This window comes from Amblyomma mixtum, chromosome 3 (genome assembly GCF_055824585.1).
Source record: "Amblyomma mixtum isolate Tamu chromosome 3, ASM5582458v1, whole genome shotgun sequence".
Taxonomy (NCBI): domain Eukaryota; kingdom Metazoa; phylum Arthropoda; class Arachnida; order Ixodida; family Ixodidae; genus Amblyomma; species Amblyomma mixtum.
Window position 1 is genome coordinate 84,883,287 of NC_143014.1, and position 144,179 is coordinate 85,027,465.

General features: G+C 44.9%; 2 protein-coding genes across 3 annotated transcripts; both read left to right on the forward strand.

The window, feature by feature from the left end:
* The first annotated feature begins 401 nt into the window (after positions 1–401).
* On the forward strand, positions 402–39,186 carry LOC149350826 (nucleolar protein 9). The gene is made up of 11 exons (XM_089579982.1): positions 402–1,432; positions 7,011–7,252; positions 14,815–14,997; positions 18,508–18,679; positions 19,651–19,749; positions 21,982–22,117; positions 26,022–26,214; positions 30,351–30,479; positions 34,146–34,322; positions 37,134–37,277; positions 38,906–39,186. The coding sequence occupies exons 1-11, from the start codon at positions 1,165–1,167 to the stop codon at positions 39,170–39,172; spliced, it is 2,010 nt and encodes a 669-aa protein (XP_089436108.1). The 5' UTR covers positions 402–1,164; the 3' UTR covers positions 39,173–39,186.
* Positions 39,187–49,506: 10,320 nt separating this feature from the next.
* Positions 49,507–90,121, forward strand: Afg3l2 (AFG3 like matrix AAA peptidase subunit 2). 2 transcript variants are annotated; one of them, XM_089579984.1, is made up of 17 exons: positions 49,507–49,839; positions 55,114–55,300; positions 58,292–58,391; positions 61,074–61,233; positions 63,060–63,134; positions 65,532–65,656; positions 67,531–67,707; positions 71,289–71,391; positions 72,131–72,268; positions 73,951–74,104; positions 80,944–81,073; positions 81,154–81,251; positions 81,366–81,476; positions 84,140–84,336; positions 85,642–85,761; positions 86,416–86,610; positions 89,575–90,121. In XM_089579984.1, exons 1-17 carry the CDS (start codon positions 49,753–49,755, stop codon positions 89,818–89,820), a joined length of 2,403 nt encoding a protein of 800 aa, XP_089436110.1. In that variant the 5' UTR covers positions 49,507–49,752; the 3' UTR covers positions 89,821–90,121. The 2 variants fall into 2 exon arrangements, with proteins under 2 accessions (XP_089436110.1, XP_089436109.1); XM_089579983.1 differs by having other exon boundaries at positions 49,508–49,839; positions 61,071–61,233.
* Positions 90,122–144,179: the final 54,058 nt, after the last annotated feature.

Here is a 144,179-nt window from a genome sequence, read left to right on the forward strand (position 1 = left end):
GGCCAAGAAATAATTTTTGATATATATATATATATATATATATATATATATATATATATATATATATATATATATTGATAGCCTCAGTTGATTAATCAGTACAAGATAAAGTCACTAGAAATCGAAAAACGACAGGATTTAATTCACGTAAATCCTGGTATGTTTTCAATTTCTGGTGACTATCTTATGTATGTGTGTGTGTGCGCGCGTGCGTGCGTGCGTGTGTGTGTGTGTGTGTGTGTGTGTGTGCGTGAGAGAGATAGAGACATCGAGGGAACGGGACAGTACGAGCGAGCTCGTTTTCATAAGCCAGCAAGCTGTGGGCACTTTTCACAGCTCAACCATGTACCGTAACTGCCGTAACCATGCCTCAACGCATCCATGCTATAGTGCCTCCATGCCTCAACGCCACAGCCATTCTACGCGGCGCATACAAGAGCTCGGGACGCTTTCTCACAATTTCGGTTTCGGTGTAATTAATTATAAATCAGAACAACAAGATGCCCACTTTAAACAAGGTGAATTGGAAATTGCTTGCAGCAGAAATATCTCAGATTTTTTATTCATAAAATTGTACAAATAAGTTTTAAGCTCACAAAAATGACAAGAGTTGGGCCATAGAGAAAGAAATTGTTTGGCTGTCGCGTTCGCCTCCTTGTAGCCCATAAGGAAGCGCTGCCCATAGCCATGATAATCCAGTAATTTATTTTTAAAACAACAAATATATCTGCTGATATGCAATGCGGTGCTAGATGTAAAAAAAAATTGGAGCGAAAGCTATGGCGTATCGGGCAACTTTGGCCATAGTTGCCCTGCCATGGCATCGCACGTGGTCACGCAGTTGCATCGGCTGCATGTGGTTTGTAGTTGACGGCCGTTGGTTCCGAGAAGTGTTGTGCAAGGATTATTTGCAGCAGGTAGCAAAAGTGTAGTGGTGTAGTGAACGTGTGCGGCACAGTGAGTGTAATCGGCATAATTGGTTCGTCGGACTCAGCGTTGAGTGTATAACGAATGTGCTCAAGCTGCAAATCTTACGCTCTTCCAAGCGGAGCTTTTAAAACTGTTGAGTGTTACGTGCTACTGTCTGGAAGTTTTCTTGAAGAATCCGTAGCCATTGTGTAATATTCCGTACCAGTACTGGCGACGTGGTTGCAGAAGTGCGAGATGAAGCCCGTGAAACGCAGTGCGCAGCGATTGCGGAACGTCAGTGATGGAAAAGGGGTTTCACTGCGCCGAAATGGTAGCGATGATGTCGGCTCACCCAAGAAAGCCTGCCGGGGTGATTTCGGTAGTTCTCGAGACAGCAACTCGTATGTGTCGGACAGCTTCCAGCAGTTCTCACCTATGCATCAAGTCGACAGAGACACGAAGTCGTACTTCATGATGGCATGTGAAAGGTTTCATGATGGTTTCGAGGATGATGAAGACAGAGGTAATTTTTTTTATTTCATTATCGTGCTGTTCGTGAAGCCCTACACATAAGCCTTTGAGCCTTTGTTAGTGTCAGCGTTTTGCTTTGGACGGACTCTGTAAGCCTTGAACACTTATTTTCCTGTAATAAGGTGCAGAAAATAAACCATTAATAAGGGAGTAATTACTCATTGGCATCCACCCAAGCGCAGCCATACGGCTACAAAGAAAGAAAGAGAAAGCTGTATAGCTTTCCTTTGTAGCCGTATGGCTGCGCTTGGGTGGATGCCAATGAGTAATTACTCCCTTATTACAAATCTACTCCACCTTGGGTGATTCCCCTAAACATTTGACCAAAATAAACCATTGTGAGGAAACAGCATAGATTACTGTCCATCTGTTCGAGACACTTCTCATAACTTGAGCGCCAGTTTTGCATCGTTTAGAATAACTAGAATAGTGCCTGGCTGGAGTCTGCACTGCTGTGCAACAAGTCGAAGACTTGCTGGGCGCTTAATTTTTAATTTTTTTTTGTTAGAAAGTTAGGTTTTATTGGTCCCCCCCAAAAAGTATACAAAAGATCATATATGTACAGACGAGGGTCCCAAAGTCAGACTGCACCAGGACCCACAGTAAATCAATAATACAAGAAATGATTACAGCATAGTTAGCAGATAGTTATAAAATATAGGAAATATCAAATTAATACTTCACCACAAAAACAGAGTCAAAAATCACAATAACGCAGGTAATGTACAGTCAGGCCGGAATGAAACGTGAACAGAGCATGCCAAGAAAACAAAATATTTTACCTGCCTACTTTCAGCTGAAGTGTACAACTAGCCTGATTCATGTGTCTGGGTAAAGGGCCTACTGAAATGCATAATCGAAAATAGGTTGTAAAGGAATATCTCGCTGCAAAGCAGAAATGTATGACATATGCGTGTTCGTGTTTCATTCCGGCCTGACTGTACATGAAAAGAGAATAACACGTCAGCATTCCAACAAAAATACCTTGAGCTTATTTTTGAATGCAGGCAAGGAAATTGATGTTTTTAGAGTGGGTGGCAATGTATTCCAAAAAGAAATTGCCTGAAAGGACGACGTCGATTTACCATAATCGGTATGGACTTTGGGGAGTAGAAAATTGTTTCTTGCTTCAAATCTTATGGGGTTGTGATTCATCAGCAGAATGGGGTCTACAAACTGAAAATGTAGGGTGCCATGTAGTAACCTAAAGAACATGATTGCGAGGTGATACTGGAAAAGCTGATGGACTGGTAAAATATCGTGCTCATGCAATAAAGAACAAGCATTAGTTGAGAAAGGGCTATGGGTAATAATGCGGATGGCCTGGTTTTGTAAGTGTTGCAGAGATGATAAATGGCAGTGATAAGTATCTCCCCATGCAATAATACCATAAGTGATGTGACTATGTATGAAGGCATAATACAAAGATAGGAGTAGGTTGCATGAAAAATATGGACGCGCCTTAATTAGAGCTCTGATGCCAAACATGATCTTTTTTTTTGATGAGCGATATGGATGGAAAATTTAAGAGCTGAATCAAGAATGACGCCGAGGAAATTGGTGTTATCAGAAGCCGGAACATTACAAGAACAAGGGGTTAACATAGGAAACGAAAGAATTTTCTGGCTACTTTTGAACACTATGAATTTCGTTTTAACGGGATTAATCACCAACTGATTATCAGTGCACCATTTGGCTACATTACTAAGAATGGCATTCAATTCAAGAGTCAGATCATCATGTACGTATTATATAATGATACACTAGTGTCATCAGCATATAAGACACAGTGAGTTGGACTAATAGAATTAGGAAGGTCATTAATATATAGTATGAATAGTAAGGGTCCTAAAATGAGCCTTGAGGAACACCTTGGTTAATAGTTTTAGCTTGGGAGAATCTTCCACCAATATTGATTATTTGTTGACGATTTTGCAAATGGCTTTTCAGCAGTCGCAACACGGGACCTGTAATTCCATAAAATTCGAGTTTTTGAAGCAATATGGAGTGGTTAATGATATCAAAAGCTTTTGTGAAATCTAAAAAGACAGAGCCAACAAACTCGCCGTTATAAATACCTTGCGTGATAAAATCAGTCAAAGAGATCAGAGCTAAGTTAGTCGAGCTGCCAGATCGAAAACCAAACTGATGAGGGGAAATTATCTGAAATTTATCTAGGTAATTGTTTAAGCGTTCAACTATCAATTTTTCGATGATCTCATTGAGAGAAGATAAAATAGATGTAGGTCAATAGTTAGAAATTAATCATCTGTCTCCTTTCTTGAACACTGGGATTACCTTAGCTGTTTTGAGGCAAGCAGGAAAAACACCTGTCTTTAGAATGAGATTAATAACATGACAAAGTGGTTCAGAGATCAGATTGGCTACAAGTTGAAGGTGCCGAGAGGATATCTTATCTAATCCAGGGCTAGAGTTCTTTAGGCCAGTAATCAGCAGTTCGATTTCACGAGGGGAAACAGGAAAAAGAAAAAAAGATTGTTTAGAGTGCGTTATGTTTTTCTCTGAACTAAGTGGACGACTATTACGAGGCGCAGAAAGGAAGTCACTAAAGGTATTTGCAATGTCGTGTGGACGAGTGTAGACTGTACCATTGAAATTAATTTCAGTAAGGGGGCTGTTTGCACTGGGTAATTTGAGGAAGTCACTCAAAAGATTTCACTGCTTTTTAGTGTTATTATCATTTTTTATGTATTTCTTGCTCATAGTAAGATTTTCTCGCATGTTTCGGTAAGTTATTTAGCACAGTAGCGTAGTTTTTGTAGCATGCAGCTAAAGAAACATTAAAAGGCTGCTTCTTGTTTTTTTTTTATAAATTTTCTTTGCGTCGCATACAGCTTAATAAACTGTCTGTCATCCATGGATTGTGGGGAAATTTGTAATTCTTTCTACACTTTACTGATGTTGTACTCTGAGATACGCAGACGGAAAAAAGGCGGCGAAAGCATTCCATTGCTCGCTTCAAATCGCTCGATGCAAAGCATGAAGACCAGTCTGTATCACTGATAGCACTAGCAAATTCTTCACTAATAAACCTGGAAGTGTAAAAACCTGAACGCGAGGGACGGGAAACTTCACTGTGCGTAATGAAAATAGGAAAATGATCTGTAATGTCGAGTTCGATGACCCCTGAGTAGGGTGAGGGCGAAATATTGGTAAGAACATGGTTGATTAATGAGGAAGATCCACTGGGGGTACATCTGGCTGCAGCGTTTATGATACATTCGTACCCGAAACCACTTAAACAGTCAACATAGGAAACAACATAACAGTTTTTCCTGTCTAAAAGGTTAATATTAATGTCTCCAAGAATTATAACATTCTTGTTTTCAAAAGATAGTTTATTTAAAGTGGCATCTAGCGCTAACAGGAACTCAGGGATTGATGATGAAAGGGAATGATAGATGCAGCCGAGTACCAACTTACGGCAGTCAGCGGAAAAGAGTGAATGATTGGCTTCAATCCAAACTGATTCGCATTGCGTTGCATTCAGAGCGAGATCTGATCTACGGTGGTATGAAATTTCTGGGGAAATAAAAATTGCAGCACCACCATATCTACTGGATAGGCGATTGCAGTATTCTGGTATATAAGATGTAAAACCAAACAGGTTTCCGCCAGAATTGGAGAGCCAAGTTTCAGAAATGCAAATGAAAGAAAACGAGTGCTGAAGTGAAGTGATAAAGTTATCGATAGGTTCGTGGTGTTTCCTGAGGCTGCGTGCGTTGAAATGGATAAGAGAGTGAGTACTGTTCGCAAAGATATGTTGAAGCTTATCAGGAGGTAGTGGAATGCTTAAGGGGGATTCAACTGAGTCAGAAGCCATGCAGTGGCAAAACTAGGTAGATACTTAAGGGTTTGTTTCCATGCTGCTGCGGAAGACCTGAAGGTCTGTTTCTGAACTTATGCGGAAGACCGTGTTTCGTCAGTCTTACGCGCAAGGAGCACGATATCATTTTCGAGGAGCACGATATCATTTTCAAATACCAGCACGGTTTTCGCAGGGGTTTTTCATGCGACACACAACTCGCTGGATTTACTAACGACATATTTTCCGCAGTAGACGCTGGCTTACAGGTTGACACAGTATTTTTAGACTATTCTAAAGCTTTTGATCGCGTTCCCCATCACAGGCTCCTAACCAAATTGACAAACTTAAATCTCCATCCCAACGTTATTTCATGGATAAAACAATTCCTCGATAACAGAAAACAATTCACCTCTGTCAACGGCTTTAACTCGTCTTCTGTCCCCGTAACATCTGGAGTCCCCCAGGGAAGTGTACTTGGCGCTCTGCTTTTTTTAATTTTTATTAACGATCTACCCAAGTGTGTATCGTCTCAAATTAGGTTATTCGCGGATGATTGTGTAATATATCGTAATATTACTAATGAAACCGACCGCCATTCACTTCAAACTGATCTTGACGCTGTAACGGCTTGGTGTTCTTCCTGGCTAATGTCTCTAAATGCATCTAAAACAAAGTTAATGTCGTTTACTAACCGTTCCACTCGAATTGCTACAACCTACTTCCTCAATAACGATACAGTTGAACTTACAACAACTTACAGGTACCTAGGAGTTCACTTTCAGTCTGACCTAACTTGGCATTACCATATTAACACAATCTTAGCATCAGCAAATCGCGCACTCGGCCTTCTTAGGCATAATCTCAAACACGCGCCTTCACATTTAAAAAAACTTGCTTACATCACGCTAATCCGCCTGAAAGTTGAGTATGCTTCTGCCATATGGGACCCTCATCAAGCTTACATCATAAACAACCTTGAATCCCTGCAAAACCGTGCTGTTCGCTTCATCTTTTCAGATTATTCACGCTTCACCAGTGTCACAGCATTAAAACAACGTGCCGAGTTGGAACCGCTATCATGTCGACGCCATTTCGCTCGCCTAACCTTGCTTCACAAACTGTATCACCATCCCACCCTCCACGACGACTTCTTTTTGCCACACCCTGCAGTCTTTCCTCGCCGTGACCACGTTAACAAAATAAAACGCATCACATGCCGTTCATTACTCTACGCGAAATCATTCATTCCTCGCACTATAATAGATTGGAATAACTTGCCATCACACATAGCTATTGAGGTTAACCCACAATCGTTTCAGCATTCGCTAAAGCAAACCACGGACTAACAGATTTGGTATTCTTGTTGTATTATGTGCATTTACTGAGTATTTTATTCTGCGTTGTTTGTTGTTATTATTTGTGTACATTACTAGTTTTAATTCATTATTACGTGTATTTTGTTCAAATTCCTGTGCCATATTTTTATGATTGTATTGCCCCCCCCCCCCTATGTAATACCCTCGCACGAGGGCCCTTAGGGGTATTGTAAATAAATAAATAAATAAAGAATGTGACAGTTGTTAGTCCAGAGATGCTTCCAATCCATTTCCTTCTTGAGCAGCTTAGCCCTAGCAAATAGTTTCTTGTTGTCAAATGTGAGGTGCTCATTCACAAATACTTTGTGAAATTTGTCGCCAAATAAAGTGTTTCTTTCTTTCCCCTATCCTTTTTCTATTATCAGCCCTTTTTTTGGAGAATGTAGCAGAGCAAACCTGCGGGAAAGAATTGGAGCTTTCTTGTGACGACTCGACAAGCCACTGTATGCAGATGCTGCTGTTGCATACGAGAAGCCTGAATGTCCTTACCCGCTTCATGTCTACATTCTTGGAGCATGTTGATCTGATGTGCACACATCACATAGGAGCTTATGTCATGCAAACCCTGCTTGAATCTTCATTGAAGTATCTGCAGAGCCCTTCAGTGGTAAGTTACATATCTCTGTCTCAGTAAGAATAATGCATGCTGCTCAAGATGGATGTGCTATCATTTGTTTTCTGGCTTCATGCTAACAGACATTAATGTAGAGGTATTGGGATAGTATTTTGTGAGCTAGGCATAGAGAGCAATTAGTTATGGATGTGTATAATAAACACTCAAATATCTGTTTCCTGACAGTGGTCGCCATTTTGGCGTCCATGCAGCACGGCGAAAGTCTATGGCGCATGTCTAAGTGCCTTATCCCCCCCTCCTCCGGCCTGCTCTGCTGAAACTGGGCGTTGGACGCCAAAATGGCGCCCTTGACATTAGGTGACATTTGTCTAGAATGCCTGAGCTGTGTGCTCTGGACTGCAAAAGAAGCTGCAAAAGCTGTGGTGAACAGAAGGCAACAACGGACGATGCATCGCAGAAGTGTAGCTACACATGGTCACATTCAGCCCCCTTTTGAACCAGTTGTTATCATCGGATGTCACATGTGCAGTCTGGAAACCGTCCACATTACACAGTTTACAGACGTCCATAGACATTACACAGAAGACAAGCATTTTGCCGTCTCTATTGCACAGCTGCCGTTTGATTATACAGTGAAGAATGGTCTGCATGGTCTGTTATCCCTTTGCTCCACAAAATATTATGTTGCTTTTCTTCACCTCTGAAGAGATAGAGGTGCTGTCGTTATCTGGATATAGATAGTTTTCACCTGACATCATGGGCACGCCCATCGTTGGGTACTGTGGCTAGTCACACATGCACGACTTGTTATTGACTCTGTTTTGTGAAATCTAGAATTATAGTCAGTGCATTCTATAGCAGCATACAAGTCGAGAAGGCAGTGGCAAATACCGCTCAAAGGAGGCCCTCCAGTAAATGGTGTCAACTCGTTCACATGATGTCGTGGTTGATCCCATTTCACTAAGGTACTCGCCAGTCTTCTGCGATTTTGCGCTACAACTTTTTTTGGCAGTGCAGCAGAGGCTAGGCAGGAAAGAGAAGAAGATGGGTCTTTCTCCCCGTGTCATGAAGAGTGGGGTGCTCAGCCTAGCAACCCCGCGCCACCTCTCCAACATTCCCCCCTTTCACTTCTCTGCACCCCTAGCCCGAACAACGAACAACCCGCCTCCCACGGCGCAGGGGTTAAGGCTTTTCTCCTTCCTTTTCCTCCAATTGACACCATTGCCTGGAGGGCTTCCTTTAAGGGGCATTCACTGCTGTCTTCTTGAGTTGTATCTGACTTTTAGAGGTCCCTGCCTCAAGGTATCACTCCACGGCCAAACACGCATCTGAGTTTTTTTTCATCATTCTCATATTTAAGGGGGCTTACAAACATGATATTTAGATTCCGGTTGCCAGAATTGATAACAGCTAAAGAAAACACTGTTGTGAAGGTTTCTTAAAATTGGTGCCCTTTATGACACAATAGGGGAGTTTCCCAATTCTGAAGTTGGCTTTTCTGCAATGCACTTTCCCCAATTACTAGTGAAACAAACATTTCCAAGCAGGAAATATAAGTGCAGATTTTACATTTTTTGATGCAGGATATATCCCTTTCAGGTGCTTTGTGCTCAATTGTGTACACAGCAAACTCACAGAGACTGGTGTACCTAGCAGTGATTTCATTGTTTCAATCGAATTGAGCACCCTTCTTGTCGCAAATAAGTTCTTTTTTGTATCATGTTGTGAACGCAGTAAATAAAATTTCACGTAACAGTGAGCTAGGTATCACTTTGTCCGCCGTTTTTGTGCAGACAGATTTTGCCGCGAGTGAAAACATTGATTGTTTTGGCTCGTTTTGAGCGTAATCTGCATCTTCGAGACACGAAGTTATTCCATGATCCATAGAGTGCTTACCTGACAAAAGAGAACATTTCGATGTTACTATTTCTGACAAATCTGACACTGTACGAAATTCTGCACATCTTTGTAAAAATTTACCCGCTGATCCTTCACGCTCAGAGATGAACAAATTCTCTTTCTTGAGGCCTGAATTACTACTTAGATGAAAAGATAATTGATTTCAATCAAAACAAAAAATGGTGCCTGAAAGGGATATGGACCTTGTAATAATGAAACCACGTCGACCTATCCTATGTCGAAAAACACGCAAACTGTGTTTATATTCCCTGTTTGGAAAAATGCCTATTCTTTCATTAAGACACTCCTATCGGATGTGTTCATGCCTGGCTGCTTCTGTCGTGCTGCGCTGAGTGGATCACTACGTGGTTCATGTGTTTGGGATGTAAAATGCTAGGAGGCAATGGGGGGGGGGGGGGGGGGGGGGGCATCAGTGCGTTCAGCTACCTTGAAAAACAGTTCTCTAGTAGTGGGTGTAGCTCCCAACTGTGGCATCGATATGCTCCTTGGCTTTCATTTCATGTTTGTTGTTATCTTGAATAATGGGATCTTTTCCTTAATTACTTAATGTTCCATTTTTGCATTCCTTGCTATAAATCAGTGTTTCACACTTTATTTAATACAAAACCTTTGATTTTTCAGTTTCAGTAAGCCAAACTAGCCTTGTGTTTCCAAAAATGTACACCCTGCCATCGCAACATTTTCTGTGATTTAGAATTAAGTTGCAGACATTCAAAGTTAGATTGTGTAGCAATTATAGAATAAACAACTTTCATTTATCTAGAGATGTTTCATTTGTTTGGGGGTCACATTGCTTGCTTTTTCCACTCAAAGCTCCGACCTCAGTGTCTTGAGCTTTGAAAAATATGTTAGATGAAAGTGTAGGCACAAACCCTATTTAATTAGTTTGCTCTCTGTCAGAGGTGAGGATAAGCCATTGAGGCAGTGACATATTCATTGTGTCTGCTATATATCTGGTGGTGGCTTTCATGGTTGTGCAAGTGCGACGTAACACTCATTTCAGTGTCCTGTCGTTCATGACAGAGATGTAAGCAAGAGGTTTGCAAAGTAGTGTTTGGTTGATGGATTTCTGGCTATGCTTGTGCAAGTTGAATTGCTCATGGCTTTTTTTTTTCATGGATTTCATTTTTTCATTTCATGGATTTTATTTCATGGCTCATGTATTTATTGAAAATCCTTATTTTTGAAGCACAGCCTGCTCCTAAGTTAGATCATGACTCACTTCTTGTGCTAATGATTAATTGCTGTGGAGTTCTGTCATTTTGGGTGAAAAAAATTAGCCTGGCAGAAATAAACTGCTCTGCGAACATTTGAGGAGTGCTTGATGCTGTCAAATAAACAATTTTTTTTTATAGTCTTATTTGATAAACAAACTGCAAGCCTGTCAACTTGTAGTGAAGCAAAACCTTCATATTGGCCTTAGTTTGGTGTCTTTTGTTTAACGTAATGAATTGTTTTACGAAACGAAATAACTATTGTGACTGCATATTGAAGTGCTGTGAAAGATTGCTGAAAGAGCCATTGGTGGGAATGCTGTGCCAGTTGCACCAACCTGTGCCATTGCATTAAACCTGCTACTTGCTGCTACAAATTGATGGTTTTTAATGAAATTGCACCAAGGCTGCATCAAAATACTATTCCAGCAACGAACAGCTGTGGTGAATGCTAAGAGGCTGAGGCTGCTGCCTATTGTGCAGAGGTGTGACTGGTTCTTTCTCTCAATATGTGATGCGAAAGATGACCGACTGAATCCAGCCTCGTCCCATTTCGCTTTTCTAGCCCCTTTATCGCTTACCATTAGTACACGGCATGAGCGCATTTTGCACAGCTACTTTGGCAGTGTTGCCAATACTGTCCCAGCAATATTGCCACTTTGCACATGCGTGATTTCAAGCTTGTGTTGTTCCTGGACGTCGTTTGCCACACGAGCTTGATTACAGTTACGGTGTGAGGAAGTCCAAACAGCTGTGAGAGGCATGGCTTTATTAAACTGCAAGAAACCTGTGCTGTGGAATGGAGACAAAGAATAGGTTGGGGCAACCAAAAAGGAAATAAAAATAATATGCCCCTGCCTGCACCACATACGTACAGCAGGCTTATGTGGAATGGAGACAGTGTGATTGCACTCCTGCTGCAACATCATAGCTCTAATGAAGCAAAGTGGCTGCACTCATCGTGGAACGATCGCTATTACCGATTGCCTGTTCATTCATCATGGCTTTCCCTAATTGAGTTTGTTCAGTCAGAGTGCGTTTGAGAGTGCTAACATCACAACTAAGGGGCACAGTCATGCACTAATGTTTGTATCTCACGGGCTTTAAGTGTTAAAAAAGAAACTTTGTTAAAGTGATACAATAAAACCTCTCCATAGTAAAATAGCTCAGACCAGCAAAAATCTTTATTATATCAAGGTATTTATCAGTTGTTAGCTATGGCAGGGCTATGCTTTCTGGGTGCTCACTAAGCATGTTATAAAACAGACTCAAAAATGCCTTACAGCCTGCCCTTATCGTTCCTTTATGTGATAATTATTATCAGTTATCATATGTTATCATGTTTTCCACATTGTTTACATCTTGTGTTTACGTCTTGTGGAAGTGCCGAATTTACATGAATACAACGTGGCTACAAAAATAAAGCGAGTTTGATTCCATCTCAAAAACAAGAGCTTTCCATGATCATAGTGTCGTCTTCTATAGCTTCAGCGTCATTTAAGAGGCAGAAGTTAAGAAACGTGCAACAAAGTCAAGTGCGACAAAACCGCCTTTGCAGTTCCGCTGCGCCTCCGCTTCTTGCCGCTGCTTCCCCATGCTTTGCGCTGGCATGCTACGAATGCTCGCCCTTTTCCTCACTTTTCTACTACTCACTGCACTTTTACTGGCATTCTTTTCTCAGTGACCTGCGCCGGCTTCTTTCTACGTCCATAGCCGGCTTTACTTTTTATGTGCGTGCCGCGCGCTTTGCCTCACGGCCTCAATCTCTTCCAAAAGTTGGCTTTTCCTATACTCCATTTCATACATAGCAGGCAGCGCTGCCAAAGCTAGCGCGCCTGTTTGCGCAGGCTAAGTCCGCACGCAAAAAGTAGTTCGCCATACAACCAAAGCGAACACAAACATATTTCGTAGTGACAAATCTTAAGTGCTGTGACTGGTAGCTCCTGGACTTCGTTTTACCTCTTGCCGCATTTTCGTCCTGCGACTCGTCGAGATTTTGAGAAGCAAAAAGTACAGCTGGCAGTATGATACGCGGTTGGTAGGGCGAATCGCTTCTACTGAATCCGCACCCAAAAATAGTTCACTCTCCGTGAAAATTATGGCCTGAGAGCCCGAACACTGAGCGCCTCACAGCTTCGACTGTGATTTTTTTTTTTTTATTCACATACCCTAATGCTACCACATCGTTTTATACTGCTCTTTGTATTCGTCCAAACAATCACCGGAGTTTCGAGAAGAACGAATGATATGTGGCGGAGTAATATAGTTTCGTGGACGCACTACTTCAGCAATGTCCGCAGCGTTGCCTGCTATGTATGAAACGGAGTATAGACTCTCAGCTCGGTGGTGAAGCCACCTCAAAGAGCACATTCGGTATCTATTTGCTTCGCGATCCTAGACTTCTTGAGTGCTGCGATGTCATCATTCTGCGGGCCGTACATCACCCTGGTCAGACGATCTTTACTGTAGCCGTTTCTTCGAAAAAAATTTTTGCTACAACCAAAAAAAAAAAATGTACAGTCGTATATGGAAGGCAAAATGGGACTGCAGCTTCACTTTACTATATCCGAGTCTTTACTATAACCGAGTTTACTATGGCAGGGTTCTACTGTATTGACGAAAACTGGTATTTGATGAAAATGGGTATTTCTCAACATTCTCTGTGACTTTTGCAATGTTAATGATACAAAATTTTATTCATTTTTAAGTTTGGGCACATTTAAAAATAAATATCCAGACCTGGCCAAGACAACTGCCTACAACCCTTATGAAACATCATTCGAGTGCACAAAAACACACGGACAAAGAGAGAGGACACCATGGACGCCCAGCTCTCCGCCTACAACCGTGCACCATTCAAATCTTTATGCAGCACGTCTTAAAACCCTGATGCAAGTTAGTTGAAACATCCTCTGTATTTGCATTTTTACTTTTTTCACTATCAGTATCCTTCGATAGACAGTGAGGAAGCTGCTCTAAGTTGCATTTGCACCTGCTACAAAGCCAAAATGCTCTTGGCCATTTCATCATTGTAAAGCCTAATGAGCTCACAGTGCCCTCATGTTGCAATGGTTGCTCGCCCAGTGAACTTGGCAGTGTGCCAAGACACTGTTGCTGCAATGCACGTATGTTTGGAATGCCGGCAGGATGGCGCACAATGCGACCCCTGTTACGTGCACTCGTGCGCGTCGCGAGCCAAGAAAAAAAAAAGCGTGCGAGGCTCATCGGGCGTTTTTTCGGTTGATTCGATGCGATGGCGTTGGCACAGTGCGTCGGCGGCACTGGGGCGAAATTTTGCCGCTGGTGAGCCCATTTTCAACGGAAAACCGCTGTGTGTCGAAATTAGAAAAAAAAAAACAACAACACTAAGCTGATGCAGACTCCCTAAGAAAGCTGGATGAAGCGTCACGTGATTCTGTGCGTAGCCCAGCTGCAGGCAGCTACAACTCGAGAACAGAGCGACAGGTGCTCCTCAAAGGAGGCCCTCCAGCAAATGGCATCTACTGATTTTCATAACATGGTTGTTAATTGATTGAGCCCAGGTTAATTCCTATTCGTCTAACGCTCCCTGCAGTGTCTTGCTAGCAGGTCCAAGGGGATTAAGTATGAAGTCATGAAAATCGCCGCCTTGGTGGCTCGGTGGTTATGGCTCTTGGCTGCTGACCCCATAGCCTGACCCGTCTCTCATAGCCTGAGTTGCTTTGGGATGTTAAAACCCCAAACCAAACCAAACCAAACCATGAAAATCGCTGGAGGGCCTCGGTTGAGGGGCAGTTGCTGCTTTGTTCTTGAGTTGCATCTGACTATGGTCTAGTGTGCCAATGCAGGGGAACATTTTTCAAGTGGGGCTAGTATGCAGGGGAACATTTTTCAAATGGGACTAGTTTTCTGCTTTTTTGCTTTTGGAGTTAGAGGTCTAAACATGAGAGAGATGGGCATTGAATAAAAAATTGATTGCTGAAAACAAGTAAACAAACAAATACTTGCAAAAGTGAACAAAACAGCGGAAAAAAAAGGCAATAAAGGGCCCATTCACATGCAACACTGACCGATTGTGACGGGGGCGTTCCTTGGCACATGTTGAATGCTGTTGGGGTTCCTTCAGGTAAAAGAAGTTTTGAGGACCTCTGTTGTAGTGTATAATCTTCTAGGAGTACCTGGTGCATTCAGTAGTGCTATTGTGTGTGCTCTAGAAAGTAACATCTCTAAACCTGTGGCTAGTCGTAGTGGTCACAAGGTGCTGATTGCTTTGATATGTAAATCTCTCCTCAGGTACTATTGGGCAAATATTTCCATCTTCTGGTCACATGAATGGAATAGTAACTTTTATTAACAGGGTGTTAACAAAACACATTACAGCTGTTGGTGTAGCTCGGTGGCTAGTGCTTGCATTCAATGACATAAGTGTTTTTTTTTTTGTTAATTTTACTGAAATATTGTATTTCTTGTTACTCCTAACAGTATACTACATCTGAGCAAGAGCACACAGATGCTGAAGCAAGCGGGAACCAACAGCATAAGCGTGGCGCTCATTCTGGTAGGGACAAGCTGGTGGATAGGAAAAAACGCTCAGCAACTCATACGGATGCCTCGTCAGTTGAGGAAGGTTCGCAAGTCCAGGTACCAGCAGGCTGTCATGACAGTGTAAGTTTATTTTGTCTTGGGTGTGTTTCATATCTTGCGAAACTTCAGAATTCTTTGGCTAGCTAGCTCTGCTTAAACTGTTGTTAAGTACTTGTGATTGCAAGTTGCCTTTTTTTTTTTTTGCTGTAAACAGGCTTATTCTTTTTATACAGCGCACAGTGCCAGTCTGCCTCTTTCTATTTTAGTCTCGTCTATATCAGGGTTCAGAATCCTGAAGCTGCACATGCAGTGTGAGAAATGTCTTGGATTCTTTAATGTGCAGTGGCTTTGCTGAGCACACTGGCAATCTTGCATTTTGCCTCTGTTGAATTTGAATTTCGACCGCCGCTGCTGGAATTTGATCCTGCAACCTTGGGCTCACAAGCTGAATGCCATAGCTACAGAGCTACTGCAGCAGTTCAGTAATGAAACTGCTGACTTTGAATTTGTAATGTATCTTGACATGTTCACTGCCTTGTGAGAAAATCGTGGGCCAGGTTATGTGTGCCAGCTTTGCTGCTTTGGATACTGCAAACAGCTTTTTTCCACGAACCTGGATCAGCTACTGCAGTGGATTCACTAACTTGTAATCTCACTCAATCCCAATGGTTTTGGGATGTTGCTGGGGGTGCGAAGGTCCTGTACTCACTTGTTTGTGCGATTTGTGACGTCGCTATGTCTGGTTTTTCGGTGTGAGGAATTTGTCACCTTGTGTTTATGGTTTTAAAGGCAAAGAAGTATATGTTGTTAGGGCAAAGCACATGTTTACTTTTACACTTCATCTGACAGAGCCTCACACTACCTTTTTAATACACCTGTGATAACAGCTCAGTTTTAATGCCTTGTGAGTTCTTTATGGTATGAAGGCTAAAGTTTCACATTAGTGGCAGCCTTCATAGTCAGTGCTTTTCTTTAAAGTGGAAAAGAAGGAAAGGAAAGGAAAGTAAAGTAAAGTAACTTAGAGCATGCTGCATGAATACGCTGCTAGCAGTTGGTAATTATATTAGAGTGCAGCTCTTAAGGCCCATTCACACCTGCCAGTCGCAGAGGTTGTGCAACCGTTTTGGTCAAAAAGCAACAGTCACAAATGGTTGTAATGGCCAAAAACCAACTATCACAGGTGAATCATATGCTACTTGATTTTTCACCTTTGCGACTGCGAGTTTCAAACTCTAACCAATCAGTGGGGCCTCGAAAGTGAACGGAAGCTTGTTTTACACCCGGCTTCTCATTGCTGTTAACATTTAACTCTTTCGTTACCACGCCACTGTGCTTCGATCACCGGTGATCGAAAAATTCGAAGCGCTACGGCAGCGCGACCGCGGCCGCTACGGACTTGCTGAGTCATTCGGTTTGTTGCTCACACATTAAACTTCAACTTCCTGTTTAGTTTATATTTTTGCTAAAAAGCGGCAATTTTTGAGACGCGCTTGAAGTTGGGTGTGCGGCGTCGGGCGCTCCGAACAAGCCGTCATCATCGGAAATGGCGCTCGCTCGAAAAAACCCCGTTCCACTCAATTCCGCTGCGTTTGCACCACATATTTTTGATGTATCGATTAGCACGGACCCTGACGACGATGCTGTATCGTCAGGTATTGTTTCGAAGCCCAAACTGGGCAACGAGAGCCCAGAACGCTCGCCTGTGCGTTCAGATTCCTCGTTCCGGTCTGTTTGTGCGAACCGAAGCTCCTCATTGTAGCCGTTATGGTGATGTGGCGCCATCTAAGTTGTTCTCCAGAGACTACAGTTTCGGTTTCTGCGTAGAGAGCAATTTTCCCACGACGCGCGAATTTTTGAAATGCCCTTGAAGCGGAGGGTACGGCACGGACGCTCCGTGCATGGCGTCGGGCGCGCAGACGGCGCGCGCTCGGAAAAACCTTGCTGCGCGCAATTCTACTGGGTTGACTGCAATTATTATCTATGCTACGAGTAGTAGAATCTCTGGTGACGATGTTGCATTGTCGGATTTTGGTTCAGACGCTGTAACTGCGCAAACCGATCCCGGAACGTTGGCCTGATAGTTTCGCTTTCTTTTTCCTGTCCGCTTGTGCGGGCGCATCTGGTTTGTTGTTCAGACGGTTAGTTCCATTTTCGGCCTAGTTCGTAATTTCCCCGCCAGTCGTGCATTTTTGAAGTGCCCTTGGAGCATAGGCTTATTGCGACATAATACGCGGTGAGGATGGCGTCGCGTCGAGGTCGGGCGCTTCGCGCGCTCGGAAGAGTCCCGCTGCACATGATTCTCCAGCCTCTGCAGCTGATTTTCAAGATCCTCCGAGCAGCAGTGACTCGGAGGAAGATGTTGTAACGTCGGATTTCGATTCTGCAGCTACATCGCAGCTATACTTATCGCATACTATATATCGCAATATCACACCTATACTTGTTGTGTTTTATATTTTTTTTTGAATTTTTGACGTAAATTAAATAAGTTTTGATTTGTATTTTTAAACCACGCTTACCAAGCTTTCGTTTGGCGCATAACATTACACTTCCAATTTTTTTTTTGTTAGACTGTAAAAATCATATAAAGGGCACTCTCAAACGAGCCTTTTCAAGAGGCATGAAGAAAAAAAATTCTAGCTCGAAAACTATTCAAGTTATAATTTTCAAACTTTAATGCCATGTTTTAGAAAGAATTTGAATTGTTTTGTAGTTTCTAGAATTTTTTTAGTACAAGTGTTTGGAAAGTTATTGTCATATAAACACAAAACTTTTCTTCTTTTTTACTTTTTGTTGTGTTTACTTATTTTTTTTCACAGCATTTCAAGCAGAATATGTGTTCAAATAAATTTCATTATAAAGCGCATTCTATCTGAATTATTGTTATGCATTTTATATAATTTTAGCTATCACACCTTTTCTAAAAAAAAATTTTGTCTGAGACATGTGAAAAATGGTCGTTTTTCCCGTGGTAAGGAAAGAGTTAAGCTTTGACAAGTCTTGTTCTGAACAAGACCACTTTGGGAGAGCAACCCATGGTTTGCCCTTGCAAGTGTGAACAACGGTACATTCGAGCTGCTTCCTGCTCGTAAGTGACCGTCAGTTGCATGCTCTTCATGACTCTCAAGTGCAAATGGGCCTTTAAGCACCTGTTCCTGGGTTGAGCGTCAGCATAACGGAGAGGGCGAACGAAGAGGACAGTGGAGATGAAAGTAAGATGATAGCAAGGAGGAAAACAAACGAGGAGGGTACAGCAGGAGCATGAGGAAGAAAGTAGAGGCAGTGGGTACGGTGGGGTTTAGGCGAGATAGTGTCGCATTCTATCTGCAATGGCTGTTGCGAAAAGCACCACCCAAGCAGAGGCTCAGGGGTGACGGTGTCAGGTTGTAGATTTCCGTAGCTGTGGGCTTGGCTGAACGCTCATTCGACATTGCGTGTTCTGTCTCCAATTACGCTGCTGCGCTGAAATTTCGAATTACTGAGTACAGTGATTGTGCAGTGAATTTTTTGTGTGTGGAAGCTGTCGAACCTCCAATTATATTTGGGAGATGTCATGCAGGCATTCTTATATATTTATTTATTTACTTTCAGGTCGTCCTTTGGGTACTTGCCGTGGGGCGCTTCTGCTTAGAAAATATAGAAAAGTTTGTCCACAGCAGAGTGCCCACTCATGTGATCCGCAGCGTTGTTCAAGTACTAGGAGGGTGTTATGTGGAAAGACATCTTTCACGACCCCCGACTTTTAAGAAGAAACAGAAGACAGGTGTGATGACTTTGTTGTTTATTTTTTTTTTCTGAGTTCAAATATATGTTTTTAAAAAGTGCTATCATGCCTTCTTTGTATGCCTTCATTTAAGTAAGCTAGCTCTAATGTAAGATTAAATAACACGACAAAGTGTGCTATGATGGTTAGCAAGGCAGCAGATGAATGCTTTCATCGTCCCAGTCATTGCATGTAACATGTGAAATAATTTGTAGTCTAATTGTCACATCAGAGGGGCTCATATAAAGAAGAGTGTACTTCAGCAGTCTGCCACAAGCTGCCATTTGCCGCATGAGTTCCCTGGCTAAGTGCCCATGAACAGAGTGGGAGTGTACAAGCTTACATGTTTTTGGTGAAAAAGCTGCATTAATTAGTCTGTGCACAGCTGAGTTTAATTGTAAAGCCAGCAAGAGGCAGCGATCACTATGTTGCACTATGTTGTGATGATGCCTTGTGCTTGCATTGTGCATGGGTGTAGTGACCTGTGAACTTACGGTGCAGGTGGTACATGATCAGGAGTGCAAGCTAAGCTTTGGCTGTACCATGCTCGAAGGTGCTAGTTGTCTTACTCCTGCCATGCCCTGTGAAGTTTTTTCATGTCAGTTGGAACAATTTTACGCACAAATTTCTTGGAATTTGAACTTTCCTCTCTGTTTTTGCTGCTTACCATAGTGGTAGTGAATTATATTACTCATTAGTAAGTTTGCAAACATGTACAGTGTGGGTCTGCTCAGTGGCAGGCTTCACTGATTGATGCACATTTGTTGCTCTCCAGAGAATGCAGTATTTGTCTCTGTAATGCTTGGAGGTGACATTTCGGCGAATTCTTAAACCATGCGCACGTCAGGAGTTATTCGTGCTGACTGTTAACTTGTAAAAATGCACAAGGATGATGAAATTTCATTGTTGCATCAATGCTGTAGCACTGATACAATATGCTACGCCATAGCTTATGTTTTTTTTTGCCACAGAAGCTGAGAAAGAAGCACTTGAAGTTGTTGATGTCCCTGATGGGTTTGACGAACTCTTCAGAACTTATGTTAATACTATAAAAACCTTCGACTTGTTAGGTGAGTGCATTTTATATCTTCATAATGACTTCTGTTTTCTTCAATGCACCAGTTGCCTAAGAAGTTTTTTAGTTTCTACTTTGGCTTCAGATTAGATTTTCATAATATTTTACTGGTCCACAGCAGCTTAGTCTATAATGCGAAGGCACCACCATGATTCTTGCAATTGTTCAGTTGTATGACATTGTGTTTTAATTGAGCTGATCTTTCTCAGGAACTAATGCTCAAGCACTTGCATCATTAGATTGTTTTAGTATAGTGTACAAGCGCTTATATATACTTTATGCAAGCACTTTGCGGGATGTTACGCTGTGTGTCACACTGGCGCTTTTAATCTAATGAAAGCAAAGTCGAATGTAAACCACAGTAAAGACATCTGGTGTTGAAATAAAATATTTTCTGTTTTTTTTTTTCTACACGTAAGCCGGGGCCAGTGAAGTCGTATCGGGCTGGTAACCAAGTCAGCGTGGCTGAATCCAACCCAAGGCAATTCGCTTGAAAATTATGCAGCTTGTTAGGCTTAGGGACTCCGCAGCAGCCAAACAAAATGAAAAAGAGGGTAAATTCATCGCTAATTCTTTGTGCTGTAGGTGAGTTGAGGCAAAGCGAAAGCTTCATGCATCATTTGCAGTTGAGCCCACTTATAACGGCCGCAGATATAACAAACACTTGCTGTTAAAAATGAGTGTGGTGCTACCGTCAAAATGTGCATTAAGGCAATGGCGATTCGTCTTAGATACAACCAACAACTTTTTCCGCACCACTTGGTTGTAGCAAATGAGGAGGCGCTGTAAACTCTCCTCGGAGTTCAAGAGGTGCACTTCCAGCAAGCGCGTAGATCGAAGGCATCTCTTAGCCCTCATGACACCACCCCAGATAGAATATATGTTGGCCCAAAGATGCAATAAAAAGGCGGCATTGAAACAGTAAGGAACGACTGACCAAGCACACCTCGGTGGCCTACGAGGGCAGTCATTGCCTGCTTGTTTGCTGTCTGGGCTAATCACCCGAAATGGAAGAAGCGTGGTGGGGGAGAGGCAAAGGCATCGTCGAAAGTGAAGCTACTGCCCAAGGTCGTAGATGAAGTAACAGCAGCGATTTAAGAAGCTCGAATGTTTTGCCCGCCATGTTGGTCACGTGACATGCATTACCTGTCCAGTCAGATCCATGTTTTGCACTGCTACCACGTGCAGGCAGTGTCAGACAGCAGACAGTGCAGCTGGTACATTCTGTGCCATGAGCGCTGCGCTACTTCCGTTGCTTCATGGGCCTAGGAATGATAGATGAAGCTCTCAAAAACACGTTTTGTTAGATTTGTGGCAACGTGTCGTGGATGCATAGCTGGCCAGATGTTTCGTTGGATGTCTGCGTTCCAGCAGACCACACACAACGTAGCAGAGCCATGTGCTCTGACGAAGCCATTGAACACCAAGTACGAGCTCTCCTCTACCGCTAGGAATGTGATTAACGTTGCTGAATCCCCGCCAGGTGCCGTGGACGTTTCAACCACAATTTGTTGCATCTCGTCCCTAGAGTTCATTGTTGGCAGCAAGTGTTTCAATCGCAGAGGACATAACCACTATGAGAGCCTGAAAAGAGCTGCGATATGGTCTGCGTTGAACAAGTAGGCGCGCATAACTGAGTTTTTTTAAAGAAATAAACATCACTTTTGATGTACTTAATATTGTTGGCTGTTATACCGAGAGCCCACTTAACTATGAACATCGGATATAATGAATGGAATCTGTGTGACCTTCAGGTTCGTTATAAGTGGTCTCAACTGTATAGGTATGAGCATGCCAAAAAAGCAGAGTAATAACGACGGACGCACTCTGAAGCAGGTGACCTGGAAGTCACCATCTTGTCAACACTAATCACCTTGCATACATAAGGGCCAGGCATGCTTAACTCAAATTTTAGCGTATGCTAGCAGAACGTACACAAAAGCTCAGTCTCGGTTTGCGTCTGGCACATGCGCACTGTGCACCACGCTATTGTCGGCGTGCGCTATTCCTTTGTGTATATCTGTGTATGCTGCACTAAAACTGACTATGAAAAGAACAAAATTTGCTGCATTTGCTAAGGGCAGATCACTCAACTGCTTTTTGGATCTCATTTACTTGTTTGCATCTCTAGGTCCTGGATGAATGAACTCTAATTTTGGTGTTTTCTGCATGTAATTGCACTTATGTAATGCTAGCAAAAGGTCATGCTACTTAATATTCTCCACAGATATCATGAGCAACAGTGTAACGTCACTGCTTTTTCAAGCATTGATCATGGTATTGCAACTGAAAGACCCTAAAATGCTGTCAAGCTTTGTGAAGCATGTCGCTAAGGCTGTTTTCTCTCAGTCAAGTGATGAAAGGTATGTATTTCTTTATTGTTTGAGTACAATGAGAAATTGATTTACTTTACCTCATATCTCCTTCCAGTATTGCATTCAGTTAAGCAGTCTTGTTGGATTTGTGCATTGATAACCCATGGATTTTTTAGAATATGATATATTTTCTCAAAGTCTGTGCTTTGTGAGGCACGTGTGGGCACATGCTGCATCAAGCAAAACTTCCTCAACGGAAATGCATTCTAAGCTTTGCATGCAATGTGAAACTGCAGTAAAAGTAGCTGTAAGGTACTATCCTTTTGTGGCATGGCATCTACGGTTGGGCACATGGCTTTTCAATTTTTTTTTTTGAAGCATCTAGCACTGTTTTCATGAAGTCGGTGATGCCAGCTGCATTTTAAATTCTTGCTGGACAGACTGGCAGGGTCATTTCTTCCCTAAAAAAAAAATTACCTTTCAAGAACAAGAAATAGAAATGGATGACACAAAGTTCTGTGGTGCACCCAGGAAATGCAGTCTGATGCTGTCATTTCTTTGTTCTCTTACACTGCGGAATTTTTTTACTAAAGGACACTGGGCTGAGTTTTCATTGTGGAAGCAGCTTTGGATGATAACGGAAATCATTCTTTTTGCCTTAAATGTGTTAAATGTGTGGCATAAATGTGTTTGATAGCAGAAAAAGGCTGCGATTCCATGAGCGTGGAAGTGTGCAGCATGCGTGAATTCCTAAAGCTTTCAAGTAGCTCATGTCTTTGGGACATGGGGGTTCTAAATATTGTATATATCTTGCGTATGGGCCACCCCCGTTTAATGGTCACACCCCCAACTTGGCAGCCAGTAATTTGAAAAAAGAAAAAAAAAAGTCAGTTAAAAGAATTGCAAAAACGTTAGCTCTTGGGCCAGTTGGTGCATGTTGAACTTGTAAAAGAGGTTACCAGCGTCCGTCGATGTCTACCACCTTGGTCTTGTGTACATGTCGTTGTTTCCGCTGGCACCCCATTTTTCAAACCAGAATTGTCTCATGTGTGCATAATTTTGTCTGTGTGATGCATTCTGCTGGGAGCTAATACACGATAACTGCCTGCTACTCTCAGTATGGCCACGGACACTTTGTCCTGCACGCTAGACTCTGCCTGGAGGTGCGTGCACATGGTGCTTCAGCGCTGCCAACTCATCTTGTGCGCAAGGCATTCACACCAGAAAGGGCAAAACGTGACCCTATACAAAAGCCAGAATGGAGTGCGCTTACACTAGTGGCACGTTTCCTTTCGTAGCTGCACTGCTCGCCAGGCTCGGACACTGGTGGAATAGACACCACAGTAGCATGTCATTCATCTGCTGTCGCTAGGCCTGGCATGCTTCGCATTGAAGCCGCAGTGGAAGTGTTTGGAATCTATAGTTGGATACAAATTGAAGTCTGCAGTGAAGCTTCACCCATATTCAGGAGTGCCGTGCAGGATTCGTCCATGTCAAAAAAGTAATGTTTTTAAAACTTTTCTTGTTACCTAAACAAGTAGCTAATCACAAGGGGAAAAAATTATGAGCTCGAATTTTCACACCTGGTTTCTTTAGTTGGAGGAGGATGTCTTGCGTTGATAGATGAGCCCAAGAACCAAACGTGGTGTGCGGTAGGAGCCTGTTCATCTTCTAGATAATTTTATAGGCGGTTGTGAATCACCTTTTCCATGAGTTTTCCTACACATAATGTAAATGATATTGGGCACAGGTTGACTATGTTGACCTCTTTGCCTGGTATAGGAATGAAATTCACATTGGCTGTCTTGCAGGCTTGTGGAATGTTGCCTATACGCTAACATTTATTGTAGTAGTCCTTGAGTTGTAGTAATGTTGGATCCAAGTTGTAAGGAGTCCCACCATCACCTTGTTTAAGCCAGGAGCTGATCCTCGGCGCAGTTCTATGAGTGCTGCCTGTACTTCCTCTAACTTGAACTCTGCATTGAGCTCCGAGTTACTTTGACCCCTGTATTCTGTGTTGGAGAGTGGGTCCTGTTAGTCACAGATATATATGTATCATTTTGCGATCTCTGACATGAGTTCTTGGTCCATGCCTTGAAATTCGTGTAATGCTCACCGTAGGTTTTGGCTTTGTTCCCCCCCTTGGCTTTGGGGGTTTTAGGGGGGGTTAGGAGTGGTCAGGAGTGGTTAGGGGGTGAGGGAGTGCTTTAGGGGAAGATGGTTCTACTTGGTTTTAGCGTCTAGCTTGTCCTTGAGGGAGTTGCACTTGGTGAGCCAGTTATTACGAGCAAGCTCCCATGCATAATTGTCAGTTTTTTTTGGTGAGGGCTGCTATTCTAAGTTTTGATCTGTGGTTGTGCTTCTGGGTTTTCCACTTCCTGGTTAGGCTTCTTTGTGCCTCCAAAAGGTGGAGGAGATGGTTGTCGATAGCTGGGTGTTCTTTGAAAGTCTTCAGGGTTTTGGTTAGTTGGTCCTTGCGTAGAAGTAGAAAGGAGTGCTGCTTGTCATTCATAGTTGGTGTTGAGGGTTGGGAGTGCCTTTACACTATTTTTTCAGAATCTCTCCCAATCTGTTTTTTTAGCTTGGCCTCAGGGTGTACATGGCTTGTTGCATTCAAGGGTTATGTTGGTCATATGTTTAGCGGAATCCGCCAAGGTGGAATAGGATTCCAGGCTTATCTGAAGAATGTAATGGTCACTTCCAAGACTTCTTCCGGTATTGCACCACTTATAGTTTCTGGCTTTTCTTATTAGGGTGAGTTTTTGGCATGTCTGTAGTAACACAATTAGCCATTCGAGTCTGGTACTGCGGGTCTGTCAGAATTGTAAAAGCCACGTCTGTGATGGCTGTGGCTAGTTTCCTGCCTTTCCTGTCTTCCGTGGGATATCCCCACAGTTGGCTACTGCCATTGAAGTCTCCTGCCATGAGGAGTGGTGCCTTTTGGGCAGTTTGGCGAGCCTGTGATGTTCGTTTGCCAAGGGCGACTGTAAAGGTTTAGGACGTATGTACCTTTACTACCGCGGGAGTGTGGTAATAGCTTGATGAACATGTATTCGAGTGGTCTGTCTGTTTCCAAGTCTACTGTTGTTGCCTTGAATTGCTTATTGACTAGGATGCATGTCGACGTGCATTGTTGATGTACCCATTGGTGTACCCCATATGCTTAGCTTCCATGTTTACTTCTTGGAGGGCTATGTGGCAGAAAGGCGAGAACAGACGGCGGGAAATGAAGAGTGTAACGCTTTATTGTGACTGACAGAAACTGAACACAAACTTTGGCGCAACTTTGTGCAAATAATGTTTTCCATGCCCAATATTGGTGAAGTAGACAAGAAAGCATCTTTAAACTAGCCATGTAACCACCCCCCTCTTCCGTCTTGCAATTTAATTGTGATCTCCACAGCAGAGTGCTTGTTCCTTTGGTGGGCGTGAGGTGCCGTTACCGGTACCATCTCCATGAACATTTTTTTGTTTTGGTTTGTTCGCCGCCATTGCAGACAGTGCCGATTTTTTTATTAATTCTGACGGAATCAGGAAAGTAACCCTCCCAAACTTCACATAGAACAAAAATTGGCTTCAACTTTCCGCAAAATTTGAGCACAAACAGGCCAGTGGTAAAGATTAGAGAATTTTTCTTCTGTTTTTTTTATAGATGTAACAGTCTGTACACTTAAACAGTAGCACAGGCTTCATGAAACTGCGTCATCTATCATACCTTCAGCAGCATTCGCAGTGTGCCAGGCACTCTATAGGGGGGCCTGCTAGTGTCAGTGCCAAGAATATCTGTGCTTGGCCTCAAGTTTACAGTAAAAAAAAAAAGCATGCTCAGAGTTTCACTGTAATGCCTTGGCAAAAATGGAGACGTCATAATGTGTGATTCAAGGTAAGGCCAGTGACATATTGAAGCATTCTGTATGGCAAAGAGGCTAAGCAATTTTTGTTTGATTTGTAGAGGACTTCCACCTGCCTTTTTGGACCCAAGTGCATCATTCACAGTGGAAGAAATGCTGAAGCGGTGCTCTCCCAAGTCCTTTACGAAACTGTGGGATGACCACCTTTCCGGCATTCTGCTGAAAATGTCACTGCATCCTGTGTCTACATTTTGTGCTCAGCGTGTCATTGAACATGCTACATCTTCTGAACAGGTTTGGCTAAAATACATGCAAAACTATATTAGTGCTTAAAGTAGGAATATAGACAAAATTTAACCACTGCGGTTGTTGAGTGGTTGTTGTGTTCTGCTTCGAGCACCAGGTCGTGGGCATGATCCTAGCTTCAATGGCTGGATTTTGATGGAAGTAATATGCAAAAATGCTCGTATACTGCGATATCACTGCACTTTAAAGAACTTCATGTTATTTGAATAATTACACAGCCCTCCATTGTTGGATCGCTGCTAGCTCATTGGTAGGTATAGCACACAAAAATATTAATTTTTATTTACAGTGATACATCAAGGTCACCTTGCTGCTATGTGAGCTTCTCTTCCACCCTTAGCAGACACATAAACCATGATTAGTAATGCAACTCTACCTCCTCCTTGTAGGAAACAGTAACAAGAAAATACCGTATTTACTCGCATAATAGGCGCACTTTTTTTCCAGAAAATCCGGCTCAAAGTTCGGGGTGCGCCTATTACGCGGGGTAAAATTTCCGGAAATTTTTCGACTCGCAAAATTGAACACACCGCGTAAACGCACTCGTGTACGGGCCGCTCCCCGTTTTCGCGAAGAAAATGTAAAAAAAAAAAAGGTCCGTGTATCGGCCGCACCGAAACTTTCGGAATGCACGCGCCGAGGCCTCCGCGATCGGCTCCAGCTGCGCGCAACGGGCGCTTGATCGCGGAGGCCACACACGCGCACAGGAGCTTCCAGACGCCGCCCACGGAGGGCGCCCAAGGCCAAGCTCATCATCATCATCATCGTTTTCCTCCGCCGCGAGCTTTCGCTATCTATATCGCCATCAGCATCTCCAGCTCGTTTTTTTTGTTGTTGTTGTTGCTGTCAAGTGCCGGGATTTGCGGTAGCGCGATAGTTATCGTGGTTTATGTCTTTGCCGCGGAGCTTTGATGTTTTAGCTCGACGGGCAAGCACCTTAACAGCTACACGGCTGGGAGTTTGCTCTCGAACACGGCAAGCGTGCGGCAGGTCGGAAAATACGACGTGGCCGAGAAGTGCGGCAGTTGCGACTGCGGCGTCCCTAAATTTTCGTACACGACTCCAAGCGCCGAGGTTTTCGCGGGCCTAAGTCGGGAATGTTTCCGGCTGGAGATGAAGCTTTCCAAACAGACGTTTAAAGTGAGCATCCCTGAAAACTGTGTGCGGCTGTTCTACGCGATGTCGTTGTACGTGCTGTGGGTCCGCAGCAGCTGCTGCTAAATAAAGATTGGGAAGCAGGGGGTGGTGAGGCGTTGGCTTGCAATCGTGTAAATACAGTATTGATCACAGTGCCAAGTTCGGGGTGCGCCTATTATGCGCGGAAATAAAAAAATCTGATTTTTCGCGCCCTAACTAGGGGTGCGCCTATTATGCGATTGCGCCTATTACGCGAGTAAATACGGTAATACTATTGTTAACAGTACACAAGTTGTGGCTGAATACAAAACAGGCTTGTGAGGCAGGTGGTTGCTGTCTGAGTTCAGGTGCACATAGAGCACTGAGCACTCTCTTCTGGTAATATTTATTTTCTCCACTGCCTGAGGAAGTGCAGTTATTTACCAGACTTGAATGCTTGGCATAGCTTGACGTACTGCATTTAATTTATTTTAACGGGCACCCTTTTTTATGTAACAAGGCAACGAAACAATGACACGCGCGTTAGAGTCTAGAAACTAAGCCAGCAACACCTTATTGTCATCGGCATCACAAAAATGGCGACTTGTACTGCAGCTTGAAAAACGGCATCAGCAATAGGAAACCATATGCAGTGCAATCCACTTATAATGATATTGAGAGAACTGGAAAATTCAATCGTTATAACCAATTATCGTTATACAGGACTGGCATAAAAAAGCAGAGAGAACACACTGACATGGCCATGTATTCCACTGGTGCTCCTGTCAAGGCTGCACAGCGTCTTGGCACTCTGCTAAGTTCGCCCAGCGAACCACCACATCTTGGTGCGCTGCGTAGTTCGCCTAGCACACCATCACCGCTGGAGCTCCCGTCAAGCGATAAACACCTGATGTTATCAGAGCGCAGCATCTTGGCACTCTGCGAAGGTCCGCACGCCGACGAGGGCATGAAGGAACGAACTAAGAAAAGCTGATGCTTTAAAATAAGGTGGTCTTGTGTATGGAGGCAAGTGGCAATCGGGCGGCCTCATGTGCATAATTTTTTATCAAAGCATGATGACCTGGTGCGTGTTACAATCAAGGGCACAGTGGAATCAAGTAAATATGGTATTTCTTTGTGGATACAGGAGATGCCATAGCATGCACATCAAGCGGGTGAACATAAAAAAGAGTGATTCTGCTCCGAAAAGGCTACTCTACAAATACCCAATTGGTTCTAACAGTGCATGACTTTGCTAAAGCAATTAACAATGGGAAACAAATAGACGCTGTTTTTATGGATTTTTCAAAGGCTTTCGACAAGGTGTCTCATAAAAAGTTACTTCACAAATTAGGCGCAATACTGAAAAATTCTCAACTAATTAACTGGCTTGCGGCTTATCTTGAGAACAGAGAACAATTTGTTGTTTTTAATGACCACCATTCAGAACGACTTTCAGTTGGCTCTGGCGTCCCGCAGGGCTCGGTGCTTGGGCCTCTTTTGTTTCTTTTGTTTATTAATGATGTACTGCATGGTATTCCCGTTAAGGTTAAACTTTATGCTGACGACTGTGTATTGTACTCGGAAATAGAGAACGCCGCTGACCAGGAACTGCTGAACAATGCCTTAGGACAAGTTGTTGCCTGGTGCAAAGCTTGGCAAATGTCAATTAATTTTCAAAAAACTGTTTTTATGACCATTACACGCAAGAAGCACAAGCTTAAATATCCATATGCTACTAACGACATATTTCTCTCCGAAGTAACACACTACAAGTATCTAGGACTCTGGATCACTAATGATCTCACTTGGACTAAGCACCTTGAATATGTAGTAGCTAATGCTAACCGCAAATTATTCTTCTTGAGGAGGGCTTTGAGACTTTCCACCCCTTCTGTCCGTCTGCTCGCATACAAAAGTGTAATTCTGCCGATACTAGACTGTAATTTGGGACCCTTTCACCAAGACTAACATCACCAAGATGGAAATGGTGCAAAGAAAAGCAGTTCACTTCATATATAATAGCTTTGGACGTACATCAGTAACCGAACTACTAATGAAAGCAAACCTGCCACCATTAACGCAAAGAAACCGTGTATCACGACTAAAATTCCTCTTTCAACTTATTAACGGTCATTATAAAACCGACCTCACGGGAATAATTAGTTTTTCATCTGGGTATTCTACAAGGCAGAGACACAGTCGCACAATAACCGCCTTTAGCACCCATAATAACTGTTTTAAGTATTCTTTCTTTCCCTGAACAGTAACTGAATGGAATCTACTAACCAATGATCAAATTTCAAAATCATCACTGTCGGCATTTGTTTTAGGTATTGTTTAGAAACGTGTTGTCTTTAACTGTTTATACGCTCCATGGATCTAATTTGTATTATATGCTTTGTCTGTGTTATTGTTTTAATTATGTATTTATTGTATCCCACCCTGCTAAAATCCCCAGAGGGGATTGCAGTATTGATAAATAAATAAATAAAATAATAAATAGGTCATGCTCAGGTTTCTTGTACTTTTACGTTGAACCAATTAATTTCAACTCGTATGGAGAGTTCCAAAATTTGTACCATTTAAATCTAACTTGTACTATCAATTTGGCTAAAGTAGTCTTATTTAGTTGTGCACTGTAGCGCTATATTACCATCACAAGATGAGCATAATGGACTTCTGTTCCCTGCATCAGTTGCAGCTTGTGTCTGACAGCACTTGTTGAGGACTGGAAGATATGCTAGCACAACAATGAGTGATATTGCGTAGTGATTTTTCTTATCTTTTTACGAAGCATCACTTTTTACATATGGTCCTCTGACAAATGCGGCTCTACTTAATTGCTGCCAGTGATAGCCGCAGAAAAAGAAAAACGTTGCGTTCGGGGTTGTAGCTGATATAAAAACAAACAAAAAGCGGTCACTCATCCCTCTGATGCAAGTTGTACTCACTGGTGTTGATGGGCATGATGGTGCAACGTCTTACTGCATGACATTTTGTTGCAGTTTCAAGAAATGTATGACGAATTGGAGCCAGGATTTAATGAGCTCTTAGACCATGGACAGGTGTCGATGCTAGTTTGCATAGCTGCTGCCTGCAAAACTCACTCTGTGAACCAGGCAAGGTTTGTTACGGTAAGCATACAATTGAGTTCCCCATCCCCCTTCTTTTTTTTTTTTTCTAGAGGCAAGAATATCGTAGTTTGTAAATTCTCCTGTGCACGCCTATCTAGTATATTGCACTAGTCGAGCTAGGAACGTGAAATCTGGCCAGAGCTGCTGGATTTCAGAAGCCATGCTTGTTTGCAAGCCACACAGATGTAAGCATCATCCTCATCATCGGCTTTACTACGCCCACTGCTGGCCAAAGGCCTCTCCTATACCTCTCCAGCTTACCTGGTCCAGTGCCAGCTGAGGCCACCTTGTCCCAAGTGGCATAAGCATGTTACCTTAAAGGGGCTGTGTAACATCTTCTGAGGCGAGTACAAGAACTTGCTCAATCACCGCATTGTGTTGTCATGAACACCTCATCCAAATAATACACTTCTACTCGCAGCAGAGAACCCACAATCACACGCAAAAGTTGAAGAGCCCTTTCTGGTGGCTTTTTCATGCTCTCACCCTCCTCCGTAGCACCGCTCCTGCGTATACCAGTTCAGAGATGGCTATTGGTTGGATTCTTTCAGACGTCAGGCAGCTACCGTGGCCAATAAGTGGCCTAGCTCCGGTGGGTCGGGAAGCTCCGCCCCCGCAGTGAAGGCGGAGGAACGCCAACCATTCAGCTTGCAAAAAGTGATGAGATGAGGGGGAAAGGCGCGAAGATGCTGAAATTCAAATTTTTTCTACAGATAACTCGGCTTCTACGAAGCACATCAAAAGAATTTCTTGCTGGAGGATATTCGTGAAGTGGTTTCCCTTAACATCACAGGCATAAAGCAGCTTTATTAGAGTGCCTTTTATACCCCCTTTAAACCCAGTAGTTGCTGCTGGATATCTTAATCTTTTCTCTACAGTGCACAGCTCATGCAGTGTGGACAATTGTGATAGAAGCTGTACATTTAGGCTTGAGGGTCATATGAAGTAAGGCATCTTTATCCTGAGCAGTCTAAAATAAGGGTACTGCCATCATGTTACCATCATTTATTTACTGCCCTTATTTGATTAAAGCTAGATTTAATGGGAGAGCCTTTAGATTGCATTTTTATAAGAAATATATAACATCCTGCAGTGTGTTAGAAGCCTTGTAACACAGGTGGTTAGCACATAGAAGCTGCTAGTATTAGGAGGTGTTAACGTTTGTGTGGAGATTAGATTTTATGTTGTACGAGCGGCAGTGTTTAGCTGATGCGCTCAGTTGTACAAATGCGACTTCTGAAATTTTAGATCACCTTGCTCGGAAAAGTTTTTTAGTAGTTGCACCAAATTTGGCCATGGATTGGCTGTATTATGGTTAGAGGCTTGTTATGGCCCCTTTGTGTTAAGCTTAGATTAGTGTGACTCATTGGCCATATACTGTTGACTTCTATTTATCTGATGCCTCTTAATTCATTCTTCCCTTCAATTTAGTCATTTTCAGTTTTTTTGATGAAAACACATGCTTTGTGGTGTTGGCTAGTGTTATTCACGAGTGCTGGAGGTTGTGTGAAAGTTGCTAATGAAGACACTGAATTTTATATTTACATTATGGAGCGTGCATTAACTGAAAAGTTTGTTTAAATTGGGCATGGTGCAAATATGCTGCCATTGACACCACAGGCAACCTCAAAGAGCAGCAGTCATGGAGTGCAGTAAAACTTGGGATAACTGAAAGGGCTGATTGGTGACTAGGAAAAATGCCCATAAACCTTGTGGTATCTCACGAAAACTGTTGCGTTGTGAAAGTTGCACCTAAGGTCAGCTGTTAGCATCGAATTCACCTAATGTCTGTTTGCCGTATTGACTTTTTTTGTGGCGATATCTTAGTAAACTGTCACAGATAGCCTTCATGTGGGCATGGGTCTTACCTGACAGAATACAGTTGTTTATAGTAGTAACTGGGATTTGCTGCACAGCAACGCGTGTCAGTGAGCCAATTTCAGCAGCCAAATGAAAATGTTTCAGTGCGCTAGCACTAAGGCTTCCACTCAGCCAAGGCTTGTGGGGTCACCAGTCTTCTGTCAGGGTGCCCATCTTCCATGTACACGTGCGTGCACGCACGCGCACACGCACACGTGGCAGGTAGAAGTGAAAACCAAAGTGCTAGTGCACCTAATTCGCATTTGGCCTAGCATGGAAATCAGTCATCAATTTTTTACTTTTACTTAATTTTTCATCCATCTCTTGTTTATGACTGGCCTATGATTGGCTGGTGTACTGCTGGCAGTGGCAGTCAGCTAATTCACTGTATCCTGACTAATCATGCATCTTTCTTACATGAGAACAGTTTTGTGGCTTGGCTTCCGATTTGCTAGTACAGTCTCAAACTTCTGCAGCACTGTTTGGTTTTATTGTGGCAGAAGTAGCAGTGGTGGTACACACAAATAGTGACCGACTTTAGCAAGTGGATTCTGCTGTTCAGTTTTCAAAATGGCTCTTTTTGCCAGGAGACTGTGCTGACCAAATTTCAGCAGTGTGTGGCAGTGTTGCTAGGTAGCCCATTCAGTGCCTGCTTGCTTGCCAATGCAAGCTCAGATTGCTGCTAGACTGTATTGTAGGATGATAGCTGTGTGAACGAGTTGCAGGGGTATTATGTCGAAATTAAAAAAAAAAAATTGGCAGTGGCTTAGCTCAGCTAGGCCAGAATAAACGTAGTGAGAGCAGTTTTGGCTACTGACATTTCGGTAGCGACAAGCTGTCGTTGTCATTCAGCAGCTTGGCTGCGTCTCTTCGTGAGACGTTCCTGTCATTCTTCGGGCGTCTCGGCTGCCCGGTTAGCCTTTCTCGCCTCGTTTTCACACTGTCAGCCAGCCTTGTACCATGCGCCAACTTCTGGATCGAAAGACTCAATTCACACAGCCTGTACTGCTGCCGTGACGAGCAGGGCCATTCTCCTTCTTCCATGGTGTGGCTTCCGGCTTATATCCCAGCTGCGCGGCGCAGCAGCTGCGGCACCATGGTTGCCATGGTACTGGCTGCCTTGGTAACGGCGCATGCGCAGTAGTGGCCTTTGGCAGGCACCGTGAAATGTGCTTTTGCTAGCCTAGTGTAGCCTTCGCTACAAAGCTCCCACGTTCAACTGCTGGTCATAGAGAATGTGATCCAGATGGGCCTTTACCTTGTGGGCGAATGTGTCATCGTGGGTTGCACAGTCCATGTAGACCAGACCCATTTTAGTCTAGGGGTGGGTGCTCTTGTCTCAGTGGGGATGGGGAAGGGGCATGGCATTCGTATTACTGTCTCTTCTTTTGGAGGAGGGTGATAGTTGTGGGAGTTTGAACTTTGTAGAAATATGTTGCTTTAAATAGTTATGTAGTTTAGAACTTTAGATAGCTAGAACTGATTTGGCTTTCTCAGCTGTTAAATTAACGCATTAACGGAGCATACTTACTGTCATTTGCACTGCAAGTTGCTAAAGTCATGCATGCATGACCTGGAATTTGGGGACACTTGATATCTTGGCGCATTGAAAAACACATCACTGTCACATTATGTGATTGGATCCCTTTGCCCCATGCTTGCAATATGTACTTATCTTTGGTTTTTGCTTACCTCAGGAATGCATAGGCGCAAATGCTATTAGTACTCTGTGTCCATTGTTATGCCTGATGAAGTGTACCAGCCCATGCTCTTTTATACCTGTTTTGTCTTTTCTGCTACCTCAAGGCTTTAATGAAAACTCTTCACTGCGCTGAACCTGAAGATCGGCATGTCTTCTTGACACCGCTCATTCTTTATATGAAGCGATATGAAGATTATGACCAGGCACATCAAGGAGCAGCAGTTGTCTACCAAGGGAGCATGTTGTTACAACATTTATTTACTTTTGGAAAGACACAAAAGGTATTTTTTGCATGTAAATTCATGTTTCACATTTTCCTGTTATGTGCAGTAACCTGCATACAATTATTTTGGCAACTTTTTAAAGTTTTTTCTCTTTTACTGCTGGTTTGTTTTTGACATTTGCTTTGTATATAGAAGTGCAGTTGACTATGGCACTTGACTTTTTTGTGGGGTAAAATTGGAAAGCTGTCATTGCCTGCAGCACCAGCACTTGCAAGAGAGTTCAGCTAGCCATTTGGGCTGGTATCATTGTCTCCTGGGAAAGCACAACCCTAAAGGACCAATATGGCTGGTTCACTTGTTTTATTTTTTGGCAGGCAGTGACACTAGTCCACTCGGGTGGCTAGACTTGCTCTTACAAAGGTTGGTCTTGCAGGTAATGCCAGATTTCAACTTCTGCCTCAGAAACGGGGGTTGTAATGATGCTGAATGCAATAATGTATGGGGAAGACCTCGGAGTGGAATTGCTGTGTGAATTTTAAGTGTAAACAGGAGAACAAATTCTTGCATGGTCTGAAATTGAATATGCAGGATATTACACAAGGCTCGTGAATAGGTTGGAAAGCCAGGTTGAAATGTCTGATTTGTTGGTAGTTGGCACCATTGTGAAGATTAGAGTTGACATTAACTGAAATAATGCTGATGTCAGAAGGCAAAATTTGTCACTTTCAGCAAGTGCTCTTCGCTTCGTAGTGTCATCTTGGCAGCACAGTGCTACACGGGGAAGGGAAATGTTACTCGGAATTGATGTTGATGACAGTCGGCAAACTTTATACACACACTCCAAATTTTCAGCAGCGCAAACTTCCAACCAAGATTATTTTTTCTTCACTAAAAGGCTCTGAATGTTTACTTTGACAAATAAAAACATTTTCCCCAAGTTTATCGACATAATAAAAGCTTACAAGTTGAGACAAGCATGAAACACACCCAGCAAAATAGCAGGATATGTTGTGCTCGCTTAACATGCCTATTCTGACCTTAGGTGCCTATTTTAGCAGCATAATTGGGTAGTGTGTTATGTAATACACAGGATCCTCATTTTTAGGCACATTTATTTTAATTGCTGGAGCACTGGTATTGAGGGCCGCATTTAGAGCTTGTTGGGGCCAGTTGAAATGATAATCATGCTCATAATAAAGTAAGACGAACAAGCAGATAGGCAATGGACGGTACGAGCAGTTGCGAATGATTCAACTAGCCCGGCAACTGGTTTTATTGGCACAGTCACTACAAGGCAAGTGCATTTCACAGTGAGTATCACTAAAGTAAAATTTGTTGTGTGGTGCTGCACAAATGACATTAAAACTGTGTCTCGCTCTTTAAAAATGGCTAAACTTGTCCATGTGAAAAGGGTACACGTCAGCCCTAGAAAAAGCAGTAAGCACAGCAAATGCTTCAAGAATGAAAATTCAGTAGGAAAAGCAGAAAAGCAACTGTGAATTATAAATGTTAAGAAGGGATGGTGAAAACAAAGCCATATTTATTGAAAATTTCAATTTGTGTGTTAGTAGTTTTTTTTCATCTCTGGCAGTTAAATCTGGCAGTTGTGAGATGTTGCACTAAGCAGCTCACTGTGTACACAATGCAACATTTCACTGATACAAAAAGCTTAATAATAAAACTGGCATTCTTTCTTTCTTTTTTATTTAATTCTCTTTTTTTTTTAGGCTTCATGTTTTGAGCAGTTGGTGTAATTCAATCTGCTAATATAAAAGTATATCCCGCACAGCAATGGAGCAACTGAGGAACCTGTGCATATTCCAGACTTCTGTGCGTAAAACTGATCACCGAAGCCGATCGCTGTGGATTGTAGATAGATTTAAAGTATACACATAAACTGACCGTAACGAAGCGCGGCACTTCATAGAGGACGTACAAAGGCATTGCACAACTACGAGCTGCTGCGCAAGGTGTTTTTACGGTATAGCCCTGCCTTACCCTCCAGCGCTTGCATCAAAAGTGTTCAGTGTAGTGGCTGATGTCTTCGCGAGGAAACGTTTCAGAATCAGTGACGACAATTTTGGAAACAACTCCTGTTGAAATTTAACTGCGGGTAAAAAAATGTCAAGCAAGCCGCACTAGTTTATTGTAGTTTGCGTGAGTTTGCATTATGGCAATAAAGTTCAAGGAAAAGTAACGCATTAGTAATCGATTACTGTTCTGTATTTATTCAGTTACCTTTCTGGGGTGGTAATTGACCATTGCAATAAGCTACATTTCAGTATGTGTATTGTAATTGTAATCAGTTACTTATTTTCTGTAACGTGTACAAGACTGGCCACCGATAGGCTTTAGTTAGGTTGCCTTCACCGCACGACAACGATGTGATGTGGAAAATGACTACTAGAGACCAAAGGTGACCCTCTAGCACACCCCACATTCACCTCTTCACGCAGTTTCACAGCGCTAGCGCTGCCAGCAGATGCCTAAGGCCGTGCAGCCGATTTGTCTCCTTGCACAAAAAGTGATTAAAGAGCGCCTTTAGAAGAAATGCCACTTGCAGGGACACAGCGCGTCGTTAAATGTATCGAATGACCGGCAGAATCGGAGTTCGATATTCAAGGCCACTTTTCTATACTTTTACACTGGGTTTTCAAGGGGATAATCAATGTGTTCAATATAGCCAATAATTTGAAATATCCGAGTTTGATGTATATCCGGGCTCGATTGTATGTATATGGAGTAGGTGTCACATTTCAGGGCACATTTATATTTTTCATTATTCAAATGGATAATCATTTTTGGTGGAAAGAGTATGTATTATGTTATGGACTCTAATCTTTCAGCATCTGTGTCTTTTTTTCCCAGGTTGCACAAAGCCTGTTGAGTATGAGCACTGAAGCACTAAAAGCAATTGCCTGTTGTCCCTGCGGTTCCCACGTTTTAGATGCGTTTGTGCAAAGTGACCAAGTGAAGAAAGCAAGTAAGGAAGAACTTATCAGGATGCTTAAGGTGGGTATGGTGGGCCAACAAAAAAAAAATTATGTGGTTACAGAGGAAAATTGAGCGCAGCTTTTTCAAAAGGGAAATTTTTCATGGTCTGTGGCTCAAACCTGGCACCATTGCACAGCTAAAGCAGTTGCTCTGCCAACAGAGCTAGCAAAGAAAAGGGGTTCTAGATGGCTGGGTAAGTTACCAGTAACTTGAAGCAAGAGTGATGTTATTGCCTAATATGTTCAGGAGAATTCTGCCAGGTGTAGAAGACTTCAGACAAGGCAAATAGTTCCAGAGGAGCTTTGGACTCTCTTTCTGAGCTTATCTGTTTAGTGCAGTCACATAGTTTCATCCCTCATAATTATTGTCGCACGTGATTTGTTAAAACGGGGAAAGCTATTGACAAATTTGCATTTGAATCAATGAATTCATATTTCACACCACAGTGGTGGAATTCTTGGGTGTCAAGTATGATATCATGAATTTATGTGCAAGGATTGGGCTGGGTATGTGTGGCAACACCATTTTGGCTTTTTTTTTTGTAGTTTTATGGCTTCTGTGCTTTGCATTCTGTTGTTCATACACCAGTCTAAAGTCTGCTCTAACAGCCACAAAGTGCCGTGTAGTATCAACCTCAGAGCACAACTTAATATGTTGTGCAGGAAGTCAACTTGCTAAATTCTGAACTGCTATAGTTCGTTGAGAGAATCCAAGGAAAGCATAGGGAAATGTCTTTTTTTTATTATTATTATTATTAGTTTGTGGTATTGGTCAGTGGGAATTGATTAATGCCAAAATTTAAAAAAAAAGGATACATTCCCTATGCTTTCCTTGGTTTCAATGACTGTTCATAACCTTAATATGTATGTCACAATGAGCTCTTCATTTCCCGACCCTTGTAAGTTTGTGATGCCTTAAAAATTCGCATGAGTGCAGTCGTACAGCTATAAAAGAAAGCTGCACAACTTTATCTGAGTAAAGTCAAATAATATTTGATCGGCTGTTGACCAGAAAGACGCGGGTTCGATCCTGGCTGCGGTGATCACATTTCGATGGAGGCGAAATGCTTGAGGCCCATGTACTGTGCGATGTCAGTGCACGTTAAAGAACCCCAAGTGGTCGAAATTTCCAGAGCCCTTCACTACGGCATCCCTCATAGCCTGAGTTGCTTTGGGCCGTTAAACCCCAATAGACCTTATCATTAAAGAGCACACCATTAATTTGTCAGTGCACCCACTTGCCAGTTGTACGCAGTAAGCACCAGCAAGGCTCACAGTACACTTGTGACCGCCTCACCTCATTGTCTATACTTTGTCTCCCAATTTGCTTGGGGTAGCAAATCAAGGGTTTAACTAGCAAAGCACTATGCATGCTAGAACAATTTGTGACTGCCTTGTACCCAGCACTTCACCAGTAGTAATAGCATGACGTACGGCTGCAAAAGTGTCAGCCGAGCAAACGCCATTCTAACACGCAAACAGTGTTAAGAATGTGGCCCCTAATTTGCTGGTCCCAGCTGAACTTCCATTTCAGTGCCAGCCAGTTGTGTCGTGTGCCACATGTGCTATGGGCTAAAACTTTTGACAAATGGCTGTGCATAAGCTGTGGAGCCAAACTGTGCTTAACATTCAGTTGTGTTATTTCAGGGACTATATGAAAGCCTTGCAGTGGACAAATATGGCAGTTGTTTTGTCATGAACTTGTGGGATGTTGCAAACATGGCACAGAAAGTGGACATTGCAGAAGAGCTTTCAAATAAGGAAAGTGCCCTGGCGACATCTGTACATGGCAGATTAGTTTCTAAGAAGCTTTCCCTTTATCACTTCATTCATCGCCGTAATGACTGGGCTGAACTCCAGAAGACCAAGAAAAAGACGTCACGTCTTTTCCAAGACATCATCAAGGAAAAATAAAGAATTGATCATTCCGTTTTTGTATAATCTATTTGAAAGAATGAGCTACAGTGGAATGAATTAGAATGTCCTTAAATGTGCACTGCAGCACCTTTTGAGCTCATACCTGAAGTAAAAAAAAAAAAAAAAATATATATATATTTTGTGCTCTCTGCTGCGCCAGACCACCAGCATGCGTTTTATCACACCTGTTATCTCCCTTGCCTCCCACTGCTGGCTTCACGATTGTATCCTCACGAGTTTATTGCTTTGAGCTGTGCATGCGCCGTCATGCCATCCCGTGGGGAACTACAAACGTGGGGCGGGGCGGAAGGGGGTATGTGTCGTACATTTGGAGTCAACTTTTTTCTGGTCAGCGAGCAGTGCGAGATGGCAATGCGCATTATAACCTTTGTAGCATTTTTTAGGATGTGTTCAGAAAATTTCTGCGTAGTTTGCACATCCTCTTAGGGAAGCGTTAATTTAAAGGAAAATACACAAATTACGGAAGTAAATGCGGCATATAAACCGCAATTTTGGAGCTGAAGCTCAGGGCCAGGGTTGCTGTTGGTGGCTGCTTTGCACCAAATTGGCCACTTTTGAAACCTGTCTGGCAATGAAAATTTCAGGTTGGCTCCCTGGCTACTTCCTGGCAACTTTGAACTTTATTAGCAATTTTTTTAACTCGCGGCATCCTCACCGGCAGGGTTGCGCATCGAGGCACCCCACGCACGGCTAGGGTAGCTATGTATCTTACATGCACATGCACGGCACGAAGCTAAAGAAGGTGTCATCTGCAGGGAAAGGAGGAGGTAGAAGAGGAAGGGCAGGGAGGTTAGCCGGAAGAAAAAGATTTCACTACGCCAAGGAGCCGTGATAGAGCGCAGCTTCCAGTTCTTGAGGCAGATGGCGATACAACTCTTGCAGTAGCTTCCAAATGCCTTGCACTTCGGAAGCTGCATGCCATCAATCCTGATGACAAGGAAACGCGAAGAGCTGTGAAGGCACATTGAAGCTGCTACTGCATTTTTTATGGATGCTCCACCATCAAGCTGGAGTCAGAAATGCAGCAACTGCAAACAATAAGCTTGAACTTGACCACACTTCATGTTTGAGTTTATGGCACGCAGTGGCCGGATCGTACACTTGCAGTGAATGGCCTTTTGCACACCTGGCGCAATAAGGCACAAAATTTTGCCACTTTCAGTTTACAACTCTAATGCTAAGCGCATGTTCTCCTGTGATAACTTGGTAAAAGAAAAGGTGTACAACAAAATGAAGCTCGACTGCCTTACGGTGATTGCACGAATCAAGTTTGATCTACGGCTTCAAGGCTAAAACAGCTTCATTGCCCTACTGTGTTGTTGGCCAGAACCCGACAAAATTACTCTCGCAAGATCGCACTATCTACATGCACAGAGCATTTAATAATTCATCTATTTGCAACGTACCTGTGCCTTGAAGACCAAGAAAAAGGGCTAAAATTTTGTGCTCTTTTATTCACTTTTTTGCATTGATTCAAAATGCTAACAGTTATTGTTCTTTGATAAGTCATATTCCTAATACCACTTCTATTCTATTTGGCTACAAATTTGTTGTGAATATTGAATGGCATGGCTACTTTTGGCTACTTTCAACTCAAGTTTTGGATCCTTTTAAAATGTTCCCAACGGCAATCTGCTCGGGGTACTCTCTTACAGGTCATTAACGATGTCTGGCCTTCGGAGACTGTTTCTGATGAACTCAAACTCTCTCTCATTTGCCTAGTGCCAAAACCCGGTAAAGGCCGATGCATCCAGCAATCTACCAATTTTGTTGACCTCAACTCTTTGTAAACTTATCAAGTGCATGTTTCACCAGCGCATTTCATGTTGCCACGTGCCTAACGTGCTGCGCGGCCTCCGCGCTGAGTCGAAAACGACGATGAAGTGGTGGTTGGCTCTCAAGATGCGCTGGCTCTGTGACCTGGGGCCTGGCTTTTTAATTAAAAAGGGCTCTCAGTCTTGGGTTCTCCCCGACGCCTACCTGCACGGCTCCTCAGGTCATGACAATATTATCTTGAAGCTGTTCTGCCCGGTTATCATCCAGTTTGCCTGTCGCCAGCTGTAACAGTCCCCAAAAGTAAGTGCGCAAATTACACAACACTCCTTCTTGCTTCTTGCTTGGGACTTCCAGTGACATGACAATGCTCCCCCACTCAGTCTCTACCCCTAGGGGGGCCACCGCGGATGCTCAGTGCTGCTCACGACTGCTGACCTGAAAGATGTGGGTTCGATCCCGGCCACAGCGCTCGCAGTTCGATGGAGGCGAAGTGCTAGAGGCCCATGTACTGTGCAATGTACACTATCTACCCCCATGGGATTAGAGCACTGCATGGGCCGGGCCCGGCACTCTCTACCGTTACCGGCCTGAGCCCGGCCCGGGTTCACGAATACACGTCTGGGCTAGGCCCGAGCCCGAGGAAGCTCTCGTCTACCCGGCTCAGCCCAGCCCGACAAGTGGGAGGGCCCGGCTTAGGCCCGAAACACGACAAAAGCTATAAGCACGCTACATATAAGTGCAAGTGTTGTTGTTACTACGAATTCCAAGGAAAAAGAGTGCGTCGTTAGAATAGAGGTATAAAATTCTCAATTTTTTTTAGTTGGTACTTTTTTATTAGAAGAATGAAAGTATTGTGCCATGAATGACTCTCATACCAATTAGATGAAAATAATCAAGCCCATTATTTGGATCTTAATTACTTTTGAATTTTATTTCCATAAGCATATTTCAAACAGCCTGTAACATTGCAATCTGTTGGCGACTGACCCGCAAGAAGTCATGCAAGGCCACAAGGCATGCAGTGAGCGAGTCTGTCAAACAGCTAATTCTCCCGCTGTCGCTTGTCTCACCATCCAGCAAAAACAAACGCAGGAACATGAAGTGGGCTTGGATATATTACGCAATGAAGATGTCAACTTCTACAGGCCCCATACTTCACTGAAACTGGGTGTTAACGCTTTCGTATCTTAGACAATTAGTTTAGAAAGTTTTTGTAGAATTAAAGTGTGCAGAATAATTTAAAAAAAAGGCAGGACTTGACAGACAAAAGAGAAAAGTCTCATAAATATTGTGCCATAAATTATAAAAAGTGCTTAGCACGAATGCACAGACCAAAAGAAGAGAAACCATACTACATGAGGGCTATGAGCTAAGCATTTGCTAGATTCACTCTCCAAGGCCCAAATTTGCACATGTGCAGCCTGCTCTATGCTCCAGGGAACCAGGAGGAGTAACGCCTTGAAAGAGAAGAATACTACGGTTATCAGGAGATATGAGACTCATTATTATCGAGCGTGGAACATGACAGGTAAGTGTGATGCAATCAGAATCAGTTTATTGTAATAATTTATTGTAGAGCTGAAAATCCAGCACTAAAATGGGAAAATTAATAAGTTTGTGCTCTGGAAATAGTTGAAAACTGTCTCTGCCTAGACCTGCCATTTGTTAACCCCATGAGAACATACTAAATTCAATGAAAATACCTGTTCACTCCACAAGCTCGGCCCTGGCCCGCAACCCAAAGCCCAGGTCCTGCCCAGGCCTTGCATAAAATTTGCTGTACCCAGCCCATTTCGGATAAGCCCGAGTTCGTGCAGTTCTCTACATGGGATACTCCGATCGCTTCTTGAAGATTTTGTCACCCCATAGCTCACGACAATGTACCCCTCCGCCAGCTCCTTGCAACACGTCAGCATGCGGCTGCGCACTTAGATACGCTCGATATATCTGCACTGATGCCGCTCTCTATGGCGACCAAGCTCAAATGGCGTGGATTTGTACGCAGACCTCCGCCTACTCTGGGGCCTATATACATATCACCTTCCTTCAGTACCTGCCTGCACGCTGAGCTGCTCGCAATCTGGGGAGCCATTGCCGCCCTCCTACACACTGGTGTCAAACCAGTCAGTCTTCACTCATTCACACACGGCTTATTCAGAAATTCTTTGCTCTGCCTCGGAGGATGCCAAGGCCACAGCCATCCAATGCATCCTCGATCCGCAGGCATGCACAGGCAGGTAATCAGATCGAAATCATTTGTTCATCGGGGCATACGGGTGTGCCCAGTCGCTGCTGCTATCACGGGTGGGACGATCTATTCTTCATTACATCTGCCCCTCAGGGCAGACCCGTACAACTTCCTAAGCTGCACAACCTCCTCAGTAGCTACCATGCACTACGCCTGTGCGTCTCTCCGTATTTCAAGTCATTTCCACATTAAAGAACTTACTCTACCGGTCCTCTTTTCGCACGTTTCGAAGAAATCTTCATCAATAAGGTTTATGCTGTTTACTATGGCAACGGCCCGACATCACCGCGGTAACGTGCTCGCACTGTGGGATCCACTGCTGCGCGGACCTTACCCCTTTACTCTGGCAATGTGCTGCATTTGAAACCGGAAGAATGGCCATACAGTCCCCCCAGCACACAGATTACCGTAATGCGCTGCTCATGGATACCGATGCACAGCTCCAATTTGCTGCTTATGGGAGCCAAAGCAGCCTGATCAGGGTGGTGTAGGTGTGCCGATGAAAGCCCTTCTGATCGTGTTCAGCCATAGCAAGATAGCCAATTTCACTCTGACTCAGACCTCGACGTGTGACTAACGTTCTCTCTCCATTTCCCCCCACAGTGTCCTTGTGCCTTCCTTTCAAAATAAAGAACTTTCAATTGATCATCTCTCTCAGCCACTATATAGACTCAATTGTCATGGTACTCTGAGCCAAAGAATACACTTGTGAACGCAGCAGAGAACCCACAATCCTGCTCGAAAGTTGGCAAACACTTTCCAACGACTTTTTCAAACGCAAGCCTTTCTCCGTGCCAGTCGTCTGCGTATGTCCATTAAGAGATGGCTGTTGGTTGGATTCTTTCAGATGTCACGCGGCTACCGTGGCCGCAGCCATTCAGCAGCTTCAGGCCGGCACGTCGGGAAGTTCCGTCTCAAAGGTATTCCCACGCTTCCGTAGCTCGTCAGTGGGGCCGTGCGGATGGTGCCGGTGGAGGAGCGCTGGCGGAGGAGCGTGCAAAAGGTGACAAGAGGAGGGAGGAAGGCACAAGGAGGCTGAAATTCAAACTTTGATTGCAGATGACTGAGTTTCTACAGAACGCATTGAAAAAATTCTTGATGGATATTTGTGAAGCAGTGTCCTTTAACATCCCAGGCATACCGCAACTTTACTGAGTAGCGTTGCAGGGCCCCTTAAACATTTAGCGAAGTGACTGCCACGCCAAACTGCTCCAAAAGGCGAACTGTTGCATGCTGCTGCATTATGACATCCTACATCTGCGTTAGGCAGCCTCAGTGAAAATTTGTTCATGGGAACATACTGGTTTCTGCTGGTTGTACAGGTTCGAGCAAGGGCACTTACTGGTTTTCTGCAGGCCCCAGCAGGTAGCCTGGTGGTTTTCTGTTGGTTGTAATGCTTCCAGCAAGGAACTCTTTGCTGGTCTGTTTGCGGAGCCTTTTTGTTTTGAGTGGTAATAATAATCTTCAGTTAACAACTTTTCGGCTAAATCTCTTCGACTGTGAGAGCTAAAAATTGAATAAGTGGTGCCAAAATTTAACGAGAGAGCTTTGCTTATTGACCATTCCCCACTAACACCTGTGGAACACCCATAATGGGGGGATATATAAGCATGAGCCCATAAGGCATTGGAACGTGAGTGTTTATGTTCCACATGCAAGTTATGTACGTGTATTGTAGTGCTTTGTTTTTGCTCTAGTTGCTACTTTTAGAAGGGTTTAAAGCTGTACACGTGCTCCCACTATAGGCAAATCTACATGGCCCAGCAGGATGACTTTACCATTTTGCTGTAGGTTGCGAGAGTTTTTCCTATTTTTTGCCTGTGCCTAACGTTTAGGAAGTTGCTTTGACATTTGTTTTTAATGTTTCAGAAAGGTTAGAAAATGAAAAGACATTATATGGATGGCTTATTAAAAATAATTAAATGTAATGTTTCGGTGCTACCATGCACAGAAGCTAATGGTTCCAGCAGCTGTTGGCCCAGGTGGAAATTTTGAGAGTGGGACCACTTGAAGTGGGTTATTGGACTGGGACCTCTTGCAAGTGGGACCACTTGATGGAAGAAACCATTTGAAACTTTACGGTTAAAAAAAGAAAAAACATTGGAAATTTCAGCTGGAACCAAGCTTGGATACTTCAGTGGATTCCAGTTGGGTTTTGAAATTGGTTCTGGTCATGCCTTTAATCAACATACATATTATTAAGGTGCAAAAGGAAAACTGATTTGTGAGGATTACAGGGCAATGTGCAGTCTGATGCCAACATTTTTGCGGGGGAATTGCATGCAATAGAAATCAAGATGCACACGAACAAGAAACATATACTATAATAAGACACTAATAACATTAGCTCAGTGTACACATTCATAAATACACTTCTGTTTATGAGACTTTCATACTAGGGTCAGTGGAGCTTGCCCATTAAGCACAGTTATTTGCTATAATTTCGACCACAATGATTGCTTAAATTACGAACACAATTTAGTAGGTTAAACTGCTGATAGCTCTTATTTTAAGAATCATATTTGTTCTGCCTTGTTTGTTCAATATGCAAATGTTCACATGGATCGTGGTTCTGCTTGATGCCCAGCTGTGGCCACTTGCAGTCTAGTGTTCCCACTTTGCAAGCCACTTGCTTTCAAATGGTGCCACTTGAAAGAAAGTGGAACCATTTGTAAAGCCATCTGCTCTGAAGTGGCACCACTTGAAAGCAAGCGGGACCATTTGTAAAAACACTAGCTAAGTGGTACCACTTGAAAACAAGCAAGACCATTTGAAATCCCACGTTATATTTTTACCTTGGGGGAATAATCTAATAAACCAGTACTGCTGAAACTAGCACGTTCCCAGGAAATACAGGGTCTGTTCTGAAAGTAGTAGGACTCATTTTTTTTAATAAAATTTATTCAAGAGAATAGTACAAACGATTAAAATTTTTCAAAGTAGCACCCTTCTGCACCTACACGCTGCTGCCAATGAGTTTTCCAGTTTTTGTACGCCTCCAAGAACGCCTGGTCCGGAATGCTGTTTAGCTCCCTCGTCACAGCCTGTTGAACCGCCTCTACCGATCCGTGATGTTTCCCCTTGAGTGTCGATTTTATTCTCGGGAATAGAAAATGTCTAGTGGGGCGAAGTCAGGGCTGTAGGGGGCCTGAGGCAGCATTGCCGCCTTGTGCTGGGCAAAAAATTGGGGTCCTCATTCACATGATGAAGAAGATCCTGGCAGGTCGCTTTCCGGTTGGCCTTTTGCTCCTCTGACAACACTCCCAGCACCAACTTCGCGCACACTTTCCCCATGGCTAAGTTTTCTGTCACGATCTCAAAAACTTGGGTTTGAGGAATGCTCAAGTCATCAGCAATCATTCTGATACTCATCCTACGATCAGTGTTCAGTAAATGTTTCACTCGCTACACATTTTCGTTGGTCTTGCTGGTCGAAGGGCGTCCGGAGCAGTCGACGTCTTCCACTCTCTCCTGACCTTCTCGGAACTACTTGTGCCACTCAAAAAACACCTGATCTACCCATGGCAGCGTCACTGTAGGCCTCCTTAATCATGTTGTGAGTCTCTTTGCCCGTTCTACCAAGATTTACACAAAATTTGGTCACGTAGCGCTGATCCAGTAAACGCTCTATGATTCTGCGTGACGAGACGTTGCGACAGGGGTTCACAGTACAAGCGACCTGCTCTCTTCAATGGCCGAGAGCCGACTACCGATTTTCCCCAGCATTCCCAATATCCCCCTTCAACGATCCTGCTTGCGCAGACCGCCTCTCGTCCGCCTGTTCAACCAGGAAAAAACCAGTCCTACTACTTTCAGAACAGACCCTGTATTTGTCTGGCACCAAATGAGCAGCCAGGTGGAATTTTTTATGGGAATCTGCTGGTTTCGAATGGTTTCCAGCTGGGTTTTTGCTGGAACCTACTGGTCCCAGAAGGAAGCATTCTGGTTTTCTTTTGCTGTATATGGTCCCACTAGGGCATTAAGTGGTTTTGTGTGGGGCTCTTTTCTGGAAGAGTGCGGTGAGGGGCTAGTTGGTATGACATTACGAGAACAAAAAATAACTGCGGTCCCTTCTGGGAGCTTGTGTTTCTGAAATGGGATCTGCTGACTCCTGTTGGGAAATTTTATGTTGTTGAATTGACAACCTTTCTCGTTTGTGTGGTAATAATTTTAGCTAAATCTCTTGGATTTTGCCTGCTATAAAATGCATAAATAGTGCTGAAATTTAATTAGTAAAATGTGCTAATTAACCATTCCCCGTCAACACCTGTAGGACGCCCTAAATGAGGGGGTATATTGTATAAGCATGAGCCCACGGTAACAGTTTGAACGTGAGTGCATAAGTTTCCGATATAAGTCATGTGTATTGCAGAGCTTTGTTTTTGCTCTTGTGGCCGCTTTCTACGTTTAAAGGTGTGCGTTCTCACAATATGAAAAGGGTTCAACTTAAACTGAGGACAGTGCAGCAAGCTATGGATAGGAAAATGATAGGTGCAGGTTAAGAGACAGGAAGCGGGCAGAGTGGGTCAGGGAACAAACGCGGGTTAATGACATCTTAATTAGTCGAAATCAAGAGGAAGAATGAGCTTGGGCAAGGCGTATAAAGTGAAGGCAAGATAGCCTATGATAATTTTTTGGCTATTTCAACGTGTTACGTGCACTGGGGTTGCTTTGCCTGCTAGCTTCTTGAAAGCGCATGTATTTTGGCACGATGTAGGCAAATTTGCTGGGCCACAGCGCTGAGGATAACCGCGTATTTGAAATTCTAAAAACTGATATGGATATTATACTTGCAGTGGGCTACACGCACCTCTCAGCAATAGTTAAAAAAGTTAACTATTCAATATTAGTTAACCAGCCTGCTAGTTAGCACATCTTAACTGTTTTATGATGTACTACATCAATAACAATGCTATGCCGAAAAATGTTCTGTTTTAACTCAAAAAGCCTATTTTTAAAAATTGTTTTATTTGTACATACTATCGATCCAACCAAGATAGGAGTGGACACATCATCAAACTTGTGGCATACGCAGACCAGCAGGAACAATTAAGATGCAGTCAATATACAGTAGAATCAATAAAACAGTGTTAACAAAGTAGTCATAAAATACAGGTGAAGAATTGCAGGTAATAAAAGATTCCCTTTATATATACTTTATTGCTTTATATGTTGAGCAAGACGGACGGAAAATTGCTCTCGAGATTGTGCATTTACCACTTCGTTTGGCAGCCCATTCCATTCGAACGCTGTTACAGGAAAAAAGGAATATTTGAAACAGTCCTTGTGAAATTTCTCTATTTGGACACGTCTACTTAGATGAAACACCGTATATGTACTGTCGATCATCTCCTGACGTAGAATGGAAGCACGCCTGCATGAAAGCACACTTTTTGGGTGACTTTCGCCTGCATTTCACGTTTTTTTTGGTTTGGAGATTTTCTGCGGAAGACAAGGAAAGAGTCCAGGGACGGCAGTGTGCAGTTCCCGCGAGGAATTGGCACCTCTCGCGTTTACCCTTGGCACCTCTCGCGTTACATCTTGCCTTTGATAATTTCGCCATCCTCAAAATGACGCTCACATACCATAGATGTGCGAGACAGCTGTTCTTGACACGCTCCCACCTTTTAAACTGGCTGTCATCGCGAGACAGTGTAAGAAAATGATGATCGGTGGCGTTCTGTTGCCGGTTGTGCAGCCGGGCGCAAAACAGGATGACACGTGTAACGCTTGCTTGAAGTCACCAAGTGCCCAAATTTCACCACAGAGAAGTTTTAGTAATCACTAAGAGCACTATTCACGCAAAAACCAGCTTAAAATCCGACTAGCCTGATCGTTACTGCAGCGAACGAAACTCCTGCGACAGCAGACGATGTGGAAAAGAGCGGAGCTGGGGAAGCGGTGCCGGAGCTGCGAAACTGAAACTACTGAAACGTAGAACCATGGAGGAAAAAAAAGTTTTTTGAAGTACATTACATGCCGTTTTATGCCCTGAGGCAATCAACATCGCATTAAAAAAAAAAGTTTTTTCTTCTTCCATGCGTAGAACCCTAGACGTTGTTAAACGTTGTTTGTTGTCCCTCAGCAGTGACACACTGTGACCGCTGTACGTAAACAGCTTTACTTTTTTACGTTGCCCGTAATAACTATAGTTTAAAATAATTACTACTTTGTTTATAATAACTGCCTTAACGAAACCTTAAGTAGTTTGTCGTATTTTTTTTTAAAGTTTTGCGACAGTCAGAAGCGTCCTCTAGGATAATTGTCTAGGATAACAAAGGTTTTGTTGCTTCTTACGGTGGTAGGCGGCTGGCCAGCGTTCGGGCTCTGCTGCTGCATGTAGCTCTCCCTAGAGCTATTTGGAGTACAGGCTGTTTGGTGTGTTTTTCCTGATGCAATACAACCATTCTTACTGCAAGCTCTTTCGATCGTGCGGTATTAAGAGATGTTTATAAAGTGAAGGATACCAAAAGGAAGCAGGGACGCGCTGCTGCGATTTTCGACAGGATACGTGAACTGCACGCTACTCACGATGGCGAATAGGTATCTTCAGCTGGGAAAGCGACTTGAAAGAAGTCTTCTCAGGACATGGCACGGTTCACGATTGTCACGACATAAGGTAAGCTGCAAGACCTAATACAGCGTGATAATGTCGCTACAACTTTAATTTGGAAACGAAGCGTTCGTTTCGTGACCTTGCATTATGCTTTATTGGCTACGACTGATTTGCTAAAAATTTTGCCGGTGCGTTCGCCGAGCGTCTGAGAAAATAAAATGACAAAGCAGACGCACAGCCTCGGAGTGCAGGCACTGCTTTAGAGTGTTAACCCATTTAGACCTACTCGGCTGCTAGCACGAAAGTCTGAGGAATCAAACCATTGTAGGTTTTAGGTTTGAATGTCTCAATATTTAACGATGCAGACGAAATACGTGTTGCTTATTTTAGTTTGCTACGGTACGATGCTCTTCCTCTCGAGTACCAACAACCATGCTATTCAAAGTCAACGGATTCGTGTTTCCATTTGCTTATGTCCATGTATTGTAGCCGGCAGCAGCAAATCTATGTGCATCCGAATCAGGTGAAAAAAGGACGTGCTGTTTTAGGCTTTATCATTGTTTCCTGTGGGTATTGCTTTGGTGCAGGTGGGTTTCTTTTCTAATATTCATTAAAACCTGTTTTCATTTTCCTTTACTTGATAGTGCTACCCAACAGTATTCATACTTATTTGGCACAAGATGAATAAAATTTTCCAGAATTGGCGGAGATTGCTAACGCATTTTTGCCGGGTATCTTTTGAGCGTCCAGGGGTTAACGGTGAGAGGCTGGACTCTTTGGTGACCATAAATATTTAAGCTCACAGCTATCGCTACCCTTGCGTGGAAATGATGTTGCAACCTAATTTACAGCCGTCAAGTAATTCTGTGAAACACAGTTGAACCCTTTCCGGCCCAAGTTAAAACTGTTCAATATCAAAAATTGATATCCAGAAACTAGCATGTGTAGGGGGAGGGTAATTCTAAAACATAAAAAAAAATCAGTTTCGTCGGTTCTTTATAAGTTTTTTTGCATGATTCCAAATGGAATCATTGTGACACAGGGGATGCGAAATACTTAGGTTTTGTGATTACTTGGAAAACTTAAATATCAGCTGCTGCGAACCTTCTCTAATTTTTGTTAGAGTAGAGGATGCCACAATTCTTACCAAGAGTATGTATGAATCACATGACACACGGTTTGTACCTCTGTTGTTATTTTCTAATTGTGTGTGGGTCAGTGTTCGGTCCTATGTAAGTGGAATTCGTGATTTCGTTGAAGACAAGCAAGCTTTGGTTATTTTGAGACATGCCACGTTGCCAGTATCCAGATTTCCAGCCTCAAGCTCACAGCATCTGCTTACTTTACAAACTAAAAAATTGTTATGCGGAGATCTCAAACATTAAGTTGATGTAGAAGCGTTTGAAGCATTCGTGCAGTGAAGGTGTTCCTTTCAGTGGGGGGTCGTATTCAGTTCTTTAAAACATAGCTCAAAAAAGACACGGACTACACAGATGTGGACGAGACAGGCGCTAACTTGCTTTTACTTGCAACTTTATTTTAGAGAAGCCACCACGCCAAATATATCGGAGCCTATCACCGCTATCAGTTGATGAGCATGCGCAAAGAAGAGCACAATCAAAAGAATAGCGTGTGGAAAATAAGAGAACGGTGCCAGGGGGACAAACGAACAAAAAGGAGACACCACCTACTCAAACTTGATCACTGTTAAAGTGTACTTTTTTAAAGGTTGTCATAAAAGTTCAAAGCCCAGCATGTAATGCGGCTAAAAATGAACAAATAAAAATGTAGATCGAGTAAAAAGAGAAAGATGAAGGGAGTGTACAGGGCTCCTACGCAAAACAAACATGACATTTAAAACTATCCTGAGTAACAAGATAAAGGAAAGGAAAAATTTATACGAGTGTACAAGGCTCCACTCTAAGACAAACATATGGGGAAGAGAGGCGGAGTACAATGGGATTTACATTTATGAAGAATGAGCATGGCAAGGGAAGTAAAAGCTAACAGAAATTAGGCTGAAAACAAACAGGAGGTGGCAAGTTAGCGCCTGTCCCGTGCACATCTGTGTCGTCTGTGTCTTTTTTGCGCTATGTTTAAAAAAACTGTTACCAACTATCCCGAACCAAGTTACTATTGCGTCCTATTCATGATTTCTTAATTGTTCAGCAGTATCGTGCTGCATCCGCAATAAGGATTTTTCTGTGATAGCTTTTTTGGTTGCACAGCATGAACTGTTGGGCGAGTCGGGCAGCTTTTCGGAGGTTGAAAGCTGTATGGCTTTCAACCTTCGGCGTAGTTGCTCTACCACTCGGTCCTGCATCGTCCTAGTTTCAGTTTGCTGACATGGGTGATATTCTGTAGAGGTTCAGTTCTTTTGTGTTATGCTTTGTGTTTGGCTTGTTGTTGTTGCTGATCTACGTGCAGTGAATGCTATTTCTTCATCATCGGATGAATCGACACCTTGACATGTCTAGTGGGCCACTCTTGAAACTTCTCCCTTCCATATGAAAAGTGCTTGCACTATATGTGTGCATATTCTTTGGAAGAAAAAATGTTTTTTGTTGCATATAGATTACGAAAGAGGCAACATTTACACAAGCAGTGACAGGTACCTAAAATACAACTGCGCTGATTCCATTTGGAATCATTATTATTTGCGAAATATTTTAGCGCTTGTAAATGTGTTTACCCAAAGGAATTTATTTTGAAGGAGTAACGTGGGGCTTACTTGTACCCTTCCACGTGATTAGAGAAAAATAAAACTGTTTTTTTTTCTTTTGCACGGTGCAAGGGAGGACGTGGCATCAGGCGATGGCGACAGCAAAGCGTGCGCAGTTTTTATATCCCTCTCCTACGTACTAGCATACGTCAATCAGGTGAAAGTCCGCCACAATATGTAGATGAATTGCTAAATGTCGGAACTACTGCGAAAACAGCAGAACTTTTTCGCTCAATTCAAGACTGGTAGCCCCTGAATTTGCTGATTCCAATTGGAATCACTGGGCCTGAAAGGGTTAAACCAGAATATTGCATGATACACCTGAGAGCACCTCCTTTCTGCCTCAAGGAACGAGTGGAGTTGCATGCCTGTGCTGAGCCCTTGCAAGGCTGTGGAAGTCTAATTGGTGCATACATCAATAGTGGCTGAAGTGTAACAGTATGTGTGGAGGGCAACATTTAGGTCTCTTAATTGACAAAAGTAGATGCAGGGTGAATTCAAACTTATAAACGACTAGCAGCCAAATGTCGATGTTTGTACTGTTGGTTTGCTGGTGCGAAAGGAAACTGGAATTAAATTACATGTGTACGTCAAGTCAACTGGTATCACTTTTTTTCGGATGTTTTCTTTTGGCGTAGGTATTAATGCATGTGCAGGCAGGTGGTAATTATTCTGCAAAGATTGAGCACTGCACTAAGATGGGGTGTGTGCTGTTTAATCTTGTGGTGCAGTGTGGCTTCCAGTTCAGGTGGAATCTTTAGAGGAAGAACAAAGCCCCTAATTCACACTGTGGTGGTGATTGAAATGTTTTTGCTGCAAGTGATTCCACAAGTGGTGGCCAGGCCTTTTGTGCAGAACTAATTTTGTGGTTATAAAAAAATCTGTCTAGGACCTGTTAAAGTGAGTGCGACCGTCATTGTATTTATTCCATTGCTTCCTGTTCAGCTGTACTTTAGTGATTAGTGGCATGAGTTTTAAAAGGATGTTGTACAGTAATTGACATAATCTTTTTGCATCAAGACACTGGTCCATGTGGTATACATTTTTGACTCGGGTGGATTTGTACATAACACTTCAGAGTAGTTTCGTATGCACAAAACACTTCTCAGCTGCAAAAAATTGTTCTCACTGAAGTTTTTCCGCACAAAAGTTCTGATCGTAGGGGAGCAGCTGTTCTCTTTGACTTCTGTTTAAATGTGCTTATACTTTGGCTTTGAAGTAAGTACTGTTTTGACGGTGTGTGGACATAGTTGGTAGCCCTTGTATAGTAACATAATGTGTGCAGTGTAAGATGTATTTATGCTGCACATTTAAACAGTTCTCTTCCTGGTCAGAAAGCATATTTATGATGGGGACGGGATGAAAGAAAGAAGACTGCGTGAACAAGTTCTTACAGGCACTGCAGGCACAGGCACTTGCAAGTGAAAAGAAGAAAATTTAAAAGCAAGAAAATTAGTAAAAATTTGGAGCTGCTTTTCTCTTTCTACTCTTGAACGAGGCCTTACAAGCAGTAGAACAAAAACCTTAAACCTTAGATTTGCAGGTGTTTTTCTCGAATCAAACACTAAAATTGAGCTTTGCAACGGAATGGGTGATGGTTTAGCTACCTTTGTAGACAGAAGTACTTCATATACCAGCGGTACTGATTTCTGTGTAATGATTACTCAGTCCTCTGCCTCACTGCATGGTAACAGGTGGAACGTAAGAGCTGTTTCGAGGAAAGACTTTACTGGTTTTAACAAAGTTGCTCAAAATTATTAGTCCACAAATTAAGTTTCCAATTATAGTGTGTGTATGCAACAAAATTGTATTGTGTATGCCACAAAATTCCGTAGTATTCATTCTAAAAAGCTTTTCTTCTCAGAAGTCTGCACCCTTGAATGCTTGGAAACCTGAAAATATGGTTTGTGTCCATGTCAGATAATTCGTGACTTAAGGGGGATAATATAAGTTGGCACTGTGAGATTACGAAAGTTATTATAAAATGTTTTTTGGTCTATCCGTTTTTATCTTCTTGAAGGAGCAGTATCATTTTCCGCACTGTTGGCATCTAGAGAAAAAAAATTTAAATGTTGATAGCAGCTTTGTAAGCATATTATGACTGTTGAAGGATTCATTTGCTGCATTATCGGGCAGCCCTTATGTAGCAGTTATGAAAATTAATTCGCCTTTAATGCACTGCTGCTTTTTGTAAGCATGTATATGTAAAGTCTGGGTGAAAAGTCTCGACCCGCCCTCCTAGTTTTGAAGTGTGCTGCGACTGCGTGCTGCACGGCGTGGTTCGGAGCTTGAGGGAGGGGGGGGGGGGGGGGGGACAGCAGTGTGTCGTCAGGTGGCACCTGCATACAGCGCGGCACAATTCGGAACTGAAAGGGGGCTAGGGTCAGAGACTTTTGGCCCAAACTATGCAATCTGTAGGTGCCTGTGGGAAGCTTGTTCTGGAAGGTACATATGTAGAATGTACATCCTGTAATAAAATATGTGTGATCCTTTATTGATTTCTTTTAGGGTAGCATAATTTAAGCCTGTTGTCATTATTTTTGTACACTGAAATGTCTTGCCCTAACCTGGAATTGCATTGCGAAATGCTCACTTCAATTTCATTTCATTTCCAGATCTGCACAAAGATTTTGACTCTGAACGAGGTTCCCCCTACATTGCCACAACTGCACTTTTTACTAGAGCAGTGGCAGTCGCTGTGTGAAAAGCCACCAAAGGGATTTGAGAAGTACTTTCCCGGACCTAAGAAAAGTCAGCAGAAGGAAGCAGGAGAGCAGGCAGTGGACAAGCCAGCTGGGAAAGGTTAGAAGCATAGATTGGGAATGGAGCCAACATCCTTGCTTCTACAGAACTGTGTCTATTTTATCTTTGTGTACAATAAACCATTGTTATAATAAAGCAGGCAGGATGGAAAAAAATTTTTACATACATGCAGCAGTCTCGGAGGTGGCAGAAGCACTGCAGTAGCCTGTGTTAATTAAGAAGTTTTCTGTCTGCATGGAAATTCAACATAAAATATGTTACTTAAGTATTGGTATAGGACAACAGAGCCTTTTTTTTGTTTGAAGTGAGGCACAAAGTTGCTCTTTCTCATGGCTGCACTAACAGCTTCTATTATTAATTCTTGCCAAATGCATCTAAAGACTGGAACCACCTTCCCGCAAATATCCCATCTATATCAGAGTACACTCTTTTCAGGCAAGCGTTGTTCACACTTTTTTTGTAATGTCACTTGAGTGTTTATTATTGGTGTTTTTTTTTTCTTTTTGCCATTTTCTTGTTATTTGGTTTGTGTCTTGTGGCTTCATTTTTATTAATTTTTATTGGAGTTCTATTTTACTCAGTTTTTGACCTATCATGCTACCTATTCTGATGTTGAATTTTTGTACTAATATATCTTACCGCTTTCATGTTGCACTTTGCTTCTTGTAACCCACACCGATTCCTCTCTCCAATGCTTTGGCGATTGAGGGTGTGCGTAAAGTAAATTAAATTTTTGGTGGTAGGAAGCATGAAACGAAGCCATCTTCTAATGTTTCAATTTGAGCAACTTCATCTCCCAAATTGGTGTCTAGCTCTAGTAAGAAAGTTGATGAGCACAATGCATTTGGTGGTGCCGTCAGCGAATTAAGTAAGGTCTGAATTTTTCGTTATATACTGATAAATGGCAAGAAGTACTTCTGAATTTTATACTTATGTAATGTGATGTAAACTAAAAGGTTTCAAATTCTTAGTTGTCAAGGGTCTTCGTCAAGAAATTGTCCTCAGGTGGTTTCGGCCAAGGCGGGTGCATGAAAAAACTTGCTGATGAAAGTAAAGAAAGGCAGTGAAAGAAAGTCTGAAGAAAATTGGAGAATTTTACTAAACAGTTGTAGATGCAGCTTGTACAGCTGTTCCCAGTGCAGTCTGAGATGAACTGGGTTGACACGTTGACAGTGATTCCAATGAAACATCCTGTCAGTACTTGTGTTCTCGCTTCCAAACATGCTTTTTGAACTTACCCCGCAAATTAAAGTAATTGTCAAAGAATGTTCAAAACCATCAACAGGTAACTGAAAACAGCATTCTAGAATGTGTACAAGACTAGCTAAAGGAAATGCTGACCAACTAACATTTTTCCTTCTTTATTTTTGACCAATTTTTCTGCTTTCATCATCGTCTGCATTTAAAGCATTTCTTTGCTCATGGTAGACTTACTAGGCATTTGAGTTTTGCTGAAACAAGGGGTTGCAGCTGCCATTTTTCATGTACGAGTAATGTCTGAAGCAAACGGGGCATGGCTTTTAGATCAAAGTGCCATGATGCATCTGTGTGGAAGCGTATTGGCACACTGTGTCCATTCTTGAGTGTTCCAGTGTGTGTATGTGTCAGCATGCTGTGCCTCCACATTTCCGTTATACCAGTGCGTTTAGATCATAGTTCTATGTTCTGTTTACTTTGATTCCTAGTTACACAACAGGTGTGCAGCAGTGTTGGCTAGCATGTGATATAGTGATGCTGATTTGTGTCTTGAGACCTACCTTTTTTTGTGGGCACTGTTAATTGGGGAGTAAAGCTTCACTTTCAGTGGCAAGGGCAAAAGTGTAGTTTGGCTGTGATGAATTAGATCACTAACAACTGTGGAGGTCTTTCTGAAATGAATTTGTGTTGAGTTTGTGTATGCTACCTCAGCTTATGTGGCAAACTGCATTTTATTTGAGCAGTTTTCAAGCAGAGCTGGTTTTACCCAAAAAGTGAAGGCCGTATATAGAAGTTCCATGCAACTATTTACTAAGGCCGATTTTTCGCTCACAACGGCGATGCGTGCGCTGGATCTGTGGAGTGGAAGTCTTGACACTGTTGTGTTGAAATTGCTATTTAAGAGTTCACGAAGGCACAGCCATCTGCCAGACATAAGATCATTTGGTTGGCAACATGCTGTTTCAAGTTTAGTTATGAAGTGCTGGGAAATTGTTGAAGCTTTACCTTATGCCTGTGCTACAATCTTTTGCCTGCTCCTTTCTTGCATGCCTGCGCTGTGCCAGGAGAAATGTGGTAGACATGGCCTTTGTCAGGGATGTGTGTGTCTTTGTGTGTCTCTTGGGCAGACTGCATGCTTTCAGTAGAAGCTGCACCTTGGAGCATCAGACTCCGTGTTGCTGTAAAGATTTTACTCTTTAATGTGTAATACAGTTCTTTGCTTACTACATGGTTACTGCACAGACTGCAGACAGTTTTGTTATTCCTTGGCCATATGCCTTCTATGCAAGCAGGTCTTCATCACATATAAAATTACTGACCAGAGCATCCATTTCATTGAAAATGTGCGCTGAAAGGTTTCTTGCTGCAAATTTGAAAGAAGTCACCGTGCAAGATATTTTCTTGGATGGTGGATGTTGTGAGATTCGTTGTGTACCATCTGTCAAGAGTTTCCAGGCCAGAGCTGCAGCTGAAGCTGGAGTGGGCATGGGGCCATATGGCGATGCAGTGAACGGTATGGCTCATTGGTTTTGTGATTGAAAAGTATTGAAAGGAATCCCACAGTTTCTCGCAAGCTTGCACAAACAATTAGCCTAGTAATTTTGCCAAAATCTGCGTGCACCTTACTCTAGATGCAGAGATGCAGGAATTTTGGCTTGGGTACTTGCAACGGGTGGAACCTGTGTTCTGGTCTCATACTTTTGATTGAAGTAAGCAAAATTGGAGTGTTCTTATGATATTTATTGTAGGCAATCAGCATATATGTGCGTGCATGCGAATAGATGTGGCCGACTAATCTTTTGTGCGTCGTTCAAATCTGCTTTCCTGCCACAGAACTCCCTAAGGATGGTCCATCCCAAAGTGGGCCTCAAACAAAACAGAGCTCTGGAAGCAAACCTCCCCAGTGGAATTTCAGCTTTGGTGGCCAAGGAAAGTATGTAGAAGGACCGAACGTATTTTTGCTGCAATATTTGCTACTTGCCATTTCATGTGGCTGAGAGAGATTTCAAATTGTAATACAAGCGAGCATAATTTGATAGCTTGTAACATTGAAAAGAGAGGGTTGTGCTTTTCATTCTTATTCAGACTAGACTCTGACATAACATTAGACAGAGCTGGAATGTAATGTGGTTATAGAAAAGTTACGTAATTTAGGCGTTCTTTATGGTGTCAGAAAAATTTTACATGCTGTTACTCCTTTGGGTAGGCAGTTGTTTAATAAAAATTAGTTGAACCCATTTTTGCTCATGATACATGAAAATAGTATACCTTTGCACCTTTGTTCCGATGTACAGTGTGGTAACTTGGTGGTATCCCCCACTCCCAAGGAAAGGTTGTATCAAAGCTAGTAAACAAAGGTTTTTCTGTGGTTTCATGCATAGATGACCACCCGAGGCTAATATTGAGTGCTCAGAACTATTATGCTTGCCATCATTAACAATTCCTTTTGGTAATTAACCTTTTGACGGTTGTACTTTTTCTCGGAAAGCATGCTCCCATGGTCAATTAAAAAAAAATGATCTCTCACAGTGAAAAAATAAACCTCCCCATAAGTGCCTGTTTTCTGTAGGATGCTTGAACGCATGACACTGATCATTGGAAGGTTAAAGAATATATGAACCCTTTTCAGGTCATATGATTTTGAAACAAGGCCATATCTGTAGCTGTTCTTATGGATGTTAAGTTTATGTATTTCACAAAGAGCACAAGTGCGCACCTGTCATCTGGCCTTTGGTTGAGAGAAATTGCAGCATATGGTAATGGGAGGGGGTGGTGAAAAAGTTTGCACTATGCATGTGCACCAAAAACGAGCACTTGAGAAGCTTACTAGCTTCCAAGTTACTGGCTTACAAGCGTACAAACCCCAAGGACTCATTTTGTGCTTATGTAATTGAAAACTGCTAATCTATATGTACTACTGTAACTTGCACTTTTCTATTTTGCCTAATGTTTTGTCCTTGTATTTCGTGGTATTGTACCCTTTCCTCCTCTTTCTGCATGGCGGCGACGGTGTTCTATGCAGTCACGTTATCTTGACTCTCTAGCGGCGTCAGCGGCATCCAGCGGTATCAGTCGGTCGCTGCTAGCGCTGGGGGGATGAAAGGGGGGCGGAGCTGGTTACGAGGCCGACGACAACGCCGACGACGACGCGAAACCCAGGAACGGACGCCAAAGAGCTGCGCTCTAAAAAAAAAAATTATTTTGGTGCAGTCGCATAATCTTGACACATTTTCGCATAATCTAGACACCTGAAATGTGTCAAGATATGAGGGGATGTGTATGCTGTATCAACTGGTAACAATAGCACACGACTGGGTTGCGAGGCAGAGCTACAATACAATCTTTTGCAGGAACACTTGTCCCATAAAATTTTGATCGCGATACTACATCGCATACAGACATCCTATACAAATGCATCAAAGATAGGCATCTAGGTCAGTTTTACTCGGAAATTGAAGAGCTGCCTGGGTGCTTACATTTGAATTATTTGGTATCTGATCATGTTCTTTTAACTGCATTAAGGATAGTTGCCGGGCCAGTTGGTACATGATCACACCGTAAAACAGCGCGCTTACACGGGACGAAGAAAGAAGACACACACACACACAGCGCTGAACTTACAACTGCATGGTTTATTGCATTGCTCGCAATAAATACCGGAAAGGAAAACAAAAAACAACCAAAGGAAGGCGGGGAGATATCCTCCTGTCGCATCATGTCGTCAAAGGTTATTCAAGATATTTAATCTCTTTTCTTGTCAGTGCCATCGATGGAGTGCTAACGCATGACGCGCCTTTCCTGTCTATGATGAATGCTTCATATAGTTCACGTTTGTGCTGATGATTGTAGTAGGGCGTGCTGGAGTGAACTTGGTCCTAACCGCACCCAGAAAGCTCAATATGCTTTGCAGAATGGTGAATGAAGATGCCCCAAAACCAGCGCGGTGCAGTAAGAAACATGAAAAAATGTTCACCAACTGTGACACGGAGATAATCTACGAGATACCGCTGTCATGCGGCGCATCTTATGTGGGCCAAAGTGGACGCTGCATAAACGACCGTCTACGAGAGCACGCCATTAACATCCGCACGTGATACGGCAGCACGCTGGCAAAACACGTATCTGCCTGTCATTGCACACCTAACCTTGGACGATGCCAGATTTTGAGGCGGTACAATCATCAGCACAAACGTGAACTATATGAAGCATTCATCATAGACAGGAAAGGTGCGTCATGCGTTAGCACTCCATCGATGGCACTGACAAGAAAAGAGATTAAATATCTTGAATAACCTTTGACGACATGATGCGACAGGAGGATATCTCCCCGCCTTCCTTTGGTTGTTTTTTGTTTTCCTTTCCGGTATTTATTGCGAGCAATGCAATAAACCATGCAGTTGTAAGTTCAGCGCTGTGTGTGTGCGTGTCTTCTTTCTTCGTCCCGTGTAAGCGCGCTGTTTTACGGTGTGATCATGTTCTTTTGTTGTTCACTGCTTTTTGATTTTCAGAAGTAGTCTTTAGTGTAATTTTATGTATTTAACTCCTTCCTGCAGCGCATGCTGTATTCTGTCCAAAGTGCCAAGTTTGGTTATTGCTTTGATGCATCTTGCAGCAGGAGTGGTCGCAACCCTTTCAACCCAGATGACCAGAACCGCATGATGACCGTGGCTCTGGTCACAACATTGGGTATCCTTGGCCTTCTTGCTTTTAATGAGATGCGGTACAAGGAGATCACATGGAAGGACTTTGTCAATGCTTACTTGGCACGTGGCATTGTAAGTTCATGTTTTTGCATTCAGAGAATTATATTGTGATGATTTTATATCTTACTGAGACTATTATGTTGGCATCAATAAATGCTGTGCTTCAGCCATCAGTTTTTTGGTAGCTCATAGCAATTAGCACCTTTATGTGCCTTAGTGGCTCAGTGGCTGTAGTGTCTTGCCACTGAGAACAAACAAGCTTGCAGGTTCAATGCTAGTCATGGTAGCCTCATTTTGATAGAGAAAAAAAATGCAAAATCCCTCACATTTTTATACCATGTACTCTACCTGTCAGCAAATTCTCTCAAAATTCTTTGAACTGTTAGCCTTTTTAGGCATTCAGCATGATTTTTAGTACCGCATCAATATTTTCTGAATGCCTTTTCCAGGTTATTGCCTTTGGTAGTTTAAGTGCGGTGATAGCTGTGCAGTGCATTCATTCCATGTCTTGCTGAATGATTTGCAAGGAACTACATTTTCTATTATCTTTTTCACATTCTTAGTGTGAGTTGCATTAGTTTATGGAAGGAATTTTGGTACTGCAAAAGTTTGCATAGTTGTAAATGTGTAGATCCTTTGTCAAAAATAATCAGCCCAAGGAGTTTCATTCTAGGCCATGCTCTGTGCCTTGTTAGTCATGGCCAGCATTCCAGATGCCTTTAACATGAAAGGAACTCTTGTCATTCCAAAATTAGGACTTCCACTTTTGACAAAGGCGGTACATTTGGTGGCATGTTTATTAAGGCGGAAGCCTTTAATGCCTCATCGTTGTAAGCAGGAGCTGTCGACAAGAAATGTCACGCTTTTCAGTTGGTCGAAACGGTCGTAACGTCACAGTGCGCGAATTTCAAACGGGGCCAATTGTACTTTGGCTACTAACCATGCAACAAATTAAAGGGATCGTATAGTGATGCTCCAAGTAAGTTTGAGTTTAGTTAATTGCTTACTTCACCAATTAGTCCAAATAACCTTTCTAGTCAGACCAGATAAATAAATAAAACCGAGTAAGAAATTGGCCGAGCTTGGGAATCGAACCCCGGTCTCCGGAGTGCGAGTCGAGCACGCTACCACTCGGCCATGCCAGCTCGATGGTTTGGAATGAACAAAGGTGCGTCTAGTGAATACGGTGTCTTCGTTCACTCCCATCTTCCTCCCTTCCCGTTACGGCGAGGTTCAGGAGTGCACCGAGATATGCGAGACAGATACATTTCCTTTCCTCAAAAACCAATTTACTGATGAGCAAGGCGTATTTGTCCGCGTTTCAAATTGGTCCAAATTGTCGTGATGTCACCACGCACGAATTTTGACGGGTGTCCACTGAAATATGTGAGACAGTTACTGCGCAACTTTCTTTCGTCAAATACAATTTTCGACTAGTGTCTACTGAGATATGCGAGACAGTTAATGCGTAATTTCCTTTCCTCAAATACAATTTTCATTTTCTTCACTACGGCCCCTCTTTCTTCTTTCACTCCACTTCCTCCCTTCCTGTACAGTGCGGCTCAGGTGTCACCGAGACGACAGAGAATTACTGCGCCATTTACTTTCCTTAAAAAGCGTTGCGTTCAAAGGGCAAGGCGTCGCGCCGAACGGGTGGTGGCGTTCAATGGACTCAGTGGCAGCGCTACAACACGCTGTCGCGTTCCACTCCTTAAGGCGAAGCTTAAGCGTCATTAATTGCCAGTGAATTAATGCACCAACAAAATGTGAAGTGAACAATCGCGTAGCAGAATGCAGCACTCAGGCTTTCGCCTTTCAGCACTTTAGCCGCTAAAGTTCCTCGTAATTTTTTTTTGTATCCCTAAAATATATCGTTAAATTCATACTTTTTTGTGCAGGTTGAAAAGCTTGAAGTCATCAACAAGAAGTGGGTGCGAGTAAGGCTTCTTCCCGGTAACCAGATTGATGGCAACGTGAGTTTGTTTTGAAACTGTGAGCTAGTGAAACTATTTCTGTGCTTCATTGTTATTTATGTCACTACAGTGCAACAGCTTGTAAGTGCATATTGGGTGCATTGCATTTAAAAAAGGGCACCTACACATGCTAAACTATTTGTTCCTATGTCCCTCTCCGCCCTGTTATTGAGAGCAACTTCCTTAAAGATTGTTGTAATTGTGATTACTTCCGTATTACCCAACCAACTAGCCCAACTTCAGACCAAGATGGCATTAGGTGCTTATTGAACTGCGGGCTTTTTGAGTGTTTTAGTATTGCAGATTTGAAGGCTGTAATTGTTGGATTTTGTCTTATAGACCACAAGCTATAGGGCTTTGTTATGCATCATTCTTGTAAGTTTTGGTCTAATTTAAAGCGCCAGTTCTAAATAAATACCCTCTGGAGCCAAAAACTTCACTTGAGATCAAGACATTAAGCTCTGTTTTAAATGCTGCAAAAGCAGCTGTCTCTTTGGCATGGTAGCTTTTTCAGAAAATTTTACAAAGGCAGGCAAATGGAACAAAAGTACCATTTTACGCATTTTGTATCTTGCTCACTTTGCACGTACCAACATTAATTGGTGTTAACAACGCATTCTATGGAACAGTAAATACATTGCTGTTTCAAATGCGCTAAAACTTGCAAGTGGGAGGACCACAGCGATCATGCAGACATTGTGAAAAATTGCCAGTGGCCGCTTCAAACTGGGACCCCTGCCTTAAACCCTAAAGGGGGGATGCATATAATGGAGTTCTGTGAGTGAAACAAAACAAACGGTGTCAAAACAGTCGTGAAGAAATCTGCTCCACAGGGTGAGCATCTAGTCCAGTGGTGGGAATGCTGCGCCATTTGTGCCAACCTGTGCCATTGCATTAAACCTGCTACATGCTGCTACAAATTGGTGATTTTTGATGAAATTGTGTCAAGGCTGTGCCAAGATACTATTCTAGCAACCAAAAGCCACAGTGAATCTGAAGAGGCTGAGGCTGCTTAATATGGGCAAGCATGACCCTGGTTCCTTCTGCTGATGTCCACGGTGGCTCAGTGGTTATGGTGCTCGGCTGCTGACCCAAAAGACGTGGGTTCGATCCCGGCCGCGGCGGCTGGAATTTCTTTGGAGGAGAAATTCTAGAGGCCCGTGTACTATGCGATGTCAGTGCACGTTAAAGAACCCCAGGTGATCGAAATTTCCGGAGCCCTCCACTACGGCGTCTCTCATAGCCTTAGTCGCTTTGGGACGTTAAACCCCATAAACCAACCAAACCAACCAACCTTCTGCTGATGTGTGACAAGAAATATAACCGTCGGAATCCAACCCCTTCCCATTTCGCTTTCTTTAGCCCTTTGCAGTCTACTGTTGGTACACAGTGTGCACGTGTTTTGCACATCTGCTCTGGTGGCACTGCTAACACGTGAACACAGAGAATGCATGTGCAAAGAAAAAAATTGTTTAAGAGGTTCAAGTAGCATAAGTTTGGGTCCTGCTAGACTTATAGGGCTTTTGTGCAGCACCGTCATGCATCCCATAAGTTCAATGTAAGACTGTGAGAAAGGCTTTGGACGCGCTCTAACTGATAGCTCGATTCCACGGACCTCCTTTGCGCTCGGTTTAACAAAGCCGTCAGCGACCGAGCTTTCAGTTTTTTTGTACAGTAAAATTAATTCAAACTTTCAGCCTAGAAAGTTGGTTTGTAGGAGTCCTAGCTAAATGGTGGCATTCTCCCTGGATTGGCATACAAGGATCAGATCAGCGTGCATATGTGCACGTATGATCTCGAGTTTGTGCCGTTGCCGGTCGTCTTCCGCCACATGTGCTTGCAATTAATGGTAGATGCAGCTGCTGCAGTGGCTCAGTGGTTATGGCGCTTGGCTACTGACCCGAAAGATGCGGGTTCGACCCTGGTCACGACAGTCGAATTTCGATGGAGGCGAAATTCTAGAGGCCCGTGTACTGTGCAATGTCAGTGCACGTCAAAGAACCCCATGTGGTTAAAATTTCCAGAGCCCTTCACTACGGCATCGCCCTTAGTCACTTTGAGACATTGAGCCCCATAAACCAAACCAAACCTATTAAATAGTAGATGCCGAGTAGATGCGTTCATACTTGTGGTTGCATCACTCAGTCTGACAAAATGGTATTAGTGAGTGGCAAATAAATGTATATAGTGACTTGTCTCTAGTTATCTAGTTTCGTGAAGTTCATATAGTTTGTACAGCAGCCATGTTAACTGCAGCTGGTGATGAGGTGACATATGAAGACCTTATATCAGAGTAGGAGGTATGTTTTTTGTTAATTAATTTCTCTGAGCAGATATAGTGCAAAATGAAAACTGTGCTTAATGAAGTGCGATCCTGTTTTTGCGTTCTTTATTCAGAACGTTCTGTGGTTCAACATTGGAAGTGTGGACACTTTCGAAAGGAACCTTGAAAATGTCCAGCTGGAGTTCAACATCGAACCTCCCAACTTTGTCCCTGTCATCTACAAGAACGAGATGGATGGGTAAGGCAATGCTGATCAATCAGCATCGTGTTCTCAAGACATGTTAAAATGCCATTGACAGTGACTTACTACAATGTCAATAACTGACCATCATGTCATGCCAGTGAGTGTTTACCTATGTACCACAGAGATCAGCCTGATCTTTGCTGTAGTCTGCAATACATGACCATATATATTTCTACCTGTTTTGCGTTTGTTTGTACTATTTGTTTGTCAGTACTTATTCTTTTGCCGTCTTCGCCTTCTCATTCCATGCCCCTTGTGGTGCGGGCGCTGCGCAGTTCCTGCTGCGGCAGGCTTGCTTTTGCGTGTAGACCTTGCCCTAACCCGTGCTTCCGTCGGCAACATGCCGATGGCAGTACAGTTATTGTATGCCGAGCTTGTACATGACGCGCAGCGAGACTTGGTTGTCAGGAGCTTCAGAGTGTGCACAGAACTACTAACCCCTTCCTCCGGCATGTTATCAATAAGTGAAAGTGATTTTTTCTGTGAAATTTGTTTTCTCAGACTGCCTGATTTTTTGGACGTTCTCACGCTCCTTGAGTCCGAAAAAACGGTTGTCAACTGTAATCGTAAAGCCCAACGTGCTCTGTGAAAAACAGCGTTATTTTTATTTTAAGCTCACATCATATTATTCACATCATTATTCACATTTGAAATATTTGACTCAGTTTACAATAAATTTTTATGATTTATATTTTTCTCACAATCAAGAACTTGTTATTCGTGCAGCTTTACATTCAGTGATTAAATAGCTGGGCAGTGACAAAATAAAATGCCCCTATTGACATGAGCAGTGGAAGGATCTGCTGTGTCTTTGTCACTGCATAGGCATGTTTAATTTATGACATTTTATGCTCTAGTCAAGGCTGCTGTAATCCCTGTTTGAGCCTTTGTCATGATCTCTGTTTTTTTTGGTGACGTCTAATATAGTCAGTCCTAGTACTGAGTCTTTCATGTAGTATTAAAATTTTTTTCTTTTAAAACCTTGTGTTTGCAAAAATACTGTAGCTAAGCATTGCTTATATCTTAACAAAATGAGCAGCTTCACAGACAATACTGTAGGGTTCCTGAAATAGGTTAAGAAGACAAGTGTCCACCGAGATATGTGAGACAGATACTGCGCCATTTCCTTTCTTCAAAAACCAATTTACCTTTCAGACTAGACCCAGTAAGCATCAGCAAATACTACAGCATTGCCCCAGTGACCGTGTAGAGTAGTTATCAGTATTCTTTAAAACAGTGCAAAAGACAGGGACACAGATAGAAAAGACACACACAGCGCAGTGTGTGTCTTTTCTATCTGTGCCCCTGTCTTTTGCGCTGTTTTAAAGCATCATGGTTTACCAACTAGCCTGCATGTCTACCCTTGTTAGTTATCAGTGTTCTGTGATCCTGCTCTAATTGCCTTTCTGTCTGTGTGGCTGCTGGGGTGTTGCATTATTGGCTCATTGTTGCTGTTGTGAAAAAGCTTATTGATGCATAATGTAGCCATGCAAATTTTGTAGCTTGTGTTTGTGTTTTGTGATGAAACACCTCATCACACTGCCAGAACTGCAGTCATTTGTGCTTGAGAGGATTCGGTGTAGTAGTGTTGCCAAGCAGTTTTACTGGAATGACTACATATGAAATAAATTATAATTAACTACATTGTTTCACATTGTTTTCACAGTGAAATTATTGAGAGCTGAATACATTGAATGTATTGCAGAATACATGCATAAAAATAGGCTTGTAGTTGTACCGCATTTGAAATTTGCCAGTCGCCAGTATCGACTGGAAACAATGATCAGTCTGTGTACATAAAAGGGGACTGAATGTACTATTCGAAACTTGAACTATGGTTGTAAAGAGTGCTGTTCTTTTCTTTTCAGGTCGAGTGTCATTGGTATCCTGCCAACACTACTATTGTTTGGCTTCCTTTTTTGGACAATGCGGCGGTCTGCAGGGTTCATGGGGGGCGGTGGTGCTAGGAGAGGTGGTGGCATCTTTGGCATGGGTGAGACAACAGCGAAGCTGATCAATCCAAATGACATTGGAGTCAAATTCAAGTAAGTTCATCTCTGGCATGACGTAATTAAGTTTCTTTTTTATGCCTTTGAATAAGTTGCAACTACTTTTATGGTGAGCATTTAGGGCTCTGAAATGAAGTAGCTCACTTAGAAAAATACAAATGATGTGTCTGTGACATACCTCGGCACCATGAGAGGTGGCTAATTCACACTCACACTCGCACTCACATCCACTCACACTCACACTCATGTCCACTCGCACCTACAACCACTCACTCACACTTGCACTCAAGTCTACTAGCACTCACGACCACTCATACTCACAACCACTAACACTCATGACCACTCACTAACACTCGCACTTGCAACCACTCGCTCACACACTTGCACTCGCTCACACTTGCACTGATGACCACTCGCACTCACGACCACTCGCAGTCACAACCGCTCTCGCGTACTCATGACCACTCACACCCATAACCACTCACTCGAACTCACACTCAAGTTCACTTATACCACAACCATTCACTCATGCTTTTGTCCACTCACTGACATTCACGTTCACTCAGTGTTTCTTTGTTTGCTGACAACAGAGGGGTTGAAAGATTTACTGCCGCTGCCAACTGCGCTCGTGGCTCCCTTGGCATAGCCTGGGTCACACAAATGTGGCGGTGAGCTGCTAAGGCTCTGTCAGGCTCTTTGGTCAGTTTGTGCAAAAACACACACTCACTAGCACTTGCACTCATGTCCACTCGCACCTACAACCACTCACTCACACTTGCACTCACTAGCACTCGCACTCATGTCCACTCGCACCTACAACCACTCACTCACACTTGCACTCACTAGCACTCGCACTCATGTCCACTCGCACCTACAACCACTCACTCACACTTGCACTCACTAGCACTCGCACTCATGTCCACTCGCACCTACAACCACTCACTCACACTTGCACTCACAACCACTCACGCGTACTCATAACCACTCACTCGCACTTACAACTACTCATTCACACTCATGTTCCCTCATACCACAACCATTCACTCACGCTTATGTCCACTCACTCACATTCACGTTCACTCACTGTTTCTTTGTTTGCTGACAACAGAGGGGTTGAAAGATTTACTGCCGCTGCCAACTGCGCTCGTGGCTCCCTTGGCATAGCCTGGGTCACACAAATGTGGCGGTGAGCTGCTAAGGCTCTGTCAGGCTCTTTGGTCAGTTTGTGCAAAAACACACTCACTAGCACTCGCACTCATGTCCACTCGCACCTACAACCACTCACTCACACTTGCACTCACTAGCACTCGCACTCATGTCCACTCGCACCTACAACCCCTCACTCACACTTGCACTCACTAGCACTCGCACCTACAACCACTCACTCACACTTGCACTCACTAGCACTCGCACTCATGTCCACTCGCACCTACAACCACTCACTCACACTTGCACTCACTAGCACTCGCACTCATGTCCACTCGCACCTACAACCACTCACTCACACTTGCACTCACAACCACTCACGCGTACTCATGACCACTCATAACCACTCACTCGCACTTACAACTACTCATGATTCCTCATACCACAACCATTCACTCACGCTTATGTCCACTCACTCACATTCATGTTCACTCATTGTTTCTTTGTTTGCTGACAACGGAGGGGTTGAGATATTTACTGCCGCTGGGGCTCTGTCAGGCTGTTTGGCCAGTTTGTGCAAAACGCGCACGCACGCACGCGCACGTGCACACACACACACACACACACACACACACACACACACACACACACACACACACACACACACACACACACACACACACACACACACACACACACACACACACACACACACACACACACACACACACACACACACACCTAGCAACCTGCTGGCAGAGGAAGGCAGTCCCTGCGCTGCTGGGGCATCAGTGTAACAACGCACTTCCAAAGGAATATTTATTCTCTTTAAACCACAGAAAATATGACACATCTGTCTTTTGTTAACCACAAAAAAAGGACCTGAATATATTGCCTCAGATTGACCCGGCAAGTAAGCAGTTCTTGGAACGCAACATCATGTGTCCTTGGCTGCCAGTATCGTCAAAAAAACCTGCAGGGCCATAACATTTCATTCTAAACAATGGTGGAACAGGTCCGAGAGAATAAAGGTATGGGGCACATTTGGCGTCCCCTTGGATAATTAGGGGTGGGGGGTTCTGTGTCTAAGTGTGTCAGTGTCTAAGTAGCACTCGCGAGTTCGCCTTGACATTGGCCTTGGACGGTGTCCAAGGGCCAATCTTGGGTTTGCCTTGACAATGACATGTATGTGAGTCTGCATGAACACATTTCGCGGGAGGGCGTTTTTGAAAAGATTGAGTGTGTTCGTCTCAAAAAAGGAAATGGCTGGAGTGGGCCCTAAGTACAGATTTGCTATGCTGAACAAGGATCCAAAGGGTAGTGGCCAATCAGTCGCTTTACAACAGCCTCTTGGGCTTATTTTTGGGTGTAGTTAAGAGCAGGGCTGGCTTCGTCTAGCCAGAGCAAGTATGTGTGACTGACCTGTGGGCATGCCTGCCACGCAGTACGTTGTCTGCTGCACATGATCCCTCTCTGAAGGAGGCTTCAGAAATCAGCGGGGTGTTCTCGCTTGAGGCTGGTGCATGCGCTCACATCCACTCATTCGCACTCACACGCACAACCACACTCACACTCACAGACGTGAGTGCGAGTGAGGCGATATGAGCGTGCTGACCTATGGTCTGTGATGCCTAAGTTCTGTTTGAATCGTGCTCAGTGTCTAGCTTATGGTAGTCATGGTTGACTGCTTATAATCAGGAATGAATAGTACATGCAAATCTGGTCTTATTTGAGGTCAGGCAGGACAGCTGGTGTTCGTGAATGCCCTTTTGCTGTGGCACCTTGCTTGGTCTTCCTGACAACTTTGTACACCAGCAACTTTGATAGCACCTTTATAGAAATAGGTAGTCAGTTAATACACAGATTCAAGTATGAAAGCTGCTAATGTGAGTATCCTAAAGTAAGAGGCACTCGTAGAGTTATGCATTGAACAAGGCAATTGAGCCCTGAAATATTTCAAGCAGCCCAGTACCACTGTTGAGCATACGTGTGTGAACGATGACATGCAGAAATTGCCTGTATGACTCATAGCATGTGTTTGGAAAATGATTTTCAAATTTAAGTTCAGATGATGTCATTTTTGTACTAACAGGTGCCAACTACTGTTCTGGTAAGTCATTGCTATTGGAGCCATCAGCATATGATGTTGTATTGCATATTGTGTTCTTAAGTAGTACTAATACAAAGTACTAAGAACGGTGAAGGCTGATTTTTGAGAATCAACAGTTCCAGGTTCTCGGAAGTTTCTGCTGTAGTTCATTCATACTATACTAGATGCTTATGCACGATACATATAGAAGCAGAATGCTTCCAGTTGTAGTACATATGTTTTTGTATTTTAATTGCAACTTTTACTGCAGGTACAGAAAGCATGTACTTGGTAAAGTTGAAAATTGCTCAGCAGTAATGCAAATTTTTTTCGCTTTTACTCTTCTTGGTAAGTTATTGCTGTTGATTTTACTTTTCTATAGAGATGTTGCTGGTTGTGAAGAAGCAAAAGTGGAGATTATGGAGTTTGTCAACTTCTTGAAAAACCCCCAACAGTACATTGAGCTTGGTGCGAAGATTCCAAAGGTAATGTGCCAATGAGAAAATTTCAGCTTTTTGTTCTGTGCAGGAATAGTGGCTCATGCCTCTTTCATTCATTGCACTCATGCTTTGCATGTGTGCAGTGAGCACTCTTTCATTCAGAGTTGTGTCTAACCAAACTGTTAATGTGCACAAATCACTGAAGTAAGCCCTAGTTCTCAGAGCCCAACTACATATCAGTGCTAAAAATGAAGCCTTGAGCATTTGCCAAAAGCTTTGTGAATTTACCTGAGTGGAATGCTTTGGTTTGTTGGGTAAATGCTTTTTTTTTTTTAAGGAAAGTTGGCAGTTTGATTTTGATGCCCATACCTTTACTTTTTGCTGCTGTGATGTTAATGCTGCAATGGTTGAGGAAATTGTAACTACCAGCCTGCTCTGATGGTGCAGTGGTTCTCATGTGAGGGCCTATGGACTCATTGCATACTATGAAGGCCCCAGAAGCTGCTCCTCTTGAATAGAGCCTTCTGCATTTTTTGGCAGAATGGAAAGGCTCAATGGAATGATGTGTATCTATTTAGGTCCAAAATGTGAATTGACTCATGGTTCTTCATTTTATGAATGATTTCTTTAAAAATCCAGCATTACAGTCTTGTGACATAATCCATATGTAAAGTGAAATGAGCTCGTGCAGAATATCTTGGGTTGTTCTTTGGTATGTACTCGTGGCACATTCGTAACTGAGAACCATGTGTTAATGAATGGTGTGTTTTTGTTATTTCTTTAGGGCGCCATTTTGACGGGACCTCCTGGCACGGGCAAGACCCTGCTTGCCAAAGCAACTGCTGGTGAAGCTAATGTCCCATTCATAACAGTTTCTGGGTCGGAGTTCCTTGAGATGTTTGTCGGTGTTGGCCCGTCTCGGGTGAGTAACTAAGATTTGTTATGGTCAAGTTACTTTATTTGACGTATCTTTTAATGTTTTTTTAATGCTATCTGCTGAAAAAGCTTGGAGTAAAGAAATCATTTATTTGATGGTGGGAATTGCTAGTCATGAGGAAGCATTACTAGTGAAGGGGAAGCATGCAGAGCAATAGAGAGCTGGTTCTTTGCATCATCTGCAGTTGGGTCTTAGTGGATAAACATGCAGAATCAGTATAGGGGTGTGTGAATAATCGAAACTTCGAATATGAATCGAATGTGTCTGTTATTCAGTTCATATTCAGTTTGATAAAGTTATATTCGAGAATTTCCGAATGTTTGAAAATTTTCTAATATTCAACAGTGGTCGAATACCGTGCCCGACTTTCATTAATCTGACTGTGGAAAAGCCACAGTATCTGGACAGATTACCCGAAGATAGAGTTTAAAGGGCCAGGAAAATAGTATAAAAGCACCCTTCTCACTTTCTTCTCTGTCATTTATCGCTTGGGTCTGTTGCACATTCGGATGCTGATAGGCTGAAACCTCATGATAAATTCTGTAAGTGGGCTTTTCCACATATCACAAATAATAAGAACAAGCTGGTTGACCACTGAGTGTGCTTTGAACAGTCACAGCTAGAGAGCGCACAATTTTTTTGTTTGACCCTTCTTAATGTGTTACATACTTGACACCCACTCATTGTACTTGTTCTGTTGCCTTCAGGACTCTTCTAGCATGAGCTCTGCCATCTCGTTTTAGTCAGCTGTGTAATGTGAAAAGGCTGACATGCGGAATTTTGCGTGGGGCTTTCAGTGGTGGGGTAGGTGACCTGAGATGTCACCGGCAAGGCAAGCGATTATGTAAAAAATATCACCTATTGTATTGGATGGTATTGCGCACACCTGTGACGTGCACGTAATGACAGGCATTACGACGATCGGAGGGCTGTTGCTAGGCCATAAATAGCCTGGTCTCCAAGTTTCGGTTTCTCAGCTTCATCTCCAGCCTGCGGCAACGACGGTTATTGGCCGTGCATTTGTGAACTGACTGAACCCAGCAGTTCTTTTCTTTATAGAAGCAGTCTCGCTGTTTCAATGCCACTGTGCGTTCCACTCGCTTACACCCGCGTAGTTCTTTCAGCACACAATTGTGTTTGTGCGATGGAGCCTCATCACAAAGTTTCACCGCATTTTGCGCATTGCCAGTCTTGTCAATTAAAGGGTTTCATTTCGTTAGTCCCTTTGCAGACAACATTACTGGTCACATACCGCTGTGCTGTCTTATCAAACAGTGTACATTTCTGTGCACATCATGTTTCTTTTGGATGGTGCCGAATCAGTCTAGTCTTGTTTATTTCAGTTGCGAAGGCCATGCACTATATTTTGAAAAAAAAGGGCAACAACATTTGCCCATTTATCCTTTTCTGAAACTTTTTTTTTATTCTGGACAGATATTTGGTTTGATTTTCAAAGACAGCTTTTTTTTATATTCATATTCAATTCATATTAAAAAATTGCAGTATTCGTACACCCCTTGTAATCACACAAACCAATGTGCTTCTTCTCATGTATGCTCGCAAGTGATCTGTGACATCTTGTCTATACAGGCTGTGAGTGAAATATTTAAAATTGTAAGCTGTGTGTTGAAGTCCTGCCTTTTGCTCATCTTGGTTTTGCTTTGTAGGTGCGTGATATGTTCTCTATGGCTCGGAAGAATGCCCCTTGCATTCTGTTCATTGATGAGATTGATGCAGTTGGCCGAAAACGAGGTGGTCGAAGCTTTGGTGGCCATAGTGAACAAGAGAACACACTTAACCAGCTACTAGTGGAGATGGACGGCAAGTTCTGACTTTATTTGCAGTGACAGTTGCCAGTGTTGTTCCCTTTCGACATGTACCATTCATTTAGGGTTAACAGGTTCTCTTGGATGAATGAAGTAGGAAGTAATGATTGTTGCTGGTGCTAGGTGAAATTATTAGTTTATTGCATATAATTCAGAACCAATTTTTTGTTTGGTTAATAGCGTTTTTTTTTTCTTTTTAATTCTTAAAACTTCACTGTAAAGTCTAATGTATATTTTAGTTATTATTGGTACATTTACCCATACTTTACTACCGTATAAACTCGTGTGTAAGGGTAGCACTTTTTAAACAAAAATTCGGGCATAAATTTTGAAGGTGCAGCCCATACACAGATTAAAAAAAAGCATATAACTGTATTTTTTTTTCTCACTTATCGAGTCCAAAATAGGGGTGTGGCCCTTGCACAAAATTATACAGTAATTATAGCTCACTACTGGAGTTATTGAAGGACTGCACATCGAAGGACTGCACATATTCACGCTGTCAATCAGGTGATAGAGAAATGTGCAGAATATAACCAACCCCTATACAGTCGACGACCGATTTTTCGGACTCTCTAGGGACCGCGAAAACGACCGAAAAATCGGGCAGTCCGGAAAATCAAATTTCACCGAAAAAATCGCGAACTTATTTCCACTATGCCGGAGAAAGCGGCCAATTGTATTGCACACATTCTAAAGCTCCTCATGACTATATTTCGCCGCGCGAAATACCGTATAAACGCGTATAAGGGCCGCACTTTTTTTTTTCCAGATTCGAGGGCCAATTTTCGGGGTGCTGCCCATACACGCGATATGGGAAAAAAAAATTTTTTTAAAGTAAAAACACACCAACCAGGGAATGAGCGACATTTATTCTACGTTCAATCGTCACTCGCGAAGTATTTAGACTCCTGAGCTGGTGCTGCGCTCTGGTGCACGCTCATGCCAAAAGAAGCCGCGCAGCATGTCCGCTGTCAACGCGTAGCCGTTGTTCCGAAATTCCATCACATAGAGGAGCAGCTCTTCTTCCAGTTCAGGAAACTCGCACGGCTTGACTCGGCAAGCGCGCTTTTTGCAGCTTGTGTTTCTCTTTTGGTTGCACCATCATCGGACGCACTTCTCGGCCACGTCGAATTTCCCGCCCGCCGCACGCTTACCGACCGCGTTCGAGAGCTAACTCCCAGCCGTGTAGCTTAAGGTGCTTGCCCATCGCGCTAAAACTGTGAAGCTCGGCGGCAGCACGCGAAAGCCACTATCACGGCGAACGCGCTAACACGCATGCTAACACGCCACGAAAGGCTGGAGCTGGCGATACTGATGCCGATGTGAACAGCGGAAAATCGCGACAGAGAAAAATGTTGATGATAATGATCACGGCGCCATCCATAGACGGCACTTGGAAGCTCCGGTGCGCGCGCGTGGCCTCCGTGAACGGCGCGGCGCCGGAGCAGATCGCGGCCACGATAAGATCCGGCGGCGCGCCCGAAGCGCGCTTCGATCGTATTCGCGTTCCGTGTTCGGGACTAAAGACTCGGCACAGATGAGTTCCGTGAACTCAGACTACGGTTCAAGTTCGTGCGGCGGAAGACATTCAAGGACAGTACGAATCCGAAAACACGCGAGCGCAATGTGCCGACTCGCGCAGAATTTCAGCGTCGCAAGAGGCTCCCTTTAAGCTTGAATTTCGTTTTGTTTGATCAAGTTTTCGATATCCCCTGCAGTCTGAATTAATGAGGTTCCACTGTACACATTATATGGCGGCTTGGGTACTGGCGGCGAGTGCGAACGAGGTCCGAAAAATCGAGTGGTCAGTTGCGGTGCGTCCGAAATTTCAAGCGCTCTTACACATTGGCTCTATGGGCCATGTCGCGGTGCCGCGAAAAAGTCCGAATAATCAAGCATGTCCGAAAAATCAGGCGTCCGAATTTTCGGTCGTCGACTGTATATAGCCTTCATTGATTATGAGAAAGCATTTGACTCAGTGGAAACCTCAGCAGTCATGCAGGCGTTGTGGAATCAGGGTGTAGATGTGTCTTATGTGAAAATACTGGAAGATATCTATACCGACTGCACAGCTACCATAGTCCTCCATAAAGTCAAAAATAAAATTCCAATAAGGATGAGTGTCATGCAGAGAGACATGATCTCGCCAATGCTATTCACCGCCTGTTTACAAGAGGTATTCCGAGGCCTCGATTGGGAACAGTTGGGGTAAAGAGTTAATGGAGAATGCCTAAGTAATCTGTGATTTGCTTGCGACATTGCCTTGCTAAGTAACTCAGGAGATGATTTGCAAAGCATGATCAATGAGTTAGACAAGCAGACCAGAATGGTGGATCTAAAAGCTAACATGCCAAAAACAAAAGTAATGTTGAACAGTCTTGCAAGGGAACAGCAGTTCACAATTGGTAGTGGTGCGCTGGAAGTGGTAAGGGAGTACGTCTACTTAGGACAGGTAGTGACTGCTGATCCGGATCATGAGAGCGAAGTAACTAGAAGTATAAGAATGGGGTGGAGCGGATATGGCAGGTTCTCTCAGACCATGAATGGCAGTTTACTAATATACCTCGAGAGAAAAGGATACAATAGCTGTATCTTACCGGTACTCACCTATGGGGCAGAAACGTGGAGGCTAACGAAACTGGTTCAGCTTGAGTTAGGGACAATGCAGTGAGCTATGGAAAGAAAAATGACAGGTGTAACGTTAAATAGATTGGAAGTGGGCAAAGTGGGTGAGGGAACAAACGCGAGTTATTGACATCCTAGTCGAAATCAAGGGGAACAAATGGCCTTGTGCAGGGCATGTAATGCGAAGACAAGATAACCGCTGTTCCTTAAAAGTAACGGAGTGGATTCCAAGAGAAGGCAAGCGTAGCAGGGGGCGGCAGAAAGTTAGTTGGGCGGATGAGATTAAGAAGTTTGCATGGATACGGTGGCCGCAGCTGGCAAAGGACAGGGTTAATTGGAGAGACAGGGGAGAGGCCTTTAACCTGGGCATAGTCAGGCTGATGATGATGATGATGCACATTGTTGAAATACTTTCTGAGGGGGAACACTGCTTATACATGCAATGTGCCGTCACTCACAAGCTTAACAGAAATGCTTGAGCATGTGGTTTGGACTGACATTAGCACCTCTAGATGTTGGCCACAGGGTCCAAGACCATGCTTCACGGTATGTCTGCAGTGGCTAATGATAGTGAGTGCTAATGACCTCTGGCCAATGAAATTCTTGCTAAGTTTGCAGGTGACAATACTGTATCTTATGGCAGACACCTAGCAAACATTTGATAAAATGTGTACCTGAATAGTTCAGATGACACAGTGCAAGGTTACATCTGAATACATGGGATCTTGCCTCGTATCGCATCACATAACGACTCATTAAATCATGACTGCGCTACTTACATGTGATTGCTGTTGTGTGGTAGATCCTTTATATTAGCCGGGCATAGACCTTTCCTACAACATTATATCAATGCTTCCTCTCAACCCTTGTTTCTGTCCCATATTTAAAGAAGATAAGGTAGCAAGGCTGAGGTTGAAATGGGAGTGACTGTGGTCATGGAGGCAAAGACAAGGTTGCAAGGCTGAAGGGGTATTGGGAGTTAGACTGTGGTCATGGAGGCTGCTTTTTGATAAGACGAAATGCAAAAAAAAAAGCTCATGTATTGAGGTTTCTGTGTGCAATAACGAATCTCAGGGGATCAAATTAATTCCAAGCTTTGTACTACTGTGTGCCTTAAAGGGCAACTCCGGCGATTTTTCGATGTGCATCGATTGAAATGAAATTTTAAGTCTGTATTCTTTATGATAGTCTGATGCCTCATGTAAAATTTCGCACCTGAAACCGGCGTAGTTTTTCCGCAAGCGAATTTTGAAGACAAGCGCTCCTCGACGCGAGCGGCACCCACTGATCGAGCAACTTCTACAGGCCACCCTGTTCTGTGACGTCACTGGCGGGGCGGCGTGTCAAGCTGGTTGGGCGCGCGCTGGCGCTGGCAGTGCAGGGGAAAACTGAAAATTGGTTTTGAGGAAAGTAAATGACGCAGCAATGGCCACCCGAACCGCGACGTAAGGGAGGAGTGAAAGAAGAAAGGAAGAAAGAGGTCCGTAGTGGAGCTCTCCGGAATTATTTCGACCACCTGTACAATTTCGCGCCATCTCAACGTGCTTGATGTGATGTGTACGCCAGAGAGATGGGTCACGGCAACTTCTGTTGTGCTGTGGGGTGCAGAAATTCTTGATCTGTGACAACGGGCATGATCTAGCGTAGGTTTCCTAGCGATAAGAACCTTCGCGATAAGTTGGTGAGAGCTGTCCGCCGTGTAAACTGGTCTCCGAGGAAGCATTCCCGCTTGTGCTCGGAACATTTCGCTGCAGATTGCTATGAAGACAGCGTGTACTTCAAAGAGAGCTTTGGACTCGCTAAGGCTTCGTTCAACTGGCGCTTGAAGGCATATTCTGTGCCAACGTTATTCTAGTACAACCGTCTATCGCAGCGGCCAGCTGAACGAAGCGCGGCCGTCAAGAAGAAGTGGTATGTTGGATATTAGAACTGTAGCTGACGTGAACTCCCAAAAGCTCGCCGTCGAGATAAAGCTTCGCAGAGAGGACTGTTGGTGATGCATGCCCCTGTAAGGACGTTGTGCACCGCGGCAACGTTCCGGCAGCAGATTCTTTCATCAGGCTGGGTCGGCCGGCACTGGCCACACGAACAGCTGTCGGCGGGTGCATCTCATTAACTTTCGTTCTGACGACTCTGTCACAAATGCATGTACGAGAAATGACTCAAGTAGTCACTTCTCCGAGTTCAGACCGTCTCCGTGTTGCAGGTGACGCGGCCTGTGGTGTAACTCGGCTGGCTCGCTCGGCGGTGGATCATACCTAAAAGGCGACTCGTCCAGTCCAAAATCGTCGAATGAGTCGTCTTATAAAGACTCGCTGGTCTCGGAAAAGCTGTCCTCCGCGCTTTCAGTCATGTCGACAGCGCGGCTCAGTGTAGTTGTGATATCTTCGGGGGCTTCACAGCGCGGCGAACCCGCTCGTGACGTCACAGTCAATACCGCACGAAGGCACCTCCCCGGTTTCGGTTTTGCGGTTTCGGTTTCGAGTTTTGCGTTTTTTGCTGTTTAAAAATTATTTTACGGTTGCTTTTGAAAACCTTGTATCGTACACATTACAGGAGGTTCCTAGGAACACAAAACAGCCATTTACTTAAAATGGCTGAAAAATCGCCGGAGTTGCCCTTTAAAGCTCACTGTTGTTGCTTTCACATGGAAAAATCCATTACCCATTAACCAAGACTTAGGTGTTGGAAAGAAACTTGATTCATTTTGTAGGCTTACATGCATTTATTGAGCATCTGTTAGTTTTGTCATCATGCCAGTACTCCCAACATAATTTTATGTGGCACTGGCAGGTACTAGTAAATTTATGTCAGCATAAAATACACAGTGGTGCAACTGATGTGCATATATTTTTAGGTGTCACTGTAAATTGCATGGCCATCTGATTCTGATTATGCCTCACTCTTTTCTCTGTAGCATTGTGAAGGCTTTTTTTTGCCTCTCATTTTGCAGTTAACTTGTTGCACCAGATTATTACATTTGCTGACCAAAGACTAGAAGGGACAGCAGCTGCTGTTTTTCTGATGGCTGCTGATTTTGAACCAGTTACTGACAGAATAGCAAGAATTCAGTGCCATTGACTACTAGTGTAACCCTGTAGGACAATGTAGCTTTTTTTTGTTGATCAGGTTAGCATGGAATCTATTCATATGCTGTTCATTTTTGCTGGGTGGTATTTATTAATGACAAGATACATGTGTAGGTAGTATTCACTGACGTCGCAGTGGCTGCCGGTTTGTTGTCTATGGAGCACTCTGAAAGGCTGCGGGCGTGTCTGATGGGATTATCGCCTCCTGCTCTGACCTGCACTGCTGAAGCTACGAGCTGGACAACAAAATGGTGCCCGTGACGTCATGCGAATACCTCCTATAACAGCATCTGTGCAGTTTTATTGCACCGATATTGTACAGGGAACTACAGCTTATCTGTGAAAAGTGCAGTTTATGAAGGGTCCAAGTTACAGTATGGAAATTATATTGTATTGGCCACTCTTGTTCCAGGCAGGCTGTGGCACGGTACACATGTAGGTAGAAAGAGAATGCTTCTTTTATGGCTTATTCAAACTGCGATTCGGAGCACCGCCTTGAATCCACGGAGGAGCGCAGTATTCGTTGCAGTCCAATCAGAGCTCAATATCTGAATCCAAATCACCCTTCGAATCGGCCTGTTTGGTTTCGTGGAGCAAGAAAACTTGCTCCAGATTGCCAATTGGAATATGCCATTATTGTTTGTCTGTGCCCTGGTAGTATGCTCAGAATCCAGTAAAGCATGCAGTTAGCTGGTGCTGTTCTATACAGGTTCCTACTATATGAAAGGGAACAATGTTTGAGAGTTCAATTCATGATTACTCTCTATTTATGTGTGACAAGCACACTTTTTCCTGTTTTCTAACTAGTTTTCCTCTTATATGTAAATGAAGCCAGCAGTCCTTTGTGTTTCAATATCCAAAAGTCACCTTCAACTTTAGTGGAGAAATAACGCAAAAAATGCGTCTTTTTGTGCAACTGGTTGTTCCCTTTCATATTGGAGGGACTCATGCAAATTTTGTAAGAATTCATTCATGTAACTCTACATTTCATTAAAATTGGATTCATGCCATTCATCAGGCTATTGTACCCCTAAGCATGGAACAGTGGTAATGTAACTGCTTACAAACACTTGGATAAGTTGCTGAGGGTAGGTGTTTGTTTTCATTTCTGGAATAGGCTTCAACACAACTACGAATGTCGTTGTTTTGGCTGCTACAAACAGAGTTGACATTCTCGATCAGGCTCTGTTGAGGCCTGGGCGCTTTGACCGCCAAATCTTTGTCCCTGCTCCAGACATCAAAGGGCGGTAAGGGACACTTTTCTTCAAAAATGTTGTAATTCTTCTTTATGTGTTGTTATTGAATACTGATTAATCTTATCTTTTAGTGCCTCCATATTTAAAGTGCACTTGAAGCCACTGAAAACACTCTTGGACAAGATGGATCTTGCCCGGAAAATGGCAGCTCTTACACCTGGGTTCACAGGTATTCATGATTGTAATACACTGGTTTGCAGAACTTGAAATGTGCTATACTTTGCACTTTGAGAAAGGCTTTTTAGGGTGTTGAGTGGCTGTTTATATCTCTTTGCTGATGCAGGTGCTGATATTGCCAATGTCTGCAATGAAGCTGCCCTTATAGCTGCTCGTGATCTCAATGACAACATCAACATGAAGCATTTTGAGCAGGCTATAGAACGAGTTGTTGCTGGTAAGGCACATGAAGATAACTGTATGTCTTCCTCAGGAAAACTTTCATGTTTCTATAGTCTTCCTGAGAAAACTTTGTTGTCAAACGTGTTCTTTTCGATGTCCTGTGTATGATGAGCAGTGCATGGTTGGTATTACATTCTCATTCATTTTTCTGTGCTCATAACTGCAGTACTGTTCAGATTGGTAAAGTGTTCTTTTCGAAATAAACTTGCATTAACATGGGCTTTACAGGAAATGGCAGAATAGCCTTCTGTGCTATATTCGAAGGGTTCCTAAGCGTCTCTTTGTTAGGCCTACTAAACACCTCAGATCAGGCAACACTGCAAAGAGGAAGGGGACAGAGAGAAACACATGGGCCTGTTGACAAGCAGATGGTTTCATAATGTAGAAAGAAGGTATATACTACATGCAGTATGTAATGCATGTTTGTACTTTTTATTTAACCCACTCCTGCCATAGTGCATATTGTGCTGCAGTAGTTATAAAAAAATAAAATGGCTGGAACATACACTGCAAGCAAAAAAAAAAGTACATATTTGAGAGAACCAGTACAACTACAGAGCACAAACAGTACTAGAGCACCAGACCTTAAGGCCTGGTGCTTAGGTTTTTCAGAGGAAACACTTGGTAGAGGTGGCACTTAAAAACCGTTCAGAACCAGCTGTTCTGCATTACGGCCTGCATGAAGCAAATTGTGCCAGCCCGGCATGAAGCCTCCCTTTAAGTTGCAGGTTGTTAAAGTTTCAAAAAGGTGCTTATGCTAAATTGTTGATTGGCTAAGTGTCAGAGGTTACTTTCGTTCAGTCCTAACTGCATTGTTTGGGTTTAATGTGTTGGTTTCACACAAAGTTGAAAAATATGCCTCGGGATGTGGTATAGGTGTAGCTTTCCAGAAAAAATGAGAAAGCTTCACCTCTTTTTTTTTGCTGTGTTGTATTGTTAAGATGCGAGCTGTGTCCAGAAAGTTGTGGGAATATGATTGCTGTGTCCCGTTGGGACCACAGCACAAGGACACATAGGCTAAGGCTCCAGGTACATTTTAAGACTTGTTTTAAGTGCCCTTTGTGATGGTCAGAAGTTTGGTATTGTAGTACCCTGTTGAAATACCTTGTCAGCAAAAAATGCATAATGGTTTGGAGCAGCAGTGCATTGGATTGTTTGGTAAGCCAAATATGAGATGAGTGATCACTGTAGATGAGTCCTAGGTGTTTACATAAGACCTGGAGACAAAGGGACATACTGCTGAATACCACGCAACATTAGCACATTTGCCCAAACTGACGCACGAGTAAATTGAATATGATGTCATGCTTATTGTTGTTGCCAAACCATTAACAAGGAATTCCAGTAGTTTCACTTCAAAGTTTTTTATCATTTGAGGAAGAGAGCTGTCTACATGCTTAGTGAGATCATCATTTCATGGATCCTGTTTCACAGTGTAGCACCAATAATTAGCACTTCAGTGATTGCAAAAGAGCTGTGAACTGGGAATCTGAGGCGAGTTGTTTTAAATCCATCCTATAGCCCAGACAGGGCTCTGTAAACTTATTTCATCTTGCAGTAGCTCTGGAGATATTTGAAAGGGCAGCAGTTCTTAGTGATGAATGTCCAAAGGTCATAATACAGTTTCTGGACATGCATGCAGTTAAAGGTTTCTAGCAAGGCTACCACAATGTTGGAAATGCTGGAAAGGTTGTGTGTGTTCTCAAGAGATTTGTAAATTCTTTTCAATAGAAAAAATTTAAAAAATAATTCTCACTACTTCCTAGACTTAACTCATAGTCAGACTTGGCTCAGCTACACTGACCTGCTACATCAACTGTAATACGTGCTCACAAGTACACACTTGTCAAAATTTCAGAAAATTTCAGAATTTCAGGTAAAAAATTTGTCAGCTCAAAAAAATAGGCCTGTAGGATTACTATTGAGACATGGCACTTTTGTGCGAAGTTTATTGTTGGGTAAAACTGCTTCCTTTTTTAGTAAAAAGTACTTTCTGAAAATATCTTTACAGGTGGTTTCTAGTGCTTTTTGGAATGATTCATGCATGTGCAAGCAGGTTAGAGCACTGCGTGTTGATGCTAGAATGAGTTATGCTGAGGCATAGGACATTTCTTTTCATGCTAGGCAGTGGAAATACTTGGCCATGTCCTTTTGTGAACCAGAGTACCAGGGAATAAAGCTTAGAAAAGGTCACCTGATGAGTCACATGCTGATTGTCCGCCAGCTGCTCGCATGCACACGAACGACTGCAGAAGCAGACAACACAGCAGACTAACTGGACATTTGTGGGTGTCCTTGTAGCCCTCCTCACGCTGGCTTCCTAGAATCTTTCAAGGAGTGAGACAGGTATGCACAGCACAACTGCACCAGCACAAAGAAAATGGGCAGACGATGGTGCCATGCCAACCACTCTGTTGACATAAGAGCGCCCTCGCAGTAGTAAAAAAAAAATGAACGAAAATATCATTGCTGTTTACACGTGAGAGCTTTAGTTGTTCTAGCAATACAGCAGACCATCGCTGTCCTCTCCCTGAATCTGTGATTTAGCCTGTTGTGGGGAGGATAATATTTTTACAACGTCTTATGCTTGTAACTTTTAGAGTTTGTAGCTGTTCACAAATAGTGAGGCCAGTTTCTTTTCTAATTCAATGCTTTAAGGAATGGAGAAGAAGACCAATGTGCTGCAGCCAGAAGAAAAGAAGACAGTGGCTTACCATGAGGCAGGTCACGCTGTTGCTGGCTGGTTCTTGGAACATGCTGACCCTCTTCTCAAGGTTTCCATCATCCCACGTGGAAAGGGTTTGGGCTATGCGCAGTACCTGCCCAAGGAGCAGTACCTGTACACGACAGAACAGGTGATGTGCTGCCTGAACATTGTTGAGTCAAGTTCGAGCTGAAAAGCCCTTTTGCCTTCTCACAGTACCACACAACAAGAAAAGGGCGTTTTTTTGTATATTTTTTTTTTCTAATTGTAGTGAGGTTGAAGGTGTACTGTGTGTGAGGACATCTACTGCTGCTGCCCAACTGACCAGCATTTCATGTCTGGCCATGGCTGCTGCTCTGCCAATGCTATAAGGCTCTGCGAAGGGTTTAAAATACGTGGGAGGGAGGGGATATGGGAGCAGGTACACATAAGTCCCATCATAGTAAAACAAGCCATGTAATAGGGGGATGGTGTCTGCATTGCTGACACCAATGAGTGCCCAGCAGGCTGCGGAAATGATGACAGAGTAGAGGGGTAAGGATGGTGTTGGTTTGGAGTTAGCTAAAGTCTGCTGCTTTGTGTCAAGAAAGAAGTGGATGGGGAGGAAGGCTGTGCTTCCAAGCAATACAGTTCTGCCAAGTAGATGGAGGTGGAGAAGAGAGTGGGATCTGGGGTTGGTGCCACATTTCTAGTGGCCCGGTCTGACCTTTAATGAGCCAGTGGCCACTGCTGACTCAGAATGAGGGGGAAGTGGTGATGGAGTCAGTCAGGATAGGCTTGAGGAGGTGGACAGTAGGACTAGGGAGGTTATCGAAAAGGGAACAGTGGTAGGCCAGCTGAGGGTCAGTAAAGATTTTAGTGTGGATGGGACAATGATGGTGACATGCATATTGTACGATCTGGCTTTATTGGGTGGATCTCGAGGTCTGTAATGGCACATAGGTGACGTTTCATGGTAGCATGAACTGTTGCAAGTTGTTAGTGGCAGCTGCCTTGCTCCCCCTCTAACTGCCTGAGAGGTTGGCATCTCTGGAGAAGAGGAGGGGGAGGGGTGTAGTTGGATAAGGAAGCAACTAGTTATTGAAAGCAGTTCCATGCTTCTGGTGGCGGTCTTCATGGTACTGCTTGGAGATGTTGCGTGGGGTGATATGGACAACTGCTTTAGTGTGTGCAAGTGGTGGGGGTGATGTTGGGGGCTTCCCAGGTGATTTGATAAAGGAGTGGTCGAGGTTGCAAAGGATCTGATTGCCTTAAGCTGAAATGTGGAGATGAATCAGCTGGGCGGCATGCTAGGCTCTGAGAGGCTCGTCTAGTGTTTATTGACAGCCATTCTTGCAGTCAAAGTCATGCATTCAGTTACATTGCATTTGAGAACTTTGAAAGATTAGTCTGGTAATTTTTCATTCAATCTAATAAACAAAAATTTTGTTCTTCTTTTTTTCTTTTGTACTTACAGCTTCTGGACAGGATGTGCATGACATTGGGAGGCAGAGTCTCTGAACAGATATTCTTTGGCAAGATCACAACAGGCGCTCAGGATGATCTGAAGAAGGTTACCCAAAGTGCTTATGCCCAGGTAAGTGTCAAAAGTGGAGCCGTCAGTTAACGTTCATTGCTTCAGTATAACATTGAAGAAAAGAAGCTGGATTTATTGTCAACATTAAAAGTACATATGTGTGGTTTTGTTGTTAGTAAAGTGTGAAAGGCTATAAAAGCTAAAGAGCATTTAGAATGCAGATAAAGTTTTGTGGCACTGCTCCTTGACTCTACCACCACAGTCAAGAGCAGCAATGTTTAACACTTGCTAGGTTAGCTACATTTTTATATGTATATGCCTAGGCTATGTATTTATACACGTATGTGGCACTTGGCTGCTGACCCAAAAGATGCGTGTTTGATCCCGGCCCCGGCGGTCGAATTTTGATGGAGGCGAAATTTTAGAGGCCCGTGTACTGTGCGATGTCGGTGCACATTAAAGAACCTCAGGTGGTCGAAATTATCCGGAGCCCTTCACTACGGCATCCCTCGTAGCCTGAGTCGCTTTGGGGACGTTAAACCCCCCTAACCCCCGAAACCAAACCTAGACATCAGACTGCATATTTAAGATTTAAAGCGTTCACACTATAGCTTTCCTTTGTTTTACTTGTTTTGTACTATGACATTTCACTGTGTCATGGCTGCTTTAACAGTTCTTTGTTTTTAGGGTCCTAACCATTGTAACCTTCTGCAGGTGGTGCAGTTTGGAATGAATGATAAAGTTGGCAACTTGAGCTTTGACATGCCTCAACCTGGTGACATGGTACTGGACAAGCCATACAGTGAGGAAACAGCACAGATAATTGACTCTGAAGTGCGCAACATGGTCCAGAAAGCCTATGACCGTACCATGGCACTGCTGACAGAACACAAAGCAGATGTCGAGAAGGTAGGCCTTTCATCTTTGGAACTAAGCAGCTCTGGCAGCTTGCAGGGGCAGTGGCTTGTCTGAATGGGGACCTGTGCAGGCATCAAGCCGTGCAAACACTGAGCACTGTTGCGTGGTGCCAGTGTCAGCATAGCACGCAGGGCTTGCTGTGACCAATGTTTTTGCCCCTGGCACGCTGTACAGGGTCATCATCATCATCAGTGGAAATCTCAGCAGTCATGCAGGCAATGCAAAATCAGGGTGTAGAAGAGTCTTATGTGAAAATGCTGGAAGATATCTATAACGACTGCACAGCTACTGTTGTCCTTCATTAAGTCAGTAATAAAATTTTAATCAGGAAGGGTGTCTGGCAGGGAGGCACAATCTCGCAAATGCTGTTCACCACCTGTTTATAGGAGGTGTACTGAGGCCTGGATTGGGAACAGTTGGGGATAAGAGTGAGTGGAGAATACCTAAGTAATTTGCGATTCGCTGACGACATTGCCTTGCTAAGTCACTCAGGAGATGAGCTGCAAAGCATGACCAGTGAGTTAGACAGGCAGAGCAGAAGGGTAGGTTTTTAAGTTAACATGCAGAATTCTAAAGTATTGTTCAACAGTCTCGCAAGGGGACAGCAGTTCACAGTTGGTAGCGAGGTGCTGGGAGTGGTAAGGGAATACGTCTACTTAGTGCAGGTAGTGGCCGCTGATCCTGGTCATGAGAGGGAAATAACTAGAAGAATAAGAATGGGGTGGAGCGCATATGGCAGGTTCTAGATCATGAATGACAGTTAGCCAATATCCCTCAAGAGAAAAATATACGCTAAGCACGTACTGGTTGATGGGCAAGTTGGTTTGGCATTCCTGCAACCAACTCACCCACCAGTACATGCTTAGCACCTACGTGTGTGTCCCGTGTTCTCTTCTCTGTCTGCCGTGTATTTTTTGGCGCCTTTTTTGCAAGGAAAAGTTTATAACAGCTGTATCTTACCGGTACTCACCTATGGGGCAAAAACGTGGAGGCTAACGAAATGGGTTCAGCTTAGTTAAGGACAGCGCAGCGAGCTATGGAAAGAAAAATGGTAGGTGTATTGTTAAGAGATCAGAAACGGACGGAGTGGGTGAGGGAACAAACGCGGGTTAAAGACATCCTAGTCGAAATCAAGAGGAAGAAATGGGCTTGGGCAGGGCATGTAATGCGAATACAAGGTAACCGCTGGCCCTTAAGGGTAATGGAGTGAATTCCAAGTGAAGGTGAAGGTAAGTGTAGCTGGGGGCAACAGAAAGTTAGGTAGGCGGATGAGATTAAGAAGTTTGCGGGGATACGGTGGCCGCATTGGCAAAGGATAGGGTTAATTGGAGAGACATGGGAGAGGCCTTTGCCCTGCAGTGGGCGTAGTCAGGCTGCTGCTGATGATGATACTAGTAGTGTAACAACTGTGCCAATTATACTGGATTGATAGGAAATTTGTACTGTGTGCAGCTTTTGTCAAAAATGTGCAGCCCACCAGGTTCGCTTCTTGGCCATGCAGTGTAGCTTGGTTTGAATGGTCAGTGTTCAATATCTCTCGAATGGTCACCCCTCTGGGGCCTAGCACATTGAATGGTGGTACAAAAGCCTCATTACACAACCTGGAAACAAACCTCTTGGGCTTTAGATTTTTGACATAGGTATATGAGTTGAGCACAAAGTTGACTGCTATTTAGCTCATTGGACTGGGCTGTTCAAAATTTGTGAAAAAATGCAGTTAATTCAATAAATGCAGTCTTTTTGTGTTGTAATGAAAGCAGATTTTTTTTACCCACTTCAGTGCAAGCGAGCTACTCTTCTGCTTGACTTGGTTTGCAGGAAGGAATTCTTTGCCTGTTAATGATTAGGAGCAGCAGGGAATTTTAATGAGTATGCTCGGTTGATTTTGCTTCAGTGCCTTAGAAGGTAGATTTCAGGTCATTTTTGCCACACCGACTCTAGAAAGTTAGTGTAAGAATTAGTGCGCTCATTTCTTTACCTCATCCTCATGGTGAATGGTCTTGATAGTAACATTTCCACTAGAATGCTTAGAGAAGAGTGGACTTGTTCTAGGCTTCATTTGTTTAAAAAGGAGACTGGAAAGCCAAAGCATTCTGTAAATAAATTTTAGAGGCTGGTGTAGCATTCTCCATTTTGTTTTTATACTCTCTTTGCCTAAGGGACGTGGATCACTTTTCTACATTTTTAGGAATATTTTTTCTAGATCTGCTGGCCTTTGGTGATCAAGGGCGCCTTCTCTGTAGCCTTGTTGTGGAAGTCAGTGATAAGCTTCAGATCTTGTAGGTGTTCATGTGGGCCAGATGGCCGTGCCATCCAGACGAATGAGCTGGCTGGACCATTTAACGATTTTGAAAACTTCTCATAGTTGGCAGCAGGTGCTTACTATTTGCCAATAAAATTATGTTAAAATGTATCTTAAATAGGTGGTTAGGTGCTGATTTGAGCATGGGGGATCTCCCTATTCTACTGTAGTATGGCACAAAACTCGTTTGCTTTATGTCCTGCATTTATGAAATACTGTCGAACTCTCAGCATAATGGACTAAAATGCTTTGTTGAAAAGATTATAAAACTGTGGTCAGCTTCTTGCCAGATTCCTGTGTATGTGTTATCTTCAAAAATGTGTTGTACTTTGCTTCTGACACAATGGTGGAACTGACAGTGGACACCAAAAGCTCAAGAATGTTTGCAAATGAGCAGGACCGTCAAAAGGTCCCCTGATGCAGGAATAAATATGAGAGGGTTGTTTAGGTAGATGTCGTCTGCCTGACCCTCCATGTGCTGTCTGTCGACTTCTTTTTCTTTTCTTTTGTAGCCTTCCTGTAGAACGACTAGACAGACATCTGTATTCTCTCTTGGGCTTGTTTTTATATATGAAGAAATGCCTTAATAATAAGGGCTGACCTTGCCTGTTGGGTTGAACGCCATGGCTGACATGCTTGCTGTGTCATTGCAGATTGCACTGCGACTCCTTGAGAAGGAAATCTTGAGCAGGGATGATATGATTGAGCTGCTAGGCAAGAGGCCATTTCCTGAGAAGTCAACGTATGAAGAATTTGTTGAAGGCACTGGCTCTTTTGAAGAAGACACCACCCTGCCCAAGGGCCTTGAGTCGTGGAACAAGGGGCCTGAGGAGGACTCCAAGTCGAACAAGCCATCCTCCCCAGATAAAGACAAGAAACAGCAGACTGCTAGTTCATGATTTTGTCACTTCCATTGTTAATGCTGTTCATGTTCTTTTCATTTTTTTTATGCTTAGGCAAGCAAGCTTTAGAAATATGTTTCATGTTGACCATTTTTGGGTCATGGTTTTTCAGTGTATTAGAATGTACAGAATTTCAGCAAATTTCATGTCAAAGAGTGCATCATTCACAAAGGGACGAAACAGATACTAGAGTGCTGAGTATTTGTGGATGAATAGCATAGCAGCAGCGCATCATTACATTGCCGGTGTGTTAGTGTGGTCTGTTGAGCTAAGTGACAATAAATTGTTTTTCTTTTAATTTCTGTGCGTTTTGTCCAGTGGTTTCCTTTTGGCATTATCCTTCTTGTACCCCTATTATCAAAATGCCCTTGAATGAAAAAATCCTTGGATTACATGTGAGGTCATTCATAAGGCTTAGGCAGAACATGAAATCCAAAGGAGTAACTGCACTTAAAATGAGAAGACTGCATTGTACTACTTCAAACTTTAAGAAAAAGAAAAAAGGCCAAACAACTCTACTTCCAGGTTACACTTCCTATTTTCCTCACGAATAATCCACAACGGTTCTGTTAACATTTTAGTGCCAACAAAAATAGTACCTCTCATCTGCCATTTGAAGAAAAGATTAAAAAGCAAAAGCGCACAATGATTATGTTCATGCAGTTTTCACTGTAGATGACTGTGGTATACCCAGAGCAGAATTATGCAATGTTTCGGAAATTGACCCCCCTATCATTACTGATGCTGCTGTTTTTGATCTGCTCGGTCTGGACAGTAAAAAGCAATTGGCTCAGATGAAATTCCAAATGAATTTTTGAAACCAGCGCTGGATTAAGGGGGGGTCTAAGGGGGCTGCAGCCCCGGGCCTCACCTCCGACAGCAGAAGGGGCCCATTTATTCTTACTTTCTTAGTATATAGAACCGCGGGCAATAAAACTTTGAGCGACACGTATGAAGCGAGAAAACCAGAACGAGATGAGCCCCCACCTTATGTAACTTCGTTTAGCCGAATCAGTCGGGGAGAGCTTGTCGAGCTGCAAAAACAGGACTCCCTCGCCACCCCTGAGGGGGCCCCCTTTCTTACAAAGCGATATATGCGTTTGCTTACGGATTGCAGAAAGGTTTTCGTGGTTTTCTGTCAATCCCCCCGTCCAGTGGCGTGTGACCGGGTAGTGTTGAAGGTGTAGTGTGTTTGAGAATCCTGGCGTTGGCATAACATCCGTTTTTACAGAGCGGCGAGGCGGGACTCCCGCCTCGCTAATATGCAGTGCGGTGCTAGATGTAAAAAATGCTTGCTTTGAGTCCTCTGCATGGCTTACAAATGTAAGGAAATGTAACGCTTTAGCGTCACAAGTATGGTTAGAACAGGGTAGGCAAAAACGAAACCAAAATGCTCAGCGGAATTTGAAGCGGCGTCTACTTGTGCGTGCATCATATACAGACTGTTGAGAAAATAAACGCGCAGTAGAGTGCTTCTCTCAGCTACACGAGTCGATTGTTCGAGTTCAAATTTCACACAGATATGACATTTTGTAGTGAGAATTGTTTTATTCAACACCGGGTTTTCTTCTTTAGCTTTTCCAAACTAAAAAACAAATCAGGCTGTGCTCGCTTCTTGGAGGTCCCACAGTTTCACTTTGTGCTCCGGCGGCCACTAGAAAAGCGAAACACTCGTTTATTGCTTTAGTTTTGGTTTATGGGCTTTGACGTCCGAAATGAAGTCCGGCTATGCGGACGCCATAGTGGAAGGCTCCGGATAATTCCAGCCACCTCGAGTTTTTTAAAGTGCACTGATATCGCATATAGTGCTCGGGCCTCCTAGCATTTTGCCTCCAGTGAAATGCGACCACCGCGGCCGTTCTTTTTTTCTCGGGATTGGTTTTGTAGTGCCAGGTGAATTTTAATTTTTGAGGAAATAAAATGCGCAGTAACTGCCTAGCTCACTTCTAGGTGGACACCTCAACCGCATCTTGAGGGGAGGGAGGAAGGTGTGAATGAAAGGAGAGAAAGAGGTGCTGTTGTGGAGGGCTCGGGAGTAATTTCGACCACCTGCGGATGTTTAACGTGCTCAGAAATCGCACAGCACACGGGTGCCTTTTTGCATTTCGCCTCCATCAAAACGCGGCCGCCGTGTAGCTGGGTTTGAAATAAAGTACTCAGCTCAGCGCCGAGCATGGTAACCACTGAACCAGGATTTAAATTCTGCTATTCAGATGTGCCCACAAGGGCATTAGTAAACGTTCATCGTGTAATCAAATTAGTTTTAATAACATTTAATAATACCCTCTCGGGGCACTAATTAACGAGTGTTTCTATTTTCTAGTCGTTGCCGGAGTACCCAGCTGAACTGTAGGAAGCTAGCTCAGCCTGCTTTTCTTTAATGTGTTAGCATTAGAATAGTGCTGCGAACGAAAACCCGTCTGTTGGCTCGTGTGCAGCGTCATTGCAAGAGGAGAGGCGGCGGCGCGTGCTGCAATGCAGCCCCACAAGCTGTCGGCCGGCCCACGTGGCCCTTCCGTGGCGTTAGGTGCTCGGCCACAGACGGACATGTGTAGCGCATCCCGAGAGTCACGTTGTGTTTTGTGCGCTGTAAAACTGATGCTAATGCGTTACTGTTGCATGAATCCCATTGATCACACTTCATTCTCTTTATTTAATTTGGTGGAATTACACTGAAACATGGGATAAATCCCAGTAGTGAAGCAGGGGAAGCGGGGTCAGTAGAGGGAAAGGGAGAGGGGGCCTACATGCGCATTAGCCCAGGGCCCCCATTTTTCTTAATCCGGCCCTGTTTGAAACGATATGCCAAACCCTGCAGCAAGCACCTAGGTCTAATCTATTGCAAATCCCTTAGCACTTCCAGGCTACCAGATGACTGGAAAATTGCCAAGGTACGGTATTAGTGCTCCAATAGTCAGGCAATACTTCTTCCGTTTCCAACTTCAGGCCGATGTCTAGAGCACTAAGATGTCACTCATTGTTGAGTACTAGAACATATAATTTCAAAGCTTCTAACAGAGTTTCTAGAGCACAATAATTTAGTATCGCCTCATCAGCATGGATTTTGCTGCAGTTTATCAACAGTTGCTCAGCTGACTGAAGTTATGCATGACCTTGCTGTAAGTATCGACAACAGACAAACTGACATTGCATTACTCGACTGCGTATGCCATTCCAAACTACCAATCGCTAAACTATGGGATTACATCGGTGATGGGAAACATTTGACTTGGATTGAAGATTTCTTGCGGCAACGTTCCCAATTTGTTTTGTATCAACACATTCAATCCAAAACGGTACTAGTCGCATATCTGGGGTTCCTCAAGGCTCTGTCCTTGGGCCCTTGTTGTTTCTCATCTTTATTAATGACATTACCTTTAACACTCTTTGCAGGCAATTGTACAATTTACAGAGAAATCAGAAGCCATGAAGATCACGCTATACTTAAAGGGACCCAGAAGCACAATCTTAGTTAACAGTTTTGCCTGTTGATTGCATACAGTGAGTTATAATGGTGCTATTAGCGTCGGTAATACCGCGTATATTCCGTTTTTTAATATTTTAAAGCCCTCCCAAATACAACCTCATGTCTCTGATGGTGTCGCCACACAGTGGCGGGTTTTTAGCAGCGGATACGACATCACCTGGCGCGAGCTTGATGATCGGACAAACAGTAAATGTACTGCAAATTGTGTGAATAAATAGAGACACATTTTGTCACCTGTCTGCGTTTTATATTAGATCAACAAAAACAACTTGTTTGTCTTAGATAAAAGCCCTGCAAAGCAAGTAAAATAAAAATACACCACCAGGGGCGCTCTGGCATGGAAACAACGCTGCCAGTCTCAGCAAGAACGAGTTACAGAGAGCAGGCAACCATGGAGTACAAACTTCCGCGACGTGCTCTGGCTGGCTGTTTTGATTGGTTGCGCCAGATGCCGTCATTGGGAGAGCGAAATAGGAGTGGGAAGCCCCGCCAAAATCGAGTTGAGGGCAGCGTTTTGTTTGCTTGTATTTTGAAATTTCTTCACTGAATAACTCCCGTTCCTGTGCATCGATTCCTGTAATTCTTTTTAAGTCAGCATCTGTGTGACATAAAGAACCCACCTGAAGTATAGCCGGTATTCCCCCAGGCAGTGTTTCGCAGCCCCTTTAAGGGCGGATGTGGGGATCAAATCGCAAAAATTGCGAAAAAAGTCAATTTTTGAAAAGTACACTTTTTGACATCTCCAACACTATGTCTATGTTGTACTGAAATATTTCACCCAAAAATAAACTTTAAGCACTCCAAATAACTATATTTGTCGGCATCTACGCATAGACAGTGTGTGCTAGCTTAGAACTTTCAGGCTTGTTTTCTCGTAAGTTTGTTTTGAGCTTAAAGGGCCCCTGCCCACCCTCGGGTAGCAAACACTCTCTACCTCTCTTTGAGCGAGCCTCCTCTCCTTCCGTTCCCTCCTCGAAATTTTTCTCTCCCGCTCCTCGTCCAGTAGGCTCGGCAAGGCAAAATCACCCCTTCCTTCTCCGATGTAAGCCGGAGGCGTGGCGTCTGTGGAGTGCGTCACAGGGCTACGTCATGGCCCCGCCTTCAATAGAATTCTTTTCTTGGTTTTTGCTGCTGGGTCTGTTCGAGGGGAGGGGGGGGGGGGCGCTGCGGGCGCGCACACTGAACGCTCGAGAGGCGCGATCGGCTCGACCACCTATAGACTTTAGCGAGCGCATCCTTTCATACATCTGTTTGTCATTCCCAGTTAGCGAGCCACCTTTTCATTTTTTTTAGGCCTCCCCACCGCTTCACGAGCGGAGGGGCGGAAGTCGGTTCTGTTCGAAACACACGGCGAAGTGCGGGCCCGGCAACCGCCCGTTTGCTTTTCTTCATGTGTGTTTGTGTTCTGTGTGTGTGTCTTTTCTCCGCTCCGAAGCCCATGTCGTTCATTGGAGTCAAGGCGTACGCAATATGCATGAAGGATAAGCGGTGTCTGTGCGGAGGGGTCAAGTGGGCGAGCGAGGGAAAGGCTCTGCTGCACTAGTAATTAAAACCTTGTTTTGGGGGGCTTGCATAGAAGAAAAAAAACTGAGAAGGGAGAGCGCACGCACTGCGTCTCGTGACGTGATCACGGCGGGGGGGGCGAACCAACTCCCTCAGTTTTACTATTTTTTACTTTTTATGGCTAGGGTTCAAGGCTGTCGCCGCACGCTCCCTCCACAGTTTTTTTTTGTTCCTTCATGCGGGTTTGTAGGCATGAGCCAGAACAGAAGGCTCTGCGGAAAGCGTTGTGCAGACGACGCGACGCCAAGGCTACGCCCAACCTTCTCCCGTCAGTCAGAACGATGCACCAATGTAGTGCCTTTAGCGAAAGTAACCCCCCATGACGTCAACGGGGTTCAGAGTAGTGGGGCGGGCCGTTTTTGTTGAAGGAAAGAACGAGCGGGCTTTGATTTGAATTTTCGCAGCTTTTCGGGGCGCGCATGGCTCTAGTATTTTGCAGAGGTTATCTTCGATGCCTCATCTATGCAGTGGGCTTGTTTTTCAAAAATGTCCGGACCCTGGTCAGTGGCCCTTTAACGGTGCACTGAAGAGGATTCTGAACTTGTCTTTTTGCCGCGGGAACTCGATCTACACGTTCCTAGCATTCTTACAAACTGCGACTTATTGCCCTCTGTGGCAGATTTCCCTAATTAAATCGAATTAACGTCCGGCTCCCGCCTTTATTTTTTGAATTCTCCGCGTACGGTGGGCGGAGTCGACCAACGCGTGAAGTGCCTTTCAGCCAGCTCCGTGGAGGCTTTGCTTTCGCTTTATGTTGTTTTTTAGGTTTCCATGAATAAATAGTTTCATTCGCATAGCCGCAAAATAAGCCCGCAGAAATAAAAATACGCGCGGGCTATTTGCTACTACGGACTACTACGTATTACTCCGCCGATGGCAGAGCGGCAAGCCGCCACGGGACTGGGTGAAAGGCGCTCCACGCGTTGGTCGACTCCGCCCACCGTACGCGGGAGAATTAAAATAAAAAGGCGGGATCCGGACGTTAATTCGATTTAATTACGGAAATCGGCCACACAGGGCAATAAATCGAAGTTTCTAAGAAAGCTCGGAACGTGTAGATCGAGTTCCCGCGGCAAAAAGACAAGTTCAGATTCCTCTTCAGTGCACCTTTAGTACCTTGTTCGTGGAAAGCGTAGCACAGCAATGGATGCATGGATTTTTACCTCGTTTGTTTTGTTGTGATCACTGAAATGTGGTCTGCGTCAAGACAGTCTCAAATTTACCATTTAGGCTCGCATGTTTTTATTACATGGTAATTAGAGCATGATACATCCTAATCATAAAAGGAGGTGCGTAACCAGTCTGCCGAATTTTATCACTCTATAAGTCGAAAAATAGAAAAGTTGCCTTCGATCCCCTCATAATGGATCATTACAAGACTTTTGGGCCAGTGTAATGACTGGCAAATGTCAGTCAACAAGGTCAAATCTGTAACATTTGCAGTAACTAGAAAAAAAAACCCATTGAATTTTGTGCATAAAATCAATGGTACGCCACTGGCCTTCGTCAACGAACACAAGTACTTAGGCGTTACATGAACTAATGATCTTAGACGGGTCAAGCACATCGACAACATCACTTCAACTGCATTATGGAAGCTTTTTTCTTAAAAGGTGTCTTCACTTTACGCTAGCAGAAACTAAACTTTTAGCTTATAAAATGTTTGTTAGACCTGTATTAAAATATGCTAACACTGTTTGGTTTCCTCAGTCTGTAACTAATATTTCACGACTTGAAAGAATACTACGTAAAGCACTGAGGTATATTCACAACAAGTACAAACAAACAAACAAACAAAAAAACAAACTCACCAACAGAACTAGCTGTAATCTCCAGGCTCGAAACACTATCAACAAGGGCAAAGCTCGTGCAACTAAAATTCCTCTCTCAGCGTCTTAATAACACCTTTAAGGTCGATTCATCAAAGTACATTTCACTGTCACAAAAATGCACATTAATTAAGGAACCAGCACGCCCCTATGCTAACCGAATATCCATATCGCAGTGACACTTCTAAACATTCTTTCTTCCAGCTATAATATCAGGAGAATGGAACTGTCTGGACGCATCGATTACTAGCGCTGATTTATTTTCATATTTTTGTTCCATACTAGAAGCCGCATTTTAAAAACTAATGTTGTGGACAGAAACCTTTTTTCTTCATTTTGTCTATTTCATGGAGTAGACGGCATGTTGTGCCCATGTTAATGTTGATGTCTTCGAACTGGCATGTGTTTTTTTTAAGTTACTTGTGCAAATTTGTTGACTCCTTTTTATTTTTTTCTGTGCTATTGTTCAGATTATTGTTGTCTTTTGCAGAGCTGCTTGTAGAAATGTTATCCTTTGCTAACTATGATACATGTAATGCCCACCTGCTAAGGTCTCAACCTGAGACTGGCAGTATTCCAAATAAATAAATAAATAAATTACAGCAGAGAAAGCAGATTTCTTAGATAAATATTAATTTATGCATTTGTTTTTAGAAATTAACTAGTTTCTTGTGCTTGGAAAAGAGCATCACTACTTCGTGCAGATTTTGTCAAACCTCGTAATAGCAAACAGATGAAAAAATCATAGAGTAGTTCAGTACAGCCGAAATATGTAATATAAAATCTCTTCATAAACGCAGGCAAGAGCAGCGCAATTTAGTCAGTGAAGGAACAACTCAGGCGATTCTTACTAGTGAAGCAGGGAGATCTCGTACGTGTCACGTCGCCACGGTGTGTTGCGATTTGACGGACGTCGCTTTTGCACACACCACAGGCGCGCAGTTTTCAAATGGCACGAAAATTGGCACAAATTTGTTGAGCCACAGCGGTGAGGGTAATCGCATTTCTGAAATTATAAAAACTGATATGGCTATTACTAATGGCCAGCTACAAATCCCTAACTGCAATCAGACGCCTATCGGTAATAGTTAAAAAGTGAACTTTTAGAATTTAGTCCATCACTTTACTAGTTAACATGATTCGCCGATTTTTTGATGCCTGCGAACGCTGGTATCACTGTGCCGCAAAAAGCTTCTCTTGACAGAAACCCTATTTTTAAAAATTAGTAGCGGGCTTCTCTGAAACACCTGGTATATAATCTATTTCAGCCGTTAATTAACCAGCTGAAAACAGATTTTTCCCCCACGTTTTCTAGCCATTAGATTCATTTCGGATAGTTGTTTTGCAGACGTCGTCTTTCTTTATGCTACCTGGGCTGCCCTGCTCGAAGAACAGAAACGGGCAAAGGCGGTGACACATCCTACGTAGCCAAAGGACCCGGCTCTATACCTATTGAAAGAGTGCGGGCTACCACCACCGATGAGCCGCCCTAGAATGCGCTGCGCTTATGCATTTAATGCTTGCACCATGCTTTCACCTACTCTCTACGACGAGGTAGATAGTAGTACAATTAGAGATTTGTAGCCAGTGGTTAGTAATAGGCATATCAGTTCCTAGAATTTCGAAAATGCGGTTACCCGTGCCGCTTTGGCTGGACAAAATTTGGATTTTTCGACTAGTAATGTGCACTGGAGGGGTTGCTTTGCCTGCATGCTTTCGAAAGCGCATGTATTTTCGCCCGACGCAGCCAGATTTTGTCGAGCTACAGGGACGAGGGTAATCGCGTTTTCGAAGATCTAACAACTGATATGGCTATTACTAACGACCGGCTACAAACCTCTAATTGCAACTAGTGCCTAACTATTAGTTAAAAAGTTAATTATTAATAATTATTTAACCAGATACTTAAGACGATTCCCCGGTTTTCTGGTTTCCGCCAACATGGGTAATACTATGCCGCAAAAGCCATATTTTCACCCCAAAAATCCTAGTCTTCAAAATTTTGTTTGCTGAAACACCCGGTATATACTCGTGTGTGAGGAGTTCAAATGGGTCCAGTGGATGGTACCATTGGTACACAGATTGTAGACCACCTAATTGGCTAGAATGTTCGGAGTGGTATCAAACGATTCAGCGCGTTACGCCGCATAAGATTACTCGTTGAATCAAAGCGTACGTATCACAGGGATTCGCACCGACGACCAATTGGTTCCCCAAACCGTGACTTCTTGAAACTTAAAACGTCCATTATGGCCAAACTAATTGAGGTAGGACATTGGAAGTGTTCTCTTCTCAAACGATTTGTCTTCTTACGCTGTATACGATGCCAACCAAGATATCGTAACTCGAAATTGGTTATAACGAGCATAACACCAAACAAATGAGCACAATGAGGAATCGGTAGTGATCCAGAGAGCTCAGCAGGAGGGCACAAAGGCTTTCGCCTTGCTGCACGTGAGGTGACTTAAGTGCTCCCCCTGAATTTTTTTTGCAAAGACGTGACGATAACAGTCTCATTTTCTGTGCGTAATATTTGCGCACAAATTGACAAAGCGTTACAATCATCTTTTAATGAGGAGCGTAACAAGGGTTATATGCGGACAATTTTTCTAAAGGTGTGAGAATATTCGGAAATATCGAATACCGAATCAAATACCCTCCTATTCGCAATTCGAACGAATCAAATAATGTACGTTCAAAATTATTCTAAACGAATCAAATATGCTCAAGTTTTCGAATACTTTTCGAATAATTGGGGCGAAGTTCGAATAATGCCTACCGGGTTTTTCTTCTGCGACTATTCTAAAAACGGACCATACACGCCAAGTATCATGCTGCCGCGATCGGTATGGGCGGGATGGAGGGTTCAGCGCCAGGGTGCGGCCAGGTGCGGCCCATTCGTGTGGTGGTGTTCATAGTTCTCATACACGGCCTCAGAGATTGGGCGACGCGGCAGGGCCCATGCATGCAGGTGCAGCAAACCCGGCCTTTATGCCTGACCTCGGAGCTCACGCCTCATAAGTAGCTCTCGCCTATCTCATGCACTGAGATGTAGCGCTAGTTTATTTCCCGTTATCAGCAGCAAAAGGTATGCGCATATAACAGGACAATGATAAAGTTAATACACTGAATTCGTACTGCGACCTCCAAATTGGAGATCAGTGTTGCGTCTTTTAACGGATACAGCTATATGTGCGGAAGCAGCGCTTGGTTTTTTCGCACGATTGCTCATTGAATATCCGCACAAGTAGTGAATATTCGTAAAAGTATTCGATTTGTATTCGATTCGGTTCTCTCAATATTCGATTCGTATTCGATTCGGTAGCAAAGCTACCGTCATGACGGAATAGCGAGGACCAGCGAAGCTGCCGATTCAACTCTGGCACTGCGCTGCGTCCAGTTGTAGCTCTATGCTTCGTTCTAAAATTTACTACGGCGCGCTTTTGCCATCCTAACGACATCAGGGTTTCATACAGCGTGTCCGGAAGGCGAAGAACAGCTTGTCAGAATTATGCTGTGGTGCGTGATACATTTTAACGCCATAGCGTTAGGGGTCCCGTTTAGCGGAGAACCCGGCGTCGCAGTTGACGAAATTCCGGATTAGCCGAAAGGGTTGTGACGTCTCAACCACATGACCTCGCGCGAGTAATTCAAACGCTTCACGATCACACAGTACAACAGTTATTACGTCACTACACAGTTCCTCATTGGTCGACAGGGTCCTGTCGTCATTCCACCACCATAGCGCACTGCTTCTGAGGAAATAAAAGCAACTGTGCAGAAAATAAAAATGGTTGATCCGGAACTCTAACTGCTGCTCTTTGGGTCATGAACCGGGCGCGCTACCCTTTGACCACTGAATAACGTTCCTTCGACTTGGTAATAGGGAGGCCTTGTATGTCTTGTAGGAAATAAAATAAAATGACGAACGATGTCCGTGCCTGCGAAGTGATATGCAAAGAGTACCCCAGGCCGCTGAAGGCACCCATTAAGGCCCCTAAGGCGGAGCTTCTGTGCCCCTAAGTTTTTTCAAAGCTGCATGCCCTGTTCAGGCGAAGATATACCGGGTGTCCCAGCTAAATGCAACCAAACTTTTAAAAAAGGCGAAGTGTCCTAGTCTAGTGAAACCAACTCAGGGTTGTTCATAGTCGCGTGGCCTAGTCTTGAGTATTTTTTTCGCCCTTCAAAGCTAATTAATTAGTTAAGTTTAATTAGCTAACTTTTTAATTATTAACTTCAGGAAGAAAGTATCAATGCAAAAGTTTTAGGTCACCTCGACAAACCGCTAGTAGTGCTGTTTCCGTCAAGTTACGATTTACGTAGTTTCATTTATTGGCCTTAAAAGAAAGTTGTCACGTGACCAGCTGCTCGCTCACTTCTCTGCCCCAATGTGCACCCAAAGTCTCATCGAGGAGAGGACTTCAGAAAAAACGGATTTTATTCTTTAAGGCGTGTCTTGGGACGTTGAAGTGGCACAGTTGTCATGTGGGAGCTTTTCTTATTCCCCGGGGGGCATGGTTAAAGGCCGGTAAAAAAACTACTTGACGTAAATATTACTTTGCTGCAAATGTCTCAGTAAGCTGTTCCTCAAAGCGATCTACAACTTTTCCATTGACACTTTGTTCCTCAGGTCAATAATTAAAAAGTTCGTTCATTAAGCTTAACTAATTAGTCAACCTTGAAGAACGAAAAAAATACTGCAGACTAGGTCACGCGACTCTTAACAACCCTCATTTGGTTTCAGACGGCTAGAACACCCCGTGTTTTTTAAAAGCTTGGTTACATTTAGCTGGGACACCTGGTATATGAACACAGTATATGCCGTCAAGCGCTTTGCGGCGATAAAGCAGTTCCCACGTGTTTGGTTTCTGAGACAGATTCGGACGTTCATAATGCTCCACTTAATCAACACAGATCATATTGGTAATGCTGGTGTTTGCTTATCGCTGGCTCCGCAACGTGCAAGCAGAGTATGCGGCGCTTCGTACCGAAGCATGGCGGGAGCACAGTGACAACGAATAACATTTCGAGCTTGGCCACAGCAACAGCATTTCACGAAGCTGAAAATAGGGCGCCAGTGTGCTGTGGCTTTGCTTCTATGATCCTCGTTTGTCATCTGCTGCAGTGTGCTCTTCCCAATCGTGTGCCCATACACGGTGAAACTTTCGCTCGTGCCACTGATCAGTTGCACATGGTCTAGTTCAGAGGTCTGTAGTTTTTCTTCTCGCGCAGCAAGAGAGGAGAAAAGAAACTTTATTTAACAGAAAATCAGTCAGCCTCTCCCGGGGAGGGCCGCTTAGTCTAGGACACCGTGGTCCATGGAGAACCCTGGCCCCTCCCTCCAGCATGAATGCACGCACGCCGCACGCATATGAACTATCAGCGATGCCTCAAAATGTAAGGGTGTGCAAATTTTTCAGATACCGGATTGAATATCTTCTTATTCGATTCGCTTAACGAATCAAATATTGCAAGTTCAAAAATTATTCGAAACGAATCGAATATGCGCTCAAGTTATCGAATAATTGGCACGAAGTTCGCGAGTAAGGCACGCCGCAGTTTTCTTGGACAACTCTTTAAAAAACAGGCTCTACTCCGACGCCTCACAGAATGCAGCCGCAATCGGTCTGCGCAGGACGGACGGTTTAGCTTCGCGACACGGTCCATAAGTGGGGCGTTCATAACGCTCATACAGGACCATCAAGACTGGGCGACGCGGCAGCGCTCGGGCAAGTTTAGCAAACCGTGCCTTTACATCCAATCTCGGAGCTGAAACGTAGCTCTCACCCCTCTCATCTATAGTACTGAGACGTGGCGCTTGTTTTCCTGTGGTCTTCAGTAGTAAATGGCTATTTTCCTGCACGTATAACACGACGACCGGAGAGTTATTGGACGTTTTTAGCATGCCGGAGATGTATTAGCGGAAACGATGCCGGTTTACCGGGCTGCGCACGTGCAGTGGTAGGGGCGCATTACGTCTCCACTAGTACGTCTCCGCTACGCTGAATGTCTCTATCCTGGCTTAATGTTGAGTACCCCCTCGTAGAGATCAGTGTTACATCTTTTACTGTTCTTTAACTCATTTTCTAAGGCACTGAACCGCAGCGCTGCCGCTAGCGCTTCGCAGTTTCTCACGATTCTTCGAATATTCGCATAACTAGCAAATATTCGTAAAACATTCCAATCATATTCGATTCGGTTTTAGTCATGCTATTCGTATTTGGTTAGATTTTGAAAAGTGCTATTTGAACATCCCTCTACAAGACAAATGCGAGCAGTGAAAGCGTGGCTTTTCGTACCATCAGTGCCACTCGTCAACACGCGTGCGGGAGTCGATGAGTGTGAGGATGCGATACCTACCGATATCCAAATTAATCTTTGAGCGCATTTATGTACCGACTTTTCGCCTTATGTTTCGCTGTGGTTGCTGACTAGCTTGCTTATGGTTTTGCTCACTGATTGACCGCTGCGCGGGTCGGAAGCCAGAGCGCATTCAGCACCCGGTGTCCACTGACCGCTATTTTCCATACCTGTCCCGCGGAGCAAAAATGAAAAAAAAAAGTGAAAGCACGTCTTCAAACGCATAGAGAGAGATGCCGATGCTTCTGACTGTGGCCCCCGCTTATTGTTACAGCGACAGCAATAGTAGCGCCACTTCGCAAAATCCCGGCGTCGGCGCGTGAGAGCAGAGGAATGAAGCCTCTGCAGGCGTGTGAGAGCAAAGGAATGGAGCTTCCACCTTACGAAACGCCGCCCACCATCCGCACACCCACCTTAATCCTCCAGAAGGCCTCCGCTCACAAGCCCATGAGAGGAACCCACCACACACTCATATCTACTCTTCACCCAATTCCACCCTTCAGAAGGCTTCCACACACATCCACTCCCCAGAAGCCCTCGCAGCGGGGGAACGAAAAAAATTCGCCAATGATTACGATACTTCCTAATGCGAAATTTGAGCGCAACTCTTGAGACGTTTTGATTTTGCGTGCGCTTCTTCGAAGGTAGAACTACGACACGGGCTAACCGTCGGCGCTGAACGTCCTTCATACAGGGCGCGCCGCGTTTGTTCGTCACTTCGCGCCAAAGTAGGTGCGCACACACACATAACGTCCACAGTACAAACGCTCTCTCACCTTCCTGCCGAGGGTCGTGTCGCCATTTGTCAGGCGAGGAGTGAGGTTTCCAGAGGTTTCGAGTTTCTTCTCTCCGATCCGGAGCCGCCATGCGCGAGCGAAGTGGAGACGGCATCACACGACACACACAAGGTTACGCGCTCTTCTGGGCAAGCGGGTTTCTCCAAGCTTTTGGGCCCTTCTGCGGCGCGTGCGAGCCTGATTCCTTCCCCGCCGCGACGGCTTTCAGTGCGCTACGGCGCGTATGACTGTGGCGTCATTTCTGAGCTAGCGGCAGCACTCTATGCGCCCACGTGGGACGCACGTGTTTGTGTTTTAGAGCTCTTAGGCGCCCGTTTCTGCGTTTCCCGCCGTCGCCGTCGCCGTTGTCCGTTGTAACCAGCAGTGGACACCCTTTAGGCTGCGAAAGCCACAGCGAAAGCAATTGAGCGGGAGCTTGGAAAGGAGAAAGTAAGAGCGCAGCCTCCTCCCCTTCTTAGCAGCCGGTGCGCCAGTGGGGGGCGCAGCTGTGCGTAGAAACCGTGATGTCACACAGTAGCGGTAGAACGAGCGCGCGCGCGTCGGCGGTGGCAGCTGCACTGCCGCTCCTTCGCCAGACGTCTCGTTGCAGTCGAGTGAGTGAGACGCATGGCTCCGAAGCGGCCCAGTGATTCCGCGCCAAGCGGTTCGGGAAAGCGGCAGTAGGTTGATCACAAGGCTTTCGCCAAACACACTTTAGAATTTCCAAATGTCTTCGGTATTTTTTTGAGGAAAGGAAATGCGTAGTATTTGTCTCCCACAGCTGCGAAACCAACAGAGCGGGGACTTGGAAAGCAGAGGGTAAAATTTGTAAATTGGTTTTTGAGGAAAGTAAATGCGCAGTATCTGTCCCACTCATCTCGGTTGACACCTGAACCAGAGGGAAGGCGCATAACTGCCCTCTTGGAGCAGTGGACACCTCAATCGTGCTTTAAGTTACGTGGTGGTAGTGACAGATGGGCGTTGCATGCTTTGGCATTGACAACGTTGTGCCAGAATCGCTGCCACCTGCCAGGGTGGCAGGGTGGGTGGGGACTTTAATGTAGATATAAAGACAAGCGGGAATTTCTTACCGCTTATGCGGGAGAACATTCCGTTCCTCTCGCTCGTAACGGCTCCCACAGCTGTGACAACCTCGCGAAATACTTGCGCAGACCTCGTCTTTGAGGACCAGGAATTGGTGCAGCAAGTCGAGCATATATCCATCTATTTCTCCGTCCACAAAGCTTCCTTCATGAAAATCAAGAACTGTTAGTGAAGTGTTTCTTGAAGAAGGAATATGTGTGAAAAATAACAAGCTGTCTGTAATTGTACACACATGTCTTGGTCGAATTCTTTGCATCAATCGATCGAAAAACTGAAACAGCTGATGAGCTGCGCTCCAATTTCGCATTAGGAAGTAACGTAATCGTCGGCATTTTTTTTAAATGTTTGGCGCCCGGATACGGCGACGGCGAGAGACGCCGCTCAACCCACATACGGTTGATTAAAAACTGCGCTACAAAAAAAAAAAAAAAAAGACGATTTAGCGTGGTTAGGGCAAATGCGAATTAGGTGCTCTAGCACATCGGTTTTCACTTAGGTTGCGGTTCGAGGCTCGGATTTCAAGGTAAAGCAGGCTTCAGACAAAGATCGACGAAACCGGCGAGCTGGGCCCTCAGTGCTAGCGCACTAAAACTGGAGGGAACACATAAGGGGACACAGGACGCGATAGCCTTAAAGGGATATTGAGGAGGAACTGAAGTTGGCTTGTATCGATAGAATACCAGCTCCTAATCACAAAAAGTCCACTCTTACTTCAGACAAAACCTTTGTAAGGTAGAAGCGAACAAGAACTGAATTACAGGTATCGCCGCCACAGGCTAATCTCACAAGTACAGGCGCGATGACGAAATAGCCGAAAAACAGCATGATTCTCAGCCTAACAAACGTGCATGAAATATGCGTTTGGATATTGAAGTATATAAATTTTGTTTTGAAACCACTAGTGCACTTTTATCTCACGAGGAAGACGGAAAAAAGCCATCCTGAATGTTTGAAGCCAAAGAAAACCTATACTGGGTGGCGCAGCAGCTGAATTTCGCCATGTATTGGTGCTTCGCGGCTATGCGCTTGGCGTACCTCCGCGGTTTCGTTTTGACGCGCCTCGATTTACAAGTGCGGAACAGCAGAGGAGTTTCAAGTGGGACAGGCTGCAGGGGTGAAATCGGTGAGCGGAGTCTCAGTGCTAGCGCGCTAAAATGACGACTAAATACTTCCTCGTCTTAAGTTTTATGGGGTCTGACGTCCCAAAGCAACTCAGGCTATAAGGGATGCCGGGTGAAGGGCTCCGGATAATTTCGACCGCCTGAGGTTCTTTAAGGTTCACTGACATCGCACAGTACACGGGCCTCTAGAATTTCACCTCCATCGAAATGCGACCGCCGCGGCCGGGATCGAACCCGCATCTATCGGGTCAGTTCTGTTTAACATCGCATTCATTCCTCTGATACACAGTCTCTCCACCCTTCCTAATGTTCAGGTTCTAGCATATGCAGACGATATCACTCTCTGGTCCACAAATCGCTCAGCTCAGGTGCAGCAAGACTCCCTGCAAAAAACTTACTTCAAGTCTGAGCAGGACAGCTTGTTGCCTTTACCGTTTGGCTAGCATTATACCTACACGGCTAAAGATATCGATATATTATGCGCTTTTTACTCTAGAATCTGCTATTGTATTCTCGTGTGGGGAACTACGACTTCCGGTAATTGCCAAAAAACTTATTACGATGCAAAAGAAAGCACTCAGAGCAATTGAAAGCTGTCACGGCCGACCACAGAACCTCTGAACAATGCCTCTGATCATCAAACACGGCATCCCGAAGGCAGATCAGATATACTTGTTTCGATTATTTCAACATATTCACAAAAACCGACTATACGCTCCCATTCCTGACAATTCTTCCATAACGTACCTCTTGAGAACGCAAAGAAAACCGGTTCCTACGCTACCAAGTTCCTGCAGCTCTTAATAATTTACCTCCACCTCATCACTTCAGTTCTTCCACAATGGAGTCCAATAAGAACATTAAACAATACTTGATAAGTAGCAGCATTTATTTTCCATAAAATTTCAGTAGAAATTTCTTTACAGTTTCTGTGCGTGTTGTATGAGTCTTGCTGCTTTGTTTGATGATTACTACGCATTCCGATTACATTTTGTCTGCGTTGTATGTTCTGTGAACTTTATGTAGAAAAGCGAGTGTGGCTAAATGTTTTGGTGCGTCATTGTGTTATAAACTACACATATTTCTCTTTTTCTTTATTTTGTATGTTTACTGAACTGATATGTACAAATAAGATGTTTTTTATTATTTTTATTGTTTTCCAGCTATCTTGCGGGCTGTAGGTGAGTGCTAGGACTTCTTCATTCAAGCCAGTCTTTTGCCTCAGCTGCGCCGTTTTAAGGAAATAAAATCAAGAACTGAACGTAGTTAAAAAACCATGCGTTCTGCTGTTCGCATCTCAGGCGTCGCTGACAACTCAATTGCGTCAGAGCTCCCGAGTCTCTTCAATCGCTCAATCCCTATGTGCTCTACACAACATGCTATGGTTGTCAGTGAGTGCACTTCTTAAGTGGTGTACTCAATGCCACTTTTTTGACGCTATATGTCCTAATCGCCCAAACTACATAGCATTCGTGGACACAGTGCCAAGTACGTATTCCCATGGGGAGCCGACCATTTTTTTTTGTTGCCTTTCCACTGCACTTTTCTGTTGCATACCGTTTCCATTATGGCGCGGGGGAGGACGAAAGAAGATAGGGACCTACTTGAAGAATGAGATGAATAATTCATTTTTTTTAATAAAGCTGCTTGACTAATGTAATAAAAGCAAAACAGGCTGACGGATGGTGTTGGCGCATGGGCCCCGTCAGGCTTACTTCCTTTTATTGTGCCCGCCTCACTTTTATTTTATTTTATGGATTCGTTGTAAGTTTTCTTATAGATAATTATTTACTGCTAAACTACTTGAAATTTTATGAACGCAGCCCTTCGAGCGCTAAACCTGCTCGTGGGCGCGTTGACCGCTGCTGACCATGCACGAGCGAATTAACATGCCGGAGCGGCGCCTGTACACCTCTTGGTTTTGCGAGCAGATGTAAAAAAAATGCTTAAATATTGATTACAGTTAAAGGGACAGTAAATTAAATTTGATAATGGCCTTTTGCGATTTAATAAGCCCAAGTAACATAATTAGACCGCTTGTCCGTGCTTAAAGCTTGACTTCTTTTTTTTTAATACGCACTGGGAAAACCCTGGGAAGTGGGGAACCCTGGGATAACTGCGAAAACCCTCCGCGACACCAGCGGTACTCAAGTGAACTATATACTTGCATGTAACAAGTTAACCATGTGGGCTAGTTTGTGTATTTCGGACATGCAGCGTCGACCCGTGTTCTTCTTCTGGTGTCTCGTACTTTCGCTGGTGAAGTTATGTCTGAAATACTTGCATGGCCTAACAGTAGACCACAGTTGCAGCAATACGACCAAGCCAGTCAAGCAAAAGGATTTATCTTAACAAATGCCACCCAAAACTTGCTCATGCGGGATTTTACGATGGACGTCACCGCGAGATATTCAACCGTACACACTGAGGGGTAACTCCCTTGTGAAAAGATCAGTAACAACAAATAACATCTAAATGCGAACGAAACGCAGTGAATGTTGTCTACAGAGCTTGAAGTCAACTTTGTTTACGCAAATTGGCGCTTTATGAAATTGTCCCAAGCACCTTAGTGCGCTCACAAAAGGGGAAGCTGTGATGCGTACAGCCTTGGGCAAAAACATGCGGGCCATTGACTCTGCTTCTGGGCCATGTAGCGTTACTCGTTTGTCATCGCCGGTGCTGTAAACTTCTAGAGAGGGAGGAAAACTGTTGCAGTCTCGCCTCCAGAGCTTTGCAGCTAGGGGTGCTATGCAAGAGCTCCATAACGTTGCTTTGCAGCGAAAACTGGACCCTGTATATTTTTGACAAATGTTTTTCGCTTTCACCCTTCTACACAGATTTGACGAGCGACTGGTGTTTGAAATCATGGAAAGTCACCAACAAATGAGTGTGGAAGACACAATGTTTCAGTGGTTACCAGGACACTGCGGCACCGGTAACTTTCACGCCAATGAAGCTGATCGAGAATCTTACGCCAACGACCATTCCATCTCGGCTCAACTCTCCAGGACGGACGCAGCGAGACATTTTCGTAATCTAGCACGCAAGCGCTCATGGAAGACCGGCCAACGTATGAGCAAACGATTCTTGAGCACCGAGCCCACCGCTCGTGACCTTTTAGCCACTTCCCTCTGAACGCCGTCAACCGTATACACGGTGGCTCATTGCGCGCTCATGTGCGCACAATGTCTTTCTTTTAATTATTTCTGTCCCTCGTCTTACCTGCAGCGTTGCTAGCCCGTGAGTGTAGAGTAGCAAACCAGATGTTCGTTTTTTCACCTGCCCTTCGTTCTTTTTATCAGCTCTCCCTCTCTCTCGCCACTTCCATGCTGCCGCTTTCGGATGTGAAGCACGGTACCAAGTTCAAGGTATTTTAGTGCAACCTGCAGTTAACTTTCAAAGATTCCCTAAAGTGACCAGGGCGGGGCTCATTTTCACAATATCAATCAGGTTTTTCATGCACAGACTTGCTTTGGAACTGCTCCGCTCCATAAATGCACCGTTTGAAATGCTGGTGTCCTCAAGGCTTTTCTTGCATTCGTCGCCACACGCTGGCCCAACTGATTGAATTCGTTTCCACGGCGCCTGTGGAAGGCCTGCTTCTAATAGATGTGCGCGAAACTTGCTTCTGGCCGATCGTTATTCACAACGTCAGGGATCAAACGTATTAAACTTTTTGCCCACATACCTTCAGCTATATGAACTGCATTTTCACGCGATTAATAGCGCTCTCGATAGTTTTTGTTTGCTCATATGGCTTGTTTCACTTGTTGAACACCAGCCCGAGCAGCATTGGCGCAGATGCAGTTAAACATACAGGAGGGTATTTCTTTGTTGTGCTCGCGGCGTTACCCACACTCTTCAAATTTTCGGGCTGCCCGTCTGTTCATGCGCTGTTAGCTCGACGCGGAAAAGGCCAACGGCAGTGTGGCAGGCATCACGGCACTCGCAACTGCGCTGTGCCCTAACAATACCGACACCGGTCTCTTGGCACGCACCACTTCCCTTCTGGCATGCCACGCGGCATTGGTAAACTTTTTGCCACGCGCGCCTAAATTCTCACCCATCTCTATACAGGCAGGCGACAGCGCATACCCCGTTGTACAAAAACATTTCTTTACCCTGCGCCTTTAATTAGCGCAGTGCATGCGTGAGCTGCCCTCGCGCTCGCCGTACGCTACATTAGTTTTCGCTCTGGTTGCTCCGCTTTTGTTTGCTCCTGCATGCGCTCTGTGCCGTTTTGCTTCTGCCATGTTCTCCTTCATTTCTTGTTCGCACAGCAAATCGCGGCATACGGAGCTTCCGGCTCAAATAAACAGCTTTAGCCTCTTTTGTTTTATGCTCATTAGCGTGGTGAATCTGCGCGAAAGCGTTTGCGAGCGCGGCTGGCGCAGCCTACCTCGTTCGGAATGTTCACTGTTTTATGTTGAATGCTTTTCTCTCTCTCTCCCTCTCGCCCGCGCGGCGCGCGTGAAAACTTGTACCCAAGTGCCATCCGGTCAGGAACTGACGTGATGGAGGAAGTGGTGCGCGGAGTGGTGACCACACCATTTCAGCGGCCTTCAAAATTCTCGAGTACGGGCACTGCACAATCGTTTTTTTCCCCCTGATCTCTTGACATTTCCGAGGGGGGGGGGGGGGGGGGGGGGAGAGATGTGGTGTGGTGGACGGCTGTCCGCCACCCTTCGGAGCGTCACTTGCATGCAGTATATGCAGTGGCTGGTGGAGACTTACTCTGCTCGCAGCAACTGAATTTCTGTAACATGGCGGGCTGACACGCAGACGAATGGGGGAGGGGATGGAGAGCTTAGGCACTTTCCGCGAAGGATTCTTGACAGGGCAACGTAAGCGTAGCGCCATTACGCCTTTAAACATCACCCCAATAAGGGGAAACGCTTCTGGGCGCTTCTCCTCGCGCTTGCATTAGTCTGGTTTCGGGTTTCAGCGACGTCCACACTTTTTATTGGTGGCACAGGCGTAGTAAGCAGTGAACGGACCACTGATCTGCGAGTGAACTGCATTTGCTTTCCGAATAGTGGCTCGGCCGGTACAAAAACGACACCGCAGACTGTCTGACTGCGCCAGGGTTGGTTGTTTGTAAGAATGGAATGCTTTTAGCTCACATCCTCGGCAAAAGTAGCGAGTGACGCTGGGCGCGCTGCTCAGTCCGCCCAAAAGAAGAGGCTGAACGCTGAGGCATCTAAAGCACCAAAAGCGGCGAACGAAGCCGAGCGCTCTACCCAACTCGAAGAACACAAGGGGACAAAGACGGGACACATATCCAACAGCCGAAGGTCCTGGCCAATTCTCAAGCGCGACTACAGCCATCCATGAGCCGTCCTAAAATGTGCTACGCCTTTTCTGCAGTGCATTTCGCGCTTACATCTATACCCTCGACGACGAGATTGCTTAGAAATTATTTATTCCATTGTAATTGCTATTTGGAAAGGAAATTAAATTCGCGCGCATACCTGTGGTCCGCTTGCAACTGAACACGCTCGTACTGCATTTTACGCACCCTTTTACACATCCGTTTCCGCGTACGCAAACTATAAAGACTTTTAAAATTGGCATGTACCTCGCGAATTTATATGTAGAGATCTTTGCGATGCTAAAGGTCTCAAGACCCTTTTCCAAGACTTCTGATAAAGCCTCATGCTAACTTTCCCATTCATTCCTATGGGGTCGGAGAAGAATTGACGCATTAATAAATTTCGGTTGTTAATGAAACTGACAGAAGAAAGTAATCGACATATTTACAAGCCTGGAGGCCAGGCGCTGCATAACGAAAGAGCAGCCTCTACGCTCCCCTCCAATGCAGTACACACAGCAACTTACTCTTCCTCATCACCCTAAAATTTCTGGCTATGTGCCTGTTGGCGGGGCTAGGCACTTCGCCCTCGCATGTAAATAAGGCCCTTCGTTTTCGGGTTTTATTTTTTCGAGAACTTGGGGGCAAAAATCGGGCAATATTTTTTTTAGCTGAATATCGGGTAAAAATCGGGTTATTCCGAAAAAGGTTACATAACCCGGAATTGGTCGGGTAATACTTTGTAGCAGAAGACAGTTCACTATAAGCGTTCGTTTTCGTGCGGGGCATGAAATGATTTATTCTTTGTACACTGTTTTGTAAAGGATATATGGAAATAGCAGGTAACTTATCTACGCTAATTAAATCCTTGATTAAGTTGGCAGTTCTGCGCGTCACTCGGTCGGTCTGTCACAGAATCAATAATTAATTAGGCTTTGATAAACGTGCTCAGACCTGATCTCAAGTGTCGTTCAACGATGATTTCCGCTAGCCAACTAATCGCAGTGACGGACCTCGACAAGCAAAGTGTAAAAATAGAACTAAAAATGATTACTAAAAAAACCAAAGTAATCTTGAGTAGCCTGGCAAGGCAGCAACTATTTGCGACAGGTAATATGGTACTGGAAATAAGACGTAGTCTGAGGTTAGCAATCACGGCAGATACAGACCAAGAAAGAGAAATCAGGCAAATAAAAAAATGTGGGGGAATTGTGTCTGGTGACCACTCCAAAATTGCTAACAGCATGCTTGCTCATGTTCCTGCATAAGGAGTCGAAGCTTGGAGGCGATCAGAAAGGTTAGGAATCAGGCTAAGAACGTTGCAGAAAGCGAAGAAAAAGAAGATACATTAAGGTACAGAAAAGAATGCAGCATGGATCAGACAGCAAGTGCGGGCTGCGGATATTTAGGGGAATTAAAAGAAATAAATTGACACGGGCAGGACATGTAATGCTTGGAACTGACAGCTTGCGGTCTATGAGTGTCGGGGCGCATAGCAAGGGAAGCGAAACGTAATCGGAGGTTGTCGAGGGTCAGCTGGAGTCAGGAGATTGGGAAATTTCCTGAAATAGGGTGGCTGCGGATGGCGGAAAAGCAAGAACAATTGGTGGTCATTTGGAGAGGCCTAGCTTTGTTCTGCAGAAAATTCAATTCGCGGCCACTCTTGTTGGTTGTGATGACTTCTCGTGGTCGCAGGATGATGGAATTTCTCAAAAAGGTCGACACATACTTGCGCAATACACATCGCAAATTCAAGCACTAGACTTGCAAGAGTTTCTACTTTGCAGTGGTGAATGCATTGCAGGCTGTGAGGATGGAGCAAACGGCATGCGAAAAGTATAATTAGGCTCATGTCCGTGGAAACCGTCGTATCCATGCAAAATTTTTCAGCAGAAAACAAAGATCTTTTCGCCAGACGTCCTCATACATCTTACGACGCTCAAGGAAGGAGAAGAAGGAAACTTGATTAAATGGTCAAGGCGTCATGAGAAAGCAGGGATCTTTGTTCTGTAAAGCAATGACATTGGCGCATTGAATGCGAACAGTCATTGGCGGCAGCGACCCTCTGTCATTTTTAGACAACTCGACATCCAGACATTAATATTACTAAACGACTGTAGACGAAAATAATCCTTATTTTTGAAGAAAAAAACATTTATCAAACCAGTCAGGAACCAAAGTACGCTTGTTAGTGCTGTAGTTTGCACAGGGTGAGTTCGTTTCTAAATAGGGTAGGCTTGCGACGGGGGTACGCCGCAAATTTATCGGCACTGTGACATAATAAGCGACCGGATATATTTTGAAGCTGCAGTGTCCACACGAAGTGCACAGCCAACTTACTAGGTTAATGTAGCTAGCAGAGACCAACTGGTCGTCTACATTTCAGGTGTACAGCGCGAAAAAAACGCGAAAAAAAAGGACTACACACAAACAGAATGCAAATTTTTTGTCTATAGGTTTTACTGGCTATGTCAATTGTTCTTTCCGGCATGAGGTGAACCTAGTTGTTAGCCAGCGCCGTGCGAACTAAGAGGAAAATACTATGGAGCTTTGATGTAATAAATATATGGTTAAGAAAGAATGGTGCGTTGTTCTATGATGTGGCTTGCCGACAACGAGGAACTGTACAGATGAAACTCGACCCCGCACAGAATACCTCGGAAACCTTAGGGACCCCATGCGTGTCTTGATCGCTTATGAAATGAGATTGATTTTGTGAGGGAGTACTGGAAATACAAAAAAAAAAAAATAAGAGAGAGGAAACTGAATAAGAAACTTTACTTTTTTTTTCTCTCGTCATTTTTTTTGTACTTTCGTACCTTGTACCACGACTACCAAAAGGCAGTCGGTAGTATTCTTCAAATAAATAAACAAATATTTATAAAGTAAAAAGTTAAATAGAATAAGCAGACAATTTTCTATTTATTACCTAGTGGATACAAAAGCTGTAGCAGTTATTAGTTCCAGGCTACCTCAGTAACGCGCTTCAGGAGAAAATAGCCATAAGTGTTGGAAGAACATTTTTAATGACTAAAAAAATAGAGGCATGGTCTTTAAATGCAGCGTTATTGATCTGTTCTGCACCGGTCTAACAGAGAGAAGAAGACAACTTTCCCTAAGCTGTCCTGACAAATATTTCTTGCTACCGCCACTGATGAAGGAGCTGTGGTTTAAATAACCGGTAAATGGTGTGTAGCCGGACAGAAGGACGATAATGTGTATCTAGAATGTTCTGTATATCTTGTCAGGGTGCACATAAAATTTGAATGAAAAAAAAAAAAAACACACATGCATTCAGTGGTGATCAGCTCATAGGTGGAAGTGAAAAATTCTCTAAAAATTAACTTTCATATATATCCAATACGCGAGTAATCTGTGTTAATGAGCTATTAAGGTATTGTACTGTGTGGAAGAAGTCATGCAGATGTATTCCGGGAAGGAATCAATTCTTCAGGAAGAATCGCAGAGCGCGTTCTTCTTCTGCGTTGATGAATTCCAACACTAATACGGAGCAACTGTGCACGTGCTTCAACTGGGATGGGGAGAAGTGCTTGTTGCAGTTCTTTCAGCGATATGTTGGATTCAGCGTGGGTGTACAGCTGCAACGGAAAAAGATTAGCACAAGTTACTCATGACCGGAGCGGAAAAATTGCGAGACGCGGCGCTATTGTAGCCGTATGCGCAGATAGCGAGAGTGCCTGGCACATTAGACTTTCCAATGTGGGTGTGGCCGACAGAAACCAGCCCATCCGAAAGCAGGCAATGCCACACGTTACTTTTGACAGTGCATCTCCAGCACATTTCTAAAGAAAAACGGTGATAAATATAACGTTGCTCGCCACGTTAGCGCAAAAAAATAAATAAAACGAGGTTATGTGCTTAGCCGCCTTAGCACATGGTTTGGCAGATAAGACATCTACAGGCGTTCGTTTAAAATGTTGCATTTCTGATGGGCAAATGTCTAGGTGGGCTGCATTCTGCCGGTCACCCCCGCCTTGGGACATGAAATGTTCCTGGCACTCTCGCTATCGGCGCACTCGGCAACAATAGCGCCGCGTGTCGCGATTTTTTCGCTCCGGTCATGATTCACTTGTGCCATTTTTTTTTTTCCGTTGCAGCTGTACGTTCTTCTGCGCAGTCTTGAGATCCTGATAACGCCGCTTGGTTTTGCAACGCTTGCAGCCACGTGTCCTTCCAAGCAGTGTTGAGCCATAGCGCGTACAGTAACCACCGATCACTATGGTATGGTACGTGGGGTTTAACATCCGAAAACTCTAACTTCACATCGCGTAATCTAAAGTTTCCTTTCACTTTTTGGCGGCACTCGGTGAATTATAGAACTTAACGATGAAAAGTAAAGAAAGTTGCCGTGGTGGACTCTTACAGCTGTTAGAGCAAAAAGGCGGCGAAAAATCAAAATATCAATTGAGTACATTTTCCAACCTCAGAGATCTATGACGGCGAGCAGTCGCAATTTTTTTTCTAAAAGGTTATATAAGCACAACGTTTTGGGTTATTGTTTACAGAAGTGCGCGATGCGTAAACTTAGCTCGAGTTGAGTAAAATGTATACTGAGGTTATAGTTAAGCTCACCTTAAAATTACAGCACGTATTGAGAGGGACGAGTACAACGTAATGACTGGCGCCCCGAGCTGGTGCTGGATATCAGGCGCCTTCATGCGAGCACCTGTGAAGCCGAGCATCGAGACACCCTGGCGCCGGCGGTGTTCAACGCTCCGAGCTGAACATCTTGTGCTTCGGCGCTGGAATTATTACTTGCCGCTGCCTTCAGAAGCTCGCACGAGAGGCTGCTATCGCACGATAGAGTTTCGCTCGCTTTGTGCAGAGCAGAAGAGAGAAAAAAAAGCAGGCTAATGATACACCTGAGGTGCATGCGCCTTGAAGCGCCTCATTTGAAGTGTTACGACTTTGTAGCTAGAAATTTCCCCTTGCCTGCAGTGCTAAAATGTTCATTGGCTAGTACTCATTCATCATTACAAAAATGCCTCTACGTGCCCGAAGTTACCTGCGACCGCTCTGGTTTACTACCTCGCCCAACCCGTTTACGTCTGCCAGTGCTTGTGATATACACTTGAAATCACTGCGCTATTTTCAACAGCTGCAGTCAGATTACGATGCCGGTGTAACGCGAAAGAGCTTTTGTCCATGCCCGACACAGCGAAACACAGACATACACACGCGCGCGCGCGCGCACGCACACACACACACACGCGCACGCACGCACGCACATATACACAGCGCTTTGACTGCCGAAGCCAGGCTGTGACTCGCATCTCGTGCGCATGTGCGGTGAAGTGAACACTTGCCGTGTTATTATTTCTGCAGTAATAGGATCACGGGCAATGCGGAAACAAAGCGTTGTAATGCCTTAACCGGCAGCACAATGGCTCGCACGCCCGCAACATAAGAGCTTATTGCCTTTCCAGCTTTTTGCGCTGCACTTTCTGAAGAATGAAAGCCCACACACAGACACCACATCGGAGAAAACGCATCCGACGGCGAGAGCCCCGCAGATGTTCGGTCCTCATTTCTAGCGGGCACTGGTTACGGGAAGGGTTGCAGGATGCGGCACCTCGACGTTTAATGACCAATGGCACCAGTGTTCGGATAGGCGCCTTCATTCTTAGGGTACAGCCACAATGATAGCTTGTCGCCGCGGGCGCCTCGTCCGTGCACACAAATTGTGGCGGTGCATGCTTCGCTTGCGGATGCATTACTCATCGCGGCCGGCATGGATAAACGCGTTCGAGTCTGGTCGCTGTCGCGCACGCGGCCTTCGCTCACGAGCGGGCCCTTAGCAACGCCGGCGAGGGAATCCGCAGTGGGCGCGCAGAGAAGGCCAGTGTTTGCCCAAGGAAGAAGACGACGTCGTTAGCTCCATAATGTAATGGAGTTTTGCTCTGCAACTTCCTATACCTCTGGCGTGCACCTGGGTCCATTAGGAAATTACTGCTCCCGCGTTTGCTCTCTACTTAGTGGCGAACACGAGAGACGAATTGAAATTGACGCAAGCAGCAGAGGCAAACAGGCCGAGCCAAACAATCCGGCTCCTTGCGGCGCTCGGCCATGTGCAAGTGGGGACGGAAATAGCTTGCCTCGGCTCTATTAGGGCGCCTGTGCGGCCGGACGCGCTTGCTTCTTCTTTTCACTCGGCTAAACAGTCGGGAGCCCCTTTTTCCCGCGAGAAAAACGACCCCGGGAGCAGTGTGCCGCAAAAACACCATTTAGCATACCCCGCCGCAATAACAGCCGTTTCTCCGTGCTAAAAGCCCGGCCTTCCGACAGCGCGGACAAATGCGAGGCGGCCGACAGCATTCGCGCTGTTATAGGTACGTAGGCCCCGCACGGTGTGCCAACCGGCTTCGCTGTCGTCGCAGACACAACACGCATCGCCTTGTAGAGTGCATGGTATACCCGATCTTGGGGACATCTCGTTGGGTCACAGAGAATATTGGAGGCGCGATACTGCTCGCCGGTGCCTCGCTAATAATGCCCGTCCACTGTCTGGCGCCGCCGTCTCGACTCGGTGAACACTTTTACGAGCGCTCCGGCTTTTCTCACGCACGCACACCTGCAGCGCGCACCATAGCAAGGCAGATCACTGACGGCAGATAAGAGTGAGCTGTTGCACAACTGTAGCGACCATTGCCAACTGCTGAAAGGCCGTCTCGACCGTCTGGCGCAGCGGAGCGTTCCTGAGCGCTCGGCGTGCCGCGTGGGGCCATTCATTTCCTACGTGAGCGCGCCGGGCCGTACGAAACGCCGGCAACACCGGGCTATAGCACAGGCATAAAGCCTACTTTACTTTGCGGCGGCGTCACCACCAGATGACGAGGCAAGCAGTTACAAACATGCGAACAAAAAAAGAGTTAAGTAATTTTTTATTTCAGTTTTGTACGTCTGGCGAGAAGCGAGCGTAATCGCAGCAACCTGATAGAAGAACAGGGTCCAGGTTCTCGGAAAATGCTCCATACGGGTAGGCAGTAAGGAGAAGCAATCTTCATGGACGAAACAAATATTTGCGCTCGCTTTTTGTAGGTCGTAGTACGTTTAACAACGTCTGGATAGCAAGTGCAACTACACTCTTCATACGAGCCTCTTCATGCCGAAGCTTTTGAGAGAGACGTCAGATCGAGATTCCATTAGACCTCTCATGCTCTTTTACTTTCACCGTTCCCCAAAGCACGTTTGAAGCGGTGCGCTATCTCTCTGACGCGTTGACTGTCCTGAAGAACAACTGTTTAGTTAAAGCGCAGTACGCCGCCAGTCGAACATCATTGCAGGGCTCCCGCAGTGCATGTTATCAGTGACTGTTCGTTCATTCGGTGACTTCATTACTTAGGTATAAGTGCGCCTGGATGCGTGTAGCCGCTGCACATTCCATCTAATGCTATCGCTGTGTCCTTACGTTTTGCTGCCCGAATGTTGACTTTGATGAGAAATTATGAATGATAAGATTCAGCTGCTTCTGCTTTTGGCATTTGTGCTTCGGTTTGTCTGAGATATCACATGAGATCGTAATATCACGCGAGGTGATGTTTATAGAAGCTTAAAGTAAAAAGATTACACTTATATCACGTTGAAACTGTGCATAGTTACCGACTAGGTTGTTTAAACACATTGGTGTGTATTTCTGACTAACAAAAATGAAGCAAAACCTGCATGATGCAAAATCATACCATACGTTCTGGATGATTAGAAAAGATACGGCGCTCTGCGTTATAGCGCGTTAAGAGTCAAATAGGCATGTTAGTGAGGCAAACGTTGCACGTGAAAGGTAAGCGAAAATTACGTCCCATTATTGCTTACCACTTCTACGCTTACAGGCATCCTATTCTGGATCTCACGTGGCGGCGATATAACTCCGAGGCCCCTTTTGCGGTACTTGCCTCTCCACACCTGTCGTTCTGCCTGGCTGCGCGTCAGCTGTCATCGGACACCAGTCCTTACTCTAGTTCGAACCCGTCGGGAGTGAAAAACAAGCGTTTCATTGCGTTTTCGTGTCGCGGTGTCCGGCACCGAAAATAGGACGCTGCCCGTTCGTCTCGTCGAAAGGAGGGGCGCGTGTCCTATCGATCTTTGTCCAAAGTCGCCAAAAACACGCCAGCAACCGACCCGCGAAGACGGCCACACCACGAGGAGGCCGAACAAGAAAGAGGCGAGGTCGGTCGCTCGGGGCGCATTCTCGCCCTTAGGCGCGTCGCTTGTGTCACGGCAGGTGTGCACCTGAGGCCACGCTTGTCCCGTCACGGGCCATCGTCGGGCCGCCCCGGAGACCGCGCTCCCGGCGCGGCTGTGCGGCCGGAAGGAGCGCGTCTCGCCGGACAGCCTCTTTACTCGCGCCGGTCGCCGTAATAGATGACGGCGCCGCCTTTGTAAGCTTGGCGTGCGTGTGTATCAGTGTCTCGCGCGCGCGCTTCACAATGGCGCGGCATGAAAACGGGCGCGAGAGGCCGCATCCGGGGCCGCCCGTGTCTTGTCGCCGACAAAGCGGTAGGGCACAAAGGGCGAGCGTCGCAGCGATGGACACGAGGGGCGTGGCCACGGGTCGTGGTGTCGGCACTCACTGGGTCCCCAAGCAACCTGCTCTCACCATCTGTGGACGAGTCAGTGTCAGTCTCTCGGTGGGTCCACAAAAACCTCTGTCGAAAATTCCGCCTCATACGTCACGGGTGTGCTTTGTTGGACACCTACGTTTCTGGACGGAAAGAATGCGCGCACGACGGAGAAGGGCAGCGCGAAGAAGAAGCAGGAAACTAAGCAGCTACGCTACAGCCGCACCGCTTTGCTCGTACGCAGAATGTTGCGCCTTAATTTCGATCTCTAGCGCAGAAAACTGCTCGGTTTTGCAACTCGCGCCGCGCACTGGAAGTCTCCCCTTTTGAAGTCGCTTCGCGGGCCTTCGCGACCCTTCCATCGCTGCAGGCTGGACGAGCTTGTTCGAGCGAACCAGCTCGGTCGCGGTGGTGACGGATGGATCACCGTCCCTCTATAAAAAAAATCGTTGACGACACTGGAACTGTGCTGCTATGGCTCGATGCCACATCAGGAGGTACCGAAAGGTGAACGCGCTGCACCAGCTACTTGAAACTTGATCAAGTAAAACTCTAGTTTGGGCGAGTTGGTTCATGTTGAAAGAAAAAACTGGTAATGGCGCAAGAAACAAGGACACAGAAGGCACACAAAAGACAGGACTGGCGTCAGTCCTGTCTTTTGTGTGCCTTCCGGGTCCTCGTTTCTTGCGCCATTACCGGTTTTTTCTTTGAAACTTGAGCATTGGATCGGCGCCCTCTACCCCCCCCCCCCCCCCCCCCCCCGATCTAATTTCGTACGTTTAGCATTGAAGGACTCCGATTTAGCGAAATGGAAGGGGAGAGGGCGCTTAATATTGAAATGAGTGTTCGATGAGATGCCTCACGCCGAAAGATATATCATTCCGCGCTGTTCCACTCGTTATGGTAGAACTCGTGCGTTCTGTGTGTCGTCATTCTTAAATGCCGTGCCGTCAAAAGCGTCCTGTCTAAATACGAATTATAAAATAAAGAAACTGTTGCGTTCATCTGTTTTCAACTGACCTTTCAATTCTATGTTGGGATTTTTGCTATGCAGCAATTTCCCGTCTCGTCAGCCCTTTCATGGTCACATTTTAATTTGCTTTTAATCCATTGTAGGTGTTGAAATGCTGTTGGTGTTCATATGGTTCGATTCAACCGGTTCTTTTTCTAATTAACTGTTAACATTGGTGAGTTAAGTCTTGTTGTTTCTGTCCTACTTTTATGTTTGCTTTTTGTAATTTACTTTTTATCCTTTTTATGCATATAAAAGTACTGCACGCGACTTTTCGCTCTCTGCCAGGCGCTGCCATACAAGCCCACTGAGGCTTTAGCAGGCCTGAACTTGTGAAGCGTTCTCCTTAGTGCGAAATAAACTGATCAATTTATTGATTCGTTTAAGTGCAACTCTAGGCGCACATGAAATATCCCGATTTATGTGCAACTATGGAATTGTAGATAAATGAGGCACTCATTTCAATATAAGCGCCTTCTTTCGGTCTCTCTCGCTAACCCACTCTCATTTTTATCTTTTGTCATAGGAACAAATCGTTCACGTTGGTCGTCATCTCTGGCAGTGACTCGTCCGCCCAACGACTGAACATCCGGAGCTCGTACACCGCGCGATACACTTGGAACCGAGGCCACATGTACACAATACGCAGATATCGCGTAGCACAGCAGAGAAATCTTCGATTGTTTCCTCCGACTGTGAGCCTTCGCGGTTGGTAAGGTGATTTGTCGCATAATCGAAGCGCATTATTTCACGAATGGAATGGTTCCCTAACCACTACATCCGATAAAAGCGCATTATACGCACTGCGCAAAAGCACCGTTGAGCAAGACTTTACTGTAACACGCTCTCTTGCAACCAAAAAAAAAAAAAAACCACACACGCACGTTTTCCTCTGTTTAGCTCAGCGCAGCATCATTATTGTCTGTTAAGTTTAGCGTTCTGCTGCTGAGTGCGATTTCGCGGGTTCGATCCCAGCAACAGCGGCCGAATTTTAATGAAAGCGAAATTCGAAAAAAAGAAGCCTTGTACCGAGACCTCCACGCACGCTAAAGAACCCCGGGTGGTCTAAATCAATCTGCACCCCCCTATCCCCTATTCAGGTTGGCCGTTTAGCCCGGGCGTTGATTTATGGCATAAAAAATGCATTAACATTTATTTTTACTTAGATAGAGAAGAGGATGTTCACGGCATGTTACCAACTGCGATCTTTCCGCTGCGCAACCAAACACTACCGCCGAAAGTAACTTCGGTCGCGGCGAAGCGAGAGACCATACTCTGGACCATGACAAGGCGCGCGCCTGATAGCGATCCTCGTTTTATCGCGCCCCGCACGGCCTAGTCATGCAGACGCATGCTACACGCGGCTTCGGAAGAGCGCTGATTTCATTTCGTTTCATTTACTTGTTTCCCATAAATTAAATGGGAAGGGGAGTGGAAAAAGCTGCTCGGTGCAGCTCGAAATAAGCACCATCCCAGGTTACACAAGGTAGCATTGGCAAACAGACATAGGCTACTTGCGGGTCGAAACTATTGAACATGACAAATTGTGTGCAGAATAAAAAGCACATTCTTCACTGCACGCAGAAACAAATAGCAAAAGAAACTGCACTGAAATACATAGAAGATGTTAAACGATGGAAGCAACGAAAAGAAGCCAGACAGCCATCTGTGGCAACTAAACATGTTCATTTAAATAGAAGCATACTGTAGATTCAAACAGAAAATTTTTGCCAGGAAATGATTTTTCTAAGATGTTTTAATGATTATAGTGCTACGTCAACATTTTGTGCGTCAAGTTTGTTAAGAAGGCATGGTAATGTATTTGATATGCTTTGCAAGTCAAAGATGCGAGGAATGCTCGGGTGGGTGGTTTCGTGAAAGCACTGAACGGCAAGGTTTAAGTCCTTTTTTCTTCCTGTCACTAGGCTGCGTGTTCACATCTGCAAGCAAAGACACAAGCTTGGAAGGGACGAATAGATAATAACATTTGGGAACAGCGAATTAAGGACAGATTTGACGCCTAAAACCGGTTGTTAGGGCCTTACTAGCAAACATGTGAAGGCAGCTACAAGCGGCAGCTACAAGCTACAAGGTCCGGGTTCGATTGCCAACAGGGGTGGGCGCATATTGATGGAGGTGAAAGGCAGAAGCGCTCGTGTATTGAGTCTGCGGGCGAAATCAATACAGATCCCTCTGCTACTAAAGCCTGTCTCATCGCCCACAGTGCAGCTTTGGCACTAGAGAAATCATGAATCAATAGCCTTGCAACTGCTAATGATAAGCTTAACGATATGCCAAAAGACAGGATCATAAAACTGAAATGTTGTCAGATACACAGAGTGCTCTTATTTGCCCATAAATCCTAGTAGTCGAAGTAGGAAACCTAACCCTTGCATCTCTCATTACGGCTCTCTCGCTTGTATTCTCGCTTACAATCCGTCTCTTATAATTGAGTTTCTTCCTGGATCACATCTTTTTTTGATGCGCTACCGACACAGTCGAGACTCCCGCATATAAAGGAATGCACGTGCATTTAGGGTGTTACATCACGAACACTATCGCAAGGCTGAGCTCCGCGAGGAACACGCTGTCTGCGTACCCTGCCATAAGGGAAGGAAATCGCGCAAGCGATAAGCCAGAAGCGAGCGGACGGCGCACTCTCTGCGCTGTCTACCTGCTGGTGTTGCGTCATCACGTGCGTTTCCCGCGGTGAGTTTGCTGCGAATCGCAGAATAGAACCACGAAGATCGCAGAAAAAAAAAGGAATCGTAATATAATTGAAAAATCTGCGGGACTTGGAGCCGTTAAGCAAGTTTAGACCACGGACCAAAGCGTCCGCGTCAGAATAGGCACAGTTTGCAGGAAAGATTACGTGTCTGAGTGCTTTTCTGTGACCGGTTACTGGAAGCAAGTCTGGCCCGCACAACAGTTCGCACTCATCGCTGCACGCGGACTGGCTCCCCCGAGGGCCGCATACAAGGAAGACGAGACGAGATAAGCGTTTGGCGCCTACTTGTATGTAGTATACCCGGTAAAGGAGCGATTCGCGCCCTGATAGAGCGCTGCTTCCCCGCAGACTCCGAGCGCAGACGGATCTCCTCATCGCCTGCGCACGTCTCGTATTTTTCAATTTCACCGAGCTCTGCAGAGAACCCCGATTCGTCGAGCATCGGCTGCTACAGACATCGCCGGGGTTAACTCGGAATTTAGGCCACCTGCGAAAATCCTCTGGGCGCGGAGCCAAGCTCGCTCCCGGCACGTGCGATGGCGCAAGCTGCACCTTATGTGTTTGGCGCACCCAGCCACCGTCTTCCGCGATGCAAACGCCGCCGCGACGCGACCCGAGCTTCCCGGCTCGAAGTGCGAGACGTGTGCGTTCATCTCGCCGCTTTCGCCCGAGCCCAGGGGAAAGTAATATTCAGAAGAAGCCCTGTTCGTCGTAGTCCTAATCTTTTGAGGAATCGCTGCGAACAGTTCGGAACACCCGTTGCTCCATTTCCCCTCATGCACATTTATGCGGCGTGCGTTTTTCATACAAAATGGTTGTCATCGGCGCTTGTATTTACAAAGTTGTTTCCGAATATCTTCATTTCTCTTTTATTCATCTAGGAATGCGTGTCGTGTGCTTCCCTTGTGATGCGAGACAACTAGCACAGTAAAGAAAAGAACAGCACATGTAAATGCTAAGTATCGTGAATGCATCCTGTGTAGCATGTATACTACATCCGCCGAAGTGGAATCCCTACGCCGCCACGCCGCAGAGGCCACCTGGGTGCTCACTAAATACGGCCATGATGAAGGCGCAGACGATGGCTTCGGCACAGTAGAGTATTGAGCCGTACCCTCTGCACGTGTAGCTTGCATGCCTGCAGTGGCCGACTTGCGCAGCTTGCATGAGCGTGTTCTGCGGCGACGACCAAATTCGCCACCACGTTGTGCGTGGAGCGAACCCTGACCATTTCCTTTAGCATTTTCATTCCTGTTTTAAGCTTTGGACAGTCTCTAAAGATTGCCTCACGTGTGCCATTTCAGTTCGCGCACTTCTGCGCTTCTATTATGCACGTATGTCCGTCGTGGGTGCCGGTGCAATGCAGACATGTCCTGTATCTGCACGCAGCGCTGACACCCAAGCTTCTGACATTTGCGGCGTTGCAAAAGACGAAGGAGGACATCGGGGAGGACTTTTACAAGCGGCGGCAACTTCTCCTCTTCAAACGCGACCTTCACAAGCTTCGACAGTCCAAAGGGGTGAATATCGGTTATATGCACATTAGATTACAAGCAGCAACTTAACTCACCGTTATTAATGCTCATGTCGACTGCGGAAACTGCAGCTGCCGTTGCACTTCCGTCAGCGAAAATTGGTCCCCCCATACTGCTGAACTCGGTACGGCCTTTGAGGTGTCCGAAGTTGCCCGGTTCGACACATCAACACAGTTCACATCCCTCTGGCGTTGATGCAACCTCCTTGACTTGCCCAAAAACCAGCTGTTTAGGAGATGCTCTAAGAGTTTGCCTGTTGAATGAGTTCGTCTTCTGCGGCCGCGACAGGCACATAGGGTATCACGAAAATGCTTGCCCACTGCAACTGGTGTATTGCCGGGAGGCTCCGAGACTTCAGGCCTGCACGCCCTCGATACTCTGCGGAGCTTCCTTTTGGGGCGTCGGTTCACGACTTCTGTGAATTCACTATCGTAGAAGAGTTAATTGCTGGGCTAGTTGGAGATCATACATACTATCACTATCGTACTCCATGTCTTCTGAGCCGGATAAGGTATAGATGTCCCCGGAAGCTCTGAGGTGAGACATTCGTTTTTTCCTCGCTGGCTTGAAGCTCTGGGACTACTACACATTACAGACTGCCGAAGCGAACAGTCATCCGCCGACGTTTAGGGCGGTGAGCCCGTCACATAGACGTCAACAGACGATATCAAGCAAGAAAATAACAGGAACGCACGACCAGCAGTTCCAAACTAGAACCGCTGAAGCAACCGAAAAAAAAAAAGAATCGAACGTAGCGTCTCGCCGCTTCGATGCATAATACGCAACTGTCCCATTTGCTCAGCCTTTTGGTCATTGAAGGCACTTCGTTCACTCTACGGAAGTTAGAGCCCTTTAATTTTTGAATTGACTCGACGAGGTGCGAAAATAATTTCTATGCCTTCAGTCCGCTTGTTATAAGTGCAGGAAATAAGAGGACCCATAAAAAGCCGCCCAAGGTCTAGTACCCGCATCTTAATATCACTTCACTAAACCGGGGCGGGGGCAGACAACGAAAAAAGAAGAAAAATATCTGGCCGCAGTAAACGCGCCTTCTGCGCCGTCGGCCCATGACAGCGGCGCGGCGATGTGTACTATCGAGGACAGAAGCGCCCACGACGCGATCCGCTGGCTCGAATGCATCGCTGCGTCACCAGAGTCACCTCGTGGTCCGAGAATGGCGTTTCCATCTCGCGAGCCAAGGGGTGCTCGTCTGGCAGCGTCTGTTCTTGGGCTTGGTGCGAGAAGCGCGACAAGCTGGCGCCGGCAATCAGCACTTCTTTTTGGGTTGTACCGGCAGCTCGCTGCTGTGGGCTGCCGGAGCGTTGCTTCGTGTATTAGGCTGAATGACTGTAACACCGTTCCGGGGGCATTTCGGACGACCGCTCCTTCTAGCAGGATTGGACTCGGCGATAAAAAAATATGCCGCCGCCAGCGATACGCTTTTTGAGAGCGTTTGCGCGTCCTGGGCACTTCCTTCCCTGATGGTATTGTCACTGTACCCGGCTTCTGCATCCAGAAGAAATTTCTATGGCTGATAAGTCATGCCCTAAAGTGGAGCTTAATTGTCCCTCTATTTTCGCTGTACAAGCGGCAGTGCCTTTGATGTGACTTTGTACTCGTTGTCAGTAGGCTGCTGTCCTCTTGACCGTCCACCGGAGGCGTCTAAAAGCCATTACACCGAAGACCGACCGACTATAGCCGAGAAATCCTAGCCAGGCCGTCGGCATCGAAGGTGAGTGCGAAGTTAGGCCTCGGCGACGATAGCGACATGTGTCCATGAAACCTGCCCTGGGCTGTTAGAGCGAATTTAAGGTTCCCTCGCGCTATTTCCGCGAGAATTGGATAATAGTCAGCAAGCAGCACGCGGCATGTAGGCGTTTCATGAACCGCCGCCATCGGGTTTCTTTTCGTGACTGGAAGCGCGGTGAGCTAGGATTTGGCGATGCACACTGCTTTAGGCATAGCACACTATATGCAGGTCAACTGTAGGTATTGAGCCAGCGAGGAAACTGCATGTATTCCACGGTTCGCTCGCTGCCTCAAGGGAGTTTAGAAATGCGAGCCCGCTGCTGTTTGCGTCACGGAACAAAAACCCGTCCGGACGTCGTTGCGACCAAGCCGCTATGTCGTGCCGCCGAACGTCTGTGCGCGAATATGCTCTAGAGCGACATGGGGTTTGTGGCCGTACACGGCGTTCGGAAATTCTAGCCAGTCTCGTCTATAGCAACTCCGAAGAACGGTCGCTGCGTGCGGTCTGCGGCACATCGCGTTTCCGCGATGTGCCGCACCCAAGGCCTTGGCACCCAAGGCCAGTAGTTAGCTTTGTCTGTACTTTTTTTTCAGCCCCGCAGCTTGAGGCATCCGTCGCGCTCGCTTTGCTGCCATGGTGAGCTTGCGATAAGCTTCCGTCTCTGTCGAATTTTTTATTGCGAAAGCAATACTAGTTGCACTTTCAGCCCGTCGCGTAGCGAGGCCGGTAGCTACCATATTGGCATATTGGATTGGATTGGATTGTATAACCGATGCATCACCACAAGTCTAACCACAAGCACCACCACCAGCTACACTACCAGCTGAACCATGGCGTAGCTACGGAGATTGCTTTCGCAATTACCGGGCTTAACCAAGCTAAGACACAGCCATTCTTTTTTTGCAGATACTCTGACTGCCACATTCTCATACTTGAGCCAACGGTACTAATGCATTTGGCCTGGGATGTCATCTAGCCCGATATGGCTGTTATGGGTCGTGCAAGGTTTCTTGCACCCTGTGTCTACTGCTTCTTGCCAAAAAACCCCTGTTTTATCTCGTGCTTTGACTACATGCATCGCAGAAGAGTGAAGTCTTCTGCGTTTTCGACGAGAAGGACCGCGACTTATCGAAACGAGAAAACTGAACTGGCTGCAGATGAAGGCGGCGCCTCCTACGGCTGTCTTGACACCATCGGGTTTGACTGTAAGGAGGCGGAGGATGCAGCTTAGTCGAAGTACAGCCAGTGCAAAGCCTGACCCTGGGACGCATCCAGAGTGCTCACGGCACCATGACTGCGTTTGGTAGAGGTTTCCTTGCTGACATCATGTAGGCGACTCAACAAGTCCGAGCTCGGATCTCTGGTCCAGGTCGGGCATCCGTGCGCGTCTTGCGTATGCTCTTGACTCCCGTCACAAGCACTGCACTGTTGGGTGTTTCGACCGCACTACATCGCAGCGTCAAGTTTTCTGCGTTTTCGATTGGCAGGACCGCGAATTATCAAAACTAGAAAAATGGCATGGTTGCAGATGAAAGCGGTACCTCCTACGGCTGTCTCGAGACCGGCTTTGGCTGTAAGGGGTTAAGGATGCAGCTTAGTCGAAGTATAGATAGTGCGCAGCGTGACCCTCGGACGCCCCCCAATGCTCATGACATCTACGATTGCCTTTGGCGGAGGCTTCCTTTTTGTCTTTGCAGATATGCCAACTTAGGATCTCCCTTGGACATGGACATCCCGTAGCCGACTAGAAAAGTCCGAGATCAGATCTCTGGTCCCGGTCGAGCATCCGTGCACCGCGCAAGGTACGAGCGTATTCCCATCTTGCTTCGCGTATGCTGTTGGCTTCTGCTATATGCACTGCATTGTCGGACGCTTCGACTACACTGCATCGAAGCGCAGTTTTATCTTTTTCTGTGAGGACCGCGGCGAGTCGAAGCGGGAAAACTGGACTAGCTGCAGAAGAAAGCACTGCCTTCACCGCTTCCCCCGTCCTCCCTTTCCCTAAGCTGTTTTGGTACCAGCAATGGGGCGGTGAGTCGAAGCTCGCGTGGCATACGCAACTTTTCTGCCGACAGTGCGGGAGGTGTACAGTGTGTCTGTCGGTCGCCTCTATAGCAAGCGCACATCCATGCTTTCCACTTGGCCTTTGCAGATACGCCGATTCAAGGTGTCGTGAGCGACTCGGCAAGTGCGAGCTCGGATTTCTTGCCCGGTCCGGATTCCATGCACCACGCAAGATATTTCCTTCCTGCCTAGCGTATGATGTCGCCTCCCACCACAAATGCTTTAAGTCTGTGTTGAGTCGACTAGAGGTGAAGGCCCACGTAACACTTGGACTGTTTGCACTCCATTCAAATATGAATTCTTCTTTTTCGCGCTTTTAATTGTATTGCTTAGTCGTGTTGCTAAAAGTTACTCATGCTTAGAGTAATTACACTTATTAATGGTTACACACTACAGAGTTTGTTTACACTTCACCAGATTTTTACATGTATTACATGTATTGCACCTGCTTTGGAGTCAGTTTTGGTCCATTCCGACACCAAGCATTACTTATGTGCGTGATATTTTTTATATCCGCAAATACTTTCCTCTCAGAAAACTTCTCGATAACACCATTACGGGTTAAAGGCGATCCCCTTTTTATTTTCATAGAGTTGCCTTTCAACGTTATTTGAGCACGTGTGGTCGAATGCCCAGACGTTTGGCATTACTTTGCAAACTGCCCACCAATTTCATTCACATTGCTCATTCTCAGTTATTTATTGTGAATTGTTTGACCTTTGCCAGTGTAATTAAAAAACAAGCAGGACTTCTCATCAGTGCAGTCATTCCTGATCACCTCTATGTACTGATTAGCTACCTTTGCATACTTTCAAGGGAGCCTATTGACCAGAAAAGGTGGGCATCAGTCCGGCTCTTTCGCAATGTGCAAGGTGCAAAGTTGCTTTCTGCTTTAAAATACTTTCGTCCTTATTTCTCTACTTCGCATCTCCTTTTCCTGACTTTCTTGTTTCCTTACGTACTTCACCTGCATGTTTATATCTGAGCCTTTCAGTCTTTTTATTCGAGTGCTTAGAGATGTTCACTTTGCTTCTTTCTCTCATGAATTAGTGCCGAAGGTTGGATTAAATAAGACTAGAAAGAGAAACCAAGGAGACTTTTGAAACGTGCTCAGACAAAAAAGACGAACCAAGGATTGTAAAACGAAACACTCGACGTGGCACAACGACGTGGCACATGTACAGAACGTTCTAATAGTCGGCGGTGCAGCGCGGCGAGCGGGTTTCGTCGTCGCCTTCCCGAAGCCTACCGGCTGGGCGTTGACACCGACGGTTTCCACGCTGCTGTTTCCCGTCAACACGAGGCGCCCCCAGTCAGCGCCTCAGGGACGTCGACGTGGTGACCTGCTCCTCCCGGACCGTCATCGCCGCTGCGAGGGCTGGTGTGTGCCAGCTCTAGCGCTACTGCAGACATGGTGTATAGAGCTTGCGCCATCATCTGTCCCTTTCCTCGGCCATCAACGACACGAGGCGGCACGTTGACGCCTTGAGTATCTGCCCCAAGTGAGCAAACGGCTTTTGTATTTTGGTTTTGTGTGTTACTCCAAACTGATTAGCTATTAATGGGACTCATTCTGTTTTTTTTTTTTTTTTTTGCCATGATTATGTGAGCTTCGTGAACTCTGCGTTGTATGAAATGTCGTTTGCAACCGCTTTCGTGACACTTTCATGCCTTTAATATTTTCGGCAGTTTTACTCGGCTCAATTTTGTTTTACTTGTTTTGTTTCTTTTCTTTTTTTTTTCCGACTGCTGCTGCGGTGCCTTCGTCTCCTCGAGGCTCCATCTCCATTGAAGCCGGCTAGTCAGGATCGAGGCCTCAGCTTTTCCGTTCTTGCCTGCGTTTTTTCAATCGCCATTTTCTTATTTTTTTTTGTTATCCTGAAAATTATTGTTGACCGATAGCTGAATTTCATTATGATATTTATTTTATTACAGAGTAAGCCCGCTGCAGTGGGCCTTGATTTACTTTCGTTTCTTTTCATTTATGTTTTACAGCGATAACGTGTGGTTGTCGTTCTGTGAGGTCGTGTCGTCGTCGTCCGTGCTCGTTCCTACACCCTTATAATATAGAGCCTGCACAGCCGCCACACTGAATCGAAAGGTTAACCTGCGGCGCAACATCCGCTCATGCACCGTAAAACCGAAGTCCAACCCCACACCTCTAACCTCCACTCCCGCACCCGTTGACTGCTTACTGGACCCCGATACTCCAACGCTGTCACTTCCAAACAGTTCATCTGTCCCTAGAGATCGATTATGTGTGGATGAGCGACCATGCCTGACGCATGCCTACTTTACACCTTTCTACCCTCCCTCCTTTCCTTTTCAAACCACTACCCTTCGCATCACGGTAAACGTCCAGTCACTTGTCGTCGTCCGTGCTCGCCAGCTATCGATGAAATTCGTCTTACCACAAGGGTAAACGTCCAGGAACTTTCTTAATGATTTGCTGCAGGATAAATTTGCTGGGTCTAGCAACGTTGGATGGATGCTGTTAGAGCATGCGCGAATATCATGTTTGTGCCATTTTGTTTACATCGCCTATTGTGTCTGCAAGTGCGCTTGCTATGGCTTTACCGTACGACACATTCAAATTGGGCGTGCTATTTCGTGCATCGGGGGTGGCGTCTTGAGCCAAGCTCACATATGGCCCCGCAGTGACAGTCACGCGTCGTGCAAGGTTACTTTCTGCTCCCCACGATCACTTGGATTGGTCAGAAGTGTCTGCAGCGTTGTCCTGTTGCGTCTGGAATGTGCGCCATTACTGCATTCAGCGGGCTCTTGCCGTGAACAGCATTCATACATCGCCTTCGCTGCGGCGTTTAGCGTGTTCGTCGAACAATGTGTTCCACCACCTCCATCCCCCTCACGATACCTTACTCATGAACAAAAAAGATCTGTACCTTCTGGAACGGTCTCTTTCAATAGAACTGCCAATAAACCTTTTGCACTGCAGCCTCATACCAGCTTTTTGTCTCTGTTGTGTGTTCGCCGGCGCCAGCCGGTTTAAGCGCATTGTGATTGACGCGACTATGGTCAATGTGAGGCCGCCAGGTGAGACTGCCGTCATAAATAAAGCCCATATATTTTCAGAGATTAAACTTGAGGAATCGGGTGAAGTAGATATGTCAGAGAGATAACTTTATGTCAAAGAGATAACACTGAACTTGAGATGTACGCTACTTTAACACCGCTCGTGAGTACTCACAGTTGCAAGCGATCGTAGAGTATGTCAGACGCAACCGAAAAAAAAAAAAAGAAGCAATGACGTCCGCATAGACGCAAGTGCGATCTAAAAGTATAAGCCTTATACTATAATCCGGAGCGTAGCTTTTACCACGATCTTTAAGTAATGGGATCGTTGTGAGCTTATACTCGGAAGGTATGTAAGCGTGTTTCATGGACTAATTTACCAGTTGTAATAAGCAGTCAGGAGACTCTTCAAAGAGAATTTTGAGCATTTTCGAAGTGACGCCATCGGAGCCGGGAGCAGCAGCTGGTAACCTCAATACAATTGAAGAAAGCTTCGATAGGTTAACTCGAGTGTCGTATTTCACTGGCGTCACTGGCGCGAACAACACTTGTCGGAAATGTAGTAGAGACTAGAACCGGTTCTTCATTCTTTTGGCAATTGATTCAACTGCCTCGATATCTTCCCTTGGAGTCAAAACTAAGGGTAAATTTTGTGAGGTCGTGAGCTGTTTTCTCAACCGTAGAAAACCAAATATATACATATCAGTCGCGTGGCTAAACCGCTAATGTGCGGCTAAAAAGAAAAAAAAAAGAAGACAGACATGACTTTATAGAAACAAGCGGGGCACCACAGTGTGCGCCTTAGAGAGACAATCTTCGTCTCACTTTCGAGCTCGAGTGCATGGCTGCAGAGAGAATTTTGACATACGAGAGAAGCAGCTTCTCAAATGAATTGCTCAATCAGTCTTTTTCACTCCTCTCTCAGAGTCATAAAGTATGCGACTCGATGAATAGAGAAGCCGTTATTCGCCACCATGTGAACTGAAATTTCACGCATGAGTGCTATAAAAGTTACTTAGTAAGAGTACTGTTTTCTTTGCTCGTTTGAACAAACGAAACCTTAGACTGTCGATATGTGTGCAGCGGAAGTTCAAGTGCAGCTCTAAACAAAACACGAACCAAAATCGGAAGGCGATAAATGTGCGATGACCTACGTTTGTGCATGCCCTGTCTTTTCTTTTGTATTTGGGTTTTATATCACGCTTTACTCCACGTATCCTGAGTAAATTGTTTAAAAACTCGTACGTGCTACAGGAGCAAGGCTGCGCATTTGTGCTACTGTTCTGCATTGCGGACTCAGCTCCCGGCAGTATGCCGAGATCCGTGTTCGTAATGATGTACAGCACTACTAGGCGGTGCTCGCCATTCCAATGAGCCTATAAAGCTCATTTTTATTTTTGTTTTGAGTATCGAATTGCTGTTTCTTGTTGCCACAAAACTGTCGAAAGCGACATAGAGCGCTTAAGCCAACCTACTTAAAGAGTTGCAATGACATCAAATGATGTATCGAAAGGCATATTGCAGATTTTTTTCATGTCTCGCGTTACCTAAGCGCCAACTACGCGTAACAATTACTGTTCGAGGAATAAAACTGAAACTGAAACAGCTTCAAAAGAAATTCGATTATAAGCTATTTAATGGTCGTAGGCGAATACCACGCGGTGATCCATGTGTACTAAAACATAAAAAAATTAAATCATAAATTATTTAATGGTCGTAGGCGAATTAAACGGGATGAACCATGTATACTGATGTCTAACGCATCATTTGAAAGAATAAAACACTCATGAAAAAAATCGTTGTTCATGCCTCTTTAAGGGTATGATGCGATAGAGTGAATGGGTCCCTTCAGAGTCCTAGTGTCCTCTTTGTACGAGGTCTGTTAGAAAAGTATCCGACCTTTGGCCGAAGAAAAAAAACTGGCATAACTGGAGCGTTGGAAACCTAATAACCTTCAAAGTAGTCTCCTTGGGGCTCCATATACATCTCCCATCGGTGCTGCCATTGTTGGAAGTATTCCGAAAAGGCCCTTTTCGGAATGGAATTTAGCTATGCCGTCGTTGCAGCCACAATGTCCTTTCTTTTCTGAAATGGCGCTCCTTTCAATGGCCTCTTCATTTTAGGAAACAGCCAGAAGTCGTAGGGGGACATATAAGGAGAGTAAGGAGCCTGTTGAACTACAGGAGTCAGGTTTTTCGCCAGAAAAGTCTGAATCAAATGCGAGGAATGTGCAGGAGCAATGCCGCGAGGGATGCGCCAATTTCTTGTTGACCTCAATTCCGGTCTCTTGCGCCGCAAAGCACCACGTAGGCGATGGAGGACATCCCTGTAGTACTATTTAGTCATTCTTTGACCCTGTGGGGTGCGTACTCGTGGTGTGCCACACAGAGGGAGTCAAAAAGCAGGTAGCATCACTTTGACATTGCTGCGCACTTGGCGGGCCTTCTTTGGTCTTGGCGACGTGGAATGCGTCCTCTGTGACGACCGGGATTTGGTTTCCGGGTCGTACCCGTACACCCAAGACTCGTCACTAGTGATTACGGCGTCGGTGAAGTCAGGGTAACTGCTTGTGGAATCCAGCATCTCCTGTGAGACTTCAACACGAAGCTGCTTTTTCTCCACCGTCAGCAGCTTCGGCACGAATTTCGCCGCATCTCTCTCCATGGCCAAATCTTCGGTGATAATGGAATGTGCAGAAAAATTGCTGATGTACACCTCTCCCGCAATTTCTCGGATAGTCACACAACAGTCCCGCATCACCACAGCGTTCACTTCGGCAATGACCTGGTCATTTCGGCATGTTGATGGCCGACCGGAGCGTGGCTCTCTCTCCACGGATGTGCGGCTGTCTTTAAACCAGTTGCACCACTGCTTAATCTGTGTGCTGCTCATAGCATCATCACCGAAAGCCGTCTGAACATTTCGAATGGTTTCCACATGGCTATCGCCAAGTTTCTGGCATAATTTGAGGCAGTAGCGCTGCTCCTCTCGCTCCGCCATTTTCCTTGCAACAAAAAACCGACGAGAGCACTGCGCACTGCCTCACTCAAACGCTGCTTCCCAGCGACTGACGCTATCGGCAGGCGGGAAAAAATTCGTGCATGCGCACGAGGGTTCAAGGTCGGCTGCTGTAAGCGCGCTTGTTTCACATCCATCAGGTGTGCGCAAAAAAAAAAATAAAGTCGGATACTTTTCTAACAGACCTCGTATATCCCTTCGCAGACACGGATACTGTTATTTATTTTTTATTTTAGAATAATTTTTGTTTTTAAATTTAAACATTTTATTTTACCATTTTGACGTTGATATATTTTTGTTTTCCATTTTATTATTTTTATTTTTCTTTATTTTTTTTTCATTTATTGCTATTTTTAATCGACCACAAGACACACAAGGCCTCCCTTTAACCAAGTCGAACGAACTTCCCTCGGTGCTCCCGGCTTAACCATTTTTCTTTTCAGCGCAATTACTTTTCTTTCTTCGGGGGCACTACCTAGTGGCAGAGGAATGACTTCATGACACTGTAGACCAATGAGGAATTGGGATGCGACGTCATCAGCGTTGTACTGTGCGATATCTGTGGGGTGTTTGAATTACCTGCGCGAGGTCATGTGGTTGTAAAAGTGTGTGATGAGAGGCTAGTTGGTAAGGCATTCTGAAGACATAAAACTACATCTTTTCTGTGTCCTGTCTCCTGCGTAGTTTTATGTCTTCAGCATGTGGTTGTGACGTCACGACCATCTAGGCCAATCCTGATTTTCTCGACATGACAACGCCTACGCGTGTAACTACGGCGGTTTCTCTGCCGAACGGGACCCTTAGCGCTGTCTCGTTAAAACTCGCTTTGTCCGGATTATGCTGCACATCCCGTAATCCTCGCGAAGTATGAGTTGCCGACCTGTTGGACACAGTTCCGCCTACAATGGGGTCGTTAAGCCATTACACAAAAAGAAGGTCAACGGAGGAAAGCACTATGTTGACGACGAAAATGAGGCTGCCTCGCACGCTCGTTTCAGTTTCGTGTGCTCGATGCGTGCAACGGGAGTCAGTAGGGTTGAGTTACTACCAAGAGATTTCTGGGGAGATCACGCGTGGGGCCAGTGTCCTGGAGACTGCTTCAGACGCCCAGAAGCTTTCCACCCTGCTAAGCGCGCAGAATATATGTGGTCTTTGAGAAGTTGAGCAAAGCTGACAAGCAGCGATGCCTCCCAGCTTCTAATGCTTGATGATATATCGCGCGGTTATCCAAACTGGCATGATGCCGCCAAAAATTGGCTGACTCAGGAGGCAATGAAATATTGTCGTGGTTGTCAAACGAGCGAGACTAGAAGATTCCGGGCGACAAAAGCGCAACCACTCTCTGCGAATTGCTGAACGTTGTTCAGCGGAAGAGCAAACAGGAGTAAATAGCCTTTAGTTACAACCTCAGGTCAGTAAATTGTTTTGCCTCTCCTATATGGCGTTGCAACTAGAGATGCAACGACTGCGCCCTGTGATTGTGATTTTACCCGTCTTGAACTTGCCCTGACCTTCTAGCAGTGTCAGTTTTCCGCCTGCCTTGACAGGCGAGAACACCGGCATGCCGGCGTAAGCTGGGCGCACCGCGACCACGCAAACACAAAGCACGTGTCTCGGTCGCCGTTCTGTAGGGTTGCGTAAGCTAAGGGTCTCCTGCGGGCAGTACGGGCGATCGGTGGCAGCCCCGCTGCCCCCTTAGATGACACTCTGCGAATCAGTTACGAAAGCACAGATGCGTGCTTACTACAATGTGTGCGTGAGCTGTTGAACCAAATGATAAAGAAAACCTTCACCACCATTTCCCCTCCGTGGATAAACGCATCTATGAGAGGTGTTGTTTGCACTCTGCCATGTCCATTTCACGTCGGTCGTGTCATCTGTGCTGTATGTTTTGCAAATTTTAAGCCAACGATGTCAAAAATAACGCGGCGGCCAAAAGCGCTAGATTTGAAACTAAGACAAAATGATCAATTTTGGGCATAAAGGAAACGATAAAAGACAACAAAATCTCTCTTCCAGTTCCACTGTGCTCCTGGTGCATTGGCACCTTGTAGAGCATGTAAGCAAAACATAAAGCACGCTTTACAGGGACCCTGCAGGATTACAGCAGTGACTGCCATGAATCGGCAATAGAATCAAACAGAAATTCAAGCAGAATAAGAAAGAACGACACATGTCAATCTCAGTCTGAAACTTGCGCTATAAAAAACGTAGGCCTCTTTGCAACAAAGTATTCTAAAGTAAATCGGTCGAATGTCGGTGAAGTTCACTACGTTTGATATTGCCCAGGAGTCAGAACGACTCGAAAATGCAATCCAGCTTCAATTAGGGCTACAGAAATTTGTCATCATGAAGATGGTCACACCTAAATCATCCCCATTGCAGGGGATTTGAGTCTAAACAACGCTCGACAAGCGCTGTTTGAACATATGAGGAAGCCAACAGCCATTGAAAAGAAGGAAAGCGTAAGAAAATATTTTTATTATTATTTGTGGAGCGCCACTCCACTGCGAATGACTTGGGAGATGAGACTATAGTGGCATAATACTTTTTTTACCTGAAAGGTAATTGATTAGAAAGTGGAAGAAAAGACAAGCACTTGCCGCTAGTGGGATCGGAACCCACGATCTCCGCATGTCACGTATCGTGCTCTACCGTAAGACGGTGGTGGCTCGAACTTCTACTTTCGATGTACTACTTTCGATTTAGTGATGTGAGAAGTTTGTACAGCCGCCGCCGTAGCTGAATTGGCAGAGCACCGTACGCGAAATGCAGAGGTCATAGGTTCGTATCCCACCAGCGCCAAGTGCTTGTCTTTTCTTCTACTTTCTGGTCTGTTATCTTTTAAGCAAAAAATGGTTACTTCATTTCCATTGATTAAGGCAACAAATGGTAAGTCTTTCATTGGTCTCAATGACTGTTGGTTTTGTTCAGTTATGTCTATTAACGAGCCCCTTATCTCCTTACTCTTGTCTGCTCCATAGCATCACGAACGCAATGCTTGCTCTCGCCAAGTGTGATTATTGTCGCGACTGTATCTGCTAAGGAGATGGAGTGGAACCATACCATTAATTTTGTGGGTAGTTATTTATTCATTCAAAAAATGTGCTATAGAAATCAACTACGAAGTAAGAATTACAGCAAGAGGTCTCGAAGTACACGACTACGATGGGGCCTCTTAGTGCAGAATCTCAAACTCAAGCTTACCACGTAAGACACATTGACAAATTTTGTCTTCTACGGGCTAGTAACCGGAAAGTAAAGAGGAGAAAGAAGGGATCGAAGGGAAAGGTTAAAAGGTAAAAAAGTAAGCAAAATATTTTGAAATAAAAATAAAATCAAAACAAATAAGCACTTCGGTGACAGGCACTCGGCAACCAAAATCCTCTTTTCGTTACTTTACATTCTATTTTTGGTCGTATTCAAAGTCTATAGGACGTGCTGATTGACGTAGGCAAGGACGACCGGACGCCTAGGAATTGTTTACGCCTATAGATTACCTGGGTGCAAACAAGGTGGAACTAATGAGATTCGGACGGAATCACGGCTGAAATTCTCAGGGTCAGCAGGCCGCGTGTGCGAGGTCCCTGGTTCAGAGAGATGTGGAAAGAAGCGGTTGAGATGTGGTTCCAGGAGATGGTTTGAAGACGGGGATTTGAGAGATGATACTCAGACGTGGCTGCGAGGGTTGTTGCTGCAGAACATTCCTTATTGAGAAACCTGTTGATGTATAGTTTTTGTATTATTCGTCTGCGTTCTCGTGCCACCGCGTCACTTCGCCTGTTCTGCTCAGTGCGTACAGCTCGCCTTTCGTTGTCCTCAGACTGCGTGTGAATCTGGCTTGGCTGGAAGCCTGGCAGCGTTGGCTGCGACAGCGACATCATTATCAATGCCTGTCAGATCCCCCATCTTTGAATGGGAGCACCGTGGCACGGCCGCCTAGATCGAGCACGCAGGCGCCATGAGCGCGGGCGCCTCGTTCACCTGTCGTCCGCGATTTTACGTGCTCCGGTTGGATTCTCGTGCTACGTCACCCGGGCTACGGCGCTTCGTGATGCTTCACATAGCCTCCGTGACACATAGCAGTCCGGCGTGGCCCTACGTGCCAAGCCTAAGCTGGTATAGGCTGAAAAGCTAGTGAGCGGGAAGGGCAGGGGAGAGGAGCAGGAAAGAGCTCGATTCACCATTTTCGAGTGACATGACAGGCATTGATAATAGAGGAAGCAATGGCTGCAAGAAAGAAGAGCGGATGATGATGATGGTCATGATAATTTTTATGGAGCAGGGAAAGCTCCCTTAAGCCATAAAAAGAATAAATAGCGTCATAACGGAGCAGCTGCGTAAGGCCTTCGTCGCGGGTCCGTCAATGGTCGAAAGATGAGGCTTCCTAGATACCTCGGGCTTTTCAGTTTTGCTAGTAAAGTAGCGATTTCGTCCTAAAAAGAAAAAAAAAAGCTGGTATAGTGACTGGCCACCAGTGGGACGTCACAGCAACGCGCGGAGCCGCTGTTCAGGAGTGCAGAGGTAGCGGGGAATATTGCGGCGGTTTTGAATCTTTGCGGTGGTTTGTTAGAGTGTTAGTTTTGGAATCGCGCAGTCGTTTTTTGCTTTTTTAACTAACAGGTTTATCTGAGCGCGACTTGACGCAACGCTTGACTCTTCGCAAAAAAAAAACCAGAAAAAAAAAAAACCGATGAACCTCGTTACCCCGCTTGTCGGCAACGAGAGAGGCGTTCCCGGGGGCCACACGAAGGAATGCGAGAGGAACGCGTAGTGGAAGTCGGCTTGCTCCAAGCCTACCTTGGGAGCGGCTGCGTTTCTATTTTGCCAGCCTCCTCCGCGCTGCAACCGGGAGAGCCCTGTACTCTCGCCACCTGCGTGTTAATGAACTGCCACGCCGCCTCGCCGGTCCTGGTGCCTCTAAGGAAATATTTTCCGCTGCTGACTCACAGTCGGAACCAGAAAATTGGGCTTACTGTCGGCTGAAGTTCATTGTTCTAAATTTATACCAGTGAAACATGACAGTTTTAATGCACCGTATTTAGATGCAAGTGTCCAGATTTGTCCCAAAATGCAATCTCTGCAACAAGTGGACTTGGTGGCACCGGAAGAGCAGGAATGCTCATCCGTTTCTTCTTCGTTGCCCAGGTTGGTGATAAATACGGTCTATTCTATTCAGGATGAATCTGTTGCCTTGAGGGTGCTACCAAGTCCACAGTTTCTTGCTTAGACTTTAATTGATTGCACTGATATAATTATATTGCTGTTATTGACATCATATGATGAGAGCTGAACACAGGGCCGGGCTCTGACTCAATTTCAGAGTCAAGTTGTGGTACTGAAATGTTGAAAAACATTCATAAAGAGCAGACGAAAAGCAACAGAGTTTTGAAACAACTAACAACGAACCTGCACAAAGAAAAAAAATAGAGAAAACGAAATAAAATGGAAGGACAGGCTGCATGCCAAGTACGTAGCATATGCTTCATATAACCCAGTTTTTCATTCCCAGTGCTAATGCGTCGTCAAAAAAAAATAGCACAGCAGTCAGCACACGACGCTGGAGTCCGCGGAAAAAGCAACGTCGTATTAAAGGGGCATAAAAGACAATCTATGGGCTGAAAGAGGAAGAGGGGATGATAAAGAGAGCTAGTGAACAGAAGGGCGAGGTTTTTCAAAAGCAGAAGAACAAAGGTATCAGGGGAAGAAGGGGAGCAGGTCTCTCGCTGAGGAACCTTTTTTCTTTTCCTTTCTCCCTCCTGTTTCACTGCTCTTTGTCCCTCGCAGCGTCCGCCCCGTGCGGCGCATTGGCGTTTGACATTTGCCGCGCTGCATTGGTCGTTACTTAGTGGTAGAGGGGCGCAGCGGTCGAGAGCAGCCTGCCCCAGGGCTCCTCCTCGACCCTGGCAGTTGTTCCGCGCGCCTCGCTCCGTGCTTCATTTTCGCTTTCTTTAAGAGCGCCGACGGAGATCCGCGCTGCTGGCCGGTCTCGCAAACTGTCCCTTCGAGCCGTTATAGGCTTTCCATTTTCACCCCCTTGTCGGCGGAGCTCTTGCCGCGCTCTTTGGACGCTCGTCGTTTCTCGGGCCCATCTTGCGATATTTGTCATCGCGCTGTCCCTGCCTCGTACGCGGTGCTGCTACGCGTGGAGTCAGTTTTGTTTCCGCTGTCACTTTTTCGCGCGCATCACTGCAGGCAATGGTGGCCCCGGGCGGCGAATTCGAGAACATAATGGAATCTTCAGAAGGAAAATCTGGCCCCTCCCGGGGCGCATCCCTCCTCCCCTCACTACCGAATGTTTCCCCACTTTGGCTGCCTTTTTGCTGTTCCTTGTCACGCTCAGCCGATGGAGAGAAGCAAAAAAATAAATAAAAGGAAGGGTGGAGAGCCATTCTGCCTCGTGCTTGTTTTCATTTAGAAACGTCGTCTTGGAGCCGACAGTCTTTATGCTAGCCATCTTCGGTGAAATTGCAGTGCGTGCCCGGAAGCTGTTTCATCGGCCACTGCGCTTGATTCGTTTTGTTTCGTCATTTTAACGCGTTTAATTTTTCTTTCCACGGCGTCTGAAAATAGCTGGAACGTAAAAAACGGCTGGACACTTTGCTTTCAGCACCGGATTCGACCACTCACGCAGAGGACTAAAGTGGAGAGCGCTCAGGGCGGTGGCTTGTTTGACGCTTGGTTTGCGCAACCTGAGGTAGACAAGCGTGCTCTGGTGTGCTCCGCTCTCCGTGCACATTGCGAATGAACCTTTCGCCAAGAGTTAAAGAGTGGAGGGTCGTATACGTTTGGCCTCCGCGCTCATTGAAGAGTTAAAGTGGCGCAAAGTGACAAAAATGCCGCTGGCGCTGTTATTATCCGATATCTCTGCGCAGTTTCCTTCTTTCTGCCCGTGGAAAAGTGAAGCACAAGGTTTCGACAATAATAGTAGTGTACTCACTATTATGACTTACTTAAAATGCTGCAAAGATCGAAGCGATGTTCGCGGTCCTTTTTAAACGACTGCTGAGCATTTCGTTGTAATGATAAGGTAAAAAGAAAATTACGGAGAGCACTGCTGATGGCGTAATTGTGGGTATTCTGCACCACTTTTCCTGGACGCCGACAACAACGCCGGGTTTCGTTGCTGACGGGCCATATAAGGCTTTCGCCTTAATAAGGACGGGCTTTTGTTTACCGAGAGCAAATGTATTGCGAACAAGCCATATCTCACTCGCATCCATGTCTGGTGTTGTGGATGAACTGTAACAGTTTCGACTTTTTGGTGGTTTTCTCCCCGTAAGATATGTGTAAAATGTCAAAGCGAGTGAGTGCAGAGCTTTCTGAAACATACATTCCATGTTGCGGTAATTTCATGTCTGTTGCTGGAGTTCAGTACTGACACCGGCGGCCATGTGAAATCCAACAAACATGCACGACACGATTCGAGCGGCTTTGTGCAGAAAATAAAGGCTCTAAGCAGCCGAACATGACCAGAGCTCGTTCAACAATGCTGTGAATGTCGGCACAGCTGGTGTGCGAAAGGCTTAACCACGTTGCAACTGATGGCTACCTAAGCACGCACGCGCACACGTGCAGACACAGTGTAGCTTAGATGCATCGATTCTTTGCTGCTAAAGGCTAGTGCCCATCCCACAGAACAGGGAGAAGATAGTAAGCCCTTGGTTCTACGCTAGTTATATCTGAGAGGAACGCCATAATAATACGAATACAAGATAAAAGTATACTTATGGGCTGAGAGGCTTGCGAAATCTTGAGACCATTATTTCGCCAAGAGAGAGTGTAAAAGAAAGGCAAAAATCCGTTTTAAGATTTGAAACAGCTTTTAAGCTTTACTCTAAGACGTTCTTTGGACACTTCAGTATCGTCGGAGTACATTAGTGCAAACACGGAAAGTGACAGAAAATTTAAACTAGCCAAGTGCATGGAGGTTTTAGATTCGTCACAGGACTCTTGAGGTCTAAATTGAGCGCTTACGTAAGTCCAATAAATGCAACTTTTTTTTTTTCAGCGAAATGGGGTAAGTTTTAAGGGTTTGGTTACGCAGTGTATAATGCTCTTCGTGGAAGTTAAAAAAAAAAAAAAACTCAGAGAAGAAGATGTTTTAGTCGTCTTTTTTTTCTGCACCTTTTTGCGAGGCCACTTTCATCTAGCACGTGTAACTGCTTGAGCAGGCATGCACGCACGCACCTACACATACACACGTGGGCGCTCACGCGTACACATGAAAAATAAGAGGAAGAAAAGAAGATAAAGGTGGCTCAGAAGAGCAGGGCAAAGACTCTTACGCACGCTCTTCATTTTTCTCTGGCAACAGGGAGAGGAAGGTAGACAAAACGAACATGCTGAGGCAACACGAAAAAATAAGAAAACAGAAAGTGGAGAGGAAAAGAAGCGGATGAAAAAACGGGCTGGAATCACGAAACGAATGGGCGATTTGTCAACCTCGATTCGCTCGCACGCTGGCTCGACCTGCATCGGCGTGGCACGCGTGGCAGAGCCGAGACGCGGTGCCCCACGTGGCGGCGTACGCGACGCGGATGCGGCAGGCGGTGCCAGTAGCAGCGGTAGTTCGCGTTTTCCTAGGCGATGGCCGCCGATCTACTGCGAACGTAATCGAATGGGTGCACGGATAAACGGTCGCCGGCGCCGCGCGCGACAACTGCCGGATGCAATTCCGCGCCGCGGCGCCTCCAGTCGGGCCTGCAATGGATTGGCACAGCCCCTTCACGCGTGCCTGCCCCGTGCAGCACAGAGCACGCGACATCGCTCCCGGTGTTTTCACGGGCATGAGGCCGCCGCGAAACTCATCAAATTTGTTGGTTTTCTTTCTTTACTGGTTCCCCTCTTGGCTGGGCGAAAACGGCGCAGAGCTCTGGATGGTGCCACCGCCGGCGCTCTCGCATGGCGTAGCGGATCATACGGGCGCTTGAGTCGCTTCCTGCGCATCCGCATTGTGCCCGCCAGCGTCCCCATGAACGGCTTTCCGATACACCTTACAACAGTAGCCAACGATGAGACGAGTAGCGACGATGCCGGTGAATGGACCGAGCACGCCAACTTTTACTTTGCTTAGTCATGCTTAGCAA

What these genes read in the sequence shown, in the direction of transcription:
- LOC149350826 (XM_089579982.1), top strand. Translation starts at nt 1,165, where the DNA reads ATGAAGCCCGTGAAACGCAGTGCGCAGCGATTGCGGAACGTCAGTGAT. An exon ending in CGAGGATGATGAAGACAGAG is followed by an intron (nt 1,433 to 7,010) that starts GTAATTTTTTTT and finishes TTCTATTATCAG; the next exon opens with CCCTTTTTTTGGAGAATGTA. An exon ending in AAAAACCTTCGACTTGTTAG is followed by an intron (nt 19,750 to 21,981) that starts GTGAGTGCATTT and finishes TATTCTCCACAG; the next exon opens with ATATCATGAGCAACAGTGTA.
- Afg3l2 (XM_089579983.1), top strand. Translation starts at nt 49,753, where the DNA reads ATGGCGAATAGGTATCTTCAGCTGGGAAAGCGACTTGAAAGAAGTCTT. An exon ending in GCTCCAGACATCAAAGGGCG is followed by an intron (nt 81,074 to 81,153) that starts GTAAGGGACACT and finishes CTTATCTTTTAG; the next exon opens with TGCCTCCATATTTAAAGTGC. An exon ending in TCTTACACCTGGGTTCACAG is followed by an intron (nt 81,252 to 81,365) that starts GTATTCATGATT and finishes TTGCTGATGCAG; the next exon opens with GTGCTGATATTGCCAATGTC.